This window comes from Thalassophryne amazonica, chromosome 3 (assembly GCF_902500255.1).
Source record: "Thalassophryne amazonica chromosome 3, fThaAma1.1, whole genome shotgun sequence".
Classification (NCBI taxonomy): domain Eukaryota; kingdom Metazoa; phylum Chordata; class Actinopteri; order Batrachoidiformes; family Batrachoididae; genus Thalassophryne; species Thalassophryne amazonica.
This window is the reverse complement of record NC_047105.1, coordinates 69,127,857-69,242,489: the sequence shown is the minus strand read 5'-3', so window position 1 is coordinate 69,242,489 and position 114,633 is coordinate 69,127,857. Positions and strand designations below refer to the sequence as shown.

The window sequence follows — 114,633 nt, the reverse complement described above, 5'->3', positions numbered from 1 at the left end:
TGGCCACGGTGGGGTTCGAACACCAGATCACTCATGCTTGAGACAAAGGCTCTATCAGGTCAGCCGAAGGGGAATTCCCCACTAGCCAAGTTTGGACTTCACTTTGTTACAAATGGAAGGCTCAGAGCAGTTACTGCAAAGGCTGGTCACTGAATATTTCTGAGATACCATACCATACCCTTTATTTATATAGCACGTTTCACAAACATAGTTTCCAAAGCTGTACAAAAAAAAAAAAAATGGCAGAGATGTTGAAAGTGTTGGTTATACGTGCTTTAACAAAGTGAGATGGGGAAGTTTTGGTTATCTAACTGCTCACATATTCCCCTGAGAAAACCAAAACAAGCTTTAAGGTTTAACATTTTTGGAATGACAGAGCACTGTATTTGTTTAAGAATGAAATTAATCCTTGGGAATACAATTTGTGTGCACATACTAAAAATTTTAGTCTTCCAGTTAACTTAGTAATAAGCCTATCAGTCAAAAGTAAAGGTTGTCACAAATTTTCAATACTGCTTCAACCAAATAAGATAAGAGATGAAGCTTCTGTCAGTCAGTAAATCTTTATTGCACATTGGAAGTTGATAATTCTGAATGTGTATCTCTGTTCTAAATGCGTTCCACTGCTTCTGTTTATGAAGAGGATATAAAGTTCCTTTCTGTCATGGTTTTTCCCTCGTTACTTCAAAAAACGAGCCTTAGAAGTCCACAGTCCATGCACTGCTCTTCACCTGAGCTCACTGACCCCTGTGACTTTGACATGTGACTTATAGATGATACTGTGGCTTAAGGGATATATGCTGGTTGTTCATGGCAGGTTTGGATTTGATTGGCACAGGAGTTTGTGTTGTGGTCACCTAGAAAGAGTACTGATTGCAGAAAATGCAACTGGCTTACTCAAAGTGCACATTCTGGGGTATGTTTGCATGGCATTGCCATGGTGATGTTCCCAATTGCAAATGTCATGTTGCAAAAATGAACCCTTTTCCTCTTTCCATTGCTACCAAATACACAATTATTTGAGTTGCTCACAGTGTCATTCTCAGCATGACTTTGCTCCACAACTGATGTTTAATTACTGAGTATGTCTTGCTTTCTTAAATTATGACCTTCTTAGACACAGACAGAAGTACAGTGGTATGTAAAAGTTTGGGCACCCCTGATGAGTTCCATGATTTTTCCTTTATAAGTCATTGGTTGTTTGGATCAGCGATTTCAGTTAAATATATCATATAGCAGACAAACACAGTGATATTTGAGAAGTGAAATGAAGTTTATAGGATTTACAGAAAGTGTGCAATAATTCTTTAAACAAAATTAGGCAGGTGCATAAATTTGGGCACCCCAACAGAAAAAAATACATCAATATTTAGTAGATCCTCCTTTTGCAGAAATAACAGCCTGTAAATGCTTCCTATAGCTTCCAATGAGAGTCTTGATTCTGGTCGAAGGTATTTTGGGCCATTCTTCTTCACAAAACATCTCAAGTTTGTTGGTTTCCGAGCATGGACAGCCCGCTTAAAATCACACCACAGATTTTCAGTATATTCAATATTCAGGTCTGGGGACTGAGATGGCCATTCCAGAATGTTGTACTTGTTCCTCTGCGTGAATGCCTCAGTAGATTTTGAGCAGTGTTTAGGGTCGTTGTCTTGTTGAAAGATCCAGCCCCGGCACAACTTGAACTTTGTCACTGATTCTTGAACATTGTTCTCAATAATCTGCTGATCTTGACTGGAATCCATGTTACCCTCAACTTTAACAAGATTCCCAGTACCTGCACTGACCACACAGCCCCACAGCATGATAGAATCACCTCCTATTTTTACTGTAGGTAGCAAGCGTTTTTCTTTGAACGCTGTGTTCTTTTTCAGCCTCTTATGTCCAAATAACTTGATTTTAGTTTCATCAGTCCACAACACCTTATTCCAAATGAAGCTGGCTTGTCCAAATGTGCTTTAGCATACCTCAAGCGACTCTGTTTGTGGTGTGTACACAGAAAAGGTTTCCTCTGCCTTACAGCATCTCTTTGTGCAAAGTGCGCTGTATAGTTGAACAACTAACAGAGAAACTATCTACAGCAAGATCATGTTGTAGGTTGACTGACTGTTCTCACCATCCTTCACTTCAGCTTATCTGAGATTTTTCTTGGCCTGCCACTTTGGGCCTTAACTAGTACTGTGCCTGTGGTCTTCCATTTCCTCACAGTGGAAATTGACAGCTGAAATCTCTGAGATAGCTTTTTGTATCCTTCTCCTAAACCATGATGAACGTTGTTCTCACGTCATTTGAGAGTTTAGAGGCTCCCATGTTGCCACTCACAGGGCCGTATATAGGAATGTGAAAGGGGGGGGTTCAAATCCTTGAGCTGGGGTCCAGTCGGCCGCAGGGCCCCTGGTGGGGTCGAGGGGCAACGCCCTCGTGGGGGGCTTATGGGGGCGAAGCTCCCCGAAGCAGAAGCTTTTTGAGGATTTCGAGGGGTAAAAAGCTACATAAATTTCATTTGAAACCCAAAATGTATCATTTTAGGAAATACATTTTTATATACAAATAGTCCTTGCTTGGGATTGGATCAGTTGCCATAAGAACCACCCAGGAAGAACCAAGATAACATTAATGCAAACTTTATACCTGCCTGTCGGTTGCAAATGACGCAACCAACAGGCGTGAAAAAACTCACGCATGCGCACGAAGGTTCAAGCTTGGCTGATGCAAGTGCACATGATTCAAATCCATATAGTTTTTGCAAAAAATAAAAAGGTCGGATAGTTTTCTAACAGACCTCGTATTTAGCGGTATTAATATTCGTGTTTACATTATGAATATGTACATTATGTATTAAAATAGTGGTATTTAATTTGGCGACCTTGTTTAACTCGCAAAATTCGCATAATAAATCCCACGTGAATATTTGCACCTTTACAGTATTTGCAACAGGAAGGAGAAGCTCCCTTTATTTCTCAGCTTATACATACAAACATGTTTTTACAAACCAGACAAGTGTAATTGTGTGTCTGTCTACATGGGTATTTACAAGCCTACTAATCTGTTTGATATCAGAGGAGGATAGGGACCAGCTAGCAAAAATTCTCAACTCCCATGGGAAAAGTTTATCTAGCAGTTTCCCCTTTCATCACTTAAGGCATTACTCTGGCAGAGGAAATTGAAACTTGAGGGTGTGTGATAATAGCTGTGTAACAGTTAGTGCTTGTTGCTTATTATCAATGAAAAGAAAATACATAATGTTGATATCCAGATCAGAAAAAAATCAGAATTCTCGGGGGGGGGGTTCGGTTGAACCCCCTCTATATACGGGCATGACTCATTAGAAGAGATGCAAAGAGGAGAAACATTTGTAAATGGCCACATTAAATACCCTTTCTCATGATTGGATTCACATGTGTAAGGAGGTCAAGGGTTAATGAGCTTACCAAACCAATTTTGTGTTCTAATAATTAGTGCTAAATGTATTTAAACCAATAAAATGACAAGGGTGCCCAAATTTATGCACCTGTCTAATTTTGTTTAAAGAATTATAGCACACTTTCTGTAAATCCTATGAACTTCACTTCTCAAATATCACTGTTTGTCTGCTATATGATACATTTAACTGAAATTGCTGATCCTACATGAAACATTTTCTTTTGAAAATGATTCACTGCTATGACCCATTTGAAACACTACAAGAAACATACATCAGATGATTCACTGCTGCAACCCATTGGAAACAACATGAAACATTTGCTTCACAAAATGCTACACTCGTAACAGCCAGAAACATGACCTGGAACATGCTTCAAAAACATGATTCATTGCCACAAACTGTTGGCAACATTCTATAATACACAGCTTAGAACTGTTGGAAACATTCCATGAAACATTTGCTTCAGAATGATGCATTGTTGCATGATACTGCTGGACACACTTCATGAAACATTTGGCTCAGAAAATGCTTCACTACTACAACCCACTGGAAACATGGCATGAAACATTTGCTTCAGAATGACATATCACTGCAAACTGCTGGACACAAAACATGAAACATTTGCTTTGAAAAGCAATTCAATGCTACAAACTGCTGTTCACACCCCATGAAACATTTTCTTCATAATATAACACTACTTCTGTACGGAGACATGGCTAACCCACGTGGTGCTGGCCCACACCTCGGAGCTCTGCTACAACTCTAAGCTGTGTCACATCCAGAGGTTCACAGATGACGCAGTCATTGTTGGATGCATCGGGGATGCCAGAGAGGAGTACAGGAGCCTAGTGAAGGACCCTGCTGCCTGGTGCCACACAAACCATCTACAGCTCAGCACCTCAAAGATAAAGGAGCTGGTCAGTGACTTTGGGAAGTCCAGACCAAGTCCGTGACCAGTTCTGATCCAGGGAGTTGAGGAGGCTGTGGATTCTTACAAGTACCTCGGGCTGTGGCTGGACAGCAAACTGGACTGGATAACCCACACCAACCACCTGTACAGGGAGGGACAGAGCAGGCTCAGCCATCTGCCAGAGGGGAGGGTGACAAAAAGTGTATGTCCTGGGTGAGAGAGGATGGCCACAATCATCCTTGCTCGCCTCAGGGCCCTGGAGGTGTACAGGTCCTGGCAGATTGCAGTTGATCACCTCTACTGTGTGGATTATACACTGCATTCTGCTCCTGTTCTTATCAGTGGCAGCAGCATACCAGACGGTGATGGAGGAGGAGATGATGAACTCATTGGCAGTGTAGACGTTCATTGTATTTGGCAGGTTGAACTTCCTTAGCTGCTGCAGAAAGCACATCCTCTGGTGTGGCCACACCAAAGTAAAACCATTATGAGAACAGCCCCCAAAAATCTGATTTGATAAATCTGATCAACAGTTGATGGGGTGACTGGAATACATTGCCAGATTGAATGATATTTTTGACAGTCCCTATGGTTGTGACTGATGGAACTAACACCAAGTAGACTTAGTGCCATCTGCTGCTGTTCTCGTTATTTAACTACAGTCCTGTGAATCGCTAGCGGTTAGCATTGGCTAGCAGTTAACTTTCACTAGCTAGGTCGACTCCTCCCCTCCCCCCGTTGCTGCTTTTATAGCTGTTTCTTTTTTTACCTGTTTAATACTTGTTTGTTTTTTCAGTGTAACTGCTGTGAATTTTAAGTAATTATTTTACTCCTGTGTAAATCTTAGGAGCAGCTAGCATTTTCGCTAGCCGTTAGCTAGTTCGGACCCCCCCCCCCCCGTTTTCATTTTTTATACTTCTGTTAGTTAACTGTTTAGTGTAACTGTTGTGAATTTTAGCTTAGTACTTTACTCTTGTGTTAATCTTAGGAGTGGTTTACTTGTAGGAGGGTTTTTTTTTTTTTTTTTTACTGTTTCTACATGTCTAATACTTCTACTCTTTCAGTGCTGCGAATTTTAATTCATTTATTTGCGTCTGTGTGAGCCTTAGGAGTGGTTAGCTTATCCATTATTGGTTAGCTCGTGCTTGCTTGGCTACATTCTTGAATTTCTTAGTGCACAAAGTACACTACTTTACCTACACCCTCCATAAATCCTGCGTGATGTTGGAAGATAGGGTGGCTCTCAATGGAGCTAGATGTTACAAGCACTCCAGATGAGGTTAGTGCTGGGCCGGCTAGTGAGCCCATTAGCATCACCCTAGAAACGCCGGCTGTGGAGGACGGCTTTCGGGCTGTGGCTAGGCAGGGGAAAGCCCTGTAGGGCTTGGTGCCCGTTTGTGGAACCCCGATCACACTCGTCACTGCGAACTGTGAATCGGTTCTCCCCCTTGGAATTGCCTGATGTGAATTCTCTGAGCCCACAAGTGATTTCCACTCCTGTGTCCAGGCCAAAACACCGGACTTTAGTGATAGGGGATTCTATCACCCGCAAAGTCAGATTATAGACACCGGCTGACGTTAAATGTATTTCTGGGGCCAGAGCTCCCGACATTGAATCCCATCTTAGGGTGCTGATGTTGCAGAAGGGAAGACAGACTAAGGAACATGACATGAGATATAGTCACATAGTTATTCACGTCGGCACCAATGATATCAGGATGAAGCACTCAGAGGTCACAAAAATGGACACAGAGAGGACTTGTGACCTTGCCAGAAAGATGTCGGCATCGATTAATAGTCTCATGGTTCCCTCCCCTCCCAAGGTACTGATGAGGCGTTTAACAGGCTGACATCGTTAAACAGGTTGGTGGCACAATTTTGTAGACAGCAAGGCTTTAGCTTTATTGATAACTGGCCTTCGTTCTGGGGCCGCCGTGGCCTGCTGATGCCAGACGGCCTCCACCCTACTGGGGAAAGCACCGCCATCTTGTCTGGGAACATAGATAGAGCTCTACAGGGAGGGTAACATTAGGAATCTACGGCAGGCCACGGAACAGGTGATTAGAGACCCTGCAAGGCTTATGACAAATATGGGTGTGGAATCCATTAACTTAGTGGGGAAATTAGTGCAGAAAATCCACTATGGTGATAGTGCAGTTTATCTGGCAGGGAGGGAAATTCATCAAGTTGAGACTGTGGCCTGCTCCCGTAGACGTGTCCATAAAAATCATAGAGGGATATGCTTTCCAAACTTAATACCCATTACTATATTGGATCATGTTGAAATTGAGGATGGCCCAGTAGTTGTTCCAGTAATAGCAAAGATTTCGTGTCTGCTACCTACAATGCGCGTGGAATGTCTCCAACCTAAACCTACTTCTTGGCATCTTATATATGCTACTCTGGAACCACCCCTAAACCCAAACAGTTCAACTGTCAACCCACTGAGGTCCTTAGACTGGATCTCATTAAGATAAGATCACTGTTATCAAAATCATTGTTGATCAATGATCTAATTATTGATCATCACTAGATCTAGATCACTAGATCATCATTAGATATGATTGGGTTATGTGAAACCTGGTTTAAGCTGACAGCTGTCCTCCCCTTAAATGAGGCCTGCCCACCACCATATACATTTAGTCACGTCCCTCGTGATGCGAAGCAAGGCGGAGGTGTTGCTCTTATTTTTAAATCTAGGTTTAGCTTATTAGCTGTTGGGGGTTACAAATATAACTCGTTTGAGCATCTGATTCTCTGCTCATGATATTACGCATTGCCAAGGTCAGAAGAATAAAAATCAGCCATATTACTTTGTCACCATAGGCCTCCTGGCCCATATTCTGAATTCTTAGATGAATTTGGTGCGTTCATCTCTAACTTGTCAACTAGTGCAGATAACATTCTGATCATTGGTGACTTTAACGTTCATATAAATAAGCTTTCTGATCCCCTCTGCAAATCATTTATGGAAATTGTGGATGCATTAGGATTTCGCCAATGCATTCGGGATTTGACGCACATTAGTGGAAATATCCTGGATCTGGTTCTCACACGTGGTATTGCTGTCACGAATATTGACATCATGCCTCTTACATCAGTGGTCTCTGATCACTCACTTAAGTTTACAGTTTTGCTGCTGTGTTTAGTGGAACAACAACCTTATATATCACTACAGCGATGCATCAACTCCTCAACTAAGACTAAACTTGAAGCTAGACTGCCTGATGTCTTAGCTTCACATTTGACAATACCCAGTCAGTAGACAGACTTGTGGATAGTTTAAACTCTGTGCTCAAAACTACACTCAACATGATTGTGCCACCTGTGTTAAAACCGCACTCCCACAAATCAGTCACCTTGGTTCAATGATTACCTGCATGACCTCAAGCATAAGGCAAGAGGTCTAGAACGGGAATGGCGTCGTTCAAAATTAGAAGTATTCCACCTTGCGTGGCGTGATGCTATTTTAGACTATAAGCATGCATTACTGGCTACAAAGCGGACCTATTAGTCTGATTTGATCAACAAAAACAAGCATAACTCAAAGTTCTTGTTCAACACAGTGGCAACACTTATTCATGGACAACTACCTCTAGTTCGCTCTGCTTTTACAGCACAAGATTTCCTGGATTACTTTGAGAAGAGAATAGAAGACATTAGGTTAAACATATTCCAGCATGCCTTAACCCAGCCACTATACCATGCTATTGAGGTGGGCGCCACTACTGAGGTATTACCTAGATTTACAGAATTTAATAGTATCTCACAAGGCATGCTGACGAAACTCGTTAACGTCAACAAAAAACACAACCTGTTTATTTGATCCTATACCAACAAAACTGTTTAAGGACCTGTGGCCCACTAATGGGCCAACTGTGCTGGAAATTATTAATCTTTCTTTAACTTCTGGATCTGTTCCTAAATGTTTCAAATCTGCAGTGATTAAACCATTACTTAAGAAACCTAATCTTGACCCTAGTGTATTGAAAAACTATCGGGCGATCAATTTGGTCTAAAATTCTGGAAAAAGTGTCACGGCAGCTCATAGACTATCTTACTGAGAATAATCTCTTTGAGCCACTGCAGTCTGCTTTTAGAAAATATCATTCCACAGAGACGGCTCTTCACTAAAGTGGTGAATGATCTGCTTACAATGGATTCGGACACCACTATGGTTTTGTTGCTGTTATATCTCAGTGCTGCATTTGATACAGTGGATCATCATATTCTACTTGATAGGCTGGAAAATCATTTTGGGATTACTGGGAGTGCCCTTGCGTGGCTGACGTCATACTTGACCAGTCGTTCTCACTGTGTTTTGTGCAATAGCGCTACCTCTAACCTTAGTGACATGAAATTTGGGGTTCCACAGGGGTCTGTCTTAGGTCCCCTGCTTTTCTCCCTTTATATAGCACCCCTTGGGCACATATTGCGGCGTTTTGGGATTACCTTTTACTGCTATGCTGATGATACTCAGTTATACATGCTGATAACTGCTGGTAATCTCGTTCACATAAAATCCTTAGAAGATTGCCTTGCAGCAGTGAGAAGTTGGATGTCTAGAAACTTCCTGCTTTTAAACTCTGATAAGACTGAAATGATGGTTCTTGGTCCAGTGAGACATTGGCATCAATTTGACCAGTTAACGCTCAGCCTAGGCTTGTGTGTCATACATCACACTGACAAAGTGAGGAACCTTGGTTTAATTTTTGATCCTACGTTGTCCTTTGGCCTCCACATTAGAAAAATTACGAGGACTGCTTTCTTCCACCTGCGAACTATAGTGAAGATTCATCCCATCCTGTCTATGGCTGATGCTGAGACCCTGATCCATGCGTTTATCTCTTCTAGATTGGACTACTGCAATGTTCTATTTTCTGGTTTACCACAGTCTAGCATTAGGGCTCTCCAATTGGATCAAAATGCTGCAGCCAGACTTTTGACACGAAGCAGAAAGTTTGACCACATTGCACCCATTTTGGCATCCCTTCACTGGCTTCCTGTCTCAGTGAGATCAGATTTTAAGGTTCTGCTATTAGTTTATAAAATTGTTCACGGACTGGCACCTCCCTACCTAGCTGGCCTAATTAAACCTTACGTACCAGCCCGGGCTTTGCGTTCTCAGGGTGCAGGACTACTTTGTGTCCCTAGGGTGAATAAGAAGTCTGCGGGTCACAGAGCTTTCTCTTATCGTGTCCCTGTTCTGTGGAATGATATCCCTGCGTCAATAAAAGTCAGATTCTGTGGAGACTTTCAAGTCCAGACTTAAGATGCCCTTCTTTTCCCTTTTGTATGGCTAGCATACTGGTACAGTTTTGTTTTACGTTTTTTACTCTTTCATTCATTACATTTCATTTTAGCAGGGGTGTTGGCCAAGTGGTTAATGCGCTTGGTTTCAGTGGAGAAGGTTCCGGGTTCAAATCCCACCCCTGCCACATTTCTCCATGTAATGTGGAGTTGCGTCAGGAAGGGAATCCGGTGTAAAACCTGTGCCAATTCAACATGCAGCTCCACCTTGAATTTGCTGTGGTGACCCCGAGTGCAAAACAAGGGAGCAGCCGAAGGGACTTACTTACTCTTTTACTTCATTTTCTTAGGAAACGTTGTGTGCCGCGGCCTCAACTTTACCTAAATTCTGGATCTTTCAGTGAAGCTTAGGGCTAGTGGCCAGTGATAACCTTAGAATTTCTTCTGTTTTTCTTGATTAATGCTGGCAAATTATACAGTATTTCTTGTCTTTCTGATGCCTGATTCTGTTTTTTCTCTCCGTTTAAGGTGCAGCTCCATCCAGAGATGGGAGTTGTATTTGTGCTGGAAATCCTTCTGTCCTGTGCACCAACAGTAGTTCTTGTATATTCATCCGTGAATTGTTCTGTTATTTATGTTTGTAGCATGGCCCAAGCAGAGGGTCACAGCTTTGAGTCTGGTCTGCTTGTGGTTTCTTCCTCAGAGGGAGTTTTTCCTTACCACTGTTGCTCTGGGGGTTAGTAAGGTTAGACCTTACCTATGTGAAGCGCCTTAAGGCAACTCTGTTGTGATTTGGTGCTATATAAATGAAAATAAATTAAAAAATTGAATTGAAAATTCTCCAATAAAAAGTGTTTTTATTTTACATAACACAGACAGGCTCCCCACCAAAAACATATCTGTGACTGTTGTGGCATAAGCAGAGCGTATTGCTTTTTTTTTTTTTTTTTTTTTTTTTTTTTTTTTTTTTTTTTTTTTTTTTGGTGGAGTGTTATTTAATTAATTCCTAATCCAAGATGGTGACTTGAGCTCCACTGCACTAATTAACAACTCTAAGTCTTCGGCGTGGAAACCAATGATGTCATCGATTTCTAAATCTGGTGTACTTAGTGTGAAAATCTCTGGAAAATTCCATTTTCCTGTTTTTTTTTTTTTTTTTTTTTTCCCCCTGGGCTGACCTCAAATACTAGTATGCATAGACAGTGTGACAGTTCAATACTAGCCTATATTTTTTTCATATATCTCTAACAGCAATGTCATTTAAATGTGACCACTTGTAGAAATAAACAGTGATCCTACTTATTAATAAATAATTCTGGTTCACTTTTCATGGAAGCCTACTTGTACAACCCCTGGCAAAAATTATGGAATCACCGGCCTCAGAGGATGTTCATTCAGTTGTTTAATTTTGTAGAAAAAAAGCAGATCACAGACATGACACAAAACTAAAGTCATTTCAAATGGCAACTTTCTGACTTTAAGAAACACTATAAGAAATCAGGAAAAAAATTGTGGCAGTCAATAATGGTTACTTTTTTAGACCAAGCAGAGGGAAAAAAAATATGGACTCACTCAATTCTGAGGAAAAAATTATGGAATCATGAAAAACAAAAGAACGCTCCAACACATCACTAGTATTTTGTTGCACCACCTCTGGCTTTTATAACAGCTTGCAGTCTCTGAGGCATGGATTTAATGAGTGACAAACAGTACTCTTCATCAATCTGGCTCCAACTTTCTCTGATTGCTGTTGCCAGATCAGCTTTGCAGGTTGGAGCCTTGTCATGGACCATTTTCTTCAACTTCCACCAAAGATTTTCAATTGGATTAAGATCCGGACTATTTGCAGGCCATGACATTGACCCTATGTGTCTTTTTGCAAGGAATGTTTTCACAGTTTTTGCTCTATGGCAAGACGCATTATCTTGAAAAATGATTTCATCATCCCCAAACATCCTTTCAATTGATGGGATAAGAAAAGTGTCCAAAATATCAACGTAAACTTGTGCATTTATTGATGATGTAATGACAGCCATCTCCCCAGTGCCTTTACCTGACATGCAGCCCCATATCATCAATGACTGTGGAAATTTACATGTTCTCTTCAGGCAGTCATCTTTATAAATCTCACTGGAACAGCACCAAACAAACGTTCCTGCATCATCACCTTGCCCAATGCAGATTCGAGATTCATCACTGAATATGACTTTCATCCAGTCATCCACAGTCCACGATTATTTTCCTTAGCCCATTGTAACCTTGTTTTTTTCTGTTTAGGTGTTAATGGTGGCTTTCGTTTAGCTTTTCTGTATGTAAATCCCATTTCCTTTAGGCGGTTTCTTACAGTTCGGTCACAGACGTTGACTCCAGTTTCCTCCCATTCGTTCCTCATTTGATTTGTTGTGCATTTTCGATTTTTGAGACATATTGCTTTAAGTTTTCTGTCTTGACGCTTTGACGTCTTCCTTGGTCTACCAGTATGTTTGCCTTTAACAACCTTCCCATGTTTGTATTTGGTCCAGAGTTTAGACACAGCTGACTGTGAACAACCAACATCTTTTGCAACATTGCGTGATGATTTACCCTCTTTTAATAGTTTGATAATCCTCTCCTTTGTTTCAATTGACATCTCTCGTGTTGGAGGCATGATTCATGTCAGTCCACTTGGTGCAACAGCTCTCCAAGGTGTGATCACTCCTTTTTAGATGCAGACTAACAAGCAGATCTGATCTGATGCAGGTGTTAGTTTTGGGGATGAAAATTTACAGGGTGATTCCATAATTTATTCCTCAGAATTGAGTGATTCCATATTTTTTTCCCCCTCTGCTTGGTCTAAAAAAGTAACTGTTACTGACTGCCACAATTTTTTTTCTTGATTTATTAGTGTTTCTTAAAGCCAGAAAGTTGCCATTTGAAATGACTTTAGTTTTGTGTCATGTCTGTGATCTGCTTTTTTTCTACAAAATTAAACAACTGAATGAACATCCTCCGAGGCCGGTGATTCCATAATTATTGCCAGGGGTTGTATATGATATCCTGTATGACTGTATCATATCTTTAATTGGCATTCATACCTTCTAAATATTATTTTTATAAATAATAAAATATGTATAATGTATTTAGTTGCTATGGGTTATTGTCATCTTTGCTCATTCTTTCCATCCTTTGCTACCCAGATGTCTTTTTGCCATCAGATTTGGAGGGTTGCTACCCAGCTAATCCTAAACAACCCTGTAAGTAGGCCTAATGTTTGTTGGGGCTACACAGCATTGTATTTTTGTGTTAAGGGGCCGACCAGGACATATTCATGGGCAGGGGCCCAGTAAATGGAAGACATTGCCAGCTCTCGCTACCTCAGCAGAGCTGCCAGCATCAGCAAAGACACATCCCACCCCAGCAACCACCTGTTTGACCTACTAACCTCCGGCCTACGGTATAGGTCAATCAAAACTAGGACAAACAGACTCAGGGACAGCTTTCTCCCCAGAGCGATCACTGCACTGAACAATAAGAAATCACTCTAACCCGCACCTTTCAAGTTTCTTGTGCAATATCTGCAAACCATGTGCAATATTCCTGTGCAATATGATTCCACAGTTGTATATAATTCTCATTTTACATTTTACTTGGTCTACATTTTATCTTATGTTTATTTAGTTGTACATATACTCTGAATAATTTATTGTTAGATTTTATTATCTCTTATTTGGCTAAAAATTACTCACACCACGGAAAGCACCTTTTGCAGTTGCACTCAAATCTCGTTGCATTGCAAATTACAATGACATAGGAGATTCTGATTCTTCTGAAATTACCTCAGTGCAAGGATTTTTTTTTTTTTTTCCTGAAAAGTCGAGCAAGATTATTTTTTCCCCAAATTGAGAACAAAATTATTTTTTTAATTATACAATTTTACAGCAAACTTTCATGGGCTTTCACGCCAAAGCCAGAATTTTATTTTTTTCTGAAGATCTAAGACAGATTATTTTTTTCCCGCAAATATCAGCCAGGTGTTTTTTTTTTTCCCCCAAATATTTACCGCCCCCGGAAAATCTGGTCGGCCCCTAATGAAAATACTTTTAATATATGATGGGGATGTGTTGGGTGCTCTGCTCTGCATGCAGCTGAGCTACAACCACGCATGTAGTGATGACGTCATCGGTTTCCACGCCCCAGACTTACCCGCGGAAATGCTCTGACAAGTGTGAGCTACTTCCGCCTTTGTGTGCCTCTGCAGAGAATGGTAAGATATTTACATCGAAAATACAGTCAAGCTCGTCGATATTATTTCGCTGTTATAACGTGAATTATCCATGCATCAATTTATGAAGGCGCGGTGAGATTTGTCGCTGCTTCCATTTAGACCAACTAAACAGGTAGCTAGCTAAGCTAACATTAACTGTACAACTCTATTGAGCTATTTGTTTATAGCTGTACAGCTCCATTTATTTATTTATACCTGTACAGCTCCATTTATACCTGTACAGCTCCATTTATTTACTTATTTATAACTGCACAGCTCCATTTATTTACTTATTTATACCTGTACAGCTCCATTTATTTATACCTGCACAGCTCCATTTATTTATACCTGCACAGCTCCATTTATTTATACCTGTACAGCTCCATTTATTTACTTATTTATAACTGCACAGCTCCATTTATTTACTTATTTATACCTGTACAGCTCCATTTATTTATACCTGCACAGCTCCATTTATTTATACCTGTACAGCTCCATTTATTTATTTATACCTGTACAGCTCCATTTATTTATACCTGCACAGCTCCATTTATTTATACCTGTACAGCTCCATTTATTTATACCTGCACAGCTCCATTTATTTATACCTGCACAGCTCCATTTATTTATACCTGTACAGCTCCATTTATTTATACCTGCACAGCTCCATTTATTTATACCTGCACAGCTCCATTTATTTATACCTGCACAGCTCCATTTATTTATACCTGCACAGCTCCATTTATTTATTTATACCTGTACAGCTCCATTTATTTATTTACTTATTTATACCTGTACAGCTCCATTTATTTACTTATTTATAACTGCACAGCTCCATTTATTTATAACTGCACAGCTCCATTTATTTACTTATTTATACCTGTACAGCTCCATTTATTTATACCTGTACAGCTCCATTTATTTATACCTGTACAGCTCCATTTATTTATACCTGCACAGCTCCATTTATTTATACCTGTACAGCTCCATTTATTTACTTATTTATACCTGTACAGCTCCATTTATTTATACCTGTACAGCTCCATTTATTTATTTATACCTGTACAGCTCCATTTATTTATACCTGCACAGCTCCATTTATTTATACCTGTACAGCTCCATTTATTTATTTATACCTGTACAGCTCCATTTATTTATACCTGCACAGCTCCATTTATTTATACCTGTACAGCTCCATTTATTTATACCTGTACAGCTCCATTTATTTATACCTGCACAGCTCCATTTATTTATACCTGCACAGCTCCATTTATTTATACCTGCACAGCTCCATTTATTTATACCTGCACAGCTCCATTTATTTATACCTGCACAGCTCCATTTATTTATTTATACCTGCACAGCTCCATTTATTTATTTATACCTGCACAGCTCCATTTATTTATTTATACCTGCACAGCTCCATTTATTTATTTACTTATTTATAACTGCACAGCTCCATTTATTTATAACTGCACAGCTCCATTTATTTATACCTGTACAGCTCCATTTATTTATAACTGCACAGCTCCATTTATTTATAACTGCACAGCTCCATTTATTTATACCTGTACAGCTCCATTTATTTATAACTGCACAGCTCCATTTATTTATAACTGCACAGCTCCATTTATTTATACCTGCACAGCTCCATTTATTTATTTACTTATTTATAACTGCACAGCTCCATTTATTTATACCTGCACAGCTCCATTTATTTATACCTGTACAGCTCCATTTATTTATACCTGTACAGCTCCATTTATTTATACCTGCACAGCTCCATTTATTTATACCTGTACAGCTCCATTTATTTATACCTGCACAGCTCCATTTATTTATACCTGCACAGCTCCATTTATTTATACCTGCACAGCTCCATTTATTTATTTATACCTGCACAGCTCCATTTATTTATTTATACCTGTACAGCTCCATTTATTTATTTATACCTGTACAGCTCCATTTATTTATTTATACCTGTACAGCTCCATTTATTTATACCTGCACAGCTCCATTTATTTATACCTGCACAGCTCCATTTATTTATACCTGCACAGCTCCATTTATTTATTTATACCTGTACAGCTCCATTTATTTATACCTGTACAGCTCCATTTATTTATACCTGTACAGCTCCATTTATTTATACCTGTACAGCTCCATTTATTTATACCTGCACAGCTCCATTTATTTATTTATACCTGTACAGCTCCATTTATTTATTTATACCTGTACAGCTCCATTTATTTATTTATACCTGTACAGCTCCATTTATTTATTTATACCTGCACAGCTCCATTTATTTATTTATACCTGTACAGCTCCATTTATTTATTTATACCTGCACAGCTCCATTTATTTATTTATACCTGCACAGCTCCATTTATTTATTTATACCTGTACAGCTCCATTTATTTATTTATACCTGCACAGCTCCATTTATTTATTTATACCTGCACAGCTCCATTTATTTATTTATACCTGCACAGCTCCATTTATTTATTTATACCTGTACAGCTCCATTTATTTATTTATACCTGTACAGCTCCATTTATTTATTTATACCTGTACAGCTCCATTTATTTACTTATTTATAACTGCACAGCTCCATTTATTTATACCTGTACAGCTCCATTTATTTATTTATAACTGCACAGCTCCATTTATTTATAACTGCACAGCTCCATTTATTTATAACTGCACAGCTCCATTTATTTATACCTGTACAGCTCCATTTATTTATTTATACCTGTACAGCTCCATTTATTTATACCTGTACAGCTCCATTTATTTATTTATACCTGTACAGCTCCATTTATTTATACCTGTACAGCTCCATTTATTTATACCTGTACAGCTCCATTTATTTATTTATACCTGTACAGCTCCATTTATTTATTTATACCTGTACAGCTCCATTTATTTATACCTGTACAGCTCCATTTATTTATACCTGTACAGCTCCATTTATTTATTTATACCTGTACAGCTCCATTTATTTATTTATACCTGTACAGCTCCATTTATTTATTTATACCTGCACAGCTCCATTTATTTATACCTGCACAGCTCCATTTATTTATACCTGTACAGCTCCATTTATTTATACCTGTACAGCTCCATTTATTTATTTATACCTGCACAGCTCCATTTATTTATACCTGTACAGCTCCATTTATTTATACCTGTACAGCTCCATTTATTTATACCTGTACAGCTCCATTTATTTATACCTGTACAGCTCCATTTATTTATTTATACCTGTACAGCTCCATTTATTTATTTATACCTGTACAGCTCCATTTATTTATTTATACCTGCACAGCTCCATTTATTTATTTATACCTGCACAGCTCCATTTATTTATACCTGCACAGCTCCATTTATTTATACCTGCACAGCTCCATTTATTTATACCTGCACAGCTCCATTTATTTATACCTGTACAGCTCCATTTATTTATACCTGTACAGCTCCATTTATTTATACCTGTACAGCTCCATTTATTTATTTATACCTGTACAGCTCCATTTATTTATTTATACCTGTACAGCTCCATTTATTTATACCTGTACAGCTCCATTTATTTATTTATACCTGTACAGCTCCATTTATTTATTTATACCTGTACAGCTCCATTTATTTATACCTGTACAGCTCCATTTATTTATTTATACCTGTACAGCTCCATTTATTTATACCTGTACAGCTCCATTTATTTATACCTGTACAGCTCCATTTATTTATACCTGTACAGCTCCATTTATTTATACCTGTACAGCTCCATTTATTTATACCTGTACAGCTCCATTTATTTATACCTGTACAGCTCCATTTATTTATTTATACCTGCACAGCTCCATTTATTTATACCTGCACAGCTCCATTTATTTATACCTGTACAGCTCCATTTATTTATACCTGTACAGCTCCATTTATTTATACCTGTACAGCTCCATTTATTTATTTATACCTGCACAGCTCCATTTATTTATACCTGTACAGCTCCATTTATTTATACCTGTACAGCTCCATTTATTTATACCTGTACAGCTCCATTTATTTATACCTGTACAGCTCCATTTATTTATACCTGTACAGCTCCATTTATTTATTTATACCTGCACAGCTCCATTTATTTATACCTGTACAGCTCCATTTATTTATACCTGTACAGCTCCATTTATTTATACCTGTACAGCTCCATTTATTTATACCTGTACAGCTCCATTTATTTATTTATACCTGTACAGCTCCATTTATTTATTTATACCTGTACAGCTCCATTTATTTATTTATACCTGCACAGCTCCATTTATTTATACCTGCACAGCTCCATTTATTTATACCTGCACAGCTCCATTTATTTATACCTGCACAGCTCCATTTATTTATACCTGTACAGCTCCATTTATTTATACCTGCACAGCTCCATTTATTTATTTATACCTGCACAGCTCCATTTATTTATTTATACCTGCACAGCTCCATTTATTTATTTATACCTGCACAGCTCCATTTATTTATTTATACCTGCACAGCTCCATTTATTTATTTATACCTGTACAGCTCCATTTATTTATACGAGGGGATGTCAAGTTTTGAGCCTCGCATATTTTTCCCTGTCGGATATTACAGTGCATCACACCTGATCTACATCAATGCCTTAGCTACTAATTTCATATAGGATCATATTGCTCACTTCGATTGTTGAGTCATAACACTGTGGAAGAAACGTATCCTCCAATGTCAGTCGTGGCATTCTGCTTCACCAGGACATCGCACCAGTCCACACCAGCCGGGTTGCCATGGACGCTGTGCGCAAGTATGGCTATGAACTTCTTCCTCACCCACCCTATTCTCCAGACCTACCCCCTAGCGACTTCCACCTCTTTCCCAGGCTGAAAAAATACATTTGAGGATGACGCTGAGCTGACTGCTGCAGCGGAGGGCTGGTTAGGGATTCGGTGCATAAATTTGGGCATCCCAACAGAAAATTACATCAATTAGGCCTGGGGGGATATATCGATTAATTCGAAGTATTTGTTGCGGACGATTTAAAAAATAAAAAATTCGAGTTTTTTTTCCTCCTCTTGCAGCGGCGCAACTTTTTGTCCCCAGGACGTTCCGTAGCTCCCCCCTCCCCGTCCCGTTTCCTTCACACAATAACAAAGATGGCTAACCGCTAATGGAGAGCGTGTTTCGTCAGTGGTTTGAGATTGCTGTGACAGACGTGGAACAAGTGACTGGGCGCTGCAAAGTTTGTCTAAAGCCACGGTTCTCCCCAGACAATGGAACAACGGCGTTGTGCCGTTGTATCTTTGTTTAATCCAGCCAGTCTGTTTGTACTGATAGGGCTTCTGTCTGTCTGCACGCCCTGCACCCGCTGGCAGCCAGCCGAGCTGAGCAGAGTCACAGCGCTGCAGCTCAGAGTGAAAGAACAAAAACTCCGTCAAAGTCTTCCAACAAAAACAGCTCTTTGCCTGCGTAGCTATTCAATTCAATTCTGTTTATTCGCCAAACACTTGTCCAAATCCACATAATACTGATAGTACAAAAAAAAAACAAACATCAAGACAGACCAGGACAATCAAACAGAAACAACATAAAAAAGAATAAAATAATTAAAATATATACAGACATTTTATCCAGTGCGCTCTCAGCCTGGATGTATACCTTGCGCTACTCACAGCTGGATTTGAGAGTGCCACCATGATATTATTGGAAGAATCATCCAGGCGTTGTATAAACTTGTGCATTAAATTTCTTAAAAGTGCATGAAGTGTGCTTACTCCTACAGACACAAACAACTGGCTCGCACTCCCTCCTCTGGGAACCTTAAGTAAAATTCTTAAAGCATCCACTTTAACTTGAGTGGAGCAAAATGTAAATTTACAGGCTATAGTGTTTGCCTGCGCATATAACTTACAGCACTGTCTGTATATGTCATCATCATCATTCATATCATCTGTAATACAGTGCCCTAGGTATTTTATCTTTTTGCAAACATCAAGAGGATTATTAGACAGTCTGAACACAGGAAATTTAAGACTTTTATCCTGTTTAGTTCTACATATTAGAACAGCGCTTTTGCTGGAATTATACTTTATGTCAAATTGCAAACCATAGTCAGAACATACATTAAGAAGCTGTTGCAGCCCAGCACTACCTGGACTAAAGGTCACAAGGTCATCTGCATGCATAAGATGATTGACTAGTACACCACCAATCATACAACCTGTTAGTCATTCAAGCGTCTAGACAGCTCATCCATATACACATTAAATTAAACAGGGGATAGAATGCCACCCTGCCTAACTCCATTGGTCACACTAAAAGGGTCAGATATACTACCCCCCCACTTGATGTGCATTTTCTGGTGTGCATACCAATAGGCAAGTACCCTCACAATGTATCCAGGCACCCCTCCTTGCTTTAATTTAATAAATAGCTTTTTGTGATTCACGCGATCAAATGCGTTGGAAGCATCTATAAAACACATTAAAACAGTTGAATTTTTAGATTTATACAAGTTCACTATTTCTTTTAAAGCATAAATACACATATCTGTGCCATGCTTTGGCTTGAACCCAAACTGATTGTCAAGAGAAGAGATATATACATTCACTCTGTCAAGGAGAATTCTTTCCATCACCTTTGACAATATACTGGCCAGCGCAATAGGTTGATAATTGTCCAGACAGCCAACCTTTCCAGTTTTGTCCTTAATGACCGGTACAAGTAGAATGGATAGCATAAGATCTGGCAATATGCCATGTATCAACAGTCCAGTAAAATTGAGTGCTAGAAGAAGGGAAAGCCTCTGACTACCGTGTTTCAGATGTTCCACACTTATGAAGTCCATGCCACATGCTTTACTATTGGGTAATTTCTGTATAGCCTCATACACCTCGTGTGTCAGGATTGTCATTGATTCATCATGGGTCACAGAATCCTCCACATACGGGTCATATTGTAAACAGTTAAAAAGAGAACTAAAATGTTTTCTCCATAGTTCAACAATATTATCTTCACCAGAAACTCCTTTAACAGTACAAGGAAGGGAAGATTTACAGTTATTGAGGGACCGCACCTCTTTCCAAAAGTCAGTAATACTGTTACCCATCATTTTACTAGCCATAGAGTCGGCCCTCATGGCTTGCTCATTTCTAGAGATAAAACGAACAGCGTACTTATATCTGGCATTAGCCAGCTTTTACTCTCAAGCTCTGGGCCCTGCCTAGGTCTCCCAGCCAGGACCCACAGCTTATACGTTTCCCGGGCTTCAGCATGATATGGGGCCACATGTTCATGCCATCCAGGTCTTACTTTATTTTCCCTGATTCTCTTGTTTTTAGCAAGCGGTTTTCCAGCTTCATACAGAGCAGCCACTACAGCATCATACATGGCACATAGGTCATTCTTGTGTTCTTCATTTTGACAGTGAACATCTTTACACAAAATGGCTTCTTTGGGGAGATGAATATTATTCAGGTATTGTACTGTGTGTGTTTGATATGTTACCAAGTCCTCGTCAGAAAGAGTTGACCAGTCAATTTTGTAGACACATTACCTCTAACATTATCAATGTTGATAATTATAGATGGAAATTCTGCAACATAAGGCCAAAGGTATGTGATCTGTTAGCGCTACCCCATATTTAATATCCATTTTCTCAATGGCAGCATGACCATCAGCTGTACTGAAACAATGGTCAAGCCATGATGTAGTGTGCCACGCTTCACTTATGAATGTATAACTGTCTATAGGCAACAATACTTTACTTGATAGAGTGACATTATTATCATCACAAAAGCAGGTCAGATGATGAGCAAATAGTGAACTGCTGTCAGAGATATCAGAGTTCATATCCCCAACCACATATACACTGCAGCTGCTATTATCTTGAATAAAAGCATTAATGAAGGCCAGTCTATTCAGATACTCAACCTCATTTTCACTGGACTCATATGGAGTATAAACATTTAAAGTAAAGTTATTACATATGTGAATATATTGTAAACCAATACACCAGTCCACATCAAGCTTTACTGGCTTTATCACAGCATCAAGCTTTTTGTCCCAGAGAACAGCCACCCCCCCCCCCCAGAGATTCTGCCTCTGACAATAGCTTTGCTGAGGTCAGTTGTTGATTCTCCCACTCCAAGAAAATTTGGATCAAGAGTGTTTAATTTATCCAAATCTTGTTTAGCAGTAAAAGTCTCGTGCAAACATAAAATGTCACATTCTGCCAGTAGACTGTCCACAGCAGAACGCCGAGCTTTATCTCCATCACTCTGCCCTAGCCGTAGGCCACGGCAGTTGTAGGATATCACCCGACTTGACGTTTCCATAACGACTAGCTGTCACTGACCGCAGTGGGCACTTTGCGTGGCTCATAATAACGCTATTAAGGCTTTATTTTACAGATGAAAGCTTTCATGTTTCCAAAGTTTGCTCAAATAAGCCGCAAAGACGGTGTTAGAGTGAAGTCTCTCGTTTCCTCACAACGAGAGAGAGGAAAAAGTGTGAACAGATGCTCACTTCAAAAAAAAAAAGGCAGCGAAGCAATTTTAATCAACGATCATCTTCACCACACAATTCAGTGAAACAGTAAAGTGTGAAAAACTGATTCAGAAAGTTTTTCCATCCAGGATTTCATCTTTATGAGAGCAAATTTACTTCTTACAGAAGTGTTTTCTTTTTATTATTGTTGTTTATGCACCAATGACACCAGATCAAATTGTATGCTAAAACTTACTTTGCAATAAATTTGATTCTGATTTGACAATCAAATCAGTCCAGGTTTAGCTCTTGTACGAACAAGACAATTAGGGGTTATATTGTTTTTAAAAAGTATGCAATCCCACTCAGAAATGTTAAAAAGAAAAAACTAAACTGTCAACATGACAGTTAAAGGCACAGTGTGTCATTTTTAAAGAAGAGGAGAGCAGATGATATGTCCATCAAATATTAAACACTTTTCAGTGTTATTTATTTTATTAACTTAGACAGAAACATGCAAAAAAGAACTTTGATATTACAGCATAAGTGTAATTTTTTTGTCTATTATTCTTGCTTTCGATGCATCTAAAACCAGTAAAAATGACTCGCAACGCGCCGCCTCAGGTAATAATTGCCAACAGCACTGCTATACTAAAAATTTCTGGGGAGAACCCTGAAAGCCAATCGCAACAAAACACAGCCGCACAATAAATTTATTCCAGTATCTAAAACAGAGGCATCCAGCTGCATGGGAGAAATGCTACACTTTATGAGGGGAACAAGAGCGCAAACTCCCGCTAAAAACCAGCTTACTCATTTACTCAAGTGTATTTTTTAAATTAAAAGAACAGTTGGAGCTTCAATTCCAGAAGGTAAGTAGGGGATAGTTTTAAGTTTTTGATAGAATAAAAGGAAAACTTGTTTTGAGTTATCTCTGTCATTTGTACTAAATATTTTCTTTTAAAAAGTAGGGGGAAAAAAATCAAAAATCAAATTTTTTCTGAAAAAAGCTGAGCTTTTATTTTAAGGCCAAATCGCCCAGGCCTAACATCACTATTGAGTAGATCCTCCTTTTGCAGAAGTAACAGCCTCTAAACACTTCCTATAGCTTCTAATGAGAGTCTGGATTCTGGTTGAAGGTATTTTGGACCATTCTTCTTTTACAAAACATCTCAGGTTTGTTGGTTTCCAAGCATGGACAGTCTGCTTAAATCACACCATAGATTTTCAATAATATTTGGGTCTGGGGACTGAGATGGCCATTCCAGAACGTTGTACTTGTTCCTCTGCATGAATGCCTTAGTAGATTTTGAGCAGTGTTTAGGGTTGTTGTCTTGTTGAAAGATTCAGCTCCTGCGCAACTTCAACTTTGTCACTGATTCATGAACATTGTTCTCAAAAACCTGCTGATATTAACTGGAATCCATGTTACCCTCAACTTTAACAAGATTCCCAGTACCTGCACTGACCACACAGCCCCACAGCATGATAGAATCACCTCCTATTTTTACTGTAGGTAGCAAGCATTTTTCTTTGAACGCTGTGTTCTTTTTCAGCCTCTTATGTCCAAATAACTTGATTTTAGTTTCATCAGTCCACAACACCTTATTCCAAAATGAAGCTGGCTTGTCCAAATGTCCTTTAGCATACCTCAAGCGACTCTGTTTGTGGTGTGTACGCAGAAAAGGCTTCCTCTGCCTTACAGCATCTCTTTGTGCAAAGTGCGCTGTATAGTTGAACAACTAACAAAGAAACTATCTACAGCAAGATCATGTTGTAGGTCTTTGGAGCATGTCTGTGGGTTGACTGACTGTTCTCACCATCCTTCACTTCAGCTTATCTGACCCTCAGCTTTAACAATATTCCCAGTACCTGCACTGGCCACACAGCCCCACAGTATGATGGAACCACCTCCCAAATTTTACCGGAGGTAGCAAGCGTTTTCGGGGCTCGAAATAGTACGTGCATGTGCTATTTTGTGCACGTATTATTCAAGCAGTGCACGTAATTTTATACTGCACTTGCACTGGTGCAGGTAACTTTATCCAAGTTTTATCAATTATAAGCACCAGTAGAATGAACCAATAAAGGAATACATAAGGGAAAAAAAAAACAATTTCCAGTGTGTTGTCTTCATCTTCCCTGCGTTTTATGACTCTCACACACGGAGCGAGTTGCTGTGATGATTCGTTCGCGCGCACGTAAAAAAAAAAACTGTCTGCCGCTGCTGCTACTGCTCCTCCCTCAAACTGTCATAATCACACCAGACCTGCTTCGAGTTGCTTCAGCCCCAATTGTGTTGTGTGTCGTTATGACGACGCCACATGGAAGCAACTCAGTGCCGAGATGATGCAGCTCGGCCCCACAACAGCACGAGGGGTGCAAAGGACGAAGCAAATCGGACGCTGAAAATTAAACATATTTAATTTTTGTTTGCGTCTTGTGCTCGACGCAGAATTAAGTGGTTTCAGTGCAAGTCAGAGCAACAGGATGGTACTCAGCATGACTGGAAGCCATACACTCACAAGACAACGTTACCCGACGCCAATTTATGATTCCTGCTGTGTTCCATTGTTCCCGCAGTATAAATCACGCAGGATTGTTTTTATACCATGTACACAATGCAGTAGAACTACACCCTCAAAAAAGAGCACAGAAAAAAAAAAATGCAGCTTGCAGCACCTGCTCCTCCTTGCTCCTGCTCCTTTGTGAAAAGCAAACACTTTTAAACACTTTCGTGAGAAGACTCTCACAAAAGTGTTTAAATAAAATCCATAAGTCCTGCTGACAGACTGATTGCCAGAGACAGGACATGTCCTCATCCAGTAAAAAGTCTGGACATCTCCAGTCCACTCACAGACGGTTCGTTCACACGCACACATGTGAACAATTAAAAGAAAAAAAACTGTCTGGCTGCAGGCAGTTAGTTCTTCGCTCTCCCCTTAAACTCTCTCATCACTGTTTTAAAAAAAAAAAAAAAAAAAAAAAAAAAAGACATAAGTCCTGCTCACAGACTGATTGCCAGAGACAGGACATGTCCACATCAAGTATAACTCCAGACATCTCCATATTTACTCACGGATAAACTATAACAGAACTCAGAGCGCAGACCTGCAGCTTAGCACAAGAACAAATATAAACTAGAAGAGAAATCAGAGTGCACTGTCTGGTTGCAGCCAAACTGTGCACTCTGACTTCTCTGTGCAGAGAACCTGCAGGCTGCGTTCTCACCTCCTCTCTGCCCCATGCTGTGCGCACCTGATGCAGAAATTCCTGCGTCGTCATGATGCAATAGGAAGCAACTCGAAGTGGGCCCGGTGTGAAAGTGACTTTTGGTTGTGCAAGTAACTTTTTTTTTGGTACGTGTCATTTTTTTGTTACTAGCACCAGTGCAAGTAGGTTAAAAAATGTATTTCGCCCCCTGGTTTTTCTTGGATTGTTGTGTTGTTTATCTTCCATAAATACCGCCCCTTGTTATGTCCAAATAACTAAATTTTAGTTTAATCAGTCCACAGCACCTTTTTCCAAAATGAAGCTGGCTTGTTCAAATGTGCTTTAGCATACCCCAAGCGACTCTGTTTGTGGTGTGTACACAGAAAAGGCTTCCTCTGCCTTATAGCATCTCTTTGTGCAAAATGCGCTGTATAGTTGAACGACTCAGAGACACTATCTGCAGCAAGATCATGTTGTCGGTCTTTGGAGCAGGTCTGTGGGTTGACTATGACTGTTAGCACAAAAAATGAAGTAAAGATCCGCACAGCCGGTTAGCTCCCAAACAAATCTTTAATAACACCGAGGGTGACGTTTCGGGCCTAGCCCTTCATCAGACATAATGATTGTGCCTTGACGCATCTGTATATATACTGACGACTGATAACGTGACAAAATGCAAAAAAAAAAAAACCAAACATTTATACTCTTTTTACAGTCAAAAACATCAAGTAGGGTTCATGCTGTATATGATAGTCAACTTTGATCCTTAGATCAATTTCATTGGAGAGCTCCAAATTTGCAGCCAAATGGGCCTGGACTACCGGCTACAAACTTGTACCATTCTTCACAGTAAAAAAAAAATAAATTTTTTTTGCACTTTGTCACATGTTATCAATCAACGGTGTTATTAAAGATTTGTTTGGGAGCTAACCGGCTGTGCTATTCGTCTGCTTGACCCTGCATGCCAATACAGACTCGGATGTGCGTGTCATTTCATTACAATTTGACTATGACTGTTCTCACCATCCTTTGCTTCAGCTTATCTGAGATTTTTCTTGGCCTGCCATTTCAGGCCTTAACTAGTACTGTGCCTGTGGTCTTCCATTTCCTCACAGTAGAAACTGACAGCTGAAATCTCTGAGATAGCTTTTGTATCCTTCCCCTAAACCATGATGTTGAACAATCTTTGTTCTCAGGTCATTTTTGAGTTTTTTTTTTTTAGAGGCTCCCATGTTGCCACTCATTAGAAGAGGTGCAAAGAGGGGAAACATTTGCAAATGGCTACCTTAAATGCCCTTTCTCGTGATTTTTATTCACCTGTGTAAGGAGGTCAAGGGTCAATGAGCTTACCAAACCAATTTTGTGTTCCAGTAATTAGTGCTAAGTCTATTCAAATCAGTAAAATGACAAGGGTGACCAAATTTATGCACCTGCCTAATTTTGTTTAAATAATTATTGCACACTTTCTGTAAATATTAGGAACTTCATTTCACTTCTCAAATATCAGTGTGTTTGTCTGCTATATGATATATACACACATCTTCAACTGCTTAGTCCAATGAAGGGTCGCGGGGGCTGGAGCCTATCCTAGCAGTCATAGAGTGCGAGGTGGGTTACACCCAGGACGCCAGTCTGTCCTACATGATATATTTAACTGAAATTTCTGATCCAGACAACTGATGATTTATAAAGGAAAATCATGAAAATTATCAGGGGTGCCCAAACCTTTGCATACAACTGTATTTATAGCTGCACAGCTCTATTTATTTATACAACCCCAATTCTATTGAAGTTGGGACATTGTGTAAAATGTAAATAAAAACAGAATACAATTTGCAAATCCTCTTCAACCTATATTCAATTGAATACACCACAAAGACAAGATATTTAATGTTAATGTTTTTGTGCAAATATTTGCTCATTTTGAAATGGATGCCTGCAACACATTTCAAAAAAGCTGGGACAGTGGTATGTTTACCACTGTTACATCACCTTTCCTTCTAACAACACTCAATAAGGATTTGGGAACTGAGGACACTAATTGTTGAAGCTTTGTAAGTTGAATTCTTTGCCATTCTTGGTTGATGTACTACTTCAGTTGTTCAACACTCCGGGGTCTCTGTTGTCATATTTTGCACTTCATAATGTGCCACACATTTGCAATGGGCGACAGGTCTGGACTGCAGGCAGGCCAGTCTAGTACCCGCACTCTTTTACTACGAAACCACGCTGTTGTAATACGTGCAGAATGTGGCTTGTCTTGCTGTGTCTTGCTGAAATAAGCAGGGACATCCGTCTGTTTTTGAAATATTGCAGGCAGCCATTTCAAAATGAGCAAATATTTGCACAAAAACAAAGTTTATCAGTTTGTACATTAAATATCTTGTCTTTTGGTGTATTCAATTGTATATAGGTTGAAGAGGATTTGCAAATCATTGTTTTCTGTTTTTATTTACAAGTCCCTGGGGTCGGGGTAGGGAGCAAGTGACTAGCTCCTCGTACAGAGGCCCTCCAAGCAACTCGGTCCAGCGAGTCAGTGCTGGCCAGGTTGCAGACTTTCATGTCGGCCTTGACACAGTCAGACCAGGTCTTCTTGGGTCTTCCTCATCCTCTTCAACCAGGCATAGTCATACTTGTGATGATGTTGATGGCCGAATCAGCATGCATGGCATGGCCGTACCAGCGGAGGCGTCGGGAGTGCAGTACAGTGGTCACGTCTGCTAGCCCTAGCCTGATGAGGAGCGAGTCAATGGGGACATCATCTGATGTCTTCACACCGCACATCCACCTCACCATCGCTCGGTCGTTACGCTGCAGTCATTGCAGGTCCTCAGCATTTGGCACCCAGGTCTCGCTTGCATACAACAGCGCTGAGTGCATACAGGCGGTGTACAACCTTCCTCGCATCTTGGGTGACATGCTTGGAGGTGAGGATGGGGAGCAGTTTCTTGAACTTGCCCCAAGCACACCTGCATCTGGTGATGACGGCCAATTCATGTCGCCGAGGTAGCAGAAGCTTGGCTCTGCATTCAGCATGCTGCCGTCCACATCGACTTTAGTGAACAGGCGGCTGTCGATTGGGTGAGCCTCGCCACGGCAGCGAGGACAGATGTACTCAGGATCAGGGGTGATGGCTCTACCGCAGGTTTTGTTGCACTTGTTGTGGACCCACGTTGCAGAGGGTGCACAGGATGGCGTTGGCCAGGACTCCCTTACGGCAGACGCAGGGGAACTTTCCGGAATCCTAAGTTGGTCCATTGCAGCACCAGACACCATGAACACAGGTCTTTATTTATTTAGTTAGTTAGTTATAGCTGCACAGCATTATTTATTCATTTATTTATAGCTATGCAGTTATAATTTTTTATTTATTCATAGCTGCACAGTTCTATTTATTTATATCTGCACAGCTCTTTATTTATAGCTGCACAGCTCCCAGACAACATCAAATGTTTACATGCGGTGTCAGGGCAGTGCAGCAGAAAAAACTCCAAGTGAATAAATAAGCTGAGCGTGCCATATAACCACTTATTTGAATCTCGATTGTGCTGTTATTTGATTTGGCATGTGTTTGAACCATTGAAAAGTTACAGTTTTATTGATGTCTGTTGGTGACGGGCATTAAATTCCATTAAGACTTTAAAGTGGGGCTGGGCATATGACTTAAAATTCATATCACGATATAAATTTAATCCCTTCATGGTAACGGTATATATCACGATACAAATGTAAGTGTAAAAGTTATAATGAAAGTGTTTCTGAATCGGTCATATATTCCCTTTGCAAAGCCAAGTTGATTAAAATAAACAAACAAATAAATAAATAAAAAACAACAAAAAACAAAAACAGATATAATTAATTTTGAGCACCTGATTCTCTGACTTGTATTTTTCTGCATTGGAATAATGTAATTTCGCCATTCTTGTTTCTGTCCAGCAGGAGGCAGTGTTAGTTTGTCTGCTTTTGGTGGCGTTTTGTCCAGAAAGACGCCAGAGACCACCACGTGGGTTGATGATCCTGATTGGCTTATGTCATGGGATTCCACCAATGATAGTGCGGAAGGCGTGGTTTTTTTTTTGTTTTGTTTTGTTTTTCTCTGCTCTCCTGCCCCCAGATGAAGCTCTCGGCGCAGTTAAATGAGGAAATGTGAGACTTTTTACTGCAGCTTTCTGCAAATACGACCATAAAATTCACAAAAAACATTGCAGAAATTATTAATCATAATTCAGGTTATAGTACGCCTATTAACATAGTTTAAAACTTGTATAATGGTTGAAGCATGCACTTTTAAAATGCATTGAAACAAGAGACTGAGTGTGGTGAATTTAATGGTACAGTTGCTTAAATCGTTCACGGGAATTTACATAACCAAATTCAGTCAGGCAACTTCAGAGGGTTAAAAAACTTGGTGGAGATGGAGCCTGTGACCAAAGCACTGACTGCAGACTTTTCCAGCCTTTCAGAGTCACTGAGGAAGATACGATGACGTCATCAACAAGCATTACCACGATTAGTCGGTGGAGTCTAAATCTCTACCATCAGCCAAATTTATACCATGAAACGGTTATATTATCGCGCACCCCTACTTTAAAGCCAAGATGATCAGTTTTGCACTTCAAGTATTCTATGACATCAAGAAGGAAGATAAACTCGCTTGTCGTGTGAAATAGTGGACGCTTAGTCAACTTAGTCATATATTTGAACTGCATGTTCCAGACACATTTACCATTGAGAACTGTAGTCTTTGTATTTCTTAAAGATGGATGTAAATGAAGTATAAGACATATCCAATGAGTTGTATTATTTGTATAAATAATCCTTTTTTTGTCCAGTTAATTATGGACTCTGAAAATGGAGGAAATGTGTATCAAAATTAATGTCATTCCGAAATGGTTTATATGAGACTTTTGTTAAACCTCTTGAAATGAAGCTACATGTCGACACTATAAGCACATCTTGATCATTTTGTTTCAGCTTCATTGTGTTTGCGCACAGGGGCAATTGTTAAAAAAAAATTGTGCCACTGCCCAAATACTTATGGACCAGACTTGATGCAGATTTTTTTCCCCCCCACACTTGAAGCACTCTCATCTCTCTTGTTTGCTTTGCTTCTCCAGACGGCAACCTTGCGCCCATATCTGAATGCTGTGCGAGCCACTTTGCAGGCTGCCCTCTGCCTGGAGAATTTCTCCTCCCAAGTAGTGGAGAGACACAATAAGCCAGAAGTGGAAGTACGGTCAGTGTTTTATCACATCCTTAAGGGTAGTATCTCACTGGGCTGCGACTGTTGGGGAGTAGTTGGAGACACAAATTTTTGAGAAGACACGTGAAGTGGCGACAGTTTTTCAGTTGGAATGTCACTGAACTGGTACTTATGACACATTAGTGCATGTTGCTTGAATGTGGACCAAATGTCATGGACTGGTGGTGAAAATTGGGCCAAAAATTGTTAGTAGTCTGCATACATACATAGCGTGCTGCATTCTTATGAATGTTGAACGCCACTAGTGCAGCCCAGGGATTTGTGCTTGAATGCCGTGTGGCACTCATGGATGTCAAGCACCACTCACAGTTGAAATGAGGACACGCTTGTGAACAAAATGCTCAGGATCGCTGTGAACTGCTATTATGTGAAAAGAGGCTGTGGAAATATACCACACTGTAGCTACAGAAGCCACAGCCCTGTAAATAATAGAATAAAAGAAATAATAATAATAAATAAATAAATAAAAAAGCCTAGCGTGGCTCTACAGAGAAGGAAAAAACATGAAAACTGTGGACAGCACACTGATCGACGTGCAGAATGATGTCCAGGAGCTGCATCTTGTCAATATTGTTGTTCATGTTGGTCATTTCCTCCCCAGAATGACCAATATATGATCCTCCTCTCCTCAGGCTTCGGGATCAGCCTAAAGTGCTCCTTGAGGGACAGGAATGGCTAAGCGTCCGTGATGCAGGATCGCTGGAAAGGTGTTGTCCAGCCCGTTAACTGCCTGCATGGCCTGGCCAATGCACTGGCTTACTTCCATTGTGGTCCTCAGTAATAATAAAAATAGAGGATAAATCATGATCGCACAGCTCTTCTGCCGCAGGACAGGCGTTGTTTAGCCAACCTTCCCTGTGTGTAGGGTGGTTGTAGCCGGCACAACAACTTATTTGCATTGCAGTTCTCCAAAAAAAAAAATAGGATAAATCACGCTTGGACAGCTCTACTGCCGCAGGACAGGTGTCGTCCAGCCTGTACCTGCATGCATGGTGGGTTGAAGCTGGTGCAGCATCATTAAAATCATTTCCATGGTCCCAAAAAAAAAAAAAAAATAGATAAAACAGAATAAATCCAGATCGCATAATGCCTCTGTTGCCTTACAGGTGTCCTACAGTCCGCTGACCCTGCCTGCTGCCTGGCTGCTGAACTCACTCGGCCAGTTCCAGAAGCACAGTTCCTGTCTGATCATATAAAAGGAAAAGGATGTCATCAATCCCTCACAACTTCTCACATGTTGCGCACTTTCTGACTCATGAAAACTACATTGAGAAGGGTTCGAGATGCCCACGAGGACTCTGTGACTGGAGAGAACATTTGTCACTGCAAATTTTGGAGCAGTTCAAAATTCAACCAATGCCCTGTGACTCATGTGAGGAGTATGCAAACCCTTGTGTACGTTTCGAGGAATTTTGTGAATTCCCCCATTCACACTCTGACGTGACGTGACCCAGTGAGATAATACCCTAAGTAGTCTGCTGAATTAAATAAACATTGAAGTGGGTCGATTTTGGGGGGGGGCTGTTATATTGCAGAAGTTTAACTTGTTTTTTTCCACCCACTTCAGGAGTAGTAAAGAGCTGCTCCTCCAGCCTGTTATCATCAGCCGTAATGATAAGGAGAAGGTTCTCATCGAAGGCTCCATCAACTCTGTCAGAGTCAGCATTGCTGTCAAGCAGGTCAGTCCGATTTGCATCGGGACAGTGAGGGTACAGTGCCCCCCAAAAGTATTGGAACACTTGGTATTTCACACGTTAATTTGTTTATGCAATTTCAAATACAACAACAACAACAAAAATTCAAAAAATAAAAATTTCTAAAATCATTTTCCTTAAACTCAAACTGAAAGCAAATCTCTACAACTTGATAGAAATTACAACCCCTGACAAAAATTATGGAATCACCGGCCTTGGAGGATGTTCATTCAGTTGTTTAATTTTGTACAAAAAAAGCAGATCACAGACATGACACAAAACTAAAGTAATTTCAAATGGCAACTTTCTGGCTTTAAGAAACACTATAAGAAATCAGGAAAAAAAATTGTGGCAGTCAGTAATGGTTACTTTTTTAGACCAAGCAGAGGGAAAAAATATGGAATCACTCAATTCTGAGGAAAAATTATGGAATCATGAAAAACAAAAGAACGCTCCAACACATCACTATTATTTTGTTGCACCACCTCTGGCTTTTATAACAGCTTGCAGTCTCTGAGGCATGGACTTAATGAGTGACAAACAGTACTCTTCATCAATCTGGCTCCAACTTTCTCTGATTGCTGTTGCCAGATCAGCTTTGCAGGTTGGAGCCTTGTCATGGACCATTTTCTTCAACTTCCACCAAAGATTTTCAATTGGATTAATATCCGGACTATTTGCAGGCCATGACATTGACCCTATGTGTCTTTTTGCAAGGAATGTTTTCACAGTTTTTGCTCTATGGCAAGATGCATGATCATCTTGAAAAATGATTTCATCATCCCCAAACATCCTTTCAATTGATGGGATAAGAAAAGTGTCCAAAATATCAACGTAAACTTGCGCATTTATTGATGATGTAATGACAGCCATCTCCCCAGTGCCTTTACCTGACATGCAGCCCCATATCATCAATGACTGTGGAAATTTACATGTTCTCTTCAGGCAGTCATCTTTATAAATCTCAGTGGAATGGCACCAAACAAAAGTTCCAGCATCATCACCTTGCTCTTTGTTTTTATTACATGGTGAATTTATGTGTGAGAGTGTGTGTGGTTGAATGGATGTGTGATTATCAGTGTTTATTTGTTATGACAGCTCTATGTAACCTTAAAAGTAAAATTATAGCAAGAATATTGGATGAATTTTATGTCAGTTAAAAAAGGATTTAAAATAGCTCATTTGAATGTGTGCAGTTTAAGGAATAAAGTGAATGAAGTTTTTAATTTAATACAGGAGTATAATTTACATGTATTTGCATTGTCAGAAACCCATTTGGACTCAACTATTAACAGCTCCTCTTTAAGTATATATGGATATAATTTTTATAGATTAGATCGAAATTTAAATGGTGGAGGAGTAGCTTGTTATGTTCAAAGCCACATTCCAGTTAAAATCCGAAATGATCTTAATATTCAAGGAATTTGAAATTATGTGGATTCAGTTACAATTACCTCATTTAAAACCTGTGCTGCTTGGGTGTCAGTAAATACACTAGAATAAATGTAAAAGCTGATGGAACCTGTTCAGCAACTCTAATTGATTTAATGTTTACAAATGTTCCAGAATTATGCACTGAGGCAGTTTCTGTTCCTGTTGGTTGCAGTGACCACAATTTAACTGCAATTATAAGGAAAACAAAAGTACCTAAACCTGGTCAAAAATTTATTAGTAAACAAATTCTTAAGCATTTTAACAAGGATGACTTTGTTATAGATGTACAAAGCATAAACTGGTCAGAAGTAACACAAGAACAGGACCCAAGTAAAGCTGTGGAGATTTTCAATACTTTACTGACACAAGTTATGGATAAACATGCTCCTATAAGAAAGCGAGCTGTAAGAAATATCTCTGCTCCATGGTTAGATCAAGAACTTAAGGAATATATGGCCGAAAGAGATAAAACCAAAAAGGAAGCACTGGAAAGTAATAATCTAGTACAGTGGAATAAATATCGTAAACTAAGAAATTATGTGACTAAATTGAATCAAAGGAAAAAACGTTTATATTACCAGAGTAATATTGGAGATGCAAAATGTGATCCTGCAAAAGTGTGGGGAATATTAAATGCGATATTAGGGAAGAAAAAAATAACAGCTACATATTTAGAATCAAATGGTGTTTATTTAACTACGCCAAAAGATATTGCAAATTATTTGAGTCAGTTTTTTAAAGATAAAATTGAGAAATTAAGAAATGCCATGGGACCAGTACACGATGAAAATATTTCTTATAAATTAATAAGAAAGTATATTATGAGGGAGAAAGAAAGCAAATTTAAGTTTAATAAAGTCACACAAAATCAGATTAAAGAATTGCTCCTAAAAAGTAAGGATAAACCAGCTGGTATTGATAACCTTGAAACTAAATTAATAAAAATGGTGGCTCATATAATTGACTTACCAGTCTCTCACATAATAAATTTAAGTTTAACTAAAGGTATTTTTCCCACACAGTGGAAAACTGGAAAAATAATTCCTCTTATTAAAAACTACAAGGAACCATTATCAGGTAAAAAATAGTAGACCAATAAGTTTATTACCTATGTTAAGTAAAATTATGGAAAAGGTGGCATATGACCAAATCCAATTATATTTTTCAGTTAATGGGCTAAATACTATTTATCAGCATGCATATAAAAAAGGTTATTCCACTTCAACTGCACTCACTCAAATAACAGATTATTGGCTACATGAAATTGATAATAAAAATCTCATAGGCACTGTATTTTTAGATTTAAGTGCAGCTTTTGATGTGTTGGATCACAATATTTTATTGAATAAATTGAGCTGCTATGGATTTGAGTCATCGGCTTTAAAATGGATTAAACGTTATTTAAGTAATCGAGACTATAAAGTTTTTTTCAGTGGTAGCTATTCTGAGATTGAGGTAATGAGTTGTGGAGTGCCCCAGGGCAGTTGTCTGGGACCCCTGTTATTTTCTATATTCACCATTGATTTTTCACTTGTATTAAAACATGCAACTATGGTAATATATGCAGATGACACAACATTGTATGCATCTGCACCGACTGTAGAACAACTCAGTAACATCTTAAATGACAAGTTGGCAGTAGTGGCACAGTGGATTCAAAGTAATAAGTTAGTAATTAATGCAGAGAAAACTAAATGTATGTTACTTGGATCACAATATATGTTAAAAATAAATAAACAAAAATTACATTTAAAGTTAAAGGAAACTAAAGTTGAACAGATAGAAGAAACAAAATTATTAGGTGTAATAGTAGACTTTAAATTATCATGGACTAGTCACATAAATTATATGTTGCAGAAAATGGGTCGCAGTATGGGTATGATCAGACACTGCAGAAAATGTATTCCACAGCATTTAACCAAACAGTTAGTTCAATCATTAGTGCTCTCCCAGATGGACTATGCTTCTGTGGTTTGGTCAAATACAACTGAAAATAATTTGCACAGGTTACAGGTTGCCCAGAACAAAGCGGCACGAATTGTGTTGAGTTGTCCGTATAGAACCAGTGTAACATCAATGCACAGTGAACTGGCCTGGCTAATGGTAAAATGCAGACTGAAATATTTTTTGTTAACATTTATTAGAAATGTTATTATAACCAATAGTCCAGAAATTATTTTTAGTAAATTGTTATTTTTCTCTGACGTTTATAATTATGTAACTCATCAAAGCAGCAACACAAGAGGTTTGCTCCCTGTGTGTAGAACGGGTCAAATGCAATGCACTGTTGTTTATCGTGCCATGGTCGCCTGGAATGCACTGCCTACTTTTTTGGTGTCAGAAACAAACAAAAAGTTGTTTCAGAAGAAGTTAAAACTTTTCCTATTCACATAATGATCTAATGTATATATATGTTTGTGTTTTTTACTGTTATTATGAACTTCTAATTATGATTATAATGTTTATGTGTATGTATGTGCATATATGCATGTGTGTGTGTGTGTATGTATATTTATATTTATTTTTAATTTTATATTTTTTTGTACATTTTTCAAATGAGCTGTACTTTTTCTTGCATGTTACGTTATTCAGTTTTGATTTTAATGGAAGTGGAAATTCATGAGTTTAGAGTTAACAATGGGCTTTCATACTTAAGGAGTGTGTGTGTGTGTATTGAAAAATGAATGTAATGAATTTTAAAGGACCCCAGGAAGAATAGCTACTGATTTTCAGTGGCTAATGGGGATCTTAATAAACTAACTAACTAACCTTGCCCAATGCAGATTTGAGGTTCATCACTGAATATGACTTTCATCCAGTCATCCACAGTCCATGATTGCTTTTCCTTAGCCCATTGTAACCTTGTTTTTTTCTGTTTAGGTGTTAATGATGGCTTTCGTTTAGCTTTTCTGTATGTAAATCCCATTTCCTTTAGGTGGTTTCTTACAGTTCGGTCACAGACGTTGACTCCAGTTTCCTCCCATTCATTCCTCATTTGTTTTGTTGTGCATTTTCAATTTTTGAGACATATTGCTTTAAGTTTTCTGTCTTAACGCTTTGATGTCTTCCTTGGTCTACCAGTATGTTTGCCTTTAACAACCTTCCCATGTTGTTTGTATTTGGTCCAGAGTTTAGACACAGCTGACTGTGAACAACCAACATCTTTTGCAACATTGCATGATGATTTACCCTCTTTTAAGAGTTTGATAATCCTCTCCTTTGTTTCAATTGACATCTCTTGTGTTGGAGCCATGATTCATGTCAGTCCACTTGGTGCAACAGCTCTCCAAGGTGTGATCACTCCTTTTAGATGCAGACTAACGAGCAGATCTGATTTGATGCAGGTGTTAGTTTTGGGGATGAAAATTTACAAGGTGATTCCATAATTTATTCCTCAGAATTGAGTGAGTCCATATTTTTTTCCCTCTGCTTGGTCTAAAAAAGTAACCGTTACTGACTGCCACAATTATTTTTTCCTGAATTTCTTATAGCGTTTCTTAAAGCCAGAAAGTTGCCATTTGAAATGACTTTAGTTTTGTGTCATGTCTGTGATCTGCTTTTTTTCTACAAAATTAAACAACTGAATGAACATCCTCCGAGGCCAGTGATTCCATAATTATTGCCAGGGGTTGTAGTTAAAAAATATAAAATCCAAGGTGATGGGATGCATAAGTAATGAAACTCTTTGGATTTTCTTTCACCAAAACATCAAATCTAGGTTGCATCTCAGATGTACCTTCTGGCCAATTGTAGCTGAATTTTCAGGTCTTCTTTTAAGAAAATCCTCCTCTGTACCACTTCATCATGAAGCTGTATAACTAGGGATACAAAATGCAAAACTTACACTGTGCACTATTTCTCCAATCAAAGCCACAGAAGCCTATAACTTCTTCTGGGTTGTCTGGGTGTCTTGGTGGCTTTTCTCACTCTTCTCCTTCTTGCACACTCACTCAGTTTTTGAGAACTGTCTACTCCACACGGACTTACCATAGAGTGTCATACTGTTTGTATTTCTTCATAACTGATGTAAATAAAGTTCAAGACATATTCAGTGACTTGGAAATGTTCATGTAAACATCTCCTGACTTGTCTGAAGAAAACTGGCAATAAAACTGATTATTTATGTGTATTATACCAAAGTCAGTGGTGGGCACAGCTAACCAAAAAGTTAGTTTCAGTAACCGCTAATCTGCTAACTGAAAAGTTAACTTTTATGACGCTAAACCAAAGCACAAGTTACAGCTAACCACTAACTTTTAATACTGTCGGCTACTGATAAGTCAGTTCCAACTTTAAGCACTGCCAAGGCTTCTGAGTAAAATCAAAGCTATCACAAACACAGAAACGAACGAGACAGAACTTGTCTTATTAAGTAGTCAGATGGCTGTGAGCTCAGACCTCCCCCAGCAGTAGAGAGCAGAGCAGGCTGGCTGCTGTTAACTGCAAAAAAGAAAGAAAAAAAAAAGTCATTTACTTTCAACATGCAAAAAGTCAGTGTGGAGGAGACATGAAACTCAATTCACTTTTCACTCATGGGGGAGCAACAGCAGCCGGTCTATCCACCTTATTCCTGAGGGCACTGCTGTAGAAGTGATTAAAGGTGCAACTTCCCGTTAGACACCGGAAGTAGCAGTGAGCCATTGTTTTGTAGCGGTTTTTGTTTCCCTGGCCGGCTTGTTTTAAAGTGGATTGTTTTCTAAACAATGATCAGCTCCTGCAACATCTAAAAAATGTCCTTGCATAACTCAGGAACATGTTAAATGGAATAAATGGACTGCATTTATATAGCGCTTTTCCATCTGCATCAGACGCTCAAAGCGCTTTACAATTATGCCTCACATTCACCCCGATGTCAGGGTGCTACCATACAAGGCGCTCACTACACACCGGGAGCAATAGGGGATTAAAGGCCTTGCCCAAGGGCCCTTAGTGATTTTTCCAGTCAGGCGGGGATTTGAACCCATGATCTTCTGGACTCAAGCCCAACATCTTAACCACTAGACCATCACCTCATGTTGTGCTGATTGTGGTTGTACCAACCAGACGAAGTTAAATTCTCCGGCTACAACAGCGATGTTTTGAAAGTGCAGCTGGACTGAGAGAGTTTCCACCACCCACCGAGAGATGAGGAACCCAGAAAGATGTGGCTGAAAAAACTCAACTTGAAAAGACCACCTAAAACGTTATCTGTGTGCTCTTTTCACTTTATTGGCAAAAAGCCCACAGAGGAACGCCTTAGTTTGTGGCTGGGATGTGACAGACCACTGGAGGAATTAACAAGGATTAACAGCAGCATCACCAAATTAACAGGTATGATTTCATGTGTCTGGAGGACAAATCACTGTAATATTAGCAACAACATGTATGACCCTTTTCTGAACAGTTAAAATGTAATGTGCTTTTGGAATGCCATCATTTTAGTACAGACATAAAATGTTCAACAATGCAGTATTTTAATCTTAAACTGAATTTAATATTGTACAGTAGTATTCAGAATAATAGTAGTGCTATGTGACTAAAAAGATTAATCCAGGTTTTGAGTATATTTCTTATTGTTACATGGGAAACAAAGTACCAGTAGATTCAGTAGATTCTCACAAATCAAACAAGGCCAAGCATTCATGATATGCACACTCTTAAGGCTATGAAATTGGGCTATTAGTAAAAAAAAAAAAGTAGAAAAAGGGGGTGTTCACAATAATAGTAGTGTGGCATTCAATCAGTGAGTTCGTCAATTTTGTGGAACAAACAGGTGTGAATCAGGTGTCCCATATGTAAGGATGAAGCCAGCACCTGTTGAACATGCTTTTCTCTTTGAAAGCCTGAGGAAAATGGGACATTCAAGACATTGTTCAGAAGAACAGCGTAGTTTGATTAAAAAGTTGATTGGAGAGGGGAAAACCTATATGCAGGTGCAAAAAATTATAGGCTCTTCATCTACAATGATCTCCAATGCTTTAAAATGGACAAAAAAAACAGACGCGTGGAAGAAAATGGAAAACAACCATCAAAATGGATAGAAGAATAACCAGAAGGGCAAAGGCTCACCCATTGATCAGCTCCAGGATGATCAAAGACAGTCTGGAGTTACCTGTAAGTGCTGTGACAGTTAGAAGACGCCTGTGTGAAGCTAATTCATTTGCAAGAATCCCCCGCAAAGTCCCTCTGTTAAGTAAAAGACGTGCAGAAGAGGTTACAATTTGCCAAAGAGCACATCAACTGGCCTAAAGAGAAATGGAGGAATATTTTGTGGACTGATGAGTAAAATTGTTCTTTTTGGGTCCAAGGGCCGCAGTTTGTGAGACGACCCCAAAACTCTGAATTCAAGCCACAGTTCACAATGACCTGAATAATACAAAACACTGTGATGATTTAAACCTTTAAAGTGGCAGTCGACCGCGATCAGGTGTGATCTGAGTGAAGTGCTGTGTGATCTGTCGGTGCGATCACCAATAGCCACGGCACTCTAAATGTTTAAACAGCGCATTAATCAGGCGTGATCACACTGATTGATCGATCAGGTCATCTGATGATCACACCACAGTGATGGTGCTTTAAAAGTTTGAATCATCACAGCGCTTCTGTGTGATCAGAGTGCGACATGAGAAATGCACCTGCGGCAGAAAAAACACAGAGGGACTTGCTTTAAAATGCTGCGTTTCCAGACAAAATTAAATGATTTTCTGAGGTCATTTTCAAAAATCAGCTTCATGTGGATTCATGTCCATCTGTAATGGTGAATTGGTCTGAAATAAACAGGTCAGACTTTATATTTTTTCAGTGTGCGAATGAAATAGTTGTTCTACATACAGACTGCAGCTTTCAGCCAATCAGTGACCAGCATTAATGGACAGATGAGTAAATTACAAGAAACGTCTGCCAACAATCACATAATTAACCTACAACTTATGTCCAGCATGTGCGGGACGTATGAGTTACAAGCTGGCAACAACAACATAACGTGACGAAGCCAAATGAATTGCAAAACACAATAAATCAATAACACTAATGTCACGGCCCTCCCCTGCCTGTTGTGGGAGGCTCCCCACGGCAGGCAGGGGTGGAGCTGCTTGAGTGGTGGCACCTGTGCTGTTGACAACACTGTTAAACTAAGTTGAACCACAATAACATTTAAAACCTAAACCGCAAACTCCCATGGTGCATTGCAGCACATCTATTGTTTACTGGTTAGCTAAAATCGCTAATTTCTAAAAAAATTATTTGTCCTGTCAAGTTTCTGTTTATGCAGTGTTCATCCTTGACCCAAAGTACATAAGCATACCAAATGGCAAATTTCAGCTCTCCCTGGTTTCGCCGTGATCAAAGCCATACACACGCGACGCGCACAGAGACCAGTTGGCTATTATAATATAGATAAAAATATCTTCACTTGCATCAATTGAGGTTAAAAAAAATTACATTTCTTATGTCTGTACTCAAGACCAACATTCCTTTTTTTTGTTTTGTGAATATGATTGTGGCAGGACAGTGGTAATGAAATATGAAATGTGTTTATGTGGTAGGACAAGTGGATGTGTTTAGGGTACTTTCTTTTTTAGGAAAGAAAATATTTTATACAATTGATAATCTCCCGGTCATGCTACCTTTCTGTGTCCCAGTCCACCTAGTTGTAAATGGGTACAGACTTGGTTGGGAAATAATCTGTGATGGACTGGTGTCCCTTCCAGGGGAGTTAGAGACCCTCATCCCCTTCACGCTACAATTTCTGATAAACATCAGTACCAGTAACCCTCTGGGCCTGTGTAGGTCTTCTGCGATTTTAACCAGCATCTCATTATCGTTCTCTCCTGTTTTGTAACATGATGAGACTTTCCTTCCAAGTGAATTTTTATTTCTTTACTTATTTATTTATTGTGATGCGTTGTCTGTATTGCATGAAGTGAAATGGGAACGTGGCTTTGTCAGCCACGTTCCACAAGTGCATGAAACAAGCACCAGCTGCTCATTTCGTAATTGAATGTCACTTTAGTAACACAAACTCTGAGGTCTTGGTGTTCTCTGTCCGTCACTACTTATCTGGATAACTGATGAAAAGATTGAAACTGAACCTGTAATTCTGTGATTTCTTTGCTGCTGCAGGCAGATGAGATTGAGAAGATTCTGTGCCACAAATTCATGCGTTTCATGATGATGAGAGCAGAAAACTTCTTCATCCTTAGGAGGAAACCAGTGGAGGTACAGGACAGACATTTGCAGAGTTGAACATCAATTTTTGCTGCTTTTAGAGAGAGTCTCTGAAAAGGACCTTTACTCAGAATTTAAATGTGTTGTCCTTTATGATTGTCCACATAATTGACAACCAAATTGGCTTTGTGTTGAAACCTAGTTCTTAAACAATATCTTTATTTATGTGGTATAACCAAGCTCCAATTCTGCTATACAAATGCAAATGCAGAAATGGAAAATTGTCATTTCTTGAATGTCCAGGAAAACCCATGTTAAAATGTCAAAATTTAGAGCAGAAATAAACATGTTTACAGCCTGGTACATAAAATGGTACTGTAAGCCATAAAGTTATGAATGATTAGTAGCGGGGTCACTTTGAGTGACAGGTAGTGTGTGCCACTAAGCTGAGCCCAGAGCTAGTGTGCCTTGATAGAATAGTGTCAACTCAGAACATGGTGCCATTATGGGCCCAACTGCGCTGAACTACTGAATGAACCTTTAATGTTTTCAACATTTTTAAAACTCTTTTAACTACATACAGCAACACATCAAGGTATAGGTACAATCAAAATAAATATAAAAATATTTAAGCTATCAAATTTACATAAATTTACAATTTATAATGATTTATTTAATTGAGTTAAAGCCTGATTTATCCAGCTGCTGCTCTTTAACTCTGAGTCATGCAATGACGTGTGTGACAGTTTTAAAGTTTTCAGTCTCTGGATTATACTTTATTCTGGACCAATTTGACCCTCAACAAGTTTTTCTTTCCACAATCATCACCTCCAATTCAAAGGTAAGCTGTACAATTTCCTCTTTTACTGACTTCATGTTGTAAATGTGTGGACTTTTCTGATCCATTTATCAGCATGCACACCACAAATACTATTAGAATATGATGGCAGACGAAGGATTGAAAGCAGCAAAGTGTCAAATCACAGCCTTTTGTGTCTGATTTAACAGGTGCACGTCAGGCTGCGGCTCCAAGTCTGAGCACAGTGTGAAAAAAATAAACGGTCGGGCTTTTAATCACGGAAATGACTCCGGTCCCACATGCGAGGGGTTTTAATGGAAATACATTGCGATCGGACGGGACATTTTATCCAATGCGATGCAATCATGAAAACCACTGACCAGACCACAAATACATGCATTAATTAAACACTGAGACCAAGCATAGCCTCTTAGCTTTAGTGTGTATGGTAACTCTGAGATGGGGGTGTGTTCAGGCTTCATTCGTCCTGCCCAGGTCACACACGACCATGTTCGCACACCTCAATACCCATTTGTGGGTTGGCCAGGAGTTAGGTGGAGTAATGCCGTGTTAAATTGCAGCTTAGAAGTCATTAATTCCAAGTCTGTATTTTTGACATCCAATCTAAATTTTTCTTCATGTTTTGATTTGGAATAGAATGTGCAGTGTTTGCAATGCGTGTGTATGGAAATTAAAGCTATTATAAGGGTTTTGAGCTTTATTCGCTTTTTAGAGCAAACAGCATGCCCGTCTTCACTTAGCGCGATATCTCAAGAAACAGTCGACCAATTTCATTCATATTTATCATAAAAGTGTACTTGGGTGATCTCAGACACTTTGTATTACCAATTTGTGAAGACGGGGGATATGTCATCTGCTGATGACTCGTTTAAACACACTATTATTTTGAACACAACTACCAAATTTATTTTTTTTTTATTTTTTTTTTTTAAGTTTAGTGTTTGGGAAAATCTGAGATCAAATGCAGTTATTTTAAGTGTCTTAGACATGCCTAAAAACCTTTCATTACATATTAACTGGAAGTTTCAGTGGGTTCCTGTTCAGAGGACACCTGACTATTACCATATGATAATGCAGACCATTTTATTGCATAATCAAAATTCTGAGCATTTGGATCAATTCTTCATATTCAGACACTCATGCAAACCTTTCCTTTACGGAAATGCTGAAACAATCAGTGGATTCTTGTTCATACTCACCCTATTATCATATGAAATGTCAAATCATTTTACTGCAGAATGTTGAAAAAAATTGTCAAAGTGACCCCTAACATAGAAATGTGTACAGGCAAAGAGGAAATCATTTATTTCAGTTGAGACTGAAAGGTAAGGTTTTGATGAGTATTTAAATATGAGGGATTGATAAGAATCATCTCTTCGTCCGGAGTCTTGCAACTGCAGTTCCGCCAAAACTGGTTTTCGGGTTTCAATGAAACTTCACATAACAGTAACACACTGTGAAGATGTGCACGAATTAACTAATTCAAGTCTGGTGTCTCCAGAGGGCGATAAATGGTCTTGTTTTTTTTTTTCCTTAATATGCATTTCTCAGTTGCATGTATAAACAGACCTGTTAGGTTCATGTGTATAATATTTGTAATGTCTTTATATTTTTTCTCGACAGGGCTATGACATCAGTTTTCTTATTACCAACTTCCACACAGAACAGATGTACAAATATAAACTGGTGGACTTTGTCATTCATTTCATGGAGGAAATAGATAAGGAGATCAGTGAAATGAAGCTGTCAGTAAACGCCAGGGCTCGAATTGTTGCTGAGGAGTTCCTAAAAAATGTAGGTTATTCATAGTTTTCTTTTTACCATTGCTTGGATTTTTATATATATATATATATATATATATATATATATATATATATATATATATATATATATATATATATATATATATATATATATATATAAACAGATCCATGTCAATCACACATTTGAAATATATACTTACTTTAATACTGAAATAGAGTAACTAATAGAATCACTTTGCTCTTGCAGTTCTGAGAGAGAATACCGTGGCGGACATTCCCGTTTCTTGGCCGTCACTGTGGACAGTCCACATCACAGGGCAGAGAGAAAACCTGATCAGCTCGGTGATTTTGGATTGTACTTGCCCATTTCTTGTCATTAAAATACTGAAATACTAAAGATGTTTTTACGTGACTTTTCACATCAGGGCTGGCCCTGAAAGATGACTAATCAGAATTGCAGGGCACAGGACATTTTTTGCTCCCAAACTCCCACCCCCATATAATTGCAATTCATATATATAAAATATATATATTTATATATATATATATATATATATATAATGGCAGTGAAAATGAATTAAAAAAATCTTTGAATTTTTTTGTTATGGTTTTGATGTTAACACAAACTGCAGCTACCCATTTTCCTCACACATTTTTTTTATTAAATTTTACATTTTAAGAGGTACAAGGCATCTGTAATTACATTTTCAATACAGTAGCATGATATTAAATATATAATGGACATGGTAAGTATCAGAAGACACTGTACTATATTAATAACTTCACACAATATGCTTAAATATACACTTTGCACATTGCGGTCCCGTCCACACTTCAAGAATTGGGTACCGCAATCTCGTTTGAGGGCGGGTGCTAGAGGGGTAAAATGTATAATTTCTCTTTATCCATGGCAAAACCACAGCATTTTCAATGGAATTTGGGGCAAATTACATGCAAAGAAAGTGAAAATGCAAAGAAAAGGTGATGATGCGGTGGAAAGTGGACATGTGGTTTATTTATGATCCGGAGCACAAACGTGTTGAGGTGGTTTTGCAGGCGAGAGACCGCAGCTACTCTGGTTAACTTACCGACATGACCTCTCTCACTTGCTTCGTCTTCCCTTCTCCACTGGGAACACTTTTTGCGACTGCTTCGGTGACTGCAGCCAAAAACAAAACAGTACACCATTTGTCCATGTGAAGTTATGCTGTGTATATATTGCGCAACGGGAGCCACGGTCAAGTGGTCAAATCCTGCGATATCACGCAGGGTTCAAACGAGACTGCAGTGCCCCATGAACCATTTCATGATCAAATACTGCGAGTGACAGACTGAGGACTAAAGATTTGTCTTTGAGACAGACTGAAATTGTGATCCTTCACAAAACATCCATCATTTGGAATGTGCAATAATCATGACTGAGGAAGAGCATCACTTTAATCTTTGGATCATAGCTTGTAAGCTTTGTTTTTCTATTTTTTAATGGGGCTCGGTGTTATTTCATTAATCTCATACATAGAGGTAGGTACACAACAGTAGTAATTATAATAAAAAATAACAAATAGAACAATTCAGAAGCACTTCAAACATGGCAACAGGTGGAGCTGACAGTCCACAGTCCCCTCTGGGGTTTCGTGTGATCACACAGTAACTTTCCTGACAGACTGGAAGTAAACAGCAGTTATAACAGTGCATAATATACAATAAACCTGTCACTTCTGGAGCAAGATGACAAATGATAAAGGAACATTTATTGCAACTACATCAGCAATGTATCAAAAATACTGGCATTTTAACCCTTAGGTTTCCTGAAAGGAACACACTACAGTGACATAACAGAGGTTACTTAAAAAAAAGGGGGGGGGTGGGTGGAAAAGTGCTTTCCTGCTTTTGTAGGACAATGCTCAATCAGTGATGAAGCTGAGCAGGATTGTCGCCATCACGCTGCCCAGAGTTAGTCTCTGGAGATCAGAAGTGAGCTGGGACCGTTTGTAGAGCGTCTTCTGTGCTGCGCTGCACGGTCACGTTCTGAATCACAACGCACAAAAACAGATTATTACACCGTTATGGTTCGATGATGAGACCGTTTATTCACATTTTGCTGTTGACTCTTCCAATCCAGTATTTGCACATTTAAGAAGCACGTTTGAATTAATGTCATTTTAATGACAGTTGACAACATGTAGGATTTGGAGAAAATACTTATTGGATAAAAAAAAAAATTCAGCACAAGAAAGGGCATGACCAAAATGTTTTCATAATTAAAATGAGATGCAATAGGTCCAAAGTCATAAAATGTACATTTACACTTGACCGAATCAAAAGTACCGGAGGAAAAAAGATAATGTAAATGTATAATGTGCACATTTCAGCTTTAAGACAGTAAATGAGACTGGTCATGGGGTAGAGGTAGGCATGTCAGTGGTGATGCCACAGATGTTCTGGTTACTGTCATGGATCACCGGTAGGTGGAGCCTGCACACAGCTTCTGTTGCCATTTGTGAAATGTTTACTTTGTCTGTGTAATAAGAAGAGGAAGACGATCAGCACTGACTGATCACCTGAGTCAAGTAGTCCATGAGCCAGTCATGAATTTTGACCAAATCAGTACCACTTAAGGGGTGGGCCGGGGAGGGGAGGGATCGACAATTAGAATCCAGCCTCAGTTTATCATGGCCTACACAAAAATGCATGATAGCCATCCCAGGGTCAGTGAAGAATTACACAGAGGTCAAACTTTAAAAATGCTCCAATCATGTTGAAAATGATATCACATTACTTGTCTGATCATAATTCCAAAAAGGTATAGTTTGGACTATCTATGATGGAATGTTCTGGAGTTATTGGGTAAAAACAGCAAAAATGGTGAGTTTCAATTTGTACAGGGGTCAAAAGTCAAAGCTGCTCCAATTTCAGCAAAAATGATGCAAATTATTGGTTGAAATAAAAGGATCAATAAATGGAATAGTTTTGACTGTGCTGAATGCTTTGTCTTCAAAGTAAAGGTCACACAAGGTCAACATTCACTGAATTCTATGACATGTGACATATGTTACCTTGTAACATGTCACATGTCATATGTCAGCGTTAACCGAGCTCTTTCGGTACTCAAATCATCAAGCACAGGTGCACCACAAGGCTGTGTCAGTTCTCCTGTTCTCTTCACTCTTTATACTAATAACTACAAATGATTACTGTAATAACTTTGTTTTTAAATTTTCTGATGACACAGACATTTTGAGCCTACTGCACAAAGACTCAAGTCCAACAAAGTACTTCTCTGAAGTGAAACACTTTGTGCAGTGGTGTGATGACAACCACTTGGTTTTAAATGTTAATAAAATCAAGGAAATGATTCTGGATCCAAGGACTGTTGGGGACCATACTCCTGTGGTCATACATGGTATTCCTATTGACCAGGTCAGCTGGACTGCACATGTGGACAGTTTGTGTTCTCGACTCCAGAGACTTTATTTTCTTCGTAGACTTCGTTTGTATGGTGTCAATCAAAAAAATAATGTTTTACCAGGCAGTGATGGGAGCCTAGTCAGATATGGCATGACTGCCTGGTACGGCAACCTCTCTGTACAACTTAAAACTTAACAGACAAATTGATAATGCAATGAAGATAATTGGAAAGGAACAATATCAGTCCCTCAGCTCACTCTATGAAGAGTCTGTCTTGAAAGCAGCTCAGAGGATATTGATGGATTCAGCTCATGTCCTTCACACAGAGTACACTCTCCTTCCCTCTGGGAGAAGGTATAGAGTCCCTCAGAGCAGACTGAAGAACAGACTCAAAAATTAATTCGGCCCCATGTCCATCAAACTGATAAACAATGTCTAAAACTGGAATTGTGCAATACTTATGGTGTTTCTCCTGACTTCCTGTCATGTTAATTTGTTATGGATGTGGTTGTGTTTTTACTTGTATCTGTTTGTTTTCCTTTTGTAAAAGCACTTAGCATGAGTCCAAGATAAATTTCCCTGAGGGGACAATAAAGTGTATCGTATCGTAACATGATAACTAAGAATGACATATGGTGCAAACTATTCCTTTTTAGAACCCTATTAACCCAAACAATAATTTGCATAATTTTTTACTGAAATTGGAGCAACTTTAATATTTGACCCCTGTACAAACTGAAACTGACCTTTGTCACCATCTTTGCTGTTTTGACCCCAGAACATTCCATCATAGATAGTCCAAACTATACCTTTTTGGAATCACTATGATCAGTCAAGTAATGTGATATAATTTTCAACATGATTGGAGCATTTTTAAAGTTTGACCTCTGTGTAATTCTTCACTGACCCCTACCTGGCTACAGCTACCATCCTGGGATGGCTATCATACATTTTTGTGTAGGCCATGATACACTGAGGCTGGATTCTAAGTGTCGTTTTTTCCCCTTAAGTGGTACCAAAAACCTGCTTGGCCCATGGACTAACAGGATGACAAAATAGAAGGCAGCATGTTCCTTTAGAACCCCAGAACGAAAGGTACAGGTCATGAATGAGGTTGGCTGGAAAACCCAGTATGGAAAAAAAATCACTCCTGAAGTGTGTGTGTGTGTGTGAGTAAGTGAGTGAGTGAGAGAGATACCCACCTCTGGTCTGCCCCTGTGTGTGTTGACGGCCTCTACGCCTAAAAAGGCAGACTCCACTTTACATCCTAAGAAAATATGCAAGAAAATGCTAAATTTGGACCAAGCAGCAACAACTCAGCCATGTAGCTCTGGTGGGGAGTGTGGCTAGTAGGGCTACAACTCCTGGCAAAAATTATGGAATCACTGGCCTCGGAGGATGTTCATTCAGTCGTTTAATTTTGTAGAAAAAAAGCAGATCACAGACATGACACAAAACTAAAGTCATTTCAAATGGCAACTTTCTGGCTTTAAGAAACACTATAAGAAATCAAGAAAAAAAATTGTGGCAGTCAGTAACGGTTACTTTTTTAGACCAAGCAGAGGGGAAAAAAAAAAATATGGACTCACTCAATTCTGAGGATTAAATTATGGAATCACCCTGTAAATTTTCATCCCCAAAACTAACACCTGCATCAAATCAGATCTGCTCGTTAGTCTGCATCTAAAAAGGAGTGATCACACCTTGGAGAGCTGTTGCACCAAGTGGACTGACATGAATCATGGCTCCAACACGAGAGATGTCAAGTGAAACAAAGGAGAGGATTATCAAACTCTTAAAAGAGGGTAAATCATCACGCAATGTTGCAAAAGATGTTGGTTGTTCACAGTCAGCTGTGTCTAAACTCTGGACCAAATACAAACAACATGGGAAGGTTGTTAAAGGCAAACATACTGGTAGACAAAGGAAGACATCAAAGCATCAAGACAGAAAACTTAAAGCAATATGTCTCAACAATCGAAAATGCACAACAAAACAAATGAGGAACGAATGGGAGGAAACTGGAGTCAACGCCTGTGACCGAACTGTAAGAAACCGCCTAAAGGAAATGGGATTTACATACAGAAAAGCTAAACGAAAGCCATCATTAACACCTAAACAGAAAAAAAACAAGGTTACAATGGGCTAAGGAAAAGCAATCGTGGACTGTGGATGACTGGATGAAAGTCATATTCAGTGATGAATCTCGAATCTGCATTGGGCAAGGTGATGATGCTGGAACTTTTGTTTGGGGCCGTTCCAATGAGATGACTGCCTGAAGAGAACATGTAAATTTCCACAGTCATTGATGATATGGGGCTGCATGTCAGGTAAAGGCACTGGCAAGATGGCTGTCATTACATAATCAATAAATGCACAAGTTTATGTTGATATTTTGGCCACTTTTCTTATCCCATCAATTGAAAGGATGTTTGGGGATGATGAAATCATTTTTCAAGATGATAATGCATCTTGCCATAGAGCAAAAACTGTGAAAACATTCCTCGCAAAAAGACACATAGGGTCAATGTCATGGCCTGCAAATAGTCCGGATCTTAATCCAATTGAAAATCTTTAGTGGAAGTTGAAGAAATGGTCCATGACAAGGCTCCAACCTGCAAAGCTGATCTGGCACCAGCAATCAGAAAGTTGGAGCCAGACTGATGAAGAGTACTGTTTGTCACTCATTAAGTCCATGCCTCAGAGACTGCAAGCTGTTATAAAAGCCAGAGGTGGGGCAACAAAATACTAGTGATGTGTTGGAGCGTTCTTTTGTTTTTCATGATTCCATAATTTTTTCCTCAGAACTGAGTGATTCCATATTTTTTTTCCCTCTGCTTGGTCTAAAAAAGTAACCATTACTGACTGCCACAATTTTTTTTTCCTGATTTCTTATAGTGTTTCTTAAAACCAGAAAGTTGCCATTTGAAATGACTTTAGTTTTGTGTCATGTCTGTGATCTGCTTTTTTTCTACAAAATTAAACAACTGAATGAACATCCTCCAAGGCCGGTGATTCCATAATTTTTGCCAGGGGTTGTACTTGATAACATAAAGAAATAAGGAATTAACACAGATATTATCAAACATGGGCATTAACTATTTTTATGACTACTTGTCCAACAACTTTTTCTTTATTTACTCATGGTAAGGGTTGGAGTGTGGTGTGCACATGCACCAATCCAGAGACCCACATATACAACACGGAAACCGGACAGTTTCAGCGTTAGCCAGTAAAGTTGGGTTTCTTAATAAAGACATTTGTCACATTACATGCAGGCATTTATGGCACTGAGAGGGATGCTTAAAGACATTCACAGGTATCTCAGCAAAAGAAAGTATCAGGACAGTTAAAAAAAAAAAAGGCAGAATTATTTAAGTTCAATAAGGTAGATAAGCTTGGCATTCCACCACGGGAAACCGATGACAAAGAGAACAAAGCCAAGAAACAATCAGTTTCATGTGATGGGAAGATTTTCACTTTAAAAACTCCCTGTAAGATTGTCCAGATGTGACCACTGCTGACTTTTTACTGACTGCCACCATAAGAAAACCAGATTTTCCAGTGACCATACAAGGTGTGTGGAACATGCATTTAGCAGGTTGCCGGTGCACAGGGTAAGTGTGGTATCAGACAGTAAAAAAAAATACTGTAAGGAACATTAATCATATTACTGCTTGGAGAGGTCTGCAGTTTCGTGAACACTGAAATTGCCCGGGCAGCGTACTGTACATCCAGGTACCTCCACACTGACACGTGCACAACTCCAACCATGATAAGTCCTACCGAATATTTGCTATACAAAACAAGCAGCACAGATGCAACTGCACGTGTGAGACTGTCACAGCATTAATGTAATATATTTGTACGTTAAAAATGTTGATATAATCCAAATGTCATGATGAGTGATCCATTCTGTCACACAGTGGAGAACACGGAAATGAAAAATAGTACTTAAGGAGAGCAGTTGTCCACCAAATGTGAAATTGAGACTGATTAGAGAGATGGAGAAATGGAAATAAGCTTCATTTGGCAGTCTCACTTTTGGAACCAAGAACAAAAGAAAATCCACTGAAAGGTAAAAAATAAAATAAGAGGCGATCACCTCATGTAGAGCGCATGGCTGCAACTACAGCATAAACACGAATAAATCAATAAGGTTAAAAACGTATAGTACACACAATTTACAGTGCAATTCATGAATGGTAAATTGCACATAATGAGTTCATGACTGCTTCATCTTGCCTTATATCTTGCAGCAAAAACATGCCTGCTCTGAGTTATACACAAAGTGCATACATTCCCTTATACGCAGTGCATCCAGAAAGTATTCACGGCGCTTCACTTTTTCCACAGTTTGGTAGGTTACAGCCTTATTCCAAAATGGTGTAATTTTTTTTTTTCCTCTCAAACAGGGGCGTCGGACTGGGGGGGTAAAGGGTACTATGTACCCAGGGCCCAGAGCATGGGGGGCCCCACAAAAAACTGGCATTAAATACATTTTTGTGTTGCATGTTATTAATGTCCATACAATTCGTGTTGTAAAAGAATATAATTAGAATGAAAGTATAAATGTTGCAAAACATAATTCTGCTCTAACAATAATATTGAAAGATTTCTGAGGGCCCTTCCACCCCTGCACAGTTGTAAAATGGCTTAGTCCAGGCGCACAGGTGGCACGCTGCCACACACATCCCAAACGGGATCTGACAGCATGAGGAGAGGTGTTTAGGCTGAAAGAAAGAAAGCTAAATGAGGGAAAACAGCTGCTAATGAAATTCTTTGAGAAGAGAGGTGAGCTCGAAAACTAGCTTAACGCGCATGCAGGAAATTGCCTAATATGTTAATTGGCTAATATCAGCACTGAGGACATATAAACTTCACAGTTTAAAAGGGAAAGACATGATAAACCCATGCCAGTTTTGGTTCCTCGCTCCACCCACAGGACACACAGTCCATGCCGGAGGGAGAAAGGGAGGGAGGGGGACACGGAGCAGCACGCGGTGGCTGCTGTGACAACACACAGGCCAGGAGCAGGACAGGAGCAGAGCAGCTCGATTCTGCTGCAAGAAAATCAAATGTCTTGACCCAATCTCCCCTGACTTGCCACTGCTTTTTAGAGCATTTATGGCAAATGAATTATGCAAATACTAAAAATAACTGTGTGCATTTAGCACTGTCCCTTTCATTATACAGTAGTGTTCAGAATAATAGTAGTGCTATGTGACTAAAAAGATTAATCCAGGTTTTGAGTATATTTCTTATTGTTACATGGGAAACAAGGTACCAGTAGATTCAGCAGATTCTCACAAATCCAACAAGACCAAGCATTCATGATATGCACACTCTTAAGGCTATGAAATTGGGCTATTAGTAAAAAAAAAAAAAAAAAAGTAGAAAAGGGGGTGTCCACAATAATAGTAGTGTGGCATTCAGTCAGTGAGTTTGTCAATTTTGTGGAACAAACAGGTGTGAATCAGGTGTCTCCTATTTAAGGATGAAGCCAGCACCTGTTGAACATGCTTTTCTCTTTGAAAGCCTGAGTAAAATGGGACGTTCAAGACATTGTTCAGAAGAACAGCGTAGTTTGATTAAAAAGTTGATTGGAGAGGGGAAAACTTATACACAGGTGCAAAAAATTATAGGCTGTTCATCTACAATGATCTCCAATGCTTTAAAATGGACAAAACAACGAGAGATGCGTGGAAGAAAACGGAAAACAACCATCAAAATGGATAGAAGAATAAACAGAATGGCAAAGGCTCACCCATTGATCAGCTCCAGGATGATCAAAGACAGTCTGGAGTTACCTGTAAGTGCTGTGACAGGTAGAAGACACCTGTGTGAAGCTAATTTATTTGCAAGAATCCCCCGCAAAGTCCCTCTGTTAAACAAACGACATGTGCAGAAGAGGTTACAATTTGCCAAAGAACACATCAACTGGCCTAAAGAGAAATGGAGGAATATTTTGTGGACTGATGAGAGTAAAATTGTTCTTTTTGGGTCCAAGGGCCACAGACAGGCTTGTGAGACGACCCCCAAACTCTGAATTCAAGCCACAGTTCACAGTGAAGACAGTGAAGCATGGTGGTGCAAGCATCATGATATGGGCATGTTTCTCCTACTATGGTGTTGGGCCTATATATCGCATACCAGGTATCAAGGATCAGTTTGGATATGTCAGAATACTTGAAGAGGTCATGTAGCCTTATGCTAAAGAAGACATGCCCTTGAAATGGGTGTTTCAACAAGACAATGACCCCAAGCACACTAGTAAATGAGCAAAATCTTGGTTCCAAACCAACAAAATTAATGCCTCTCAGATGTCAAGAAATCATGAAAAACTGTGGTTATACAACTAAATACTAGTTTAGTGATTCACAGGATTGCTAAAAAAAGCCGTTTGAACATAATAGTTTTGAGTTTGTAGCGTCAACAGATATGCTACTATTATTGTGAACACCCCCTTTTCTACTTTTTTTTTTTTTACTAATATCCCAATTTCATAGCCTTAAGAGTGTGCACATCATGAATGCTTGGTCTTGATGGATTTGTGAGAATCTACTGAATCTACTGGTACCTTGTTTCCCATGTAACAATAAGAAATATACTCAAAACCTGGATTAATCTTTTTAGTCACACAGCACTACTATTATTCTGAACACTACTGTATACGGTATGTGCAGATTTGGAAAAGTCTGTTTTATTACAAGGACAGAAAAACATGCATTAGCCTGCCTATCTTCTGTGCAATATAATATGACCACAGTCCAGCCGCACACGGCACGCACCTGCCTACAAAAACACATGCACGCGCGCACACACAAATAAGTTAAACTTTTTACAATAAAAAATGTATTATCAGAATGCAGTATTAACATTATGAACCTCATGGCCTTTAGTTTCAAACAAAGCAGAAGCTGCTGGTCCAGGTGTTGGTCCCTCATCTTATCAAATCAAATTTATTAATTTATATAGCACCAATTTGCGATGAGTTTGCTTCAAGGCATTTCACACAGCAAAATAAAAACAGAGAAAACTGAATTAAAATTTAAAAACAATAAAAAGACCAAACCATAAAAGAACACAAGCAACAAGGATATTAGTGAAGGTGAGCTTATGGAGCCACTTTACAAGCAAATGATTTAAGTAAAATGTAATTGAATTTTAGTAACCTTTACAACATTTTTTTCCTGTTTTGTGTGTTTGTTTTTTGTTGAGCTGATATTAGGGGTACATAATAAATGGTGTGTCTTTGTAGTCCCAGGAAGTGAGGGACAGATAGAAGATGACTATACAAACTACACAATATTACAGAGAATTACAGAGTATACAGAATAAGAATAGGGCTATTATGGTATGTATGTAGAGAGTATATAATATGAATGAACCTTTTTCCTTATATTTTTAACAAACAAAAATATATTGCATTGATTTATTCAGTCTAATATTGTTAAGTAATAACAGGAATTACATTCTTTTTTAAATACAGGGTTATAAAATGTCATTTTTATTATGACATTTTACATTACCTCATAAGACAGTACAGTACTCCCTTAACCTACAAGTTGTAGGTTAAGGAAGTAATATTCTGAAAGTTTGTTTGTTATTAATATGGACTGAGTTTAGTGGATGACATTTACTATAAGATGGGTAATCTGTTCTTTAATGTTTTGATTGTAGAATATTGTAATTGCACACTGTTAAACCATGAATTACACTAACTTTTATTTAGTTGCTTATTTTGAAAAATTGTGTTAAATTAGATATTTTGCTGTGACTATAGATCTTATATCCCTAACCCTAATTTGTAGGGTTTGGATTTGGGGAAGGGCAAATCAATACTTTGTTGATGTACCCTTGGTAGCAATTACAGGCTCAAGTCTTTCTTAATATGATTCCACAAGCATGGTGCACCTATCTTTAGACAGTTTTGCCCATTCCTCTGCAGCACCTGTCAAGCTACAATAGGTTGGATGAGGGAGTGTCATTTTCAGATCTCTCCAGAGATCTTCAATCAGATTCAGGTCTGGGCTCTGACTGGGCCACTCAAGGACATTCACAGAGTTGTCCTGAAACCACTCCTTTGATATCTTGGCTGTGTGCTTCAGGTCACTGTCCTGCTGAAAGATGAACCTTCACCCCAGTCTGATGTCAAGAGTGCTCCGGAGCAAGTTTTCATCCAGGATGTCTCTGTACATTGCTGCATTCATATTTCCCTCAATCCTGACTAGTCTCCCAGTTCCTGCCTCTGAAAAACATCCCCACAACATGATGCTGCCATCACCATGCTGCAGACATTGTTGTCCTGGAAGGTTCTCTCTCCACAGAGGAATGCTGGAGCTCTGACAGCGTGACCATTGCGTTCTTGGTCACCTCCCTGACTAAGGCCCTTCTCCCCCGATCGCTCAGTTTAGATGGGCGGCCAACTGTAGGAAGAGTCTTGATGGATCCAAATTTCTTCCATTTGATGGGCGGCCACTGTGCTCATTGGGCTCTTCAAAGCAGCAGAAATGTTTCTGTACCCTTCTCCATATTTGTGCCTTGAGACAAACCTGTCTCTGAGGTTTACAGACAATTCCTTTAACTTCATGCTTGGTTTGTGCTGTGACATACACTGTCAACTGCGGGACAGGTGTGTGCCTTTCCAAATCATGTCCAATCAACTGAATTTATCCCAGGTTTACGCCAAGTAAGTTCTAGAAACATCTCAAGGATGATCAGTGGAAGAAGGATGCACCCGAGCTTAATTTTGAACTTCATGGTAAAGGCTGTGAATCCTTATGTACACGTGATTTCCTTGTTTGTTTGTTTTTCCAATAAATTTGCATAAATATGTACACGTGATTTCTTTGCTTGTTTTTTTTTCCAATAAATCTGCATAAATATATATATATATATATAAACTTTTTTCACATTGTCATTATGGGGTGTTGTGTACAGAATTTTGAGGGGGGAAATAATGAATTTCTTCCATTTTGGAATAAGGCTGTAACATAACAAAATGTGGAAAAAGTGAAGTGCTGTAAATACTTTCCAGATGCACTCTAATTTCTTGTTCTTACATTGGAAAGGGCACACGTGATAAACACAGGTCACAAATGAGTCCCCAGATGTACAGGAGAATGGGTGTGGCTGCGTGAACCAAGAGACCTCCTTGCAGTGAGGCAAGTGTGCTAACCACCGCAATAATGTGTTCACAATTCAACATGTAGATGCATGTGGAAACGAAGAGGTGAGCTAAATGAATTGTAAGAGAATTGCATTATGTGTGACAAAGAAAGAGATTACTAGAAAATGTTTCATGGTAATTCAATGTGATTAACAGTGCTGGTAGTCTGTGCACATTTCTGAGACAAGAAAAAAAACCTCACCATATGCCACAGGGGTCAACTTCAGTACAGTATGCAAAGGGCATTTTAGATAAGGCAGCTCATCTGTGGTGGCACAGACAGAAAGACTCATCATGCTGTAAATATCAACTGACATATGCAACATTTCATGTTCAGACACACAATGTATTATGAATGAGCAAACTACACAGAAGCGTTGACTTTTCGTTTCGTTTTTTGCAGACTGCCTGAGAGTAAAGTATTACCTGCACTCTTATCCAGGAAATATGCAAGAAGGCAGCGCATGACGGCCTGGTGACAGATGACCAGAACATTCTCCTGCCTCTCCAGCTCCATAATGACAGGCTCTAAACGTTGCACCAGGTCTTCATACGACTGATGGAAGATCACATCACATCAATCACACACAGCAAAAACAAAAAGTCTTCTACTGACACCTACAGAAGTAAAGAAAATCGCTGGAGGTGTTTCACTCACCTCGCCTTTAGGGTAACGGTAACGGTACTTGTCTTGGTCTCTCAGTGCAAACTCCACTGGGTAATGTTCCTGGATCTCTTCATACATCATTTCCTCACACACACCCTACAGAAACGGAATAAGACATTTCACTGATGCTTGAATCTGTTAAGTACCGTGATTCCCCCCCACCTTTCAGTGGAGACATACAGCATCTATTTCATTGAGAGTTTTCCACTGTTCGTACGGCACACCCAAGCACTCCGCTGTCTGGATTGTTCTCTTCATCTGGCTGGTCCAAACTTTCAGATCTTTAATATTCTGGTCCTGTAGGAACTTCTTAAGACTCTTGGCAAACTAGGATTAAAAACATATTGACATGACAGATGAAAACTATTCAAAACAATTATTTCTGAAAAAAGAGGGAAAACTCCCTGCTGAAACATTTGAAATGCTGTTTACATCACTTCCTTTACTGCTGTACTCTTGGACCCTTTTTGGATGATACAATCATTCTGTGGTATCACAGCACATTTGGTAGAAAGATGAAACCATCAAAACTAAAACGAGAATGGTAAATGGTACCGTAAATGGACTGCATTTATATAGCGTTTTTCCATCTGCTCAAAGCGCTTTACAATAATGCTTCACATTTACCCCAATGTCAGAGTTCTGCCATACAAGATGCCCATTATACACCAGGAGCAACTAGGGGCTTAAGGACCTTGCCCTTAGTGATTTTCCGGTCAGGCTGGGATTTGAACAGAGGATCCTCTGGTCTCAAGCCCAACGCGAGAAGACAATTACAGCAACAATCGCACAACACAATGCTAACAAGACCTAAATACACCATACCATTTATGACGAACATATTAGCATGAGCAAGGATGTTCAAAAGAAAAGTAGCAAAATGTATAAAATATAAGAAGCCACAAACAAACAAGCCGTAACGGTCTAACTTCTCAGTCAAAAAAAAAAAAAATATATATATATATATACATACACACGAGGTCTATTAGATAAGAAACCACACTTACATACACTTTTATTTATTTTTTTTAAACTATATGGATTTGAATGACATGCGATTACACCAATCGTGCTTGAACCCTCGTGCGCATGCGTGAGTTTTTTCACGCGTGTCGGTGACGTCATTTCCCTGTGGGCAGGTCTTGAGTGAGATGTGGTCCAGCCCTCTCGGCTGAATTCCTTTGTTTCACACGCTGCTCGAGATGGTGCGCGTTGCTTTATCAAAATTTTTTCTGGACCTGTGAGGAATATCCGAGTGGACACTATTTGAGAAATTCAGCTGGTTTTCGGTGAAAAGTTTAACAGCTGATGACAGATTATGGGGTGTTTCTGTCGGTGTAAGGACTTCCCACAGAGCGGGACGTCGCGCAGCGCTTCCAGGCGCCGTCGTCGGCCTGTTTCGACCTGAAAACATCCTAATTTAAGGCTTAATTCACCAAGGACGTCGTGAGAGAACAGAGAAGATTCAGAAGAGGCCGGCATGAGGACTTTATGCGGACATTTCACTGTTTAAGGACATTTTTTAATGAAAGACGTGCGCGCAAATTCGCCGAGTCGTTTCCGTGACGACTCGGCGAATCTGTGTGCGCCGCGACAGGAAAAACACCTCCGTGTTGAAAACCATTTGTAAAATTCAGGCGGCTTTTGATGGCTTTCAACAAGTGAGTAACTGAGAAATTGTTTAACAGCTTGGGCATGTTCCAACTTGCCCGTTAAGGTTTCCAACGGAGGTGTTTTCCTGTCACGACCCCCCGCGGTCGGGTCAGGCGCCGTCCTTACGGCGACACTACCAGACCAAAATCTCTCATCAGCCGTTAAAATTTTTACCGAAAACCAGCTGAATTTATCGAATGGTGTCCACTCAGTTGTGCCTTACAGTTTTGAAAAAATTTTGATCAAACAAAGCAGCAGTCTCTGAGCCATTCCTAAACAATGAAAAAAAAAAAGACGAGAGGGTGGGCGACTCCTCACTCAAAGACTGCCCACAGGCGAATGACGTAACCGACAGGCGTGAAAAAACTCTTGCATGCCCACGAGGGTTCAAGCATGTCTGATGTAATCACACGTGATTCAAATCCATATGGTTTTTGAAAAAATGAGGTTGGATACTTTTCTAATAGACCTCGTATATAGCTTGTTTACAACTTTCTCTTGACTTTGGTTTTCCAGTTGCTGCTATGATCCATTTTTTATTAGTTAGGAATTACTGAAAGTAACGGAGTGTTCAGATGTCACTGCAACATTTCAAATATACAAAAGAGATTATCTGTCTAATCAAATAAAGATTAATTCTGTGTAAGCATTCATGGCTTTTTGCATAAAGTTTATCTTCAAATTTACTGAAGAGTGGTAGATGGGTGGGCAGCCCAATAAATCTCACCCCATTTCCTTCAGTAGTTTGTGCTGTACCTCCTCTTACTCCTGTAACAGGCCACAAAAATGCAATGTAGCCTCTGCATGATTGCTAGCAGATCCAACAGCCACTAGATGGCAGTAATGTGGCCAACATCTCAAAAATGAATAACTTTCTGTCTCCATCAGGCTTATAGCATTGAAGGTGCACCCTTGATTGGAGCTAGCAAGTACAGAAAATGACTAGATAGATGGATGGGTAGGTGCTTTATCTCCTCTGAGGCTTCTTGGGTACCGCCGAAATGACTGTGTCAAATGGAATTTCTTAAGGGTACTCGGATAAAAGGCGTAATACATTTTGGTGATGTGGTGCATTTCTCTGAGCATGATGTAACGCACAGTTGCCTCACCCTACAGTCACAGTTACAAATGAGGGTGAGAAGCAGTTGGCTGTGTTGCTTGATAGGCGTTCCCATCTTACGCCAACATCTCCGTAAGATGTCTTGTAAATCACTTCACAGGTGTTATTTGGTTAGAGAAACAGCGGTTTTATATTTAGAAGTGTTTATGTCTCACTAAGATTTACAAAATATGATAAACAGATTTATATAGAAATAAGCTGCTTTTTCCGTCATCTTGGTTTATATTGTTTGTGCTAGCAGCCAGCTGATGTCACTGTGCCTTTATTTACTCCGACTGACAGTTGCCATGTCTTGTCACTCAGTATTTGCATCAAATACAGTTCTGGTCTATTCTGGCCCTACCTAGCTAACGGCAGAGTGGCCATTGTCTCTTGCTGCTGTAAAACACCCATTGTGATTGAATATTAATGGCAAGTCTTTGCTTTGCCTCTGCTAACGTGAGCATAGGATCAGTGCTGAGGCCCCCAGAGGCTGTAGAAGGCCAAGGAAGCATCCATGTTTCACCTGGCTGCAGCAGACAGACAGCTGCTTTCAAAAGGTGGGGACGGACCTACCTGCGTGGTGGCCATGAAGGTAACCAGCACATGCTCCCAGACCTGTCCTTATAAATATTACTGTGATAAATACAACAGTTTCAACAAGATGAAGAATTTATCAACAGTTCATTCCATTCATTTCAGCGTTAATGGATTCCAAGCCTCCATTTTTACAACCCCAATTCCAATGAAGTTGGGACGTTGTGTAAAATGTAAACAAAAACAGAATACAATGATTTGCAAATCCTCTTCAACCTATATACAAATGAATACACCACAAAGACAATATTTTTAATGTTCAAACTGATAAACGTTATTGTTTTTGTGTAAATATTTGCTCATTTTGAAATGGATGCCTGCAACACATTTCAAAAAAAGTTGGGACAGTGGTATAGTGTGTTACATCACCTTTCCTTCTAACAACATTCAATAAGCCTTTGGGAACTGAGGACACTAATTGTTGAAGGTTTGTAGGTGGAATTCTTTCCCATTCTTGCTTGATGTACGACTTCAGTTGTTCAACAGTCCGGGGTCTCCGTTGTCGTATTTTGCGCTTCATAATGCACCACACGTTCAATGGGCGACGGGTCTGGACTGCAGGCAGGCCAGTCTAGTACCCGCACTCTTTTACTACGAAGTCACGCTGTTGTAACACGTGCAGAATGTGGCTTGGCATTGTGTTGCTGAAATAAGCAGGGGCATCCCTGAAAAAGACATTACTTGGATGGCAGCATGTGTTGCTCCAAAACCTGGATGTACCTTTCAGCATTGATGGTACCATCACAGATGTGTAAGCTGTCATGCCATAAGCTCTAACACACTCCCATACCATCACAGATGCTGGCTTTTGAACTTTGCGCAGGTAACAATCTGGATGGTCTTTTTCCTCTTTTGTCCAGAGGACACGACATCTATGATTTCCAAAAACAATTTGAAATGTGGACTCATCAGACCACAGCACACTTTTCCACTTTGCGTCTGTCCATTTCAAATGAGCTCGAGCCCAGATAAGGTGGCAGCGTTTCTTAATGTTGTTGATGTATGGCTTTCACTTTGCACGGTAGAGTTTTAACTTGCACTTGTAGATGTAGTGATGAACTGTGTTAACAAAAAATGGATTTCTGAAGTGTTCTTGAGCCCACGAGGTAAGATCCTTTACATAATGATGTTGGTTTTTAAATGCAGTGCAGCCTGAGGGATCAAAGGTCACAAGCATTCAATGTTGGTTTTCGGCCTTGCCGCTTATGTGTAGAAAGTTCTCCAGATTCTCTGAATCTTCTGATTATATATTATGGGCTGTAGATGATGGAATCCCTAAATTCCTCGCAACTGAAAGTTGAGGAACATTGTTCTTAAACTGTTGGACTATTTTTTCCATGCAGCTGTTCACAAAGTGGTGATCCTCACCCCATCTTTGCTTGTGAATGACTGAGCCTTTTGGGGATGCTTCTTTTATACCGAATCATGACACTCACCTGTTTCCAGTTAACCAGTTCACCTGTGGAATTTTCCAAACAGGTGTTCTTGGAGCATTCATCAACTTTCCAGTCTTTTGTTGCCCTGTCCCAGTTTTTTTGAGATGTGTTGCAGGCATCCATTTCAAAATGAGTAAATATTTGCACAAAAACAAAAAAGTCTATCAGTTTGAACATTAAATATCTTGTCTTTGTGGTGTATTAAATTGAATATAGGTTGAAGAGGATTTGCAAATCATTGTATTCTGTTTTTATTTACATTTCACACAATATCCCAACTTCACTGGAACTGGGGTTGTACATCATTGGTGGTTTTATCTTTCTGAAGGCCAGTTCTCACTTCGGCACTGTCACACAGCCCCTAACTGATGCACAGAAAGAATTATGGGTAATCAAAGGAGACAGAGACTTTCTGATGGACAGATGTGCATCCCTGCCAGCTCTCAACATCATGTATCACATCAAAATAAGCTAAATGAATGAATTTCTAGATGTGACCAGGTGACAAAGGAGCTCAAGGTGTACAGCAAACAGAGAAATGCAGCTGAATTTCAGGACACAGAAACTCCACATATTGGCTTCTTCTGTTTTTTTTGGTACCATTACGTAACATTGCCCAGGGGTGGCAGATCCACCATGGAAGCAGAGTATGAACTCAAACACACCTCTTCCCCTCTGGCGGACAAGCCAGAGTCGCCTCCAATGCGACCTTTGATGTTGAGGTCGCTCTCACCGTGACGACACAGGTAGATGGAGCGTGGAGTAATGTGGATGTTCATCAAGTAGTAGACGATGCGGCTCTGAATGTGGTCAAGGACACGGTTCACCAGGTAACGGCGGCGCACATCCATGATCTTAATGTAGGACACATCCCTGTAGAACAAAAATCATGTAAATAAACAGAACCGTGTGTGATGTTCAATTATGAATGTTTTCTGGAAATTCCCGGAAATCACGGTCTTCACTCACATGGTGACCGTTTCCAGGTTATTTTTGACAACATCCATCCATCCATTCAGTTAATTTCAGTTGCATGCCCAAACAGTTGGTGGCAGTAATGCACCACGTTGGTTTGCAAACCGCCAATAATTTCCAAAGAAGAAGGGTTCATTTGTTTTGGGCTTAAAGTTATATTTTTGGGGACTGCACTGTTGTTTTCCTAAGAGTTTACTTTGTTGTGGACAGCTAATTAGCTTATAGCTGCTGGATGTTGAATCAATCACTATCGAGCTGATTGTTTGACCTATTTTTATTTTTAACCAAATAAAGCTACAGTTTTTGTTGTTACTGCCGTAACTACAAAAAAAAGTCTCAACTTCAAATAACTTACATTTTTTATTTCAAGTTTAAACCATAAAATAACCATTTTAAGGTGACCAGGAATTTGAAAACAGATAATCAATAGCTCCAAAGCTCCTGCCAAATCTAGGAAATCAGAAGTGAGTAAAGGTTGAACAAGTTGATGCATTAATGTGCAATAAATGCTCCTGTTCTTCCATTTGAACTGATACTGAGAATTATTATTTTTAAATTGTCATTTCTTTTATGGTGTAGTTTTCTGAACTGCAATGTATGTTTTTTGGATTAAAGGCTGGTAACACAATGCAAGTTGTGTGAAAAGACTGGGGTGGAAAAACTGACCTGACCCCCGGCCCCCCCCAAAAAAAACTTTTTAAAAATGTTTTTTGGTGGGTAAATAGACCTGAAAATGCACCAGAATGCATCTGAGATATCACATGTTTCCGGAGGAGAACCCCCAGACCCCCCACCAGGGGCTTCGGGTCTTTGGCCCTTGCCAAAAAGGTTTTTTTTTTTTTTTTTTTTTCTTCCATGGCCCACTTTCATCACTGGATGTTGTGAAGTTGGTTCACCTGCTTTGGGACGTTTTTATATGGTGGATGTTCACCTGTCCAGAACCTCATCCAGTGGCTGGTAGGACGACTTGTAACACTCGATTCTCTTCATGAAGTCCTGTATGGCCTCCTCTGTGTTGCAGTGGATGTAGTCAGGGCTGCTCAGTTTAACCTGCTACAAACACCACAGCAAGTCAGCACAGAAAATCTGGTTCCGCTGCACACTCACATAAAAAAATGCATCAGTTATCTTTTTAAGATTATCACTGATGTACACTATTTTACTGAGGCTAGTATCTCACCGGGCTGCGGCAGCCTGTGAACGACATCCGTGAGTAAATCTGTGCAGTTCGGCGCAAGGTTCACCATCCCCTCGCCTCAGTCACAGGGCTGTGCCTGCGCGTCGCTTGATTTTTGAACAGACCAAAAAGGTCATGCGACAAACTTCCTCGCTAAATAGTCAGGTGGGCGCCTCATACCTCTCACTAGTCTGAATGACTCAAAACGTGTGCAACATGTGGGATTGTTTGCGTGGGGTTGACACAGTTTTCCTTTTGTATGATCGCAGAGGAACAGTGCTTCTGGAAGTGGCCAAGTGACACCCGACTCTGCAGCCTGGCCAGCACCCACCAGCCATGCATGTGAGTCAGCGGGTGGGACACGTCCGGCACAGAGCAGCTGCAGGAATCTGATTTATTGTGTTTTCCTCTTTTTATTAATTTTTTTCTGAGGACAGTAGTCAAAATAAGTTTAATGCTGTTGGTCGGTGCCAACCTGCCGTGCACGTGTTTGCGGGTCGGAAGCGTCCTGTCCGGCCACGGAGGAGCTACGCGAACCTAATTTACTGTGTTTTCCTCTTTTTATTTGCTTATTTTTCTGAGGACAGAATTGGAAATAAGTTTCATGCTATTGGTCGACGCCCACCCACCATGCACACGCACGCAGCCCATTGATACGTGCCCGTGTATCTGGCCAAGGAGGAGCTGAATGAACTGGATCTATTGTATTGTTTTATTTATTTTTCTGAGGACTGCAGTGAAAATAAGGTTAATGCTGCACACACATGATCAGCATGCTGGACATCACCTGTGTGGTGATGTCTATCTCGGCTTTCAATGCTTATCAGTCCAGTAAGTATCAGTGAAATTGTGGAGAGCTGGACATGTCCAAACTTGTCCTCTGACACGCCGAAACGGAGGTGTTCCTTTGTCTCGCTTCCAAAGCGAATCGGTCGTGACGCGCGAAGCCTCCGCGCGGCTTTCCATGACAAAATCTCTTGTTAAAAGTGAAATCTGCCGGAAAATGGCTGATGTCCAGCTCTTGTGATAACCAGAGAAAGCACACGACGGTCTCGTATCCACAGAGCCATCAGCTCAGAAATGGTCCGGTGGCTTGTGCCGTGTCATCGCAGCTCGGAGCGCAGCGCGCTGAGCGTCCTTAAAGGGGTCCATAAAGCTGTACTAACAGACCTTATTCTCTGTGAAGCCCGTAAAATTTTCACCGAAAGCCAGTCTCTAACAGCTTCTGAAAAAATTCTGATGGAAAAAAAACCCCAAATCATTCCGCCATTTCCAGACAATGAAAATCCGACGACGGGGCGGGACCACTCCTTCCACAAGGCGTGCTCACAGGCGAATGACGTCACCGACAGGCGTGGAAAAACTCACGCATGCGCACAAGGGTTCAAGCTTGTCTGACGTGAAAACATATGAATCAAATCCATAAAGTTTAAAAAAAAAATAAAAAGGTACGATACTTTATGGACAGACCTCGTATTTTCATCGCCACTCCGGACAGCATTCAGCTGACAGTTTGCCGCCATCCACGCACGTGTCGGGAGGAGCAATTTAATGAGATTCCATATGAAAAAGTTGTTGCGTAGTCACCTGTTCTGGCGCGATTATTTGTCTCTGCCTCCTCACCTCTCCACCAGTCGCAGCCCATTGAGATACTAACCTGAAGTTTATTCACAGCAACCACGTTGCCTTTTTTTCTGAATAAAAGATTCAGTTCTTACCACTATGTTCTGAGCAATGACATCTGGATCCTCACATACAGCTTCCACAAAAAAGACCTGGATTGACAAAACATACAATAAATGTGAAATCATGATGGCTGTTTTTTTTTTTTTAATTGCATCATTGAAATACCTTGAACTCATTCTGCTCAGCAAACTTAATGATGGTCGCTCTTCTTTCTCTAGTTGTATTTGTGGCATCAAAGACCTAAAAACAAAACATACTCCTCATATAGCTCTGACATGTACTTATTAACAAATGATGTGTGCGCTACTTACAGCCACCTGTCCTCCTTCCACACTCAGGTACCGCCGAACATCGTTCAGTGCTGCCATTGCACACTGACTGTGGAAAGAAATAGGGTCAGGAGATGTCTCATGAGCCATAACGAGCAATGGTAAATGGACTGCATTTACATAGCGCTTTTCCATCTACATCAGATGCTCAAAATGCTTTACACATCAATGCCTCACATTCACCCTGATGTCAGGCTGCTGCTGCTGCTATGCAAGGTACTCACTACACACCGGGAGCAACTAGGGGATTAAGGACCTTGCCCAAGGGCCCTTAGTGATTGTACGGTCAGGCTGGGATTTGAACCAAGGATCCTCTGGTCTCAAGCCCAACACTTAACCACGAGACCATCACCTCCCCTCATGGTTGATGTAGAATTTTCATATTGGTCAATAAGATGTAAAAAGTCCAGTCTGAGGCTACATATCCATGCACAGAAAATATGGTGAGCGTATCAAGTGTAGACTATATGTCCACGGTGTCCTCAGAGCCTTACAAAGTTCAGGTGCATAATACTGCATCACTACAGAAACCTTAGAATTGCACCAGTCTCTGCCCTTAATCTGAATTCAAATACTCTTAATCTCAGATGCTGGTGTTTCTTTATTTTTTTTCCCCCCTGTGGAATACAGGGATCTATGTGAGCTTAGTTGAGGAGCATTCAGAAAAGTGAAGAGAAGAAAGAAACTTCTTGTAACCGGACAGTAGTAAAGTGACTTTTTTTTTTACCCCCCATCACTGAAATAAAGAAGATGGAAGTCCTATATAGACACTAAGGCCTGCTGGTGGCGGTGTCGTTGACCAAACGGTCCCCCTAAAAATTGGTCCACCCTGCCTTCACTGCGCATGCATCATTTCTGTGCGTCATTAGCCGCGGTTCACTGATTATCACCTCGTTTCTGCTTAAAACTGCACTCCAGTCATCATTTACCTCAGTGACAGATATATGAAGATTTTGTACAACAATCATTTCCACATATATTCAGCATTATTTCATCATAAAAGACGGAGGAAGCAATCAGAGCAGCCAGACAAGCTGTCGATGCTGCCTTCACTGCACCTCCGTCATTTCAAAGAGTCAGTAGCGACTCACTGATTATCACCTTGTTTCTACTTAAAACTGACTTTACAATGATTTAAGAGGTTTTACTTTGCCATCTGATGGTTAATAATCACATTATTCCTTTTGATCACTTTGGGTGTAGAGAGTCAGTCTCAGAATGAGCTGCTGTGGTCCCAAATGACCCATGCGCAGTGAAGGCAGGGCGGACCAATTTTTAGGGGGAGGCTGCTCCGTCTGCGACACATTGCTCATTTCCTGATTCCATAGCCTCTGGTATGACTCCCCCTGGATGGGATGCCAGTTTGATGCAGGTTACTTCTTCAGCTTAGGCTGGTAACCATTTACAGCTGAGTGGACAGACAACGCAAATTAAGTGTCTTGTCCAAGGACACAGAATTGTAACATGAGCGAGATTCAAAGCCATGTCTCTATTGGCAAGCCAGCTAAATATCCACTCAGCTTCATTTTTTTTTTCCCCAAAGTCAAAGTCAGCTTTATTGTCATCTTTTCACATGTACAAGACATACAAATGGAATTGAAAAGATGTTTCTCAATAGATAAATTCTAAATAGAAATAGATCCTTGTCATTTGATTGGTAGTTTGTATGTCACGTGATATTGATCATTCGTCCCATTTACCGTGCCAATTTGGTTCCATTTAACGTGCAATTTTGGTTTCATATTTGGTATGGTGTGTATATGTAAGAAAGTAGCAGCAAAACGTTTTGCTGTATAAGTTAGAAGTTGTAATAGCAGCAGAAAATTTCTGTTGATACACTGTAGTAGTGCAAAAAGAGTCATTCTGTAGGTCAGATGGTTCAGAGTCCATAGTGGGTTTTTTTTTTTGGGGGGGGGGGGGGGGGGTCAGCTTCTTGAATTGTGGGTGAAGCTGTTGTTGAGTCTGGTGGAGCAGGGATGGAGGCTCTTGATACCTGAGGGCACCAGAGGGCAGGAGGCTTTTTAAATTGTGTTTATATTTTTCATATCTGAATTATTTCTTTTTTTATATTGCTGGTAAGGCCAAAGAGGAGGTTCATGGATGTGCTGAGGGAGGACATACAGGTGGTTGGTGTGACAGAACAGGGTGAAATGGAAATGACTGATCTGCTGTAGCAAATCCTAACGGGAGCAGCAAAAAGAAGAAGAGCTGCTATGATGTCAAAAAAATCATTTTTCAGTCTACTTTAGCTGAATGGTGCTTACAGCATACATGAAACACAGGTTCCTGGTCTGTTCTCATGAGAGAGACATGGTACACAGGCATATGTGACGCATCCCTTATGCTGGCGATATGCAAGGTTTAATCTGTTAACACAGCCGCCAAAATGAAAATAAACGCACAACACAATCGTGATGCAAGCGTGACACCTGTAGAGTGTCCCAGGCTTAAAGGGAAAAACAGCCTTTGGAATTTCTGATGCAATGCTTTGCTCAGAAAAAAAACAGGTCTTAGAAAACTGCATGTCGTTCACGACATCCAAACTACTTGTTTGGATGATAAAATGAAATGAGAAGGTGACAAGTACTAATTATAAAAGTTATACGAGACTCACCGTCTGATTTTTAAGCCTTCCTCATTATCTGGACTGAAAAACTCAAAGGACTTGTAGATTTTCAGACACTCCCTCCGGTACTGGCCAACATTGAACTCTGTGCCAGATATAAATGTAAATTTTTTTAAGCAACATCAGAGTATAATGTTTCTAACGTAGTTTCTAATGTCAACACTTGTGATGGTGGGTGTTCTTACCTTTGGTTGGCACCCCTATCCAGTTCAGGTAGCGAGTCAGCTTCTTGGAAATGTAAGTCTTCCCTCGAGCTGGGAGTCCAACAGTCACGATGAGTGTGGGACAGTTTGTCATACACACTGAATGAGAAAGAAAGACAGAAAATGTCATGAAATTACTAATTCTGCATATAAAAATTCTGTGCATAGCTTGCCAGCAAGTATTTCATTCTCATAATTGACTCATAATTAAACTAGACAGTGAGAGCACCTGCTGCAAAGACTACTGTGGAACTATGACAAATTACTAGCGGACTAGACAGTGAGAGCACCTGCTGCAAAGACTACTGCGGAACTATGACAAATTACTAGGGATTGTCCCCAAGTGCATATGATGTGTCAATGATACATCTTTCAAAGGAAAAACAGTGAACCACCTAACAAAAAAATTGCACATTTTCAATTATAACATGCTTACTGCACTTTTTAAATCAGAACTCTGAAGAGAAATAAGGAAATAAATGGCTGACAATAAGGATGGGAACAGGTAGACATGATACATTGATAAGGCATGATGACTGATAATTACATTCTCAATTCATAAAAAGAGTTTTTTTTTTTAAGATTTTTTTCAAGTTTATTAATGGGTTATTTAGTCCCTCAGCAAAGCAAAATTGATAATATATATAATTTTTACAGCAACAACAGCGGCGAAAATAGATGTAATGTAATTTTGAGAATATTTATTGTGCAGATCTCAAAACTACAGCAACAATTTGCCAGAAGGCACATCTAAAATGCAAGCCTCGATTTGATGTTTCGGTGGAAGAATTAAGTACATTTATTTATTGTTGGGTCAGTGGTTGAAGTTTCATCTCTTGAACACCAGATGGTACACCCACTCTGAACACATGAACTGTTTTCAGGACTGAGGTATTTCCTCATTTCCAAAACGCAACAAGAAACCACCAAAAACAAATAAATTAAAGTACTTAATTTACTCATATTTGAAGTCAGTCTGGGTAAGTAGTCATTCCCTGGCTGATTTTGACTTTCTGCTCCCAGTTTAAAAATCCTTGCATTATCTAATGTGGTGCTTTCTCAAATGTTTGATTCAGGCTGCGATAACGCCTCCGCCTGGAGCGTCCACTGAAATAAACAACGGCTTTGCAAACATTGCATCTTGCTGTCTTAGCTTTGCGGTGTTCAGCGGACATGTCAGCGACAGAACTCTCAATGCTTGCCTGCTAGCTGGCTGCTAACTGCAGAAGAGACTGCACGAATGGAGGCGTCTCACATTACAACACTCCTCAACTCAGTGAGACACACACCTCTGTTCAAAACACCCCCCTCCCTTCGCTCTGCAGCTAACACAGCAGCATATTTCACAGAGTTTTCCTGGATCAAAAAGCTCTGTCGGTTGTATCGGAAATTTCCGATCCATGAATTATGTTGGTATCAGAAGCAGATATCAGGGTTCTCCCCAGACAATGGAACAACAGCGCCACGCCGTCATACTGCCATCTAGCGCCACTATAGTATAGTGTCATCTCGTGATGTTTAGCGGTAGACTTGGTGGTAACCTAACGGCACGCAAACCTGCTTTTGCAGGAAATTTCACATAAACAACTTCAACTCTATTTTATCCTGTTTACATCCAGATGACACAACAAGCCTTACATGAAGCCAGATCTCTGCATTTTTGTTTCGTCTTGGCGGGGACACAGCAATTGCCGGGCCGTCTGGGGAGGACGCAGGCCGGTGCCAAGCGTCATGGAGGCAGGTGCACAGCCGACTCAATCTACGCTGTCTGCTGTGGGATCGATCAGATAAGAGGCTGAGAATGATACTGCAGCCTCTGTGACAGTGAACAGGGAGGCTTTTATGGAGAAAATGGCAGAACGGAATTCAAAATTATTCACGTACCAAGACACACTTTGAGATTTTGGTGCTGGACAGTTGCATGCATTATTTCCATTCTTCTATGTTTTAAAGGACATGTCGCACTGAAATCAGAACATTTCCGAGTGTTTCCGACAGCGTTTCTTAGAGGAAACCATGCACTTGAATGCTGCTAACATTAAAAACAGAACCATAGATGAATTACAAAGTTTATAGAAATGTGCTGTGGTGTTATGATGACTCATTTTTTAAAGTGATAACTGTTCATTTTGATGCAGTCACAGTAAAAGGAGGCGTTTTCCACTGTGCAAACATTTAGTGCACAAGCACACTGCATGAATGCGGTGCGCGCTGCTCCATTACAGAACAGTCTCACATCAAGACAGACACTCAAAGTAATGTAAAAATAAACCCTACCAGCTCCACTGAGAAGAAAAAAAAAACAAAACCTAAACAGTCATCCACTTGTGATTTCCAAAGTCCGCTCCACCAAAGGAGTCCCCACGCAGGGATCGCATGCGATCGCCAGCCGGGTTTGCGGCGCTCCTCACAGAGTTCTCTCATGGTTAGATAGAAAGTCAATTATCTCTTAAAAATAACGTATTCAGACTTTTTCCTAATGTAAAAAAAAAAAAAAAAAAAAAAAAAATCCATCTGCATGTCCAGCCTGTAAAAAAACCACGTCATGGAGACATACTGCGTGCACGCTCACGGCGGGACTTAAACAGTGTCCAGCGACACAAAGTGTGTCGCCTCCTGTCTCTCTGCACAGCCTCTGTAAATCCAAACCTGACTTTTCAGTGGAGTCCAAATCTCTACCGTATGCCAAATTTATATAATTTATACAGTCTACCGGATATACCACGCACCCCTACTCCAGAGCGTTCTTGTGCACTACAATTCCACCTGCTTTGTGCACCAGACGCTGTATATAAAATAATTACTTTGTAGTGGATTAATCCTCTCTCTCTCTCTCTGTTTTATTGTAATAGCTTGGTAAAACAGTCGCATGTTCATTCCTTCTATATAATCAGCTGTAAAAGTATGTTTATGATAAATTTAACATGTTAATGGACCAGATAAGCTCTGCTGTGTGTGCACACTGACGCCAAGACTCACACTCTAAACGCAATTTTGCAGTCAATAACGGACGGACACAAAGTTCAAAATGACTATGTGTTTAAAGCATCTGAGAAAATAATGCCAGCATAGCCGCGGATGGAAAGGGAACCAGCGAGAAGGAGCACAGAGGCAACTGTCCAGGAATGCAGAACACCAGCGCGCACAAAAGAGCGATTTTGCAGACATTAACAGACAAACACAAAGTTAAAAGTTGGATCACAGTGTCAAAATGACCGTAAGCCGCGGAAGAAATAGCCAGCGAGAGGAAGCACAGAGGCGACTGTCAAGGAACCCATGGTTCAGTTCTAGCTGGTCTGCTGCATTTAAGGACTCTGGAACACAGATGAACAGCAGCCTGGCGCATGGCACACACCAGCAGGACTGTTTTTTTTGGACTGTGTTTAAGAAAATGTGACAACATTTTGAATGGATGCTGTGAATTGAAAACCTACACTTTAAAGAGACCAAGTGTGAGAGGGCTGAAGGTTTGGACCAAACCCATGCCTAAAGGTGCACCAACATCACGTTACATTGCAACTTGCTTCTGACAGATTGTTTGTTGCTGTGACGCCACTCTGAACTTCACACGGTTGTATACGCTTCTTTTATTTCTGTTTAGCACTCTTCTGGTTATAATTGTATCTACTCTGAACATTATTTAACAACAGTCCTGTTGTTAATCACTAGCAGTTAGCATTCGCTAGCTAGGTCGACCCCTTCCCTCTCCGTTGTTACTTTTTATATCCGTTTCTTTTCTACCCATTTAATACTTCTGTTAGTTTTTCAGTTGAACTGCTGTGGATTTTAAGCAATTATTTTACTCCTGTGTAAAATCTTAGGAGCGGCTAGCATTTTCGCTAGCGGTTAGCTAGCGTTAGCTATTTTGGACCCCCGTCAATTTTTTCATTTCATTTTTTTACACTCCTGTTAGTTAATTAACTGTTTAGTGTATTTTATAGCTGCTGCGTTTTTACCTGTTTAATACCTCTGTTAGTTTTTCAGTGTAACTGCTGTGAATTTTAATAAATTTATTTGCATCTGTGTGAGCCTTAGGAGTGGTTAGCTTATCCATTATTGGTTAGCTCATGTTTGCTTGGCTGCATTCTTGAATTTCTTAGTGCACAAAGTACACTACTAATTCTACTTTACACCCTCCGTAAATCCTGCGTGATGTTGGAAGATAGGGTGGCTCTCTTAGAGAGCCGTGTGTGTAAGTTAGAGCAGCTTCTTAGCGCAGTGGAGTTAGATGTTACGGGCACTCCAGATGAAGTTAGTGTTGGGCCGGCTAGCGAGCCCATTAGCATCAGCTTAGAAATGCCGGCTGTGGAGCACGGCTTTCGGACTGTGGCTAGATGGAGGAAGCCCCGTAGGGCTTGGTGCCTGGTTGTGGCACCCCGATCACACTCACCAGTGCGAACTGTGAATCGGTTCTCCCCCTTGGATTTGCCAGATGTGAATTCTCTGAGCCCACAAGTGACTTTCACTCCTGTCTCCAGGCCGAAACACCAGACTTTAGTGATAGGGGATTCTATCACCCGCAAAGTCAGGTTACAGACGCCTGCTGACATTAAATGTATTCCTGGGGCCAGAGCTCCCGACATTGCATCTCATCTTAGGGTGCTGACGCTGCAAAGGGAAGACAGATGAAGGAACATGACATGAGATATAGTCACATAGTTATTCACGTTGGCACCAATGATATCAGGATGAAGCACTCAGAGGTCACAAAAATGGACATAGAGAGGACTTGTGACCTTGCGAGAAAGATGTGTCGGCATTGATTAATAGTCTCTGGTCCCCTCCCCTCCCGGGGTACTGATGAGGCATTTAGCAGGCTGACGTCGTTAAATAGGTGGCTGGTGCAGTGTAGACAGCAAGGCTTTAGCTTTATTGAAAACTGGCCTTCGTTCTGGGATCGCCATGGCTTGCTGATGCCGGATGGCCTCCACCCTACTGGGGAAGGCGCCGCCATCTTGTCTGCGAACATAGATAGAGCTCTACAGGGAGGGTAACATTAATAATCTACAGCAGGCCATGGAGCAGATTATTAGAGACCCTGCAAGGCTTATGACAAATGTGGGTGTGGAATCCATTAGCTTAGCGAGGAATTTAGTGCAGAAAATCCACTATGGTGATAGTGCAGTTTATTTGCCAGAGAGGGAATTTCAACAAGTTGAGACTGTGGCCTGCTTCCGTAATCATGTCCATAAAAATCACAGAGGGATATGCTTTCCAAACTTAATACCCATTACTATATTGAATGATGTTGAATTTGAGGATGGCCGAGTGGTTGTTCCAACAATAGCAAAGATTTTGTGTCTGCTACCTACAACGTGCGTGGAATGTCTTAAACCTAAACCTACTTCTAGGCATCTTATATATGCTACTCTGGAACCACCCCTAAACCCAAACAGTTCAACTGTCAACCCCACTGAGGTCCTTAGACTGGGTCTCATTAACATAAGATCACTGTCCTCAAAATCACTGTTGATAAATGATCTAATAATTGATCATGACTTAGATATGATTGGGCTAAGTGAAACCTGGCTTAAACCTACAGCTGTCCTCCCCTTAAATGAGGCCTGCCCACCAGCATATACATTTAGTCGCGTCCCTCGTGATGCGAAGCAAGGCGAGGGTGTTGCTCTTATTTATAAATCTAGGTTTAGCTTATTAGCTGTTGGAGGTTACAAATATCACTCGTTTAAGCATCTGATTCTCCACTCTGCTCAGGATATTACACATTGCCAAGGTCAGAAGAATAAAAATCAGTTGTATTACTTTGTCACTGTATATAGGCCTCCTGGCCCATATTCTAAATTCTTAGATGAATTTTGTGCATTCATCTCTAACTTGTCAACTAGTGTAGATAACATTCTGATCATTGGTGACTTTAACATTCATATAAATAAGCCTTCTGATCCCCTCTGCAAATCATTTATGGAAATTGTGGATGCATTAGGATTTCGGCAATGCATTCGGGATTCGACGCACATTAGTGGAAATACCCTGGATCTGGTTCTCACACGTGGTATTGTTGTCACAAATATTGACATCATGCCTCTTACATCAGTGGTGTCTGATCACTCACTTATTAAGTTTACAGTTGCGCTGCTGTGTTTAGTGGAACAACAACCTTATATATCAGTACGGCGATGCATCAACTCCTCAACTAAGACTGAACTCGAAGCTAGACTGTCTGATTTCTTAGCTTCACATTTGACAAATACCCAGACAGTAAACAGACTTGTGAATAGTTTAAACTCAGTGCTCAAAACTACACTCGACATGATTGCACCACCTGTGTTAAAACCGTGCTCCCCCAAATCACAGTCACCTTGGTTCAATGATTATCTGCGTGACCTCAAGCATAAAGAAAGAGGTCTAGAACGGAAATGGCGTCGTTCAAAATTCGAAGTATTTCACCTTGCATGGCCTGATGCTATCTTAGACTATAAGCATGCATTATTGGCTACAAAGTGGACTTACTACTCTGATTTGATCAACAAAAACAAACATAACTCAAAGTTCTTGTTCGACACGGTGGCAACACTTTTGCATGGACAACCACCTGTAGTTCGCTCTCCTTTTACAGCACAAGATTTCCTGGATTACTTTGGGAAGAAAATAGAAGACATCAGGTTAAACATATCCCGGCATGCCTTAATCCAGCCACTACACCCTGCTATTGATGTGGGCGCCACTACTGAGGTATTACCTACATTTACAGAATTTGACAGTATCTCACTAGGCATGCTGACAAAACTCATAATGTCAACAAAAAGCACAACCTGTTTATTTGATCCTATACCAACAAAACTGTTTAAGGACCTGTCGCCTACTCTTGGGCCGACTGTGCTGGAAATTATTAATCTTTCTTTAACTTCTGGATCTGTTCCTAAATGTTATGCTATGCAGATGATACTCAGTTATACATGCTGATAACTGCTGGTAATCTCGTTCACATAAGATCCTTAGAAGATTGCCTTGCAGCAGTGAGAAGTTGGATGTCTAGAAACTTCCTACTTTTAAACTCTGATAAGTCTGAAATGATGGTTCTTGGTCCAGTGAGACATCGGCATCAATTTGACCAGTTAACAGCCTCGGCTCATGTGTCATACATCACACTGACAAAGTGAGGAACCTTGGGGTAATTTCTGATCCTTCGTTGTCCTTTGGCCTCCACATTAGAAATATTACTAGGACTGCTTTCTTCCACCTGCGAAATGTAGCGAAGATTCGTACCATCTTGTCTATGGCTGATGTTGAGACCCTGATCCATGCATTTATCTCTTCTAGATTGGACTACTGCAATGTTCTATTTTCTGGTTTACCACAGTCTAGCATTAGGGGTCTCCAATTGGTTCAAAATGCTACAGCCAGACTTTAAACACGAAGCAGAAAGTTCGATCACATTACACCCATTTTAGCATCCCTTCACTGGCTTCCTATCCCAGTGAGATCAGATTTTAAGGTTCTGCTACTAACCTATAAAATTATTCATGGACTGGCACCTCCCTACCTAGCTGACCTAATTAAACCTTACGTAGCAGCCCGGGCTTTACGTTCTCAGGGTGCAGGACTACTTTGTGTCTCTAAGGTGAATAAGACATCTGCGGGTCACAGAGCTTTCCCTTATCGTGCCCCTGTTCTGTGGAATGATCTCCCTGCGTCAATAAAACAGTCAGATTCTGTGGAGACTTTCAAGTCCAGACTTAAGACGCACTTATTTTCCATTTCATATGGCTAGCATACTGGTTTTGTTTTACGCTTTTTACTCGGCCTCAACTTTACCTAAATTCTGGGTCTTTTAGTGAAGTTTAGGGCTAGCGGCCAGTGATCACCTTAGTATTTCTGTTTTTCTTGTTGTTTAATGCTGGCAAATTATACAGTATTTTTTGTCTTTCTGATGCCCGATTCTGTTTTTTCTCTCTGTTTAAGGTGCAGCTCCATCCAGAGATGGGAGTTGTGTTCATGTTGGCGATCCTCCTGTCCTGTGCGCCAATAGCATTTCTTGTATATTTGTCCGTGAATTGTTCTGTGAACTGTTCTGTAATTTATGTTTTTAGCATGGCCCAAGCAGACGGTCACCCCTTTGAGTCTGGTCTGCTTGAGGTTTCTTCCTCAGAGGGAGTTTTTTCTTACCACTGTTGCTCTGGGGGTTGGTAAAGTTAGACCTTACCTGTGTGAAGCTCTTTGAGGCAACTCTGTTGTGATTTAGCGCTATATAAATGAAAATAAAATTAAAAATTAATTAAAAATTACATGGCGCTACATGGATCATACGCGACTTGATGTGGATCATATGCGGCGACATGAGCCATTCGAGGCTGGATGGGGCTCAAATGACAGGTTGGTCGTGGCTCAGTAGAGGCTGATAGCAGTGGTGGGCACAGCTAACCAAAAAATTAGCTTTGATAACTTTTCAGTTAGCTGATTATCTGTTATCTTTTATAAAGCTAAACTGATAAACCACCCAACATTTTATCAGAAGCTACAGATAACCGATAAATACCAGTATTGTCTCCAGTACACTTGCAAATACTAACAAGCTGATTTTGAATTTTAACACCACAATCACTTCTGGTAGCATCAAAGGTGACTACAGACCCAACAATGAGTCAGCGCTTCTGTCTTTGAGTGCCCTGCTCCCTGCTGGAAGCTCCTGTTTATTACATAGCTTCCAGCAGCGAAGCAGTTGAGAGGAGCAGCGAAAGTCAACTCTCTACTCAATGACAGCGTTGCCGTGAGGCACAGATCTTGGAAAATAAAGCAGTGCTGACTTATGGTTTGGTTTATAAATAAAATTAATACTGATAGAATAACTCCATTAATGTCAATTCTATAATTTGTACAAAGTTAAAATATAACGTATATCTTTTAATGTTGAATAATGCACTGATTCTGAAGTTTTGTAACAAAAACAGACAAATAGCAAAGAATTATGGGTAAAATGTGCCTCTGCTAACACTGATTGGTTGACTCATTCATTCTATGTAAATCAACACATTAATGTGAGGTGTGTCGTGTGTATGTGTTACAGATAAATGTGCTTTTGTAAAATATGCCATTTTTTTTAAATTATATAAAAAAAAAAGGCATTTTCAAAAAAAAAAAAAAAAAAGCCAAGTTGTAATTAGATAACCGTCTGATATACACTCAACAAAAATATAAATGCAACACTTTTGGTTTTGGTTTGGCAGTACATCCAACCAGCCTCACAACTGCAGACCACTTGTAACCACACCAGCCCAGGACCTCCACATCCAGCATGTTCACCTCCAAGATCCTCTGAGACTAGCCACTCGGACAGCTGCTGAAACAATCGGTTTGCATAACCAAAGAATTTCTGCACAAACTGTCAGAAACCGTCTCAGGGAAGCTCATCTGCATGCTCGTTGTCCTCATCGGGGTCTCGACCTGACTCCAGTTCATCGTCATAACCGACTTGAGTGGACAAATGCTCATATTCACTGGCGTTTGGCACGTTGGAGAGGTGTTCTCTTCACGGATGAATCCTGGTTCACACTGTCCAGGGCAGATGGCAGACAGCGTGTGTGGTGTCATGTGGGTGAGCGGTTTTCTGATGTCAATGTTGTGGATCGAGTGGCCCATGGTGGTGGTGGGGTTATGGTATGGGCAGGCATCTGTTATGGACGAAGAACACAGGTGCATTTTATTGATGGCATTTTGAATGCACAGAGATACCATGACGAGATCCTGAGGCCCATTGTTGTGCCATACATCCAAGAACATCACCTCATGTTGCAGCAGGATAATGCACTGCCCCATGTTGCAAGGATCTGTACACAATTCTTGGAAGCTGAAAATGTCCCAGTTCTTGCATGGCTGGCATACTCACCGGACATGTCACCCATTGAGCATGTTTGGGATGCTCTGGACCGGCGTATACGACAGCGTGTACCAGTTCCTGCCAATATCCAGCAACTTCGCACAGCCATTAAAGAGGTGTGGACCAACATTCCACAGGCCACAATTGACAACCTGATCAACTCTATGCGAAGGAGATGTGTTGCACTGCATGAGGCAAATGGTGGTCACACCAGATACTGACTGGTATCCCCCCCCAATAAAACAAAACTGCACCTTTCAGAGTGGCCTTTTATTGTGGGCAGTCTAAGGCACACCTGTGCACTAATCATGGTGTCTAATCAGCATCTTGGTATGGCACACCTGTGAGGTGGGATGGATTATCTTAGCAAAGGAGAAGTGCTCACTATCACAGATTTAGACTGGTTTGTGAACAATATTTGAGGGAAATGGTGATATTGTGTATGTGGAAAAAGTTTTAGATCTTTGAGTTCATCTCATACAAAATGGGAGCAAAACCAAAAGTGTTGCGTTTATATTTTTGTTGAGTGTAACTGCTGTCAAAATAAACAGAACACTGCCAACTACTGGACGCTCAGTACTAGGGCAAATACTGCCATGAACACTACTGGCCAGTAGATGGCAGCAGAGACCGTGAAAACTTGCCAAAACAAAATTCCAGATAATCCATGTCTGGTACGTTTAAGATGCGTGGAATTTAATAAACGTAAACTGTATTTCAGACATCTTATATATATTACTCTGAAACAAAGACGACAGACAGTGTCTGACATAAGCAGGACTCCAAAGCGCAAACAGGAATCTATTGCAATAATTCCAACTGAAAATAATGGAGCTATAAACCCAGAGAATATATTCACTAGAGTTTTAAGCACAATATACAAAGAGTTTAATGCTGTTGTCCGTGCGGAGCCTGATCAAAGCATCTCAAATGCATTTCTTCTGTCGTGAATGTACTGAGGTATCCATAATGCACTTGGGCACACTATGTCCACACTAAACCCTTCAAACTTAGTGCATTACTTTAAAACTAAAATATACGAGGTCTGTTAGAAAAGTATCCGACCTTTTTATTTTTTCAAAAACCATATGGATTTGAATCACGTGTGATTGCATCTGCCAAGCTTGAACCTCCGTGCGCATGCGTGAGTTTTTTCACGCCTGTCGGTTGCATCATTCACCTGTGAGCAGGCTTTGTGTGAGCAGTGGTCCACCCCTCTCGTCGGATTTTTATTGCAAATAAATGTCTGAACGATTTGGAGCTTTGCTGCATCAATTTTTTCCAGAAACTGTGAGAGACCTCCAGGTGGACACCATTCGGAAAATTCAGATGGCTTTCAGGGACGATTTTATGGGGATTACACAGATTAAGGAGTGCTCCAGCCGGTTTAAAGACCGGCCACAGCTGCTGAGAGCGCGCCGCGTTCCGAGCGCTGATCGACAGGCTGAATCAACCAGATCATATCCAACGTGAAGGCTTTGTTGATCCGGGACGTCGTCTGACTTACACAAAAATGGCAGGAGACGTGGACATCAGTACTTTTTCGGCACATTCCACTGTTACAGGAGTTTTTTTCATGGAAAGAGAAGCGGAGGGATGCGCCACAGAGCCGTTCATGGCGCGGCACAAAACCACCTCCGTGTTGGTCTCACAGGACGGCTTTGAGATGGCTTTCAGACGGCTTTCTGTGGATTTTCAGTCATGTGACTATCCAAGAAATTGTGGATGAGCCTGGGCATGCCAGAACATGTCCTGTGAGGCTTCATCATGGCGTTGCTTTGCTCCATGCGGCACCGCCGCGACGCGCGGAATTCCTCCGCACGTCTGTCTCAATGTGCCGAAAAAGTGCTGATGTCCACGTCTTCCGCAATTCCTGTGCTAGTCAGACGATGTCCCGGATAAAACACAGCGTCCAGTTTGGAAATGAACGGCACATTCCACTGTCACAGGAGTTTTTGTCATGGTTCAAGCTTGGCTGGTGCAATCACACGTGATTCAAATCCATATGGTTTTTGAAAAAAATAAAAAGGTTGGATACTTTTCTAACAGACCTCATATATATCTGATATTTTCACTTTATAAAACTTCAGATGTGACATTAATTTAAATAACTTGTCCGAAATTAGTTTGGTTAAAATTTTAACCATAACTTAAAACTATATGCCTCTGGATGACTTGGGTGATATTGCCAGTGTATCAGTATGGGGTCAAAAGAAATTAGTCTTTTTTCTTTTTTGTGACCAATTCTCCTTTTCCTGCAGAGGATAGAGCGGTTTCTTCTAGAACCAGCTCTTCTCTGTTTATGGAGGATAGAACTGCGCATCTACTATAAAACACTTAACAGGTAGGTGCTTAACTGATTTTAGATTTCATAGATGTTTGTAACTATTCAGCTTTGTTTACCACGTCTGCAAAAATATGTTAACGGTCTAAAAATGATTGGACCAAAACTTATCAGAAGATAATTAGTCCGATAATGGTTTTCAAAGTTATCTGAAAAGCTAATCCGATAATGAAAACATGATCTTCGATAATTAGCAGATTAGCAGTACTGTGCCCACCACTGGCTGATACCTGGCACATGTGAGGTATAAAGAGGCACATAGAGCCGCCTTAGTAGTGGATACGTGATAACTTAAAAAGTGGATCATTCTTTGACTAATCGCTGACACACCCATGCGTGGCTCATTATTCGTTGCGGCGAACGCTTTATGTACAATTTGTACATGTTCAAATCAAATCATCATTTGTTCATGCTATGGAAATCAAGAAATATTTGCAGATCACCCTTAATGAGACAAATTTAAATCCATTCGCTGTTTCATAGTTGTGAATCTCGCGCTGTCTCACAGTGCACGAGGTCGGTTTTCAGCAACGTTCCGGTTTAGGGCACAATGTAAACGCACCTCGTGAAGTATGGGCAACAAGACAACATCGGGGCACGGCAGAAGTCCATCACAGGTGCTACACCTCTTCTAGATAACCCTCTCAACTTGGGAGTACATGTCATCGTCATAATCACTTGTGAACTCGATGAATCTGTACCATCCACATCCTCGCTAGCCATTGTTTACATGGCTTTGAAACGCTGGAACAGTGTTGCCAACTCCTCAGTAGGAAAAGCAGCTATTGGCTGTCCTAAAAGTCGTCAGAAGTCACTAAATTACATCATCATCTAATTTGCATGTTATGATGTCACAGATACTATAGGGAAAAAAATGTTGTGGGAGAGATCACTGAATACATCATCAACCTTTTAATATTGTTTTGTAAATTCCACATTCAGATTTAAACAGAATGTGACTTTTTAACCTCTTAAAATACATCAAGGTTAGCCATCTTTGAACTTGTCCAAGGTCTGTGTCCCAAGAATGTTCCCTGTGCATTTCAACACTCTGGCAGTAATAGGACTGGACTTATGCTGAGCACAGACAGACAGACAGATGAAAAGACAAAAAGCTTTCGAAATACCTGATGGCCATATTTTAGCCTTGGGTATAAATCAAAACAAGATATAAAAACAGATAAAAAACACAAAATGTAATAATCACAATGTTAAATTACAGAGACTTAAAAAGATAAATATTTCACCAATAAAACTTCAAAATAATTTAAACGTAACAGTGAATATTCTACCTCAACAGAGAGTAGAAAACATGTTTAGCACAAGATGGCATGTTAGCAAACTTCTTTCTTCCATTTGCAGAACAATGCCCGCCTTAGACACAATGTGTTTAAGGTGAGCTGGAAATGATTATCCGTGCATTTATTTTGTCACATTTAGATTACTGTAATTCACTGTTCTTTAGCCTCAGTAAGTCTTCCCCAGATTGCTTACAAATGGTCCAGAATGTGGCTACAATGCTTCTTAAAAGGTCCTTTAAGAGGTCTCATGTGACACCCGTTCTGTCATCTTTGCATTGGATCTGCATACAGTTCAGACTTCAGTTTAAAATCTTGGTGATCACTTTTAGAGCACTGCATGGTCAAATTCCTCTCTACGGTGCATCCGGAAAGTATTCACAGTGCTTCCCTTTTTCCACATTCTATGTTACAGCCTTATTCCTAACAGAGGAAATTCATTTTTTTCCCTTCAGAATTCTACTCTCAAAACCCCTTGACATGAATTTTTTTATTTTTACTAATTTATTAAAAATAAAAAACTAAGAAATCACATGTACATAAAGACAATAAGATCTGCAAATTGTAAAGAACACAATACTCATACAGCTGAGGATATTTTAGCATTGTGTTATATATTTAGATATTTAATATGTGTACTGTATGCTGTAAGCCAATGGGAAAATGCAATTAATAGAAAAACATTAATGCAATCAGAGCTCTTTAGATCTTGCAGGGCCACGTGGGGAAAATATTGAACTCATGACATCTCAACAAATTTCCCAGCATGCCTCATGTCTGGAGGACCCGCACCATCACCGTGACATCCGCGACCAAAATGACGTGGGAGAGAGGAGATTTTGCACCGGCGTCAGAATTTAAGATCAGTCTGAGGAAAATCAAACGTCGTGCAGCTTAAACACTTTGACTCGGCAAAAAATAAACTGAGGTAAATCAGCCTGACGTTCCGTGTTTTTTCATTCCCATGCGCGTCACATGGTTTAAATCCAACTCAGCAAAGTTGCGACGATTTCCTCATGCGTGATTCAAATTTACCTCCAGTGTGCGTGACATTTGGATCAAGAAGGACACGAATCGATGTTATAAACCACAAAATACCACAGCGGGAAAGGAGCAAAAACAAAAAGTCTCTGTCGGCCTTTTGACGCAGTTTAACGAGAGGTGGTGGGTAAATTTTGTAATGATGACAAACACCACCTTACCCCGTCTCTGCACTGCGCGCACGTCAGGCAGGCCGTTCGTGCACGGGATCCAGATCTTCCTGAGCGGGTTGCGCGTGAGCTCCCGCGGGAAGCTCTGCAGCATCAGCTCGTCGTTGTCCAACATCGCGGATGGAAGCAGCGTGAATGCTGCAGGGTGGAGATGATGCTTCATATCACCGAGCAGCAGCGGCTCCGCCTTACCGTAAAGACCGGACACCGGGCGCAACTCAAAAACCACAAGCTTTCAGACGTGCCGCCGCATTGATTGGTCTGATTTTAATTATTCACAGGGATCATACTACTAACAGATTTGTTTCTATTACCATGGACTGACATGGTTATTAGATAGCAATGGTTTAAACAAATAATGTCGCCTTTCACTGTAATGAAATTCAGATAGATGATATCTGAATACAGAAATGCTTGTGATCTGAGATATAACATACAGCAGGTGTTAAACGTGATTCTGTAACGCTCTTATTTTGATATGGAAGGTTATCAATGTGGTTCAGCCAATCAGTCTCATTGATGTGATGTAATCATGCATCCTATTAAGTTGGGTTCAGCATGTCCTGAAGAGCGGCTGTGCTCAAGTTTAATAAAAGATCATTGTGACACTACGCTCCGCTTATCATTCACCACGTAGGCAAAGTCTGCGCAAGTCGGACACCTTAACAGGTTATGGGCCCAGGGCTGAAGATGAGCGAGCGTGAGTAATAAGTTAGTTAAGCGTGACGTATTACGCGATAAAGTAAAGTTTGGAGCTGAGAAGAAAAATTGGCGGGGTCACGGTGAAAGATGGCTAGCCGAGCCACTGGAGTTCCAGCACCACAGCTGCTGTTCGACGGGTCAGAGGAGAAATACGACCTGTGGGAAACACGGTTTTTAAGTTGCCTACACATCCTGAAGCTAAAAGGGACAATATTAGAAGAACCAGCTCAGCCAAACGACGATGACCGGCGAAAGAATGCCGACTGCTACGCCAAACTGATAAGGCTAATCGACAACAAAAGCCTTTCGCTAATCAGACACGAGGCTGTTGAAGATGGCAGAAAAGCACTAAAGACACTGAGAGAACATTACGCCGGGAAAAGCAAACCGAGAATCATTAACGTACACATCGCTGACAAAATTACGAATGGAGGGAAAAGAGACTGTTACAGACTATTTGATAAGGGCAGAGAACATCATTACAGCATTAAGAGAAGCAGGGGAAACCCTCAGTGATGAACTGATCGTGGCCATGGTACTAGGCGGGCTACCAGACTCATTTAAGCTGCTAGCTATGCATGTGACACAGAACGAAGATAATGTCACGTTCGCCGACTTCAAGAGACGGCTGCGAGTTTATGAAGAGTCGGAGAAAATGAAAATGACAGAACCGAATACAGATAATGTGATGAAGACGCATGCAAGACAGGGCAAGGGCCAAAGCAAACCAGAAAGTAGCAGAAAAGATGAAGCTGCACACATTACATGCTACAAGTGTGGAACAAAGGGGCCAGGGCGCAAAAATGCTACAGGAAAGTGTGGTGCGGTTACTAAAAGAACGCCATGCATGCAGAGTCACTCTGCAAGAAAAGGCATGGGCAAGATGGCGCCAGGAAATTCGTGGAGAAGCAAAATGGAGACCACGATTCCCTCTTCATGGCCAAGTACGTCCAGAGAGAGAGACCACCAGGCAACGTAAAGATAAAGGGGATTATGGTGGACGCGGGAGCAACTTCCCACATCGTGAACGACATCAACAAGTTTGAGAGCTTCGACCACTCGTTCCAGCCAAGCACCCACTCCATGGAGTTAGTGGATGGAAGCAAGTGCAGCGGGATGGCGCAACAGAGAAGAACCGCGGTGATACACCTGCTAGACAGCGCTGGAAAACAACGCAGAGCGCAGCTACAGGATGCACTCTACATGCCTTCATACCCACACAACATCTTCTCAGTGTCAAAAGCAACCAACGGAGGCGCGGCGGTGATCTTCGAGAAAGGGGACAGTCGCATACTCACCAAAGACGATCGCAGGTTTGACATACATGAGAGTGGTAACTTGTATTACTTACCAACTGTTGAGAATGATGCTGACCAATGTAAAGTGTGTCATGATGTACAGACCTGGCATCAGATATTGGGTCATTGTAATTATGAGGATGTGAAAAATTTACAAGGTGTGGTGAAGGGCATGGAGATTAAGGGAGGTTCATCTGGGTTGAATCAGTCATGTGAGGTGTGCACACAAGGAAAATTCACACAGACACGAAATAGGGAGCCAGACAGGAAAGCAAAGAAGCCCCTAGAGCTAGTACACACTGATTTAGCAGGCCCCATGCGTACTCAGAGCATGGAAGGGTACCGATATGTGCAGTCCTTTAAGGATGATTATTCAGGCACTATGTTCGTGTACGTTCTCAGGTCCAAGAGTGACACAGTCAAGGCCACAGAAAAATTCTTGGCAGATGTAGCCCCCTATGGGCAAGTCAAGTGTATCCATTCAGATAACGGCACTGAATTTACATGTCACGACTTTCAGACAGTGTTAACTAAAAACAGGATTAGACACGAGACGTCTATGCCTTACTTGCCCCACCAAAACGGTACTGCAGAAAGAGGTTAGAGAACACTCTATGAAATGAGCAGATGCCTACTGATTGAAAGCGGGTTACCTGATAATTTGTGGAACTACGCTGTTCAGACCTCCGCATATGTGAGGAATAGGTGCTACAATAGGCGCACAAAGAAGACAGCATACGAGCTGTTCACAGGCAATGTACCCAACCTGTCCAAATTACAGAAATTCGGATCTGCGTGTTTTGCTTACAAGCAAGAGAAGGGCAAAATGGAATCTCGTTGTGAGCAAGGGGTTTTCATAGGCTATGATAAAAACAGCCCGGTGTACCTAGTGTACTACCCAGACACAGAGAAGGTCCAAAAGCATAGGTTGGTGAAATTCACAACTAAGATGACAAACGAAAAGGGTACACAGACAGCTGAGTCACAAACAGATTATGGGGACATGCATACCATGGTTGACAACACTGATGAGAGGGTTGATGAGAAACCTGAAAATGCACAAGGTCAGACTGTTCAAAGTGGTGGTGTTGGTGCTTCACCTGAAAAGACTGAATGCACACAGCCAGGTGAAGTCACAGAGACTGTAAACAGAAAGAACCCACCAAGAGCCAAAAGGAGACCGGCTCACCTACAGGACTATGAGATAGGTGACACAGAGGACAATCTAAACACTTGCATGGACTTTTGTTACAGGGCAGTGTGTGATGTGCCTCATACTTACCACGACGCCATTGCGTCAACCAAAGCAAGGCAGTGGAAAACTGCTATGAGAGAGGAGATGCAATCTCTCAAGGAGAACGAAGCCTTCACCCTGACCCAGTTGCCACCAGGCAAACAGACAGTGGGGGGTAGATGGGTTTATGCGCTGAAAACAGAAATTGATGGGTCTGACAAATACAAGGCAAGGTTCGTAGCAAAAGGCTACAGTCAGAAACCAGGTACAGATTATGACGAAACATTCTCACCCACAGCTGACATGACGAGTGTGAGGGTTGTGATGCAAAAAGCAGTCCAGGATGACCTAGTCTTACACCAGATGGATGTTAAGACAGCTTATTTGCACACTCCAATTTGATTGTGAAATTTATATGGAGCAACTTGAGGGTTTTGAGAGGAAATCAGACACGGGTGAGAAACTAGTGTGCAAGCTACAGAATCCATTTACGGGTAAAACAATCGGGGAGAAATTGGAATGCAATGTTGCACACATACTTGGTTGAGAATGATTTCGTGCAAAACTCTGCTGATACATGTGTGTATACACAGGAAACAAACAATGAGAAAGTAATCCTAATAATTTGGGTTGATGATCTCATCATTGCTGCTAACAATGAAAGTGTGATGAAAAATGTGAAGCGGATGCTTACTGAAAGGTTTAAAATGAAAGCCATGGGAAAACTGAAACATTTCCTGGAGACTGATTTTGAACAAACAGATGGTGTAGTGAAAATGTCACAGGAGAGATTTGTGAAAAAGGTTCTAGACAGATTTGGGATGCAGGATTGCAAGTCTAGAGAAACACCATGTGAACCAAAACTTGAATACACAGAAAATGCAGAAGAAAATGCAAGAGCCAAGAAAGTACCGGGAGGCAGTAAGAAATTTAATTTACTTGTCCACATGCACTAGACCAGACATTAGTTTTGTGGTCAGTAAACTCTACCAGCACTTTGCTGAACCAACTGTTGAGCACTGGAACACTGTTAAACATGTGTTCAGATACTTCAAAGGTACAATGGAAAAGGGATTGTACTTCAGGAGAAATGACACAGAAAAACTAGGCCTAAGAGTCTACAGTGATGCTGACTGGGCAACAGATTCGGCCGATAGGCGAAGTACGTCAGGATATTGTGCCAGTCTAAATGAGGGTAGCGCTATGATTTCCTGGAAAACAAGAAAACAACCAACAGTGGCTTTATCAACCTGTGAGGCAGAATATATGGCCTTAGCATCAGCCATACAGGAAGGCACTGACCTAGAGCAACTGCTTAGTGGTATTGACAATTATCAATATGCACAGACAAAGGTGTACAAAGACAACCAAGGTGCCATAGCATTGGCCAAGAACCAAGTGAACAGACAGCGGTGTAAGCATATTGACATTAAGTACCACTTCATAAGGGAAAATGTAAACAATGGAAGGTTTATTTTGGAGTATTGTCCTACTGAGCAAATGATTGCTGATGTTTTGACCAAGCCAGCTACTGAGCTGAAGTTGAGAGGTTTTTCAAGAAGCATGTTTGGTAATTGAATGTAATGAATGTTTTGCTTCAGGTTTAATGAGTAGGATATTCAGTTGGGTTCAGCATGTCCTGAAGAGCGGCCGTGCTCAAGTTTAATAAAGAAAAGATAATTGTGAGACTACGCTCCGCTTATCATTCACCACGTAGGTAAAGTCTGCTCTAGTCGGACACCTTAACAGCAGGCCAATGGCCAACAGCAAAAGAACAATAACTATTTTGATATCTGACACTTAGGCTCGAACAAATAGCAGTTTTCTATTTATTAGGCTGACAAATTGTTTTATGATTAATGTAACAAGGGTCTGGGTGGCATCTATAACATACCACCTTTTATTCCAAATATTATTATTCATACACACACACACACATATATATATATATATATATATATATATATACACACACATACATACATACATACACACACACACAGTAGTGTTCAGAATAGTAGTGCTATGTGACTAAAAAGATTAATCCAGGTTTTGAGCATATTTCTTATTGTTACATGGGAAACAAGGTACCAGTAGATTCAGTAGATTCTCACAAATCCAACAAGACCAAGCATTCATGATATGCACACTCTTAAGGCTATGAAACTGGGCTATTACGTAGTAAAAAAAAAAAAGTAGAAAAGGGGGTGTTCACAATAATAGTAGCATCTGCTGTTGATGCTACAAACTCAAAACTATTATGTTCAAACTGCTTTTTTAGCAATCATGTGAATCACTAAACTAGCATTTAGTTGTATAACCACAGTTTTTCATGATTTCTTCACATCTGCGAAGCATTAATTTTGCTGGTTTGGAACCAAGACTTTGCTCATTTACTAGTGTGCTTGGGGTCATTGTCTTGTTGAAACACCCATTTCAAGGGCATGTCCTCTTCAGCATAAGGCAACATGACCTCTTCAAGTATTTTGACATATCCAAACTGATCCATGATACCTGGTATGCGATATATAGGCCCAACACCATAGTAGGAGAAACATGCCCATATCATGATGCTTGCACCACCATGCTTCACTGTCTTCACTGAACTGTGGCTTGAATTCAGAGTTTGGGGGTCGTCTCACAAACTGTCTGCGGCCCTTGGACCCAAAAAGAACTATTTTACTCTCATCAGTCCACAAAATATTCCTCCATTTCTCTTTAGGCCAGTTGATGTGTTCTTTGGCAAATTGTAACCTCTTCTGCACATCTTTTATTTAACAGAGGGACTTTGCGGGGGATTCTTGCAAATAAATTAGCTTCACACAGGCGTCTTCTAACTGTCACAGCACTTACAGGTAACTCCAGACTGTCTTTGATCATCCTGGAGCTGATCAATGGGTGAGCCTTTGCCATTCTGGTTATTCTTCTATCCATTTTGATGGTTGTTTTCCTTTTTCTTCCACGCGTCTCTGGTTTTTTTTGTCCATTTTAAAGCATTGGAGATCACTGTAGATGAACAGCCTATAATTTTTTGCACCTGCGTATAAGTTTTCCCCTCTCCAATCAACTTTTTAATCAAACTACGCTGTTCTTCTGAACAATGTCTTGAACGTCCCATTTTACTCAGGCTTTCAAAGAGAAAAGCATGTTCAACAGGTGCTAGCTTCATCCTTATATAGGGGACACCTGATTCACACCTGTTTGTTCCACAAAATTGATGAACTCACTGACTGAATGCCACACTACTATTATTGTGAACACCCCCTTTTCTACTTTTTTTTTACTAATAGCCCAATTTCATAGCCTTAAGAGTGTGCATATCATGAATGCTTGGTCTTGTTGGATTTGTGAGAATCTACTGAATCTACTGGTACCTTGTTTCCCATGTAACAATAAGAAATATACTCAAAACCTGGATTAATCTTTTTAGTCACATAGCACTACTATTATTCTGAACACTACTCTCTCTCTCATATATATATATATATATATATATATATATATATATATATACATACACATACACTGCATCACATACCTGCCATTTTTCTGACACTTCCATTACACAGGACTATTACTTTCCCTAACCCTCAATCTGCACCAGAGACACACAAGTAATCAGTTACTTGTGCAGATGGGCACTGCACATAACTAATGCACACATACAGTCAAATGAGAGCCTCAGCATGTCCAGACACTTAATTAAAGCCAATGTACACTACAATAATGGCATCAGTGTAGTAAAAGCATTATGGGTAATCATATGACAGGGACAATCATATGACCCTGGTGCTTTTTTATGGGATGACATAACAGCCTCCCACGTGTCTAAGTCATGTTGTTGTGCTGCAGTGGGAAAGAAGCTGATTGTGTGAATATACAGACAAAATACTGGAGAAAATAGAAAAGTTCAATGATTACACCAAAAAAAAAACAAAAAAAAAACCTTCAATTTCATAATTCAGGAAATCCAGGTAAAGTCTTTCTTTTTGTGCAGCTATAATCAATATTCTAATCCAATTAAATTTTTTCCGTGAATCTGATTGGTTAATCATGTGACATATCAGGCGTATAGTATCTGTGGAACGGTGGCCAAAGAGGTATTACTCTGTCATGTCATTCCTGTCCTCTGCGCACAACTGCACATGCGCAGTATTGTCGAGACGTGGAACTGTCGAGACGCCCAATTCGTCAGAACACTGGCTGCACGCGCTGCTAGCTGTTAACGCTGTTAGCTCAGAGTGAGAAAAATTTTGCGTACTGCCGCCACCGAAATGGGTGAATGTCAGCTACCGTACGAAAGTACTGATGTGGATTCTGATACAGAGTTACCGTTTCACATTTGATGGATTACTCTACGCCCTGACCGCTATTGGAGAGATGCTTGCTGCTTCACGGTAAGCCTCGCCGACCGAATTATCTACAGAAAAATAAACCGTGCAAATGATGGAATTGGATTAGAATGAGAATACCCCCTTGTGTCTGATGATGTGTGGACATTCATGCTGTTAGACGGTCAAACTACTTTTTATCGGCTCCGTGTAAAGCTGTATGTCTGACCGTATAACCCAGCATCAATGTCCGGCCATCATCAGACACAACAGGGTTATTCCCTGATTATACCCCTGGAAGAAATAAGAGGCTAACAGACTAAAATCTGTCTCTACTGCAGGCTTCTTCTGTGCTCCATTTTCTTTATACATCACTACCCACAGTAGAGATGCGGAACAAAGTAGGTGTGCCCTCGTGCACATCGGTCAGGATTGTGCCAATGTGCAATGTTCCTGTAGTGCTCTAAAAGCCAATACAATGTCAGAAAATAGTTTTAAAAATGCTCATCAAATCAGAGCTAACGCACCCATCATCAGATCAGCTGTGCAGAATCCAAAGACATGCAACTGGTTTTTGACAACCAATAATCATCAGTTAAACCAGTTTTTAGACCATTAGATTCAGATTAAAAACTAATTTAAAGCACCCTGAAGTATTTTAAAGCAGTCTATCCTTGCTGTGTGACTATTTCCCCTGGCTATAAATGTAGTTTGAGTCCATTTATAATGGCTTGGAACAATTTCAATTTCACAATAAAATAATCTATGGTTCAATTAAGAAACATTTTAAAAGAAAAAAAAAAAAAGAAAAAAATGCCATCCCGTACAGAACTATGGCATTAATCTCAAGACTTTCATCAAATCTGTATCTATGATCTGTATTGATTTGGAGGGAGGAAAAATAATAAGTCAACATGCATTCTGAGATGCTGCCGTAATGACGGAGGTAATGTGCAAGTGAAATGGGGAAAACACGTTAACAAATAAAAAAAAAAAAGTTCTGAGCCTTCACATGTGGTACACATGAGCAGTGAATGCACCTGGAACTGAACCAATCACAAACGAGATGGAGCAGCCCTGCAGCCAATGGGAGAGCTGGCCCAGAAACAGAGAGGGCATGCTCACTGCGGGACAAAGATAAACATCGTCCTCAAAAAAAAAAAAAAAAAAAAAGACTCAGTCACAACCCTGCAGAATACAGACCACACATCCTGCATGTACAAAATGTTAAAGACAGTCTGTCACTAAGCAAGAACTTCAAGATCAGAAGATGGGCTAAATGTTGTGTCATTTTTTCATGTGTGGTAATTAATAATAGTGACAAAATACTACAGACTAAATGTATCGTTTTCAGAGTTTAGCAACAAGTCAAGAACTTTTCTTTACTTTTTAAATTTACGTGAATATTGTCTGATGTAATTAACCCTTTTATGTTAGACCTAAAACTTAAAAAAAATATATCTACAGCATCATATTTGTGGAACAGAATATTAAGTTTCCCTGCTGGGATAGGCTCCAGCCTATAAGCGGGCACAGAAAATAGATGGATGGATATTAAGTTCCTTGGCAGCACTGTGGGTGGCACGGTGTGGATTTTGCATGTTCTGTGTGAGTTCTCTTTGGGTGCTCCTGTTTCTGCTCACTTCCTAAGACATCCAGGTTAGGCAACCTGGAAACTTTAAACCGACTGTAGGTTTGAGTGAGCATGTGAATGTGTTTGTCTGATTACATCCAGCCTGTCCAAGGAGTACCCCACTTAGCAGTCACTGCTCACCAATGACTGCTCAGATGGGCTCCGCCCTCAGTGACCCTTAACTGAAATAAGAAGGTATAGAAAATTAATGAATTAATGGCAGCACTGTCTACAGTGGCATGAAAAAATGTGAACCCTTGGACCTTAACACATTTTTAAAATCAATTTTTAAAATTTATAAATTAAAAAAAGGCTTCTCTACAGTAAAACATTTAAAATAAACCTTTCAACTCACATTACAAACATCCATCCATCCATCTTCTATACTCTGTTACTCCAATTAAAGGTCACGGGGGGGGGGGGGGGGGGGCTGGAGCCTATCCTAGCAGTCATAGTGTGAGGCAGGTTACACCCTGGACAGGATGCCAGTCTGTCACAGGGCCTCATACAGACAAGCAAACACATTCACACCGGCGCACCTACGGACAATTTAAAGTTTCCAGTTCACCTAATCTGCATGTCTTTGGATGTGGGAGGAAGCCGGAGGGAACTCATGCAAACACAGGGAGAACATGCACACTCCACACAGAAAGGCCACAGGTGGGAATCAATCCCATAATCTTCTTGCTCTTCTTGCTGAGGCAGTGCTAAGCACTAAACCACCGTACTGCCAAATTCACTCACTCACTCATCTTCAATTAAGGGTCATGGGGGGATTGAAGCCTATCCACAGCAGCCGTAGGGTGCGAGGCGGGGTACAGCCCGGACAGGACGCCAGTCCGTCACAGGGCTGCTGCCAAATTGTTACAATAACATCTAAATTCAGCAATATTTAGTTTTGTTGTGTGGACACAACAACGAAAATCACTTTCATACAGTTGAAGCAAATTTGTTTTTATCCTGAAGCAAGTATGTGCTATTTTTCCCGTGTATCTGTAAAGCAGCTAAGTAGATGTTTTTTATTAAACATACTAAATGAAAGAAGACCGTTTAATAATAATTAAATAGAAGACTGTCATTTTAGTTTTGAATGAAGAATTTGGAATTAAATCAAGTTAAGTTGTGAAAGAGGGTAGACCTACTGGAATGTTTAGCTATTTAATTGTTGACAACAAAGCAGTGAGGGCCACCACCTTAGGAACTGAAAGAAACTAACAAGCACGCTCATTCCAAGCTACACGTAACTTCAAAACCACACATATTGCGAGAAAGAGAGAGAAGGAATGAAGAAGTGTCTGCTTTAGCTGTCTTCTGTATTGTTGGGTAGCACATAAAAAACAAGAGGCAAAAAGGCAAAAGCTGAATAATCAATCAAGAACACTTGATCAAGTATTTGTGTTCAGTACTTGAGTTGATTTACTGACATCATAATTGCTGGATTAGCCGAATAAGAAATTGTCAGAATAAACATTTACTACAGTATTATGAATCACTGGAGCAGTTTATGTATCCAGTATACATAGAACTTGGCATGTGGAATATGCAGTTCACTCAGTTTCACTGTTTATCAGCCAATCATGGGTGTTTTAATCATAATTAACCACAGCATCAAGCTTCTGGCATCACTTTAATATGTCACAGGACACTAGAGAGGTTTGAAAGCTCTACAAGCTGTGGTTAGCAGGAATCACGTGGTTAAGAATGCCATGTCAAATAAAAGGGATGAAGGTGCAGTTTATCAAGGTATTTTTATGAATTCCACTTGGCTGTGGCATTAAATTTGACACCACTCTTCTAAATGATCACAACAGCTGACCAACAGCTTCACCTTGTTGAATGGTATGTACCAGCTGTCACCGAATTAAATGTCCAGCTTGTCCACAGTTAGTCTCAGATAGTCACACGACTGAAAAGCCGTCTGAATCTTCCGAATGGTTGACAAGCTGGGCATGTTACATGTCCTGTGAGACTTCATCACGGAGGCGCTGTTGCTGCGCCATCAGCTTCGTGCTGATGAATTTCATCACCACTCTTTTCATGGCAAAATCTTCTGTCACAGTGGAATGTGCCAAAAAAGTGCTGATGTCCACCTCTTCTGCAATTTCTCGGATAATCGCACATCACCACAGCGTTCACTTTGGAAATGATCCGGTCGTTTCAGCGTGTTGATGCCGATAGGAGCACGGTGCGCCCTCCACTATTGTGCGGACGTCTTTAAACCGGTTGTACCGCTCCTTAATTTGTGTGATGCCCAGAGGATCGTCACCGAAAGCCATCTGAATAATCCGAATGGTTTCCACCTGGCTATTGCCCAGTTTGTGGCAAAATCTGATGCAGTCGCGCTGCTCCAGTCGTTCCGCCATTTCCTTGCAAAGAAAAAGGGACGAGAGACTACACCCATCCTCACACAAAGACTGCTTACAAGCAAATGACACAACCGACAGGCGTGAAAAAATTCACGCATGCGCACAAAGGTTCAAGGTTGGCACATGCAAGCACACGTGATTCAAATCCATCAGGTTTTTGAAAAAATTAAAAAGGTCGGATACTTTTCTAACAGACCTCGTACAAAGCACCAATCAAATGATAAGGATCCACTCAGCCGTTATATAATAAAAACTAAGCCACTCCCTTGTTTTTACTCAGGGACATCCCCGAACATCTGAGAAGGATCTGCGTGTTGATTTGGCACAGGTTTTACACCAGATACCCTTCCTGACACAACTCCACTTTACATAGAAAATCTTAATGCTTCATTAAAATAAGTTGTAATTTCAGCAAATTTAAATCAGTAGTAGTTGCATGGATGATGCCACCAAGGTTAACTACCAGAGTTGCACACAAGGTGGGATGATTCTGGCACTATACAGAGTCATTTGAGATGAAAGCTGGATGTTTCTTTATTTTTAGTGAGAGGTGCACGGAAAAATTCCACAACCTGGCTGTACTGCAAAACGTTTGAGCGGAATGCCCAGGGCACTCCGACAAATGGATGCAGTATTTACCTCTTTATAATGTTGCCATTCCCTCTTACAACACTTAACATACAAATGAGAATACAAAGCAATGAAACTTTTAAGGTACTGTTTTATTCCATTCTTCCTACTAGAGGTGCACCGATTAGGATTTTTTAGGCCGATCACCGATCACTGAAATTTTGATCTGCTGATACCGATCAAGGCCGATACCGATCAAGTACATATTTGGATCATGCTCAAAATAAGAATATAGGTCTAATGTATAGGACTATTTTTGCATTAAAACTTGATGAAAACAAAAAACATGCATTCAAATAAAGACACTAGAATAAACTGCCAACTTTTGTTTTATTACACTGACTTTGTTCTACCAGCAAGGTTTTTTTTCCATGTTTCATGTTGCTCAGGTTACAGCCTACAGAGAATACGTTGAGAATTCAACAGCCCTCATTCTATGGGGTTAAAATTGTCTCATTAATATTTGTAAATGCACACAGGGTGATCTACAAATAATCATTGATTTGCAACTGTGTTCAGATATCCACAAATGCAAATTTCATATCTGTAACTTGTAAACTGGTCTTTGCAAATAATGTTGTATTTGCAAATATAAAACTTAATTTGTAAAAAAAAAAAAAAAAAAAAAATTACATTTGTAAAACTGGAAATTGTATTTGTGAATTGAGTTTCAGCATTTGTGGATCACCAATTACATGCATTCATCACTTTCCTCTGTGACGTAATTTTGAGACATTCTTTTCGCGAAATCCACAGATCCACAAACAAATGCCTACTGATTCACAAATACACACTCACACACACTGGATATCCACTAGATGGCAGTGCGGTTCCATTCATTACACAGCAGTCTATTTAGATCTCTCAGAGCCATTTGACTCATTTTGACTTCTGATATGAGCTGGACAGACATGGACTACATTAGATGATGGCGACTGCTCTCCTTGTCCGTCCAGCTCATATCAGAAGTCAAAATGAGTTTACGTCACAGAGGAAAGCGTGTCATGACAGGACCAAGCGCTCCCTGCACTACTGCCTGCACTGTCGTGATCGTCCTTTTGATCGGCGCATTTTACTGATCACCGATCAAACCTGTTGTGGCTGGCGTGCCTGGCTGGCTTTTGTTTGTCTTCTGTTTCTGTCTTTTGGTTTTCCTTCCAGGTGGTGCGCATTTGGGACTGAGTGGCTGTGTGGCTGAGTTACCAGGACCTCACCCTGATCACCTGAGGCTGATCAGGTGCGGCTCGTCAGGACTCACAGCTGTGGTGCATCTACTCGGATTGGAGCATGGTGGCATTTAAGTCTGGAGTACACAGTGTGTATTTGCCAGAGACTCGACCTTGTGACCAGACGGGTGAGATCGTCGTCTCGAGAGCCATCTCATCATCAGTGGATGCAGAGAACGTCCAGGTTTGATGCATGGTCTGTGAAAGAGGAGGGGGTGAGGTCTCATGCTCGTCAGCACACTTCCTGAGGTACGTTAGGTTTTGTGACTAACATTTATACAGTCAGTAAATGTGGTGTCCCTCACACCTTATTATATTGAGCTGTTATGTTAGTCGTTTAATCAGCTTCCACTGCAGTTGAGTTATGTGAACTGACTGTTCCATGCCTGCAGGGAGGGAAGCTGATTAGTGATTAAGCCAGGAAGTGTTTGCTGTTTATGTACACCTTTGAGTGGTCTCTCTGTGTGTGGAGTGTGGACTCACATAATGATTTCTTCTTTCACAGACTCGGTTTGTCGCGGCCACCTGGGGGTGTCGGCGGGGTCCTTGGGTCCGAACAGTTTCTGGCTCCGGACCGTTTGTGCTGCTAGGAGTGCACCGTAATCCACCACGCCAGACCGCGCACTCATTTGTTGTCTTTTTTCACATCACTGTTATGTCATTAAATTTAGTTATCCTTTGTACTGTGCTCTGCTTATTTTATACTGGGTCCTTCAAACGCTGGTCGGTTCTCCGTCCTGCGTCCGACACATAACACAAACCGATCAAGGCGTGATTGGCTGATAATGATCGGTGCCCGATCAATCGGTGCACCTCTACTTCCTACAAACATTTCTTAACGGTAAGGGGTTGGCCTTGTTGAATTTTTCATTTTAAATTTTCCACACTTTCGTTATTGGGGACAGATCAGAACTGCAGGAAGGCCAGTCCAGTACTGGATGACTTTTTTTGTTATGCAGCCATGCTTTTGTAATGTGTGCAGAATGTTGTTTTGCACTGTGTTGTTGAAAAATGGATGTCCCCAGAAAAGCTGTCCTCTTGAAGGCAGCATAAGTTGCTCAAAAATCTCAATGTACTTTTCTACATTTATGCTGCCATCACATCAGTGTAAATTACCTTTGCAAAGAGCACTAACAAAACCCTATACCATGATAGACCCTTGTTCATAATAACAGTGTGGATGGTCATGTTCATCTTTGGTCCAGAGCACACGTCATCCATTTCTTCCAAAAAAGATCTTTAATACTGATTTGTCTGGCCACAGTACACGTTTACACTGTGTGATGGCCCACCCAGCTGCCTCTGAGCCCGGAGAAGTCTGCACTGCTTCTGGAAAAGTTTAACAAATCTCTTCCAATCTTTCTTTGAGGAACACCTATTTAAAAACTTTCAACAGTTTTCTCATGCATTTGTTGACAAACCGGAGCTACAGCTTTGCTCCTCAAAGACTCAGCCTTTTGTAGATACTGCTTTAGTAACAAATCACAATTCAAATCACCTGTATGAAATAACATTACTATTACAACCCCAATTCCAATGAAGTTGGGACATTGTGTAAAATGTAAATAAAAACAGAATACAATGATTTGCAAATCCTATCCAACCTATATTGAATTGAATACACCACAAAGACAAGATATTTAATGTTCAAACTGATAGACTTTATTGTTTTTGTGCAAATATTTGCTTATTTTGAAACAGATGCCTGCAACACGTTTCAAAAAAGTTGGGACAGTGCTATGTTTACCACTATGTTACATCACCTTTCCTTCTAACAACACTCAATAAGTGTTTGGGAACTGAGGACACTCATGATTGGGTATAAAAGGAGCATCCCCAAAAGTCTCAGCCGTTCACAAGCAAAGATGGGGTGAAGATCACCACTTTGTGAACAACTGCATGAAAAAAAAGTCTAGCAGTTTAAGAACAATGTTTCTCAACGTTCAATTGCAAGGAATTCAGGGATTCCATCATCTACAATCCATAATATAATCAGAAAATTCAGATAATCTGGAGAACTTTCTACATGTATGCAGCAAAGCCGAAAACCAACATTGAATGCCCGTAACCTTCGATTCCTCCGTCGGCACTTCATTAAAAACTGACATCACTGTGTAAAGGATCTTACCGCGTGGGCTCAGGAACACTTCAGAAAACCATTGTCAGTTAACACAGTTCGTCGCTACATCTACTCTGCAAGTTAAAACTCTACCATGCAAAGCGAAAGCCATACATCAACAACATCCAGAAACACAGCCGCCTTCTCTGGGCTTCAGCTCATTTGAAATGGATAGACACAAAGTGGAAAAGTGTGCTGTGGTCTGATGAGTCCATGTTTCAAATTGTTTTTGGAAATCATGGGCATCGTGTCCTCTGGACAAAAAAGGAAAAAGACCATCCAGATTGTTACCAAAGCAAAGTTGAAAAGCCAGCATCTGTGATGGCATGGGGGTGTGTTAGTGCCCGTGGCACGGGCAACTTACACATCTGTGATGGCACCATCAGTGTTGAAAGGTACATCCAGGTTTTGGAGCAACACATGCTGCCATCCAAGCAACGTCTTTTTCAGGGACGTCCCTGCTTATTTCAGCAAGACAATGCCAAGCCACATTCTGCACGTGTTACAACAGCGTGGCTTCGTAGTAAAAGAGTGTGGGTACTAGACTGGCCTGCCTGCAGTCCAGACCTGTCGCCCATTGAAAAACTGTGGCGCATTATGAAGTGCAAAATACGACAACGGAGACCCCGGACTGTTGAACAACTGAAGTCGTACATCAAACAAGAATGGGAAAGAATTCCACCTACAAAGCTTCAACAATTAGTGTCCTCAGTTCCCAAACACTTATTGAGTGTTGTTAGAAGGAAAGGTGATGTAACACAGTGGTAAACATACCACTGTCCCAACTTTTTTGAATCATGTTGCAGGCATCCATTTCAAAATGAGAATATACTTGCACAAAAACAATAAACTTTATCAGTTTGAACATTAAATATGGGCATTTTCATAATATCGTAGAGCATTCAGTCCCAAAGAGGTCAAAAACTGATGTCTTCAATTTGCTGTTTTTAGTAATTAGTTTATATCTCTAACCTTTATGGTTGCAGAAACTTTTTAAATTTTGGCTGTAACTTTATTTTCTCTCAAGTTCTGGTCTTTCAAAGTATACGTACATGTCCAAAAGGCTAAAAATACAAGAAAATTGCCACTGTCAAACTATGACTAAAAGTGGTAAAACCACTTTATTCACTGGATATTATTTTCAAATCATGTTATTAGATAATTTACAAAGCAAATTTGCCAATATATTCTACCAATCATTATATCAGTGCTTGTCGGTTCAGCTCTGACCCATAATTATATTAAGTCAATAGGCTGCAAAAAATTTAAACAATGTCAAGACTTTCAGAAATAGTTCAAAAGTATATAATGTCACAAGTGTCTTGATATATTAGAGAAATAAATCAATAAAATCAGGAAAGATTAATGATACAGGATACTTTAAGATTTGTAACAAATGGTTTCGGAGTGGTCAAAATATTTTAGACACATTCCTTGTGGTCTTATTCAAAATTAACAGCCAATAATTTTCCAAGTGCATAATATGTATATTATGAAGTGAGTGGATATTTTGTATTACCTTTCCTTAGCAGAAATATTTACAGTGTTAACATACCGAGGACTTAAACCTGTATTTCGGAGTGGACACTTTTGGACGGAATGATGTTCACATGCTTCTCAATACCAAGTTTCAGAAGATAGTTCAGATATATTTTGCCCTAAGGTGACAAACATAGATGCACTTTATTAAAAGTGTATCTGATTCACAAAGATGTATTTCTTGTTAGAGCAACAGATGGAAAAGTCAGAGTGGACATTCTGGACAGAAACTTACTCATGCGGATTCAATTCTACCCTGTGCAGAAAAAATCCTGGATATAGCCACTATTGCATCATTTAGTAAAAGTACATATTTAATGTATTTTACCAGTGAATATTTTTGTGGTGAATATTCTGCCTTGGAAATTATTCAACTTGGAAAACTGTGAATTTTTCAAATGGGAAAGTCATTTCTGTCCAAAATTCAACTGCCTGATATATTTTCAAGATAAACAAATAGTTTTTGTTCGTTATTTTTTTATTTACAGGTACTTCATTCTATCATGTATTTATCCATATATGACATTTTACCTAATATGTTTATATACTGGAAATATAACGCCAATTTCGGTGCAACCCCAGCACTCTACGATACCGTGAAAATGCCCATATCTTGTCTTTGTGGTGTATTAAATTGAATATAGGTTGAAGAGGATTTGCAAATCATTGTATTTTGTTTTTATTTACATTTTACACAATGTCCCAACTTCATTGGAATTGGGGTTGTATGTTTAACTGTGTGCTTTTTTCCAGTGCGGAAGGTTCCCAATTCAAGGCCACCCCTGCCCATTCTACATGTAATGCGGAGTTGCATCAGGGCATCCAGCGTAAAATCCAAGTCAGCATGCAGATCCACCTCGTATCTGCTGTGACGACCCCAAGGGAAACAAGGAAGAAGCACAAGTGACTTTCATTCATTTTATTTAAACCTCATCACTAGCCATAAATTGCCCCGTTACAACTTTCTCTGGAATGTGTTGCAGGCCTCAAATGCAGGAATGCATGTTAAGAAATTAAATGAAGTTGACCACAACAAACATGATATATGTTGAGTTCAAACTGTCTGCAATGAAAATGAAGCCAAAGTAAATTTTTTTCACATTTTCAAAAGTTGTATCTTTTTCTGATTTGGGGTTGTATATACAGTGAGGAAAATAAGTATTTGAACACCCTGCGATTTTGCAAGTTCTGCCACTTAGAAATCATGGAGGGGTCTGAAATTTTCATCTTAGGTGCATGTCCACTGTGAGAGACATAATCTAAAAAAAAAAAAACATCCGGAAATCACAATGTATGACTTTTTAATAATTTATTTGTATGTTACTGCTGCAAACAAGTATTTGAACACCTACCAACCAGTAAGAATTCTTGCTCACACAGACCTGTTCATTTTTCTTTAAGAAGCCCTCTTATTCTGCACTCTTTACCTGTATTAATTGCACCTGTTTGAACTTGTTACCTGTATAAAAGACACCTGTTCACACACAATCAATCACACTCCAACCTGTCCACCATAGCCAAGCCCAAAGAGCTGTCTAAGGACACCAGGGACAAAAACTGTAGACCTGCACAAGGCTGGGATGGACTACAGGACAACAGGCAAGCAGCTTGGTAGAAGACAACTGTTATGATTATTTATTAGAAAGTGGAAGAAACACAAGATGACTGTCAATCTCCCTTGGTCTGGGATTCCATGCAAGATCTCACTTTGTGGGGTAAGGATGATTCTGAGAAAGCTCAGAACTACACAGGAGGACCTGGTCAATGACCTGAAGACAGCTGGGATCACAGTCACAAAGATTGCATTAGTAACACATGATGTTGCCATGGTTTAAAATCCTGCAGGGCAGCAAGGTCCCCCTGTTCAAGCCAGCACATGTCCAGGCCCGTTTGAAGTTCACCAGTGACCATCTGGATGATCCAAAGGAGGCATGGGAGAAGGTCATGTGGTCAGATGAGATAAGAATAGAGCTGGAATCAACTCTACTTGCCATGTTTAGAGGATGAGAACAACCCCAAGAAAACCATCCCAACCGTGAAGCATGGAGGTGAAAACATCATACTCTGGGGGTGCTCTTCTGCAAAGGGGACAGGATGATTGCACCGTATTGAAGGGAGGATGGATGGGGTCATGTATTGCGAGATTTTGGCAAACAACCTCCTTCCCTCAGTAAGAGCATTGAAGATGGGTCATGGCTGGGTCTTCCAGCATGACAATGACCCCAAACACACAGCCAGGGCAACTAAGGAGGGGCTCCGTAAGAAGCATTTCAAGGTCCTGGAGTGGCCTGGCCATTCTCCAGACCTGAACTCAGTAGAAAATCTTTGGAGGGAGCTGAAACTCCAAACCTGAAAGATCTAGAGAAGATCTGTATGGAGGAGTGGACCAAAATCCCTGTTGCAGTGTGTGCAAACCTGGCGAAAAACTACAGGAAACGTTTGACCTCTGTAATTGCAAACAAAGGCTACTGTACCAAATATTAACATTGATTTTCACAGGTGTTCAAATACTTATTTGCAGCAGTAACATACAAATAAATGATTAAAATATCATACATTGTGATTTCCGGATTATTTTTTTTTTAGATTATGTCTCCCACAGTGGACATGCACCTAAGATGACCCTTTCGGACCCCTCCATGATTTCTAAATGGGAGAACTTGCAAAATTGCAGGGTGTTCAAATACTTATTTTCCTCACTGTAAATTAGCAGCAGATCAAATGAAGAAGCAAGTCACAAAAATTGTGCTGCCGCAAATGACATAATTAATCCAATAATGCTTCTCTAAAAATAAGACATTTAAAGTATTTCAGTATGCCACAGCAGAATCAGCTGTGTAGTTTAAAGCTGACACTGAAATTTGTTAATTGCTTTAGCAATAGGAAATTAATAATTCATTATTTTTGACAATTGATTAATTGTTTGAGGCATTTATGAAGGAAAATGTCAAACTCTGAAGAGATAAAGCACCTCTAAAAGTAAACCAATTTCCCTGACACATACAATATCTGTTAATATCTGACAAACAGAAACGAGTCACAGAACGTTATGAGAAGCAGCAGCAGAAGACCGAAATATGGCACAGCACTAATCTGGAATTCAAGTTTCACTTTCAAGTGTTCAACTGAAAATGTGGGAGCTGTTCAAGCGATCCTAAATCAATCTGGATACATTTAATTAAGTGGTTTTCAAATTGTGAGGCATGCACCCCCGGGGAACGCCAGAGTTCTTCGGGGGGTGGGAGCGCAAAAAAATAACTGTAAACACTGTTAACCAACAAAAGGGGAAAAGGGGAAAAGAAAACATTGTTAGCTAATATGCCAGGAGCAAAATGGATGATTTTTTAGTGCGTAAATCTATCAGTGAGAAGACAGAGTTTGGGGCAACCAAAAAAGAAGAAAGTCAAGGACGATCTTCATTTGCTCCTCCCACAATGCTTCCCCACATCAGCCGCCTGTGTCAAAGACCCAGACTCGCTGCTCACACTAAACAAGAGGTAAGACTATATGAGAGACTAAATGTGTATAAAAGTTTATTATTTGTTAAAATTTGTTAGTTATGTCAAAGACATTTAAAAACACACAGATTTTTAAATGTTAAAAAAAACAATTTTTAAAATATGACAAAAAGTAAAAATGGAATGGAAAGTTTTTTAAAAACACATTTAAAATGTTTGAAAAGGGTGTAAAATGTGTGAAAGAATATAAAGTTCTTTAAAAATACATAAATATATTTAAAATGTGTTATACATGTGTAAAAGAATAAAAAGACATGAAGATGTTGAAATTATGTGTATGTGTGTCGGTGGGGGGGGGCAGCTATTCATTTGTTCTCTGATGGGGGCTCACTCTCCCACACTTTGAAAACCTCTCATTTAATTATTTGTGTGGAGCAACATTAAATGTAGTGCTACAGTTCCGACACTAGATGGCATTGTATATCTACATTTAAAGAGTAGTTTTGCATTCAGTCACATTAGTTGACACTTCTGAGCAGTAATCCTCACTTTCCCTCTCTGAGCTGTTAGTAATTCAGCATGCACTGTAACAATAAATACAATTAGAGGTCAGAGGTCACAGATGTCAGTCAGCATATCAGTCTCAGCAGTGGTGTAATGGAGTACCTCAAATAGTGTAGAAGTAAAACTATGTGTTAAATCATAATACAAATGCATCTGAATTTCTATAATGCAGCTGTACATTAACAACTGCAAAAAAATTAACTAATAAATAAGCAAGCGAATGAAAGACTGTGTGTCCTACATGTAATTCTAATAGGTTGTTCACTCGTGACAGTGCACGCTGGGGTAAATTAGTGACAACAGTTTTACTGCACAATGGTGGAAATTGAGTCTTGCATCACTGGTGGAACCAAAGTGCCATGAATATTGAACACTTCCGTTGGTGGAAACTGCCTATCCAGCATCCAGCAGGGCACACACAGGATTAATGGAGTCAATCAATGAGTTGGTGAGTGAGTGGGTGGGTCAGCAAAATTTCCAGAAGTAACTAAGCAAAAACCACTGCATATTTAGCTGTGAAACTGTTCTGAGAGTTACAGGGGAGACACTACCCTAAGGAAGCTGCATTAGGTTTCCAACAGCAATTTCCCAAATTCATTGATGTTTCAATTTTGTGCATTTCAGAGAACATAAAACAAGCAGCAGAGGCCTTGGTGACCACCAGACCAGGGCTTTGTAAATGAAAGAAACAGAATTTCAGGCTACATGTAACTTCAAATTCATACATTTGAAGAGAGAGCCAGAGAGAAAAGGAAGAAGTGTCTGCTTCAGCTAGTCACAGAAAAGAAAAACCCTTCCACATGATTGTATTTGAATTTTAGAGCATAAACAGTTAATCAATCCAAAAAAAGTTTATTCCTCCAATATAATACATTTCTATGTGAAAATGGCTTCTTGTCTCACAGACCCCATTCACAGTATACCTTGCTTCACCATCTCCCTTGTGGTTATATTCAGAAAACTTCTTTTCTCATGGGTGTGTGGCAGTATGACTGTGTTACATTAGTTATGGAATGCAACCATGGTAAAACAAGACAAAAATAACAGTTTACTTCTCTAATTATTTTACATTTCTGTGCAAAAATACTTTGTTTTTCTCAGTGACAACCACACCTGCTCCTAATCCATCATTAAATCAACATTCACTATTCATCCAGCATGTGACAGGCAAGTATAATAGAGCCAAAAGAAAGTTGCTTTGTGAATTATAATCTGGTACATCAAAGTTAACTAGATGTCCTCAATCTCCTTATTGTATGGCAGGGGTATTCAACTCATTCCAGAAAGAGCCGAGAGAGTGCAGGTTTTCTTTGCAGCCATCCACTCCACCAGGTGATTTCACTGATTAATTAAGTCCATCTGCTCACAGTGATATCACCTAGTGGAGTGGGTGGTTGGAAAGAAAACCTGCACCCTCTCGGCTCTTTCTGGAACGAGTTGAATACCCCTGCTGTATGGCCTTTAAATAAAAGATACTGATGATGGAACCACAAGACAGGAAGGGAAGCGGGAGGCCAAGGAGGAGGTTTGTGGATGTGGTGACATACAGGTGGCAGAAATACAGCAGAAGCAGGACATGGTGAGATGAAGACAGATGATCTGCTGTGGTGACCCCTAGGGGGAGCAGCCACAAAAAGCAGAAGAAGTATGGCAGGATATCTTATTTTTGTGCTAAATGTGGACAGATGGTCTCCGCCTGTCTGTCTATCTATGCAGTCATACTTTACAGGGTAAATACACGCCAATGCTTTTCCGAAGAAGAGGAATATCATATTAATGCAGCTATAACAGTATTATTGCATCATTTCCAGGGGACAGACTACTCAGTTTGAAGACCAAAGAAATTTAATTCTAGCCGAGCTTCTGTGATCAGTCCACTTAAAATACAATCTGCACTGTGACCTTTGCCATAACTGGTTGAATATAGGGCTGCAGCTACTGAATATTTTTGGACTTGAGTATTCTATTGATTAATCTGATAAAATGTACTTTTTATCCATAAGTTCTTAAACAAGTAAGGTTTTAAACTACGGAAGCGTACTGCATTCACTGACCGCTATTCTCATAATTACAAGAAAGGTTTTCATAATTACAAGATCAGGAGCTCATAATTATGAGAAAAGACCAGGTATCTAAATTTTTTCATATATGTACTTCCGTACATCCAGTCCCTCGCAGTAAAGAAGTGGGCTGAGGTTAGCCAATGGTAACACACTGTAATCACAAAGAGTGAATTTTCCCCAAAAGTGCTCCTGGATGAATGTCCAGGAAGAGCACGGGGCGTCTCACACAATGAGCCATGTCTCACCCCCCTCCAAACTTCCAGCTTTCACTCACACAGCCCCACAGACCATTGAGGAACAAAGCAGGGCTCACTCCCAGCCGGGCACATGCCAGTCTGGGTGCCCCGTGCGCCGCCTCACTGGAGGAGTTTTATTCATACAGGAACATCTTTGGGCAAAATTCACACTTTGTGTGCGCATTGAAGTGGTGTGCAATCACAGCGCAGTGTCGGTAGTTACAAATTGGTCGATTTTCGATTATGACTTGGGAATTCTCACGCTTGTCTTTACTGAGCGACTGGAAGTACCAAAGCCCATTGTACGAAAGCGGTTACAAAAAAAACAAAATAATAATAATAAAAAAAAATTCTCGTAATTACGAGATCCTGATCTTGTAATTATGAGTAAATATCTCATAATTACGAGATCGGCAGTCTAATTTTTTTTTTTACTCCAGTGAATGTAATACGCTTCCATATTAAACAAGTAAGTAAGTTTTTAAACAACAACATCAACAGTACCAGGGTTTTCCCAAAGCAATGGCACCACTATGAAGATTTTGAAATTTAGGGTGTTTCATCTCTGTTTTCATGGTAATTATTTTTTCACATCGTCACAAATTTATCAGCTTTCCTGGACCGTAAGCGCAGGTGGTCAGCAAAATCCTCAGTGCATAAACATGAACATAGCCTGTGAAAAATGGCTGTGGACTGCAGCTTTCTTGCAAAAGTTGCATTGATAAATCTGCTGTAAATGCTGTTAATGAAAACTGTGATTGAGTCCAAATAAAGTCAATTTTTTTAAGTAGTTAAACTTGATTCAGTTAAAAGTGCATGTCTTATCACTTTGTCTGCAAAGTGGACAATAGGCACAGCAACGCATTTTTAAAAATACATTAACACACTGCTTTGCTTTAAATACGCAATAGGTCTATTTTAGATGATCAGTGCAAACCCTCTTTCTCTTAAAAGGCTTTGTTTTACTTATTGTGGTGCTTTGTAAAGTTGTAGCTTCTGCTGCTACATTGATTAGCTCCTTACACCAGTTATGTGCATGCTCCATGTCTTCTCCATTTTTTGTGGAAGTGTTACAGCGATACATACAGGCCTGGTGTATATACTACAGCATTTTCAGTGGCGATAGGAAACCTCGAGAAAAGAGTTTGCCTGGAACATGTTTTTGTAACCGAATTATTCGAGTTACTCGACTCATCGTTTCAGCCCTAGCTGAGTAATAACCAACTAGCTAAGTAACACAGCACTTTATTTTTAATCAGCTAATTAACTATCTTTTAATTATCATATCATTCATATCCAAATTCTTCTCAAAAGTAAAGATTTGCTGCTTTTCTCCATAGCAATAAATGAATAGTAATTTTTTTTATAAGCGCATTTTTTCAGTTTTTGCAGCTAGTCTGCTCTGTGTTCGCCTGATCCTGTTAGATCTCAGAAGCTAACCAGTGTGGGGCCTGGTTAGTAGTGGATGGGAGACCTCTTTGGAACATCAGCGGCTGTGTGTGTGTGTGTGTTTCTCCAGGTAAAACTGGAGTTGTGTCAGGAAGGGCATCCAGCATAAATCTTGTGCCAAATACCAATGCATATCTGGCTGTATCTGCTGTGGCCACGCTGAACATATGGGAGCAGCTGAAAGGACGACGACGACAACAACAACAACAACAACAACATTTCTTCAGTTTTTAAGGGTTTTTTTCGCAACATATTGAAGATGTTATCTTGCACTCTGGGACCATCTGAAATATACTGTTTCTGTTTTGACATTTTACAGATGAAGCAATTAATCACAAATAAATATTTACAGCTTAACTGACATTTTACAGATGAAGCAATTAATCACAAAAAAATATTTACAGATTAACTGAAAAAACAATCTGTATTTGCAACCACACTACAGTCAGTGTCTGGCAAAAAATGACTGAAGCAAAAAATAAATAAATTCACCAACTCTGGACTGCAAGAAAAACACATACAAATAACAGACAACCCTGCACTCACATAGAATGAGCTGGAACTAATCTACTGCATGGGGATTACGAATGCAGGCCAGAATGTCTGCCTGCAGCTTAATGAGATTCTGAGCGCATGCGCTGTGCTGACGAACTTTCACCCAGATAGAGCAATGACACACACACAAGGAGGACGGAACAGGAAGATGAGACAGACAGTCTCTAAACAAAAAAGTGAGGGAATAATGTATTGTGATTGTTTGGAACACTGATCATAAAGAGATGGAAAAAAACCAAAGCGCAAAAGAAGACAGATGGAAGTGTTCCAAGCAAGCTAGGCACACAGACTGATATGAATGTGGTGTATGCAGCACTCACAGCAGTAGAATTCAAGGCTTAGTGTGAGCCATCCAGTGAAACATACACACACACACAAAAAAAAAACACACTCAAAACATTACTGTTATCTGCCCATCATAATATGCAAAAGGATGAGAAAAGTCAAATAAATTCAGCTGTTTCAAGTTAGCACACCACTGCAACAATACATGCACATAGTTTTGCAGACAATGTAAATGCATTCTGGCATGTTTTTCCTGTTTTTCTACTTAGCCTCACCTCCACAGACAAATAGCTAGGCCATATTTCAGCCTAACTGCATACACCTACCATAAAAGCTCAACATGTGTACTTAAAGCTACAGTCTGTAAAATTCAGGGGCAGCTATTTGCACAAATGGAATACAGAGTTCATAACCATCTGTTCATAAGTGTACTGTATAACTACTTGCACCAACAAATCAATTTATTTTTTGTGAGCATTGAATGAAGCCTTCATATCGACATGGAAGAGAAGCCCCTCATGGAGCCCAGTATGTTGCTTATCATAAGAGAAGGCAAGGAAACATGAATATCTTTTGCAAAACAAGTGAAAACTTGGATGGGAACCAAAACTATAATTCATTCTGCAACCTCAGCACTTGATGAGTCTAAATCCTGCACACTGTAGCTTTACAATGTGCCTCCAGCCTAATGTGACTACTAGAATTAAATAATGTCTAATTTTTAACATAACTGGCTCCCTGGATTTTGAATACAGTCCATGTTAGCTGTACTGACCTTTGATCTATATTTGGATTTGTAATTGTGATATGTCAAATATTAAAATAAGAATGTAAAATAAAGATCAACAGACAGACAGTACATCTGCCATATGGCAGCACATGGACCTCAATTAACACTATAATGTCCTGTCCATATGCTCCATGTGATAAACAATCCACTGTTGCATTCCAAAATCCTGACACAAATATGTCTAACAGTAATGTGTGCAATAAAAAGCATTATTATTAAAAGCTTCTTTGGCAGGCACACATTTTCTAAGGTAATAATTATGGTTCTTCTTCTGAGACATTACAATGTTTTGTTGCGTTTAGAAAATGTGCTTGTGAAATGACATTGAATGAAAAAAAAATTAACATCTGGTTATTAGCTTTAATTTTCCATCAAACAAGTCAGCCTGCAATCTAAACTTTATATTCCAACAGTTATGTTATGAGCAGTCTCCCCACATCAATCTTGGGTGACAACTTAATCAGATGAAACTTTAATCGAGATGTATTAATTATTATATCTTAGCGGTGCGACGATTTATCCAAACTGACAAACGACGGACCCAAAAATTTGACTAAATTAAGTACTTTTATTTACGTTTGTGAGTACTGGCAATTTTGGGGGTGAACAAACAACGGACTCTGAACTTTGATATCTGATGTTCAGGAGCATCTGAGGAGGCAGCAGCGCGTCCTGCTGTTCGTCTGCACAGGTGAGTGTTTGCTTTTAATGTACCGTTTTGAGAACGGAGCGCATTTCCGAAAATAAATATAAGTACTTCATTTAATTATATTTGGGTCAGTCTGGGTCCGTCGTTGAAGTGTTTGGGTAAATCGTCGCACCCCGTTTAGCGACACATGAGTTGAGGTTAATAGTCCTGTTTACATCAGTCATCAGCTAGCTTACTAGCCAGCAGCTAAACAGCAAATAAGGAGATGCTAAAACACTTCCAAACTCGTTTTTTTAGCCCAGAAAACGCAAAACTACATGCATATTACGAGCGTTTAAAGCCGCAGTGTGTCTTGTGGAGAAACAGCCGCGTGAAGGCAGCTTGTGTACGTGACACACAGACTTGTTTACTTCATCCTGTGCTAGGCTAAGCTAGCTCAGCTCAGCTGCAGCACACACACATATATACAACAAACCGCCCACAGTCAGGAAAAAAATGTCACAGTTTGTACCCTACCTGTCCTGTTCTTCGGGCGGCAGGAACCCCTCATGGTCCCGGTCTGAAGGCAGGTGTTCCCAGCCTGGAGGAGACAGAGCCGAGCTTCTGCGTCCAGCTCAGTTCACAGGAGCCAGACGAGCTTCTGCTGGGAACGCCCACAGCCAAAGTAAAGGCCAAAAATACACACAAAATCCAAACTCTGCCTAATTATAACTTCTGCTTATCGAGTTAATTTGGCATTTCATTCATTCATGCATTTCAAAAATCAAAGTGAGCATGCCCAGCAAAGTGGATTTGTGACCACAAGGTCACAGTATCGCGTCCCAGATCAGACAGGTCCTTAATCCTCAAACTGCTCTAGTAGCTGCTCCCTAATGTTACTGTGAGTGGGAATGGATGAATGTAATGCACAGTGGTGCAAAGTAACGAAGTACATTTACTCAAGAAATTAAATTAAGGCTACAGTGTGTAGGATTTAGTGTCATCTAGTGGTGAGGTTGCAGGCTGCATTATGCAGCCTCCGGTCATGATATTGTTTCCTTTCTCGTTTTTGCTTCTTTATTGGTGGAGATTTATGCTCCCTTGCCTCCTTTTGTGATAAGCAATATATACAGAGTGATCCTCCACTTCACAAAAATGAAGGTTGAGAACTCTCATTATTGTGTACTAACAGTAGACTGTGTGTAGGGGAGCAATCGCTGACGCCTCTTCTTACCGTGCGTCCACAAAGTATTCACAGCGCTTCACTTTTTCCACATTTTATGTTACAGCTTTTTTCAGAAATGGATTAAATTCATTTTTTCCCTCTAAAAATTCTACTCACAGCACCACATAATGAGAACATGTAATTGTTTTTTTTGTTTTTGAAAATTTATTAAAAATGAAAAATGAATAAATCACATGTACTTAAGTGTTCACACTCTTTGCTTAGTACTTTGTTGATGCAATTTGTCAGCAATTACAACCTCTAGTTTTTCTTGAATATGATGCCACAAGTTTAGAGCACCTATTCCATCACCATCTGGTACGCTGCCACTGCTAAGGACAGGAGCAGACTGCAGTGTATCATCCATGCAGCAGAGAAGGTGATCGACTGCAATCTGCTATCCCTAGAGGACCTGTACACCTCCAGCGCCATGAGGCGAGCAAGGACGATACCAGGATACAAACTTTTTGTCACCCTCTCATCTGGCAGAGAGCTGAGGTTCATCAGGACCAAAATCTCAACTTGTTTCCATTTGCAGCTAGACTAATAAATAATGCCAGAGACCCCCATTTACCCCCCCCCCCCCCCCCCCCCATGTCCACAAAGTACAGATCGGACATCCCTGCACTGAAAGGTACTGTACATCTGCACACCAATCACATGCTTTTGCACAGTCCCAGTGCGTTACATTTATACAACAGTGAACATAGTTTTGACTATTTGACTCTTCTACTTCTGACAGAAGTATTTTAACTTTTCTTTTTTAATGTTTATGCACCAATAACACCAGATCAAATTCCTTGTATGTGACAACTTACATGGCAATAAATTCCATTCTGATTCTGTCTTTGACCAATTTTGCCCATTCCTCTTTGCAGCACCTCTCAGGCTTCATCAGGTTGGATGGGGAGCGTCGGCCCACAGCCATTTTCAGATCTCTCCAGATATGTTCAATTTGATTCAGGTCTGGGATCTGGCTGGGCCCTCAAGGACATTCACAGAGTTGTACTGAAGCCACTTCTTTGATATCTTGGATGTGTGCAGAGGGTCATTGTCCTGCTGAAAGATGAACCGTTGCCCCAGTCTGAGATCAAATATCTGTAAAACATCCCCAAAGGCATTATGCTGCTACTACCATGCTTCACCGTAGGGATGGTGTCTGGTTTCCTCCAAACATGATGCCTGGCATTCATGCCAAGGAGTTCAATCTTTGTCTCATCAGACCAGAGAATTTTGTTTCTCATGGTCTGAAAGTCCTTCAGGTGCCTTTTGGCAAACTCCAGGTGGGCTGCCATGTGCCTTTTACTAAGGGGTGGCTTCTGAAAGGCCACCCTATCATACAGGCCTAATTGGTGGATTGCTGCAGAGATGGTTGTCTATCTGGAAGGTTCTCCTCTCTCCATGGAGGAATGTTGGAGCTCTGACAGAGTGACCATCGGGTTCTTGGTCACCTCCCTGACTGACTTCATGTTTGGTTTGTGCTCTGACATGCACTGTCAACTGTTGGACCTTATATGTGGACAGGTGTGTGCCTTTCCAAATCATGTCCAATCAACTGAAATTACCCCAGGTGGACTTCATTTAAGTTGTAGAACCATCTCAAGGATGAGCCGTGGAAACAGGATGCACCTGAGCTCAGTTTTGAGCTTTATGGCAAAGGATGTGAATACTTGCAGTGAGGCAAATAAGTATTTGATCCATGGTTAATTCTACAAGTTGTTCCACCTACAAAGAATGGAGAAGTCTGTAATATTTATTGTAGGTACACTTCAAGTGTGAGAAACAGAATAAATAAATAACTAAAAAAATAATCAGCAAATCACTTTGTGTGATTTTTAAATAATTAATTTGCATTTTATTGCATAAAATAAGTATTTGATCACCAGGTGGGAAAACTTACTTCAATACGTATTTGCCTC

General features: G+C 40.2%; 2 protein-coding genes and 1 long non-coding RNA gene across 4 annotated transcripts; 2 read left to right on the top strand and 1 right to left on the bottom strand.

Annotated features, from left to right (window-relative positions):
- The first annotated feature begins 13,766 nt into the window (after positions 1-13,766).
- Positions 13,767-45,167, top strand: arpc4 (actin related protein 2/3 complex, subunit 4). Its single transcript, XM_034166645.1, has 6 exons — positions 13,767-13,827; positions 30,666-30,784; positions 32,379-32,490; positions 42,040-42,135; positions 44,528-44,698; positions 44,915-45,167. Exons 1-6 carry the CDS (start codon positions 13,825-13,827, stop codon positions 44,918-44,920), a joined length of 507 nt encoding a protein of 168 aa, XP_034022536.1. The 5' UTR covers positions 13,767-13,824; the 3' UTR covers positions 44,921-45,167.
- Positions 45,168-46,235: 1,068 nt separating this feature from the next.
- On the bottom strand, positions 46,236-112,166 carry pfkfb4b (6-phosphofructo-2-kinase/fructose-2,6-biphosphatase 4b). 2 transcript variants are annotated; one of them, XM_034166644.1, is made up of 14 exons: positions 112,027-112,166; positions 69,678-69,794; positions 69,481-69,577; positions 66,849-66,915; positions 66,703-66,777; positions 66,570-66,626; positions 64,606-64,727; positions 63,365-63,572; positions 58,095-58,241; positions 57,906-58,010; positions 57,674-57,803; positions 57,450-57,512; positions 49,278-49,342; positions 46,236-46,695 (listed from the first exon to the last, which is right to left on the bottom strand). In XM_034166644.1, the coding sequence occupies exons 1-14, from the start codon at positions 112,058-112,060 to the stop codon at positions 46,636-46,638; spliced, it is 1,347 nt and encodes a 448-aa protein (XP_034022535.1). In that variant the 5' UTR covers positions 112,061-112,166; the 3' UTR covers positions 46,236-46,635. The 2 variants fall into 2 exon arrangements, with proteins under 2 accessions (XP_034022535.1, XP_034022534.1); XM_034166643.1 differs by lacking the exon at positions 112,027-112,166 and adding an exon at positions 84,375-84,560.
- LOC117506972 lies at positions 46,776-49,262 on the top strand. Its single transcript, XR_004559592.1, has 3 exons — positions 46,776-47,237; positions 48,427-48,429; positions 49,122-49,262. It is a non-coding gene; the product is annotated as an uncharacterized LOC117506972 (long non-coding RNA).
- Positions 112,167-114,633: the final 2,467 nt, after the last annotated feature.

Coding starts and splice junctions, on each gene's coding strand:
- arpc4 (XM_034166645.1), top strand. Junction 32,491..42,039: donor TCAGCATTGCTGTCAAGCAG/GTCAGTCCGATT, acceptor TTGCTGCTGCAG/GCAGATGAGATTGAGAAGAT. Junction 42,136..44,527: donor TTAGGAGGAAACCAGTGGAG/GTACAGGACAGA, acceptor TTTTCTCGACAG/GGCTATGACATCAGTTTTCT.
- pfkfb4b (XM_034166643.1), bottom strand. CDS start 84,546: ATGAAGCATCATCTCCACCCTGCAGCATTCACGCTGCTTCCATCCGCG. Junction 69,795..84,374: donor GCGCGCAGTGCAGAGACGGG/GTAAGGTGGTGT, acceptor TTTCTCATTCAG/TGTGTATGACAAACTGTCCC. Junction 49,343..57,449: donor GTTGACCCCTGTGGCATATG/GTGAGGTTTTTT, acceptor ATATTTTCTTAG/GATGTAAAGTGGAGTCTGCC.